General features: G+C 35.6%; 2 protein-coding genes and 3 long non-coding RNA genes across 35 annotated transcripts; 1 reads left to right on the top strand and 4 right to left on the bottom strand.

Moving 5' to 3' along the window:
• Positions 1–7,270: 7,270 nt before the first annotated feature.
• LOC106177113 (ribosomal RNA processing protein 36 homolog) lies at positions 7,271–19,094 on the bottom strand. Of its 8 annotated transcripts, none has more exons than XM_013559798.3 (9): positions 18,927–19,094; positions 14,263–14,379; positions 12,938–13,014; positions 12,307–12,384; positions 12,112–12,178; positions 11,660–11,764; positions 10,666–10,740; positions 8,004–8,121; positions 7,271–7,769 (listed from the first exon to the last, which is right to left on the bottom strand). In XM_013559798.3, the coding sequence occupies exons 2-9, from the start codon at positions 14,371–14,373 to the stop codon at positions 7,642–7,644; spliced, it is 759 nt and encodes a 252-aa protein (XP_013415252.2). In that variant the 5' UTR covers positions 14,374–14,379; positions 18,927–19,094; the 3' UTR covers positions 7,271–7,641. The 8 variants fall into 8 exon arrangements, with proteins under 8 accessions (XP_013415252.2, XP_013415254.2, XP_023932877.2 ...); XM_013559800.3 differs by having other exon boundaries at positions 14,263–14,374; positions 18,927–18,950; XM_024077109.2 differs by lacking the exon at positions 18,927–19,094 and adding an exon at positions 16,551–16,682.
• Positions 16,616–79,505, top strand: LOC106155827 (uncharacterized). 22 transcript variants are annotated; one of them, XR_015333190.1, is made up of 9 exons: positions 16,616–16,725; positions 24,445–24,655; positions 40,422–40,517; positions 43,506–43,642; positions 45,038–45,159; positions 45,484–45,612; positions 64,707–64,797; positions 65,129–65,432; positions 77,764–79,505. It is a non-coding gene; the product is annotated as an uncharacterized LOC106155827 (long non-coding RNA). The 22 variants fall into 22 exon arrangements; XR_015333192.1 differs by lacking the exon at positions 40,422–40,517 and adding an exon at positions 44,729–44,782; XR_015333186.1 differs by lacking the exon at positions 40,422–40,517 and adding an exon at positions 50,268–50,380.
• Positions 24,109–26,434, bottom strand: LOC147763545 (uncharacterized). The gene is made up of 2 exons (XR_015333202.1): positions 25,694–26,434; positions 24,109–24,662 (listed from the first exon to the last, which is right to left on the bottom strand). It is a non-coding gene; the product is annotated as an uncharacterized LOC147763545 (long non-coding RNA).
• LOC147763546 (uncharacterized) lies at positions 41,215–57,123 on the bottom strand. Of its 3 annotated transcripts, none has more exons than XR_015333201.1 (2): positions 56,545–57,123; positions 41,215–42,005 (listed from the first exon to the last, which is right to left on the bottom strand). It is a non-coding gene; the product is annotated as an uncharacterized LOC147763546 (long non-coding RNA). The 3 variants fall into 3 exon arrangements; XR_015333199.1 differs by having other exon boundaries at positions 41,215–42,126; XR_015333200.1 differs by lacking the exon at positions 56,545–57,123 and adding an exon at positions 42,342–43,506 and having other exon boundaries at positions 41,215–42,126.
• A 2,093-nt stretch (positions 79,506–81,598) lies between the features above and the next one.
• On the bottom strand, positions 81,599–84,078 carry LOC106155828 (mRNA decay activator protein ZFP36L1). Its single transcript, XM_013530839.2, has 2 exons — positions 83,888–84,078; positions 81,599–83,537 (listed from the first exon to the last, which is right to left on the bottom strand). The coding sequence occupies exons 1-2, from the start codon at positions 83,939–83,941 to the stop codon at positions 82,497–82,499; spliced, it is 1,095 nt and encodes a 364-aa protein (XP_013386293.2). The 5' UTR covers positions 83,942–84,078; the 3' UTR covers positions 81,599–82,496.
• Positions 84,079–106,780: the final 22,702 nt, after the last annotated feature.

A 106,780-nucleotide genomic window follows, 5' to 3' on the forward strand; every position in this document is an offset into this window, starting at 1 on the left:
TAAGATATTAAAGAAAATGATAAGCCTCTGGACAGTGATATGTTACACAGTCAAAAAACTCATTACAGTAAATCATGAAAAGTCATTAATAGTGGGCGTGACCTCCAGCACGCTTGCAGCGCCCTCATCCTGCATGGCATACCCTGTGACAAGTTTTTTAGAGTTTGGATGGGGATATCATTCCACGCAGTGATATTTGCATGTCGTAGTTCATCACCATTTACCGACCGATGACCATAGCTATTAATTCTGTGAGTTATTTCCGCCCACAGATTTTCAATTGGATTTATATCTGGAGAGTTCGCAGGACACGGCAGTTGCTAAACCCATTGGTTTCGAAGAAAAACAGTGATTTTGCTAGCTCGATGTGGGGTTGGGCAGTCGTCTTGGTACACAAAGTTGTTCCTGAAGATGACTCTTACAAGTTGAAGCATTGTTTGCTGTAGAATGTCTCTGTAGGAACCCTGGTTGAGGTTGCCTCCTAGAAAAACCAACTGGTTCTGGGCACCGGCATGAAATGTTCCCCAAACAGAGACGTTACCACCCCCTGCTTGCACCCTAGGCAGTACACAATCATCGTTTTATGCCTCTCGTACACGTCGAAGGACACAGATTCGACCTTCAACCCTAAAAACTCCACATCCGGCCTCATCACCGAAAACGGCGTGATTCCAGTGTTTTGGCTGCAAATGCAAGTGGTCAACAGCCCATTGCAGACGTTACTGTATATGACCTACTGTTAACAGTGGTTCACCCATTGGTCTTTGTGCAAAATAACCGGCTTGCATTAATCTCTAGTTCACGAGGGACATTGACACGGGCGTTTGAATGACATTCTGCCACTCTTTTCTGAGGACGCTGGTTGTCTTTGTACGACCACCACGGCGCACTCTAAGGAGAAGGCGATCCTGTCTTCTTGGTGTGATACGCGAACACCCTGGTCGAGGTATTGGAGTAGGTACCCCTATTGTAGCATTTCTTTTGAGGACTTTACTAACGGTTCCCGATAAATGTTGCATTGCCTGGCAATGGCTGTCTGTTTCTGGTCATTTTCTCCGAGAACAAGAATCCCATAGTAAGCTGCGTTGCTTAGCTGTCGAACCATATCTTCTCTAAGGCACCTGTCAAGTTTCAGACCCCTTTGTTGCTTCTCTAAATACACCCCAAAGATTTGCAAACCCATGCGTTTTTATACAAGGGCAGAAATTGCCGAAAAGACCACCCCTCACATTACTGACCACAGAACATGCAACTGCATGCATCAATTGTTTCGAGAGTTGTGTGGTAATTAGGTAACTCACCTGGCTACACATGGAGTGACACCTTAGTTTTGAATTTAAAGTAGTTAGAGAGAAAATAAATATTTTGTAGAAAATTTTCTCGCCAAAAATAATATCCCATATTTAGTAGTAACCCTATATACAACTTGAAACTATATGCTGGCATTTGGTCGGTTTTTGTGGCAAAAAAAATTGACTTTGTATGCATCTTTAGTTGACGGGGGTGGTGTGTGTGTGTGTGTGTGTGTGTGTGTGTGTGTGTTTCTGGGATTAATCGCTATATGAAAAGAAAATATAATCTTAGGTCCCTGTCAGAAGCCTTCGTAATCAAAACTAAATGAATGTAACATAAAAATAACAAAACATCTAGTGAAATCAAAAATTTCTGTCAGATAATGCATTAGTAATGTAAATTACCCGAGTATTTGTAAAAACGATCTAGTAGAATAAAAAATTGCTGAATGGATTAATATGTGTACTGTCTTTTTTAAAAATTGCATTTCATGTTCTGAGTGGTATACCAACCATTTTGAGCAATAGTGTACCTGTAATGGATCTATCTGTATTTGGGTCTAAAAATACGTGGATCTATAGGTATGCGGATTTATAAGTACGTGGGTTTATGTGGACGTCGTATCTATAGGAACGTAAATATGTAGGACGGTGGTAAAAAATCGGATCTCTACGTATTTAAATCTAAAAAGACGTTTTTTAAAGTTTTTCTTTTATGTATCTATCGGTAACGGGAGTATAGGGACGTGTAATATTTTGGGACTAAATTTTATCGGTACGTCCCCATCGGCCAGTGCAAAAACATGCATGTTTCACCGGATTTCATTTGTCTACGTTTGTGAATGTACAAGTATTAAATTGAAGGAAAATGACTTCAATCAGACATCTTCTTTGGTTCACTTTTTATTCAATAGATTTTAATAGCACAAATTCAAATCATCTTCAGTTTTGCGCTCGTATTATTAATTCTAAAAGAGAAAAAATTTATCTTTTAAACATATAAACCACTTACGATAACCTTTTCTTATTTCCATTTATTTGGGTAACTTTTTTTATTACTTTGAAATCTTCCAAAATATTTATGTCTGATTGTCCTCCTGCTGACAACTTCGTTTCCAGCCTCGCACCGGCCGAGATGAACATAACTTCCGGACAGTTTATTACTCAAGCCAATCTAATTTGCATATAAGAGAAAAATACATTTTTTCTTGGTTTTGAGTTGTGAGCACATTTTTCATTTTCCCCAACAAAAGCAATGTCCCCTTACACTAAAAAAACTTCGAAAGATTTGATCGACACCCCCGTTAATTAATCAAATCAATATATATAACTTTCATATCACAGACGTGAATCTCGGTTTTCAAGCCCAAGTCATAAAATTATTAGATAGCGCCGATAACTGCGCTGGCCCAAAGTAGGTCAATTGCCTGTATAAAAATCCCATACGATTATCGATTTTTGGGTAATGACAGATTTGGGGGGTAGCATGCATGGAAAATTGTCAAGATACCAGCAAAATATTTGGGACTCTTGAAACCACTTAGAAACAGAGTTTATTGAAAACTTTTTAAAAGGTTAAAAAAACTAATCATTTTCTTTCGTTTTGCGACTTACATCTTTGCAGATATCTTAGCAGAATCTATATTTCACCTATCTCTCCCCCAAAATGTTGCAGACCGCGTTAACTGTTTCGCTGTACGCGAAATACGACTCAGCAAACGATAGTGTTGAAGGAGCAAGGGGCAGGTACCCTGAGTATCAAGGCACAGTAAAGCTAGCTAGTTAAACTATTCATATCGCTTTACTGTTTGGTAGTGCTGATATGGGTTATATATATATATAAATCTAGAACGTAAGGTAGGGGCAGGATGGGTTGGATGTAGGGAGAGGGTGCTCACTGAACATTTCTAGCCACTCCAGTCTTTAGAGCTGGAAGTAACGAAGCGTGGGGGATGTCCATTTGTATGCTGCGTGAATATATATATATATATATATATATATATATATATATATATATATATATATATATATATATATATATATATATATTCACGCAGCCTGACGTACAGAAACCTCAATAAATTTTGCCTCATTTGAACTATTTATTCATCAAAGACTATCAAAAATAAATTTAATAAATTTAAAATGTATAAAAATGTATATAAGCGTTTACATGGGATACTTACTTCATTTCTCAATTGACGTTTTTTGTGAACTTGTGAGCCATCTGACATTATATTTGAAAAAAATAATGACGTTGCATACGTAGCTTATTTCATGGGGCTTACTTGAAACCGGTTTTGTTACTCTAACTCATTCCTAGTTTCATGTCAACAATAAAAATATTTAAAAAAATACCACGAAAAGAGGTATTTGATTGAAGTTTCATTTTTTTTTTATTTTGTTTTTACCATGGATCATGGACATAATAAGAGATTATGTCCATGTTTTTACTTATATATTATATATAATAATAATTCTGGTGAGAATGATGCCATATAGTTGACTGGGGTCTTGGCCAGTGCAAACACATATGTTTGTTTCACTGAATTTCATTCATTTGTGAATGTTGTATAAAAAATCAGAAAATTTCTTTAGTTGACTCAGCACTTTGTTCAATAGCTTAAAAGGTGCAAATTAAAATTATTCTCAGCTTTGTACGTTTACAGACTAAATCTTAATTTGAAAATCTTTATTAAACACACTGGAATCCACTTCTGATAACTTTCTCATATTTCCGGTGATTCTGATTCTGATTTTTTTTGTATCTCTTTAAAATCTCCCTAAATACTTAAGTCTGATTGCCTTTCCGCTGACTTCTTTTGCAGCGTCATTTAGATTGTGCTTGCACCAGCCTCGTTACGGATCACTTCTGGCCAGTTTATAACTCAAGGCAATCCAATTTGCATATAAGAGAAAAATGCATTTTCTTTTCTTGGTTTTGAGTTGTTAGCACATTTTTCATTTTCCATGAAAAGCAATGCCCCCTTACACTAAATAAACTTTGAAAGATTTGATCGACGCGCGCTGTTTATTTATTAGTCAAACCAATATCAATAACTTTCATATCACAGACGGAATCACGTTTTCAAGCCCAAGGAATAAAACTGTCAAATAGCGCCGTTAACTGTGCTGGCCCAAAGTAGGTCAATTGCCTGTATAAAAATCCCATACGATTATTAATTTTTAGGTAAGGACGGTTTTGGGGGGAAGCACGCAAGATAAAAGTATCAAGATGCCAGCAAGATATTTGGGACTCTTGGAACCACTTAAAAGCACAGAATATTGAAAACTTTTTAAAGGACTAAAAACGAATCAAATTCTTCAGATTTGCGACTTTAATCTTTGCAGACATTGGCAGAATAGGTTTTCACCTATCTCTCCCCGAAATGTTGCAGACCGCGTTAACTGTTTCGCTGTAGAGAAACCCGGGATATGAACCAGCAAACGATAATGTTGAAGGAACAACGGGCAGGGTTGTGTGGATGAAGGGGGGGGGGGGGGGGGGGCTTATTCCTGTCACTTTTACCAGTCACGTCAGTCTTTACAGGCAATTTTTTGCCCCGTGAAAAAATACACATGAGAATAAGACATAACATGTAATATCTTACAGTTAAATAATTTTAAAAACACCACTGGAAAAAGTGCTTGATTGAATGTTTCCTTGCTTATATATTCTTTTTCTGCTATTTTACTTATATTATATTATGATATTACTGCTAATCAACTGAAAAAAGCTAAAGCATAACGTAAATATCCAGTCTTGAAGAAGGAATTCTCAACCCCACCCAAACCCCAACCTCTGCCCCTTTCTATGAATTTTTCTGTCATTCAAATCAAAGAGATAGTGTCTATTTCTTTGTTCAAATAAACAGTGTCAATACTCAAGAGTGCACAGTACGTGTCATACAGTGAAAACGAAGCCATGCTTGGTATGTGCATTGTGGATGTGCCAACAAGGAAGGTAGATGTTGTAAATCACTGGCTAGCCATTTAGAACAAAATTGTGAAATCAAAAATTGGATAAAATATCAAATCCTAATACAGGGACTGGTCAAGAAATGATTCATATAGATTACCTTTGAATAGCAGAAATTTAAAGATTAGCTATTATTTACTACCTCCTGTCTTTTTTTTAAAGGATAACATCTCTTCATGCGAGATTCATATTTCACAATGAATACATTGTTAACCACTTATAGAAATATAATAAATTCTTTTCAACCATCAAACCGCTGTTAGCACAATTATTCTGGAATCTTTGCTTGCCACTGGATCACATTACCTCCATAGATGACTAATCTCTATAATAATTTCTTAAGAGATTATAACAAATAACCGAATGTAGAAATGAGGCACAAGCGTCGCTTTGGTTGCAAAATGAATGCTCAATCATCAGCCTATGGTCAGCATGTGAAGTATTATAATTATTTTATCCCATACTTAAGGACAAAGAAAAGTCACCGTCCAGTGTAAACGGGGTTTAGGGCATCTTTTCTTTCAGATGTGTAGTAGGGTAAAATGCCCTTAAAATTATGTTTTTGAGTTATTTGTGTATTTATATTAATCAAAAAATATCTAACATTGGATGTAATTTTTTTTTTAATGTTTTTTTTTTAGTTTACACAGAAAAATGTCTTTTGATGAGTTTTTGAATTGGCATGCGCCCCAGTCAGACTGACGAATGGGCCACACCTCAGTTGGTAAAGACCGTTGCCATGAGGGGGCAAAGCAAAATTAATGAGTTATAAGCCGATTACCTGTGTGGTAACAGGTCATAGGTCTTACATCGGCTAAGCAGTGAAGAAGTTGAGTAAGCCATGGGGAAGAGTAAAGTGTGTGTTAAAAGTACATTTCCTGAGGAAACAAAGAAAATTTTGAAAGAGAGTATGCGCTGCAGGTGGGGAAAACCACTTTTTGTTCAGTCGGACAAAGAAAGATCTACCAGGAGAAAAACCATATATAAATACCCCTGTACAACACGTGGTTCCTCAACACATCAGACCTAGTCATAAAATAAATTGATAAATAACTTTATGTTGGCCTAAAGTACGGTGAGTGAACTGGTATTACACGCAATCTACTTCAAAAGATATGAATATATAGACTTTTTTTTGCAATCATCACGTGGTTTCAAAACTCACCTACACCCTGTCATTTTAGCCAAAAGCGCCTTTCTTTTATCTTTGCTGCTATTTCGAGAGCTAGTACTCTAAAGTAATCACTGGATTTTTATGTTGAACTGACAATGACCAAATGCCGAGAAAACAATCCTACTTCGTTACCTGTCAAAAATTCATATTGACATAAGTGACAGCCACTTTCTCTGGACAAATACAAACAATTTCATCTGATCACTTTGCCGATAACAGAGAAAGTAGCTCCTGGGTAAAATTTCTCGATTAACGAGGAAAGCCCATAAAACATTCAAATGCAACTGAAGGCTGCCTTCACATAAAAAATCTATTTTCTAAAAATCTATTTGCGGTATCTTGTGATAACGGTCTGTGCCCTGAATACCCCACGGCTTAATTACAGGTAGCGCAAGCCAGTTACTTCCAAAGCTGTAATTAATTCTCGGCGCTGCCAGTAATTACACCTCGGGGTATCTGCTGTAGTACTTTCACCAAGCTTTTTGAATCACATGAAAAGCTGTCTTGGTTATTGAGAAAATCCCAAAACCGAAAACTATTTTTTCCCCCAAAAATGGCGCTACAGCTTCAACCGTTGGATACTGCACTTAATCTCTGCATTTAATTGGCCTTCTCAGAATAATTTATAAGAAAAGGGCATTGTTTCTATCCCCCCCCCCCAGTGTTAACCACTGGATTCATTTGAAAATATGTATGTGTGTGTGTGTGTGTGTGAGAGAGAGAGAGAGAGAGAGAGAGAGGGGTGGGGATGGGGCAGTGCCCTAATATACTTTATGTATACATCTAATGAGTCTTCAAAGGTAAGCCTGTTTAAAAAGAAATGGAAAAGTTTGCTATTCTTATTAATTTAGATTGAAAAAAAATGCTGTATGTCAAATGCAATGATTCCTATAAAAATCAACAAAACCTACTAATATTTTCTCTCATTACTTACATGTTAATCTAACATATAAAATTATTTGCAAGTACTAGTATTATCTTTTTTTATTGTGAGAATAGGTATGTGGAAAGTGTCTTTGGCTATGATTGTTCACAAACTCTGGAATAAACTTTTTGTTTGAAATAGTAATAATAATGAATACATAATTTGAACAGACTGAGACTATCATGATTCTGTTCATTAGAACACTTCAGCATAAAGGGGTCACACTGTTTTTATGGCAGCTATTATGATCTGGTAATGGTTGCTTTCATGGTCAAATTGGTAGTTTCTTTCTGTCCTTTGATGCATTCTTTTTCCTCTTTTTGTTGAGATATTTTTCTAAGTTTCCGCTCTTTTTCAGTTCTTTAAACTTGTCAGCCAACTGCAATTGCTTTTGCTCAGCTGAAATAAAGGCAAAATTCTTGAAACTTGAAAGATTGTTTTTTAAAATATGGTTACAATCTCATTACTCATGGGAATTTTGTAGGGTAATTTTTTAAATAATCAAAAAAGCAAGGGTTGTTATTAACTGATGTAAGAAAGGTGAAGGTTTGAAATTATCATATACATTAGTTTTTAAAGCATCAAGTCAAAGTTATATATATTTTTAATTCAATAGCCAAGAAAAGAGCTTACATTTTCGCAGATAAAATGGTTTCTTGCCCTGCTTTATTTCTTCATGTTCCTTCTTCCTAATTTCTTTCTGAAATTGTTTTTCAGATTTTTTCTGCTCTGCACTTCGTTCTTGTTGATTCTGGCAAATAGAAATTAAAATCAGCATATATATTGAAATTTCAATAATTATCTGTAACTAGACTACAAGACATTACAGCTAGCAAATATACAGAGATTTTACTGAAAAAAATTCATTCCCAGTAAATAAAGAAAAAGGCAGCAAAAGCGTCAAATGTACAGACAAAAAGCAGAAAAAAGTGATGAACAAAATAGATTACTTTGTCAATTTTGCTGCAATAACACATAATGCTTAACAACAAGGTCAACATCAAAATTTAATAATGCACAAGTGGTAACACAGATGTTAGGAATATGTAACTAGCACAAGGCTTCTGGTCCATGAGAATACAAATTCACACATTGAAAATGAGAAGTATGAAAATTTCACAAAAAAATTGTTTAAAATTGTATAAATCAAGAAAAAAAGTCGGACATGCAGGGCAATATGTAAAAAAAAAAAACTTTACAAAAATGAGACAAGATTACATGTCCTTGAGGCTGAGGTATAATAACAATTTAAAAGGCATTGATCTGATGTCTCTAGCTCAAAAGATGCATTTTTTAAAGCACATTCTAAATGACTGAAATTTCAGTCAGGAAAAGTTTGAATTCAACAAGTAAAAGTTTTTAGAAAGTTATCATCATTAAGATTATTATTAGAATTATTCTTTTCGTATAATTCAACAAGTGAAGTTGTTGATCACCCTGGCATACTCTTCTTTTGGTATGGGACATTTATTTTATGGGTGAACCATGCATACTGGGGCACAGCAGCCAAGACAAGGTGTTTCAGGGCCCCTTGCACTCTCTTTAATGCACGGCCTGGATGGCCATATTTAAACTATTAAAAATAATTGAACCATTTTAGTTTGAAAACGTAGGTTAGAAGGCAGGTGCTGTTACAGAGGAACATTTTATTGTGGTGCTCAATAAGTTTTTGAAGGAAATTAGAACACTTTGTGGTAAGAATTGAGATTTGCCATGGTTCTAACAATATGGGGCTACTCCACATACAGCCAACATCATGATGACATGGCTTGACTATAGATTCTATTATCGGCTGATCAGCAGATGGTGCAAACCGAATGGTCTCTGCATTCACCTGATCTGAACCCCCAAGAATTTTACCTCTGCAAGGCCTTTATTCCTGCACCCCCATTTTCATAGCATAATAACCAGTCAATCCACTATATTTTTAACCTGCTGCCTCTTTTAAAACCAATCAAGAGTAATTGCCCAATGGTCAGTTGCAATTTAAACAGCGGAGCAGCCGCAGCAAGTTGTCAATGTCAGGAGTTGAAAAATGTCTCAAGCACGAATGTGTCTTGTTTCAATGACTCTTAAGGGGCATACCTTGGCAGAGTACATGCAAAAATTTAAATATCAATAAATTCCCTAAAAACAATCCAATATAGCTGATTTTTTTAAGTGAACAATTTTCAACCAGCAATGATATTTAGATGAAAGTAAATTTAAAGCAAAACAAAACAAGGGAGCAAAACTGTCAAACGTACGGACAGAAGGCTTAAAATAATATGCTTGTGCATAATGCAGCTTTTTATCAACTTTGATACAATATTACAAACTTCAAGAAAAATCATCCAATTGAGCTTGCTTTTCAATTTGAGCTGTACTAAAGTCATAAGAACCCTTATAGTATGTTTTGAAAATAATAAGTAACACGGTTTTCTTCTAATAGTTTTAATGGTGGCACAAAATAGTTGTCAAATGTCCAGACAAAAAGCAGAAAATTATGATGTAAAAAAAGGTTATTTTGCCAATTTTGATGCAATAATACATTATGCTTAAGTCAATGTCAAATATTAATTATGCACATCAGGGAACAAGGATGTTAGGAATGCTTTTCCATGACTGTGGTATGTCAATTGTATAAAGTATAATAAATGCTGAAAGAAAAGGATAACTTCAAGAAAAATAGTCAGATCAAGCAGGCTTTCAAACTCAATCTGTACGTAAGCCACATTCATCAGCCCTGTAAGGCAACAGGTCAAACAGTTTTATGAAATGTGTTATTGGTACTGCATATAGTATAACATATGCTAAAAAAGCATAATTTCTAGAAAAAATGATCTGATCAAGCTGATTTTTTTATCTGTAATTTAGTAACATTGATCACTCCTATAAATTTGAAAACAATAGGCCTATTGGTTTTCCTTAAAGTTGTATGTCTGTAGTGCATATAGTATAATATATGCTGAAAAAAACATTTTATCTGATCATAAATTCATACAAAAAGTTTGAGTATAATAAAACACATTTTCAACAAAAATAAAATAATAAAACAAAAATTGTGTAAACGACAAAATGTGCACGGAAACGTCGCAGATGACAACAAATGCAAGTGATGGTATGTGTAAAGTATCTGGACATAAAAAATGTTAGGCACTTATTGAACTGATTTTTCTGAGAGCGAATGAATCAACAGGGACAGACACAAGAAAATAAGTGTAACAAAGCAGTTATTCAAAATAGCTATTCAATATAAATTATTTCCAAGTATAAATAATAAAACATTGGCAATTATTATAACATTGATACTTACCATTCTATTAATAAGGTAATGCAGCTGTTGTTTCCTATCATTGTCCTTTTCCTTTTTCAGCTGCTTTAAGAGTTTCTAGTTAAATAATCAAATTGGAAGTGAGAATTTACCCATTTATAGTTACATGTAAAGAGAGCTTGGATTCTCAATAATGCATATAAACCACTTCTACTAGTTTATAAATGACTAAACATCAACATGCCACGTCATAAACCAAATTTAATCCTTGTGGAGTGACAAAAAGTTTTAAACTGCATCTTCAAAAAAATTAATGGTCAGAAATTGTTTTATTTATCTGTCCCTTCATTTTGTAAAAGTCCCCTTAATGGCACAGTACTGAATGTGCATTGCAAAATCTTTTCTCTCTCTCCCTCCCACATATGAATGTAGCTGCATGCACAATGCAAACTTTTTCAAATGTGTCTGCTGTGAGATTTATATAGCACAGAGAGAAAGCAGAAACTATCCATTCATACATCATTTTCCTGGGGAATATGTTGATGTCCTTTGGTATTTTTCTAAGTTATACTATTTGCTACTATATGGTGGTATTTGGTTGGGTTTTCTTGCAAAAATTCAACTTCTAATGCACCTTTTAAGCAATAATTGTTCAAATGGACAAAGTAAATATGGTAATGTGCCTTGAATTTCCAACACCTCATAAACTTCAAATGATCTTAAAATTGGCCATCTGGAGTTTTTTTGGCTCTTGAATTTTGAGGTTACATAAGGTGCCAAGCCAGGAACAGACACTCTGGTCCAAAACAACAGAATTTCAAAGAATACAATGTCTGGAAGTTCTCAGCACCTCCCATTGAATGAACTTTGACCAAAACAATATTTTCCTTATTTAAATCAGTTTCTTCTGTACAAATTTCATGACACATTACCATATTGATATGTGCAATAACAAGATAAAATTTTCCATTTAACAATTCCAATTTTCCCCCGTTGTTTGATCTCAATCACATAACAAATTTCAAATTTGACTTACATTTTTTTCTCTTGATTTCAAATCATCCAGAAATGAATATGTTTGGTGAAATATGGTTTGACTGTATTCTCCTGAAAGATCATCAAACCTCGGGTCTCTGTTTATCTGCAGTTATGAAACCCAAGTCAATTTTTTTATTAAGGGTTTATATATATATCAGTAAAAAATCTTTAAAAAATTTTTACTTAAGAAAAAATCTTTTTAAAAAAATTTGACTGACGAAAAGTTTTTCAAAAATATTCTTTTAAAAAAATTGTGGACCTGGTTATCGATTTCTACATGTATTTTGTTCTGGTAAATATAAAAAAGGACTTTTGAATCTTATACAGACATAATAAATAGGTGCATGTGGTCACTGACTTAAACATCTTGGTTCAGTAAAAACAAGCAAACCTAAAATGTACATTAACATTACTAAACTTTTAATATAAAAGCTATAAACATGTTCAAACCTTCTTCTTTACAGAAACAATTTCCCTGAATCTGCCAACAGGTTTCTTGGCTGACATTTCCATAGGCCTGGAAAATATTATAGATTGATTTCAGTTTGTTCATTGTCAACGACTGATTTATAATAAAGAAGCAATTTCATCTTGAAAATTATACTTAAGTCTTATTAATTAAGAGTCAAGGACTGAACAATATACCTGTTTTTGTTTTCCCTTTTAAATGTTTTCTTTCCATTTTCTTTCTTTTTAGCTTTCCCATGCAAGGCCTTTTTGTACCTGAATTATAAATTATTATTTTTATTTATACACTCTAATAATGAAACACATTTTTCCAATAAAAAGCAACAACTAATTTTATATCAACTTACAAACCTACGAAACAAATATTGCTTGACAAGAGATCTTCATAAAATTAAGATAGCAACAAATAAAATTAGATCATGTCAATGGGTACCCAATGCATATTCCTGCACTTCTCCACATTGTAAAGGATAGGTCATTGAGTAGAGATAGTCATTAGTGTCTATGGTAATTACTAAATTTTAATTGAAAATGCTTAGAGTGTTCAATCTCCCTACTTTTTGGATATTTATCTTTTTCACACAATAAAAAGTTTACTTTCTGACTCCTTTTATAATAATTAATTCATGTGGTTCACATTTTTGGGGTAATTACCATATTTTTCCTTGTTTGCTATACATTATATATACTATATATACTATACATTTTCAGACATCTTTTTTCACATTATAACTGGTGTCTCCCTCTTTTTTCTTTCTCAAATTCTGGACAGAGTTACACTATTAATAATTAAATATCACTGACTTACAGTTTTGACCCCAGTCTTTCTTTGAGTTTTTGCAATTCTTCAAATGGCATGTGAGACAATTCTTCTTTTATGGCTGCCTGGAAATATTAAAGGGATAATAACTCTTCGTATGAGATCTATATTTCACAATAAAAACATTTGTGAATAACTCATAGAAATATAATATATTCTGTTTTACCATAAAAACGGCAGTTATAGCTATTATTCTGATATCTGAGCTTGTCTTTAGACCACGTGACCTCCATTGATGGCTATACTCTGTTAAAATCTCTTAAGAGATTTTAACAAAAAACCAAACTTTTTAGAAAAAAACCAGGGACTAACTTTGAATGTAAAAATGGATTCATTAACCATTGGTAAGTATGGGAAAATTGTTGTTTACTCCAGGAAAACTCATTTTTTGACCGAAACGAAGAGTTATTATCACTTTAAGTTTAGAATCAATCATAAAACTACAAGGCTGTTTGCATATATTCTGATCACTGTATCTGTCCATATATTTGTTGTTGCCATCAGACACATCTTTTCTTTACTGTCTAAGTAACAAATTATATTATTTGCTTTATATTTGCCCAATTGTTTTTTTGGTAAAAAGGAAGGTTAATTTAAAAACCAACATGGTTGGGTTATTTTCCAAGTTATTTAATCTTTTGTGCTATCTGCATGTACTAGTATTTGTGTATTTTGGTGATGTTCAAGGCTTGTCTTAAAGTGCTAAAAAGTACTTTTTTTTTACTTCAAATTTGCTCAGTTGCTGAGACTGAGTTGCTTAATTTGGTAAAAATGCAGATGCAGTTAAAATCAGCTTGATAGGTAAAAGGTTTCACAATTGTTATACTTCTGGTGTTTTACAACCTTGTTGTCCAATGTTTGCTTAATCTGTTTATATAATAGGCTGTGTAAGAGCCTGTGACATGTCAGTAAAATTGTTGAAATAATACTAAAATACAATATCAACATTAAAATTTTGTCATCATTAATTATTTTGACATATTTTCTGCTGAAGTAATTTTTTCACTTTGGAAAATTCACCAGAATACAAAATAGACTAGTTTCAGTTTGAAAAATTCTCTCATCGTGCATAGTCACATTGTCCACCCAAGCTGAAAGGCAAAAGAACTTGAGGTAAGAGAGCCTTGCTGATAACAATCTTGATTGGAAAAATAGTGGGTCCCTTTGGACAGTTACTTGTGTGTTTCCACACATGTACACCTAGGCATCTAAACATCTATAGGGTCAACTTACAGTGTTTTCTGTCTACAGAATCTTTTACAACATTTTGGAAAATATATGAAAATATTGTTTGCACAGTATAGTATACCCACCAGCTCTTCTGGTTCTTCTTCTTGTTCTTCATCCTCATTTTCGCCTTGCTTTCCACTGTTCTCTCTCCATGGAACTATTTCAGAAGTGGCAATTTTGTCGTGTACATCCATCCTATTCTAACAAGATTATGACAAATACAGGTTTAGAACTGAACAGGGTTCTTGCCAATTTTGGTGTATAGAAAACTGCTTGTAAAAGAATCAAAGAACCAAAATATTTTGATATGTTCATAAAGAGTAGCAAGTACCCCTCCAAAAAAGTCTAACATCTAAAGAAATTCACAGAAATATGTTATTTAGGGATGTATTTTTAAGTCTGGCAAACCTTTTAAACTTTTTTTATTTATCTCTTATAACAAATTAAAAGTAAAGCACTTGAGAGATTCATAGTAAATGGTCCCCTTTGAAATTGCAAGCTACAAGCCTGATAAGAGTGCTACATGTACATGGAATGCATTTATTATCACGTTAAGATATCCAGCACTCGATATTAATGGTAGCTAAGCCCGCTAGCCGGGTTAGTAGACTACCAGGTCTGGCTACCAGTGCCTGCCTGCCAGTGGCCTGATCAGGCTACCTACAATTTTATAGATGTTTCCAAGATATTTCAACCATTTGAAACAATTTCTGTCTCCAATTTGTTGATTGTGCTGCATTTTTTGTTCAGACATATATTTAAACTGACTGTTAAAAACACCCTGTATGTCCAAATCAGCACTGCGGTATTAATGATGATCTATTATCTATACTAGTAAAAAGCACTTGTTACAATTTCTGTGCAATTCTTCAGACATGTCAGATGACGCAAGAGGAAAATTTATTTATATAACAGGTATGGAGGTATACCTTACCTTAAAAGTATCATGATATTCCATTATTTGCAATTACGGGGACGTAAAAACCAACACAGTAAAATTAGGTCAACATCATAAAAGCTTTTGGGTACTTTTGCAGTATTCCCCCTCCCTGTAACTCTTTGATTTTTAATGCTAATCAAAATTAAGTTATGTGGTCACTTTATTAGTTTGATCAGTGCATCGGGCCCAGTCACCCTGAGCTTCAGAGATAACTTGACACTAACCTCTTCACTATAGCCCATCTTCATCGTGTCAAGTTACCTCTGACGAAAATAGTTTGACCTAGTTTATATAAGCCAATCGAATCCATGTTTCAAAATTTTTCACCAAAGTTTGGTGAAAACGCTGATTGGTTGACCGTCAATCGGCAATCCTCGGCTGATTCCGCAAGCTCCATACTAACAACATAGTTATTGTCGAGTGCGGAGACATCCGAGTAGTTCCGAGTGCATAACCGTACACAAAGAAAGCATGGAGTATATCGGAATTGAAACCAGAGCAGTTTGATGCCCTGCATAATTATCTACTGAGGGATGATGTATTTTGCGTGCTGCCCACAGGTTACGGCAAGTCCCTGATATTCAGCCTTATCTTTGATTGGTCCGGATTTGAACAAAGCGCGCTTTGACTCGTTCGCGTTTATTGGCTAGATCGTTCAATGAGGCATTGAGTGCGGGCTTTAAATTTGATTGGCGGGCGGCGGAGGCAATCGAATGTGGTCAGAGGTAACTTGACACGCTGAAGATAGGCTATAGTGAAGAGGTTAGTGTCAAGTTATCTCTGAAGCTCAGGGTGGGCCCAGTGCATCTGCTATTCAAAAAAAAAATTACTATGGAAGTATACTAGCTTATTTTTTTTATCTTTTTTTAATAAACCTTTAGTTCTACAACCAATGACACTTCAGCAAATTTTCACTTAGGGAATAACCTCAGCTCTCATAATATTTGGAAGGCATAAATTTTCAAGTAAAAAAAATCTTAAAATTAGTTTATGCATTGCCAAACTAATTTATCTGAGTAGCGCAGACATTGCTCAAAGTCAACACACAAATTCATTGAGAAAAGATGGTGCTGGTGGAAAGTAATGCCCCAAAACAGTTTTTGCCCCCCCCCCCCCCCCCCCCCCCCCAACACACATCATTAAAAAGTTACTTGTTAACAGTGTACAACTCCCCTCTCCCCTCCCCAAACTGAAATAAAAAAATGATTTTGGAATAGGACAAGTCTATTTTGACACCTTTTGTGCGACTGGGCAAGTGCTTGAATTAAGTCCTGGTATAAAACAGCATATTCTTCCAAAAACCTTGGGCTACCAATGGCTCACTAGTACCAGTACCACGTACATCTTGGCAGCTGGTAGCCCTACAGCAGAGAGTTGAGGTCGGGCCCTGATTTCTTGTGACATACACACAGTCACTAACACCTACCTTACCTTATCGTAAAACGGCTTTCCTATAACGTGATTACAAATAACTAAACACAGACAGAGGCGTCAAAATAGTTCTCGTGGAGTATTTTGCAATTTATGGTCTCTGTATTAAAAAGAGTGCTCTTTTACTTTGGAGGAAAAAGGATTTGTCTTCAAGGGCGGCTTTGTACGGTGACTGGTGAGTAATTTATTTGCAAATTAAACTATAGCACAAGTGGAAGCCAATGTAGAAGGGGCAAGCGATTATCCTGAGCTATATTCACAAAATATTCGGGGTTATTATTCTTATATAACAAGTAAATGTGGAAAATTCTTTCGCAAAGCTAACATCTGCCTCAAACATTACGTTTTAATGTAAGTTCATATTGCCGTCAATTTTAAATTAGAATTACTTAAACTCTGTGCTTAGGAGATATATAACCAATTATAACCCTCTGTTAAATGTATTTTATATCTAGTTTAGCTTGGGTTAAATGCCGACGAAATTACAAGGGTAAGTGTCGTGATACGAAACTGTCAATAGATGGCTGTACTAGTCTGAAGCCGCAGTTCCATTAGTCTTAGGTTTGGTAGCAATCGTCTTGGCCAAATTGGAACGTACGTGCCCAGTTTCATCAACACTGCATGGATTGGGCTTTTGATGGAATAAGTCTATCCATTAGATAAAATTGTTGCAATCTGGGCAGTTATCTTGTGGGTAATGTTTTCAAACACTAAATATTTTTCTCTGATATTGCAATATCCAGTGGCAATAATAATAATAATCATAATAATAATAATATTATTATTTATTTCTTAAAAACCACACTACACTACTCAGAATAACAAGTGAGGTGATTGAATAAAACATTAAAATAATAAATACTGGTTTTATTAGTAAAAGTCTAAATAATGAAACTTTTTATGATAAAATGACTGCTATCCTATCCATAGGATAACATTTTTATTTAATGGAAAGTGTTATTCATAGGATAAAGATATCCAGTTTTGGTGAAAATGGGCCCTTTGGTTAACAGGTGTGAAAAGCAGACAATTTTCATTTTATTCAGCAATAATTTATTTCAAATCATTCAAATAGATTGATAAAGTAAAAGCCACATTGGGTAGTTAATTAAGGGGTGACATGAGATAATTAAGAATAATTTAGATAAAGGAACAAAGTGTAAAAATTAAAACATTTACCACTTTTTTAAACTTACCTGAGTATAAGTAATACTGTCTGATCATATAAACAGGTAAATGCCATGAAATAATGCAGCCTAAAATAATCTATTACCAAGCCCACCACCTGCCAATCATGTTCTGTTTTAATTAACTTGGATTTTAATATTCAGTAATAATAATTGATATAAGATTTACACTAACCAAATCCATGTTGTTTGACCTATTGATTTACTGAAAGTTATACTTTTAAAAATTTGTAACCTTCAACCTGTTCATAGTTATCCCAGTAACCTAGTTTTGCGTGCATTTTTTCCTGTGCTAAAGTGGATAGGATAAGTTTTATTTCTTCTGATAGGTGGCGCTATCATGAATTGGAAAATACAGACCTGTCCACGATTGTTACACATTGGTTGAGACCCTTGCAGTATATCATGGTAATTTTTCTTTATTGTAGTCACACAGGCCTATTTTCTTTTTTTTTAATCATTACTGATGGTGGTAGTGGCCTATGGTTTATGTTTAATGAGATACTACAATTGGCAAAAATAACATGAAATAAAGAAGTGAGGAATACTAACATTCTTTGACAAATAAGCTTGTGGAATTTATAAGTTGTAAGACCTGTGGAATAGCAACATTCTTTGACAAATAAACTTATGGAATTTATAACTTTTATTGTCATAAAAGTTTGCCGTCCTGTCTGTTTTTTAAAATAATTTTTATAATTTTGAAAAAGACATGGATTAAAGCAATGAGTATATTTTTTTTTTTGTTTTTGTTACATCATTTTTCAAAAAAAAAAGTTTTGAATGCTGACATCATCCAAAAATAGTAATAAAAAGAGCAAAGCCATTTATAATAAGAACAAAAAGAAAAATAATTTTTCATCAGATCTATTTACTTTTTTCAGTGCAACATTTAAGGCATTATTAATGAGAGAGAGAGAGAGAACGGTTGATGTGTGCCAAATTATCTTAACTTAAAACTTTCCTTTTAAATACTGTGTTTTCTAATATACTCCAGTATGTATAAAAGAACCTTTCTAGGTTGATGTATGAGGCTCTATTATTATGGTCCTAACATAAGGTTTTGAAGTTTAGAGACATGGACAATCCCTTTCAAAATAGTAATTTCCCCTTGCATGTTGTGAATGATCAATCTCCTCTTTATGTAATTTAAGATTGAGTCAGCCCACTTTAAAGAAAAGAGACTTACTTCTATTACTAGTAACCCAAGCTTTTCATCCTATGCAGAGTCATTAGATTACACTGAAGGCCATCAACCGTATTGTAGTCTTTTTTCCAGTATCTCCCACCAGCATTTTATAACAATACCCATATACAGTGCACATGTAGAGGTATACAAATTCCTGCAGAGGTGCTTTAGAATAGCTATATATCTAATTTTATACGTATAATACTTGATGTAGAGAAATAATACATGCCCCCTGATGTAAGAAGACCAGCTTAGGCATATAATTATCAAATCTGAGGAAAATTACTGTGGGAACAGCAGAAAAAAAAGGACTATTCTATTCGATTCTGAGATTGTGGTACAAATATTGTGGTCCATCAGGTTTTAGTTGGTAATTGTTTTAATAGGGTTGGTCAACTGAATGACTGGGCTTAGAAGGGCCACTTAACCAGGATTATCTATTCACATTGTAAGTAGTCTTTTTGTGGTAGTTACCCTTGAAGAACACCTGGCCTATTTTCCCACACTTTCAAGCTTGGTCCCCAGTAATAAGCCATTCTAGCAGACATATTAAAGATGATTATAGGACTTTACATGGGTCAGGTAGAGTGACTATAGGTATGGGCTTTTGTCTTGCACCTGCATGCTGTGGGATGCTATTACAAATACCTTGAACAGTCACCCTGGGCAAAGCATTGTAATCCTTACTTGTTCTTGTTAATCTCTTTGAAAATTGCTGTAGTCTTGCCTCATTCAACTGTTACATATTGGGTAGGTGTGACAAGGGCTTATGAACGGGAACTTTTGGCAATGTTGACTCTGGTGGTTAGTGTCCTATAAAACTTTGTCATTGTTTTTAGTAATCCTGTTTACATATAGGTTTATTAGTTCCAGGTGTGACACATATATTTTTAAGACTCAAGGTGATATGTGTATAGACCTATAAGACCAGGTTATATGAAAAGAAGTTTTAATGCCTAATGGATGTTCAAATGTTTTAATTTTCAACTTGTCGAAACTTGGTACTTTACAATTTATGGAATTTCCGAGCGCTTTTCTGCTATATGCTTAGTTTATAGACATGTAATGGAATTTGTAATTGATCACAAGAGCCAACTGAAAAGGTATTGATTTTTGGATGTCTCTCTGTCTTTAAGTGCCATGGGAAAAGAAACCAACTCACGTTCTCAACTTTGTGACAAATTTGCAACAGATGGTGGAGATCATACAGTCTCCTGTATTTACACATAAAAATTTCTCCTTGCTCTATAAAATGTGGGCATTCCTTTGAGGGAGATAAGTAATAGTGCCCAAGTAGTTATTATTCACTACTTGGGGCACTGATTCACTGTTGTGAAATGTAATTACTTTTCCAAAATTTTATAACAAGTTCTCCCAGTTTATTTTACCAGACACGGAATTAAGCATGTAATTTAAACTTAAAAAAACAAGGTTATTTTTTATTGCAGTGGCTGTTGTTATTATGTTTTATCCTCTTTTTAAATCTTGCTGTGTATAATCTTTACTAACTTTACTTGATATTTAAAGTAATGTTATCATAATTATCATAATTTCCATCTGTTTATTTCCCCCACGTATGATCATTTTCAAGATGCGCTTAACAGTACATTAGACAGATGATGAAGGATGCTTTTTTCCTGAGACAGGTGCTGTAAACAGTGCCGGTTCACTTATATTTGAAACCAATAGTGCTCAAACCAGTTATATGATCATATGATAAGCTGAATGACCAGCTTTGTGGCTGTTTGCCCTACTTGAATATTTTTACGTCAACTCAAATCAACCAATGTAATGTTTTTTTTTACCTGTCAGAGAGCAGAAATGTTTATAAGTAGCAGGGCTTGCTTGGTGTAGACCCATCCCAGAGAAAATTCAATCACCCCCATCAAAGAATACCAACTGGTAGACAAACTGAATTCATTGTCACCTTTTAAAAATTACTTAAATTGTGTCATATTAAACACATTGATGTTATTCAAATCCTTGAGTGAATATTGAGACCTCCAAAAGTTGCTTATTACTTTGGTGATTACTTATTGATTTAAGATAATGACATAACATTTGAAGTGTAACTGTGATATTAAATGATATTTAAGTATTATGGTCCCTTTCCTGTGGAGGCATTATTTTGTTCTGTGAATAATAGATACCTCAGTGGTCTCTATGTAATGCAATTCTTAAGTACCCAATATCTTTGACTTTGAAGTGGTGTCACACTGTCCGGATTCATTTCTAGGCCAGCATTAGTGGTATCTGTCACATTACGAGACTCAGGAATATGTTGAGATAGTTTTCAACTACCACACCTTCACGACTGCTACCAGTATATAAATGCTGTTTAAAAACGGCGTCAGCCTCTGTTTATATGCCATCAGGTAGCACTTTTCAGTGTTGAGCTAATACATGTTACCTAAAGTGATACCCTTATAGAGAAAAAATTACACATAATAAAAAGTAAACCAAGGACAGGGACATTAACTTTGATCTAAAATTGTTATATATTTTTCTGAACAGCTCCTTATTTTCTTGAGTTCTGTCCAAAAGCCCTTCTTTTCATGAATGATCTCCTTTTATTGGACCGATCCTATAAGTGTGTAGACTCCTGTAGTTATCACCTGTGCCTGTGGTCATCGTAGCTGTCGCTGTGCCCCCTTTACTGATGAACACCATAAAAAATTGCTTCTTTCCGTATTATACTCCTCATGGGTATAAAGCTCTCATGGATATAAAGCCCTATGCTAGTTACATTATCTGAATGTCCAGGGTAGCAGTATTACTATACACCATTAAATTGGTTATGATGATGTTGTTGAGCATAATGTATTTCATCAAATTGACCAAAATAACATTTTGTGCTTGTCATCAATGAATTGTTTGTTCATCATTTTTTAACTGATAAGATGTCTTCTTAAGTTCTTACAGTTTTTTATTTCATTTAATGTCTGTCCATTTGGAAACCTTACTGCCTTATTTTTTCTTAAGCTAATAGACATACTTTAAATAAGCAGCTTAACATTTGCCCTATGATGCTGACTATCCTTTAGTGCTACAATTATAAGGGACCAGTAATTGTTTAAGTCAGAGAGGGGAGGGTGGAGAGGAAAATGCCTGTAATCCAAAGGTCCCATTCAGAATAGGGGACTAACTAGTCCCAGGGTCAAATATGGTGACCCACTACAAAACTTGCTTTCTAATCTGCTAATAGACACTGAATAGATATTTCATGGCGAAGTATTCAAGCGGGTCGGCCATATTTGACCCTCAGACTAGTTAGTCCCATATACTGAATGGGGCCAAAGAAAATTTCAAGCCCCATCCCCGCAACAGCATTAAAATTTTTCCAGGAACCCACTTATGGATTGATAGAAAAATTTAAAAATTCAGCCCCCTCCCCCTCCTTCAATAAAGAATATATATGAACCGCATGAGAAATATGCATGAGAAATATATCAAAAACACTCCACTCATGTGGGCAATTCAATGAAAAACTTTCATGTGCAAATTGAATTGCTTTACAAAATAAATTTTGAATGTTATCATTATTTTTGTTTTTTCTCTTCACTGTACGCACTCTATATAGATAGTAAATACTACAGAATTTATTCATTCTAAAAAAAAAAAAGAAAACTGGTACAGGGTTACCAGCTTACTTGATAAGTATGAGGGAAAATGATTTTTTCAAGGTCGGTGAATTGTCAGGGAAATAAGCATTTAAGTCAGAGAAAAATTGAATATCAGACCCCCTTATCTCCCATTTTCAAATTTCAAGACCCCCCCCCTAATTTTCACTTAAAAATTCCAGGGGCCTCCAATGTTAGAAAGCGTGATGTCTGTGTTTAAGAATAAATGTCAAAAGTGGGTGATTAAGAAGAACAAATATGATTAACAGAAGGGGGTCTTCATTAGAAACCATGGCAAAGATGCCAGGAAGATTATCAAGTTTCCTTCCCCTCCAACTTAAATAATGACTGGTCCCTAAGTCCTACTTCACTACCTCTGAACATAAATTGGACCAACAATAAGTCTACCTTACAGCAAAACAAGACCCTGCTTAGTATGGTATAAGGTAAATAGTGGCTGAAACTGTACTATTAGCCTTGCAGGCTGTTTTGGTAAAATCTTTGGAGAGATTAGTTTACTTAGGTCCCTTTATTCTGAAACTTTCTCAAATGTGTCTACATTTGATTTACTCTGGTTTTATCAGTCTTAAGAAATCACAGAATGTTCTAAAATAATTTGATTTTATTCTGATAAGTACAATGCTAACTGGTCCTGGAGAGACTACTATTTGATGTGTTGTTTGATGGCTAAGTTTCCACCTAGCCTGAAGGAAGGCTCATTTTGCTACTCCATTAATGGACAGATTGTTTCGAATGACTCTGGTTGCTTGTGGAACCATGTAGTACAATAATGTTATCACCTATATAAACTTCTTGGCATCTTTGCAATGGTTTCTTATGAAGACCCCTTCTGTTAATCATATTTGTTCTTCTTAATCACCCACTTTTGACATTTATTCTTAAACATGGACATCAAGCTTTCTAACATTCTCAATAATAAACAAAGAATGTGCCTGATAAATAAATGACTGGACTGGAAATTTTCAGTATTTCTATTTAAAACGATCTATTCCAGTTTGGAACATAATTCGTCTTTTATTCACAAAAGGTATAAAATGATCCTGTTATGACCCTGATGGTAGGTATGCCATTTTCCCCCTTTCAACAAAAGCTGTGTTCCGCTAGTATGACCCTAAATAAGTACTATTATGTGTTAACTGTCACGAGTCTTGCAGGATGTCAGATTTTGTATGTTGTATGCTAAGAATAACTTTTCCATAATTTCTTTAAAAATAACCTTATTCTTTGATAGCTGATAAAGAAGGCAAAACACCCCAAGCAAATAAACTGGAACTTTTTATTTGCCCTAGGTAGTTAGAAGTCTAAAAGCTGCCACTTGATATTCCAAATGACATGGTTCTGATTTTGCATAAGAAATGCTGCTTCCTTTAGGCATTTTAGACCAAACATGCTTGATATGGGTCAGTTGAAGTTTTAAGTGATTGAAAAAAAATCCCTGGCTTTTATTTGCAGCAGTTGAAATTTATCTGCTGTATGAAGAGAATACCAATTGTGTACCTTGTCATGAAAAGAATTATCAGCTACATGCTAATGCACAAGTGTAATGTAGCGTAGATATAATTTATTTTAAATGAAATTGTAAGTGCTTGTTTTTTCATTATCATAGATCAGAAGATTGTGCTGACATCCTTATTTATGGGAAATGAGTTTGGAAACATTGACATTAACTTGACATTACTTTCTCAATATCAGTCAAAAATGCTTTAATGTGATACAGATGAATCTTCACCTAGCTCTCTGATCTTAACACTTGGCAAAAAGTTACTTCTCAATGACTTCATTATTGAACACTTAATATGTACTCTTCTTTGTTTTGGCAACAAGTTGCATTACTTCTCAATAACTTCATTAATGAACACTTAATATGTTCTCTTCAGGCTCTGGTCCCTTCTTTATGAGGTTGGTATCAGTCAGGCACTAGCACATGGAGCTCAGCAGCCAATTTGCTTGTAGTTGTTGGACATGACACATGCAGCAGGCAAGTGATGCAAATAACATGGAAATGACAGTACCAAGTGGTCTTTGCAATGATGTGGTAAATCCCCCCTCTTCATCCTTCAGCAGCTTGGCCACAAATACACATCACAGGTATTTTCTAAAATGATAAAACAGATTTTGCAATCCCTGATTAATTTGATATATTTGTGTGTCACATGTACAGATCTTCACTCTTTCTCTCTCTCTCTCTCTTGTTTATTAAGTGTAACACTGAGGATGTTTTTAACGTTATCCATTTTGTTATGTACAGACACAGATGTGTCTGTACATATAGCTGTCACCTGGGCCCGTCACCTGTGTCTGTCGATGCATCGTTGCCATCATCACCGTTGCTGTGCACTTTCACCGATAGCACAATAAGTGGAAAACTTTTTTACCTTTTGGCTTAAAACTTTCAGAACTGATGAATATTCATCAAATGTCATGTTTTCAAAAGTTATGCTGTTTTTACGCTTTTTTCAGCATGTATGCACCTCTGATAACACATATCAAAGGGAACTGATGGCCTATTGTCTTGAAACTCACAAGAGTGATCACTCTTAACAAAATACAGGTCGAGTTTTAAACTCAGCTTGATTGGACCATTTTGACAAAAGTTATGCTGCTTTTCCACTTTTTCAGCCTAGTTTTTTTACACCATTATACCAATAACATGAAAACCATGTAATATTTTGCTTAAAAACTCAGATTCAATCATTCATGGTGTTCAGAATCTCAGAATGGAGCATACTGGAAATTTTTGTTATTTGATCATATAAAAATGAAAGTAAATGGGTTAATTTGTTTTATGTAAAAAAGTGTTAAAAATGGGAAAAACTCATTTCAGTACAGTTATCTCTTGTTCAGCAGTTGCCTTTTATCAAAAAATACAGTGTTCAATGGTGAAAATTATATTTGAAATACTCCTACAGGTGGTGTTGTCTTTTTTATTCTTGTTTTGTTTTGTTTTTTATAGAGTTTAGGAGTTGTGCTATATCAAAAAGTACAACAACATAATGTACATTGGTGAGAATAGAAAGTGAAATACTCCAAAACTGGCAAAGATATGTCCAATTAGTATTGAATTTTTCAATAACAAGTCATATATTGGCAATATAACTGTGACCTTTGATTTTACATTTGACTTACTTTTCCCTCTGAACTGAACTTTGCAAAACTTCTGATCCTGATATCTCCAAAACGGGCAGAGAGATGCCCATAGTTACTATTGAACTTGAATAGGAAGCCATTTATTTGCAATCTTACTGTGACATTAAATTTTATATTTGACCTACTTTTCACCATGAACTGAACTTCGCATATTTTACAGAACCTATTTCTCCATAACTAAAAAAATGATGTCCATAGCTACCTTTAAACTTGATGAGGTTAATCTCTCTGAAATGAAATTTTGGGTGGCATTATCTTGTCAGGCCTGCAATGTTCATATTTCAGCAGACCAATGGGCCAGAATTTTTGATAGGTGTGCAGGTATGCTTCAGGTGAACTTCTATTTTAGGGGGTTTTATTAATTTTACGATCTGAACTGGAAAGGAAGAGAAGCTTTGTATGATAAATTACTTTGAGACATGTTCAAAAGCTTGCTAGGTCCCTTTAAATTGATATGTAACCGATGGCCAACTGTATGCATGCTTCAATTAAGTGTGGAAAAACCCTGTTTTGAAGTTTGAATTAATGCATAGCTGATTGTTAGAGGTGTAGGAAGAACATACCAATCATGTCCCATTTGTATCCAAGATGCCAAGGCACAAAGATTGAATCAAGACTGCATTACAAAGAATCTCTTAGAAATGGTTCCTTTATTATTTTGAAATATGCATGAAACTGTCATATGGTTCTTTTATTATTTAGAAATATGCATGAAACTGTCAAACAACCGTGATTAAAGGTGATATTTCTTTCAGTATATTTTTAGATATAGAAAATTCCCTTCATTGGCATTATTATAAATATGTGTGAATTATGTCCAATATGCAGGTGACTGTTTTTATCTAGAAAGGGCAGCAGAACTTTTGTATAAATTGGGTCAGCTTTCAGAAGGTTCGAAAATGTTTTCTGACATCTGAAATCTGGCATTCGCTGTTCTGTAGATTACATAAAATGCTAAAGTACAAAATTAAGTTAAGATGTTGGACTTTAAATGATAAAAAATACTTAAAATAAAATAAAGATTAATTACTTTAATTAATTAATTAGAATTAATGCACCAACAGCAGAATGACCTTAAGTAAATGCACGACTAAATTTAACAGCCACGCAAGCCTGAAAACTTGTTAGAAAGTTAGAGCGGATTCTCAACGAATTAAGCCAGGCTTTACAAAGCCGGTGACCTAAAAATGGCGGACGTACATGAAAGAAAAACCGCCTAATCTTTTAATAGTCTCTCCGCCTCCCCACACGTCGTCCCTGCGGGGTACAGTAATTAAATCGCGTCTCCGTTCGCCATGCGGAAGCTACCTGAGAAATATTAAGTGCGCATGCTCATCAGTTAAACTCGTGGTAAAGAAAGCATGGCGGCTGAAGGCGATCGAAGGAAAAAAGCTCTTCTGTTCTATTATCTTTGAAAATAGAGACGAAAAAGGAATAATTTGGCCCATAGAGCAGCAATGAATCGACTATCTACGGAGATAATATCACCAGAGATATTCACGGAAATATTAATGTTCGGAGCCGAGATTTAATTACTGTACCCCGCAGGGACGACGTGTGGGGAGGCGTGTGAGAGGCGGAGAGACTATTAAAAGATTAGGCGGTTTTTCTTTCATGTACGTCCGCCATTTTTAGGTCACCGGCTTTGTAAAGCCTGGCTTAATTCGTTGAGAATCCGCTCTTAGACTGGGGTGAGCAAAAAAGTTCATGTCAGGGTCCCTTCATATCAATAGTGCCCTGCAAAAGTTACTCATTCCAAGTCTCTCCAAGCAACCTGAATTCTTTTAAACACTTAACTCATGGAAATTTACATAAATTTCAACTACAAATAGGAAAAAAGAAGTATAAGATTAGCTTCTAGTAATGCAGAAGGCTACCCAACTGTCATAAAGATAATCTCTTTTTAAATTACTTTTTTTATGCCCTGCAATACTACATTGCCTGGTTGAGCATCATCTTTAAAAATTTATAGATGATGTGTCTTTTGCTACTACCTTTGGCATAGCAGAATAGCAGACCTTCAAAACGGCAAACCTTTCGAATATAGCTACATACCCTGTAATAGGTCATCTATTCAAGAGTTGTTTATTTGTATTTAACAGACATGGGGCAGATAGTTTTAAGACAGTTTAAATTGTAATAATAAACTTCACTGAATGTTACTAAGATCATTCTTTGTAAGTTATATTGTCATTGGCTAATGAATAATTGAAACATATTAATTTTTCACTTAGTACTTCTGTAGCATATATAAAGAGGCGATGATATTTTCTTTGCCAGCAGGATAGGCAATTAATATTCTTGGAAAATAAGCAAAAGGTCTTAGAGTGGAGGACAAAAAAGGTCGTACTTGCACACCAATCGTTATGGCATCGAAACACATCTGTTACAACATGAAGTACAAGAATGTGGCAAATCTGGTGGCAGGACCATATTGTTTATTTATGATAGGAGTGCTGTATCATGGCTACATCAAACCTTAGGTTCTCATGGGTATCATATGTAAAACAGGCCTGCCTTGCACAGTGTGAGTTTTGATAGATGATCAGTGTGTGTTGATTTCTATGCAATGTTGGCTTAAGTTATGTCATCCAGATGGTAACTGCTCTCCAGACCATGCATGCATTGCTGGGTCTCCATGTTGTGTGGCGCAGTGGTTTAGACCAATTATATATATTTGACTTCCAGTATAAGTGAACTGGCACGTGCTTCACACAGAAACACACAAAGTATTGAAAAGGAAATTCATAAATCTGAATTAAAAAAAAAAAACACTAGTACTAAATCTAAGTTTTAAGTGTATTCAGAGCTATGGCTTTTTTCATGGACAGACATGATTTGTTTGGATGTTTAGCCATCACTAGTGTCTATCATTGCCATTGGTGTCACCATGCACTTACATGGGTTGTTTGCTTGTAAATACAACAAAAAGAAAATTATGCTACAAATGATTCTCAAACTTACATAATGATTAAAATGACTAAAATTCAGCTTGAGTTGGAAAACCAGACCAATTGGATAATTTTTTGAAGGGATGAACTTTTCTGGCACGTTTGGGGTTAAAAAATTTTAATTCCTGACTGTCCACAGTAAATACTTGAAAATTGTTGGTGATTAAGCTGTTCATCATTATGTTACATTGCATCAAAATTGACAAATGCTATTTTATGCACTTTCATCATAAACACAAGAAAAAGAAAATTAATTATTCTCTAACTAAAGAATGATACATAGGATTAACGTAAAGTCCAAGTTTGAAAACAGCCAGATTGGATTTAATTTTTAATTTCTGTAATGCATTCAGTAGTTTTGGTCTTGCATTTATAGTAATTGCTTAGTTTGGGATTTGGTATCAAGACCCTCATTTCCTCCCATGAAGAGGTTATATTCTGCTTACAGCTAGTAGGCTTGTTTGTGGATTTGTTTGTCTGTGTGCAGCATTACCCAAAAAGTAATCAACAGATTTTGATGAAGTTTTCAGGATAGGTCACAAATGGGCCAATGAAATAATGATTAGATTTTGGTGATAGCAAACCTTCATCATAGCGAACCTTCGTCATAGCAGACCTTGGTCAAAACAAACATTTGTCATAACGAACATTAGCCATTTAGAAATGCAACTTATTTTGTTTGCACCAGAGAATTACTTTTATTGATGGAATTTAGAATTACAGATAACCCTGATTTAAAAAAAAGTGTGCTGGAAACTTACTTATAGGTACTATATACGGGATTAAACTGCGCAAATGTCTTTTCCTTGGTTGGAAAAAAGCAATTTTCACCCACACATTGAATCATTGTGCAACTTGTCCCTGTATGGGATCAGCTCTGAATTTCAAGGTCCACTATTCTAAAGGTTTGCTAGTCTGGTAAATGCTGAAAAACGCTCTAAAATGGACTTATTTTTTTCTGACCTATTTCCTGAGGGTTTGCTGTTAGCCATTCCCAAGTGTTGCTACTCCAACATATGCAGGTATAATCATGCTGTAGTATATAATTAGTTGGGATTTTTTTTTTTTTTTTTTTTTTTTTTTTGATGCACTGTGCCTTGTGTGATATTTCTAGGGGAGAGTGAATACTATGTTATCATATTTTTTTTTCATGTAAGACAAATAATTTGCTGAGAGTTCAGCAGCACAAAACCTAATGTCTAAGTTAACATGTAGGACTTATGAGAGAAATTTACTTTATAAATATTGTTTTTATTATATTAAAGTTTAAATTTTGCTGAGGTAGTAGACAATGATTTGCATACAATATCTCAGACTTGTTGTGTAGAACTGCATACTGCTGCATACTGTGATGACAAAGTAAATGTCAAGTGATGCAGCTTCACACAAGACATTTAGTGAGTGAGCATAAAATCCTTCCCAACTCACTCAAGTATTATGCGTCAATGAACGTCAGTAACAAGGGTCCCAGTAACATGGACTATTTTTAAAGCTCATTTTAACTTCTTTTGGACGTGAAAAGAACATGCTTAGTTGTGCTTGTGCCAACTGTTTGAACCTCCGTCTGTTTGTCCCCACTTTACCTGGAAAGGAGCCATATGAATTCATCCCTTTTTGGTACCGATGGCCGAAAATCGGACATCTTGCTCATGGGCTACTATGACTTCAGTCTTTTGTAGAGAAGATGTTTAGAAGGGACAACAAAGGAATCTAGTATACTAATAGGGTTGAGATGGAATATCAGTTGTTTAACTAGAATATTCCACCAAAATGCCCAATATCAACATGGAAATATATGCACCCTAAGTCTATTTAAACTAAGAGAAAAGGTTCTTTTTGAGTACTTGTGAACTCTTGAAGATTTAATCTCTCAGTGCAAGCGTAATTTGAGATCATTTTTATCATAGATCATCACAAAATTGCAGTTTTCGAAAGTTTAGAACTGTAACCTCCTCTTGAGATTTAAATTTATTAATTTCTTTGGCCTATCCAATGCTTGATGTCCTACTGTATTTTAGTGCAAGAATTACCAAATTTCTGACTTCAACAAACTGAAAACTTACATAATTGAAAACTGGGGATGTATGCAAGAATGACTGAAAGAGGAATGATTTAGGAAATCTTTCACAATATCACTAATGTAACCCTCAGTGAAAAAAAAAAGATGCATTGCTAGTGGGATGACTTTCCTGAGAGAGACTCAAGTGGATGATGTCTGCTGTTGATTTTGCTTCTTCTCTTTATTTTCAAGTGAAAACACCCCTTATAGTCCTTAGAGGGGCCAGCTTTATATCCCCTAGTTATTCTGAAAATGCTCTAAAATCGACGAAGTTTTTGTCTGATGTTGCCATTCTGAAGGGTTGCTGTTCCCCAGAAAAGCTATTCCTAAGATAGAAGAATCATGCTGTAACATAGAATTAGTCGTAAGCCTTAGTCTTAAAAAAGGCATTAAATATGAGATGTCTTTTGATACTAAAATTCAACCCCCAATACTGTGTAAAGAACAACAACAAGGCAATATGAAAAGGTAAGGGCTCGACAGTAAAGTTTTCAGCAACTTGCCCAAAGGGCAGGTGGCTGACAAAATATACTTGCTCGAACTGGAAACTCACTTGCCCCAATGTTACACGGCTGCTGCTAACACAAAAAAATCATTTTCTTAGGCTTCGTTCACATGCAATGTCTATTTTCTATTTTCTATTTTCTATTTTCGGTATGTCTTATGATCACGGTCTGTGCACTGAATATCCCGCGGCGTAATTACTGGCAGCGCGAGCCAGTTACTATAAGTTACTATAAGTAACTGGCTCGCGCTGCCAGTAATTACGCGGCGGGATATTCAGTGCACAGACCGTGATCATAAGACATACCGAAAATAGAAAATAGAAAATAGAAAATAGACATTGCATGTGAACGAAGCCTTAGTGTGTATCTTGTCTCTAATGAACCGATGAACTCCACAGCTTAGAGATACTACTGCGCATGCGTAAAGGTATCAGAATCTCCTCGGAGCACAGCCGAGAGTTAATTACAGCTTTGTATAAGTAACTGGCTCGCGCTGCCAGTAATTACGCCGCGGGATATTCAGGGCACAGACCATGATCACTAAACATACCGCAAATAGAAAATAGAATTTAGAAAATAGACTTTCCATGTGAATGCAGCCTTTGTTACTGCTGCCTAGTAAACAAAGAAAAAAATTGTTTGAGGGAAAATATTTACCTGCTTAGTTCAGAAATCATGTCTATAAGTTTATGTCACATGATGTCATCTAACTTCTCTTCCACAGATGCCAAAACAAACCTGTACATTTTATGTTACTATTTTATAAACTATAGTTTGCAGGTGCAAACCAGTCGAGTAAGAGTGAATGCTATTGGACAGCTTACTGCTGAATGAAGCACTATTGACAAATGAGAAGGCACAAGGGGAAGATGTTCAAAGAGATGTTCAAAGATAAGATAAGATAGCCAAGTCCACACGCAAATCATGTGAGGTTTTGATTCAACATGACGATTTATGATAAATTCTTCATTCTTCTGCTTTATTAAATCACTTGCCCGAAATCGATGTATACCCATCCGGGGCAATCGAACAGTCCTTAATGTCAAGCCCTGAATATTGTTTATATATATTCTTTAACATGACTTATTGTCAAATTATAGTAATCATATAGACTTAATATATCATGTTGATTTCAATGTGACATTCATTTATTCATCACTGAAGAAGTGAATTTTACATATATATTTAACAAATTTTCTGTTAGTTCAATTCGGGTTCTTACTGCTGCTCATGAGGTATATTTTGGAACAGTGGGCCTTTGAAATAGCTAATCTTAGGAGCAGCAAACACTCAAACCAGCAGGCCCTCGTAATAGCAGACCTTTTGAATATAGCTACACTCCCTATGTAAATATCAAGAGTAGCAGTCATAATTGTCACACTGTCATATTGCATTTTGAGCTTGTTAAATAATCGGGTCAAAAAGGTCCTATATATACCATTACCTCATTGGTCAAGTTAATTAGACAAGTCAAAAATATGTATGATGAGCATATGTTTTGTCTTAGGGCCCATTCCATATGAAACTATCTGCCTTGTTTTCCAACATACTCGTATAATTACCAGCTTTACTGTATTCTACTCAACACCAGGAGCAGACTTGTTAATCTGCTAATCTGACTGGATTCAGAAACAGTCCTTGCAGAGTTGGATTGATCTACGTAGATTGATAGTGTCATTGGGGATGGGCCTTCATAAAAGGTAACAAAGGGTGTAGTGCTAAAATGTCCATCTGGACAAAAACTTGATCAAACCAGTTACAGCATGCCGTGTCATGGTCTTTAAGCATTGTTTTGTTCAGACAGACATAAAAATCTGATGTTTCATTTAATCATCTTTTATTGTCAACACTTTTAGTTGTATTTATACCATGTGCTGAAAAACAATCAGTTTCGCACACATTGGCACACATTTTACTGAGCAATGTGGGAGTAGATGCTGGTGAGTCAGTGCCCAAACTCAGTTTTTTTTTCTTATCAGAAAGTTTATTAATGGATTGTACATCAAACTCATAGAAGTGTATATACTGAAGGCTTTAAGTTTGGGTTAAGAGAAGTTTTCTAATGTTAATTTTATGTTGATTTATGAATATAATAACTTTTTATGAATAAAATGACATTTCTAAGTAATAATATCCTTCAGGAATTCACAGGTACCAAAAATGAAATTTAAATCTTGGTATAAATTGACCTGAGTACACATTTTTTAGGCTGATTTTGGATATTTTGGTTGAACATTTTTGGCAAAACATACCTAAAAATGTGTAATAAAAGTAATGGATCGTGGTTGTGGTTATTATAGTTCTTATAAGAAAAAATTAATGTTCATACTTACATACATACATGTGTGAATGTTTTTGTTTTTTTGTTTTTTTCAACCAGGAAAGGATTTTACGAAAGTTAGTAAGATGACCTTTTCATTTAAAAACATTACCAAGTTTTAAATTGAAACCAGCAGTCAAAATAGTTCCTGTTTGTTTCATAATCTAATTATGACCCTCCCTAAAGCTAAAGAAAGTACCCTTCATTAATTTAAACCAAGAAGATACACAATGTTATCTACAATGTTTATTTGCTCTCAGGCATTAAGCCAATAAGGACACCAAATCACCATTTCTTCAGCCTAGTTTACATTTTTAGTCTGACCTGATGAGGAAGTGGTCATTTCTTACACCCCATTTCCATAGATTTTTAGATCGATCTATCCCTGTGGGGAGTCTCACTAGATTACTGTCAGCTTGGCCGGCTTAAGCGTCTGTCCTGCCTACTAAAAGCTGTAAGGGAGTAATTAACTATGGTGCCCGCTCGGCTGACTGCAATTTAGCGTGAACCCCCAGCGAGTTAGGTCGATCTAAATCTTAATCTTTAGATCGATCTAAATCTCTGGGAAAGCACCACTGCTGGGCCAGACATAGCGGTGCGCATGGCAGCAAGTGGTCACAAGTACCTCAAGACAGTATGAGCAAAATATGTCCTTCTCTCTCTCTCGTTCTCTCTCCTGCCATCCAATCATTGATCTCCTTCGTCTTTCTATCTATCCAAATAACTGGTACAGCATTTAGAAGAGACCTTTCTTGCTGTCCTGTATCATGCCCAGTGGAAGAACTGTTTACTACAGTGTCTCTCTCAGCAGATGCCAATGGATTAGGGGTTTCTGTTTGTAAACGAAATCAGATGCTTTAATTACTTGCTTAATAGGCAGTCAATCAGAACTATCTTCACTTATAGTTTTAATCTCTGCTTAGCGTATCCCAATACCTAGTACTGTAGGCTCAAATAGCCAAGTAACCCTGGGAAAATTCTTGGTTGTGATAAGGAGGCTTGTCTTACTTCCAGGGGATGAAGATTAATTATATGGTTTGTTTTCACTGTTGGCAGGCTGTTTGATATAATCCAGATTATGATTAAGTGTAACAGGTACTGCACAAAGTGTTGAAAACTGCCTGAAAGGCTAGTTCTCTGTCTCTTGTATAGGTTAATTTCTGTGGTGTTGGCATGGTGCAGAGATCAGAAATTTAGAACAACAAGGGGGGGGTGCTGTCTGAAGTGCACCTGCATTCTGTGCTTTACCTAGAATCTTTCTCCAACTGTTGCCTAGGGGTGTGCCATCTTTCACTGGCAGTAGTATCAACACACCCCATCAGCTGCTCTAGAAATTAGTTTAGTATTAACTCTTTGATCTTTATCAGCATGAAGAAAACTGCTTAGATTCTTACCAGGTGGTAGGGAATATGGCAGAGTGGTTTAGAAGGGAGCAAGTATCCTGGAAACTGGCTGGAAACTATGTACAGTTTCTGTTCACTGTCATTAGGTACACGCATGGAACAAAAAAGAAAGTGCTTTCTGATTTTTAAACTGTCAGCATAAATTTGGAATACCTTTTCACAGGGCCCTCTTCACAGACCTCAGCAAGATTTCTTAGATGTTAAATTGTTGTTCTTTACATGAAATTCATGCTTACAATATTGACTTATTAAGATATCTGTCATATATATTTTAACTTACTTTTTAATACTCAGGCACGTGTTTTAAGATGCATTTGAAGTCAAATCTTTGCCATAAAAGCCAACCCAATGCCACCATATAGTTTAACTAAGAGAAATATTGAAGGATATTGTTTTGTATAACCCAAAAATGATATTTGAATGCTTACTTTCTGTGCTACTTATAACAGGGGCAGATAAGCAGGTAAATTTAAGACCAAAAATTTGAAGAAGTATAGTTTTAAAGTGCTTTTATGACTAATTGAGTGATATATTTAGCTTATCCCTAGGTATGTACTATGTAGACTTCATTTGAGTCATATAAGAAACTAGTAGAAGTGGTTTATATGCATTTCTGAGAAACCACACTCACTTTATATGTTACTGTAAGTACAGCATTATGAAAGGGACATTACTAAAACTAGCTGTTGAGTTCTTTATGCCCCTTCTAAAATTTTATTGTTTATAATCATTTGATAAAGGCTTTTTGATTATTGTCTTGACATGCATTGATTGAAAGCAGTTGCAAATTTTATCATGAAAATATGGTTTTAAAAATATCACAATTAGGCTACTATCACAACAGGCTGTTGTGGATATGTAATGGAATAAATAAATACATAAATAGATTTTCATCTTTTGCAAAAACTCTTGCAGGTCCCCCTATTTATTAGAAAGAAAGAAAAGAAAAATAATCTATTCTTAATTGAAGAAATTGTGGTTTCATCTTTGATCTCAGAATTACTTCAATGTTTGCTTCTTACACTGTTTCCGATGTCAGAGCCAATAACTTAGTTGTAAAGACACTAAACGGGAACAGATCCTTGCTCTTTGTCATGTGTTCCTGACAGAACACCATGGGATGTTGAAAACAACATGCCAACTTAATGCCATATATTTCACTTGGTCTCTTGTGTGATATAAAATATACTTTCTGAGAACATAATAACAACAGTTGGTAAAGCCTGTCTTGTTAGATCATGATCCCTTTCACATGCCAACCGCATGTATGGCACTGATATTTTACCTAAAGTTGTTGTATATTAAAATTTGTGCTGAAGCTTGTTAATTAAAGTTTTCGCTGTATCTGTTTTGGAGAGCTTTGGAGGATCATGAAGCCTAGAATATTCAGAATATTTTCTTACCAGAAACTTATTAAATATTGTTCAATGGTGATTGTTTCCATCTTAAACACCTTACACCTAATGCTGTTCTACAGTATGTGGGCTCCCCATTGTACTGATCTAGTGTAAGTAGAATATCAAGAATCTCTTAAACTGCATTTCTCATGTTGAAGTATTTTCTGTCACATAGTCACATTTTCCAAAATCTGTTTTTATTCACTGAAACTAATATGTTGCAACCATAGAAACTGCACTATTTTTTACTTAAAGCAGGATTTAAACAACTTTGCAAATGAAGTTCAAATCTGGAAATGCCAGAGGTTGTCATGATTAGCAGGTAAAACCTTCAGCAGGTGCTGACACCTGCAGGCAACAAGTTCCCTCCTCTGGTTTAATGAATCCTGTATTTGCTGAAGATACTGTGTAGTTTTGTAGGGGGCTTGATGATAGTGGGTTGACATTGAGCGAATATCCATGATAAGAACTGCGGAATAAACAGTTCATTGTTCACTAATGATTAACCAGAAAGTGGTGTGATACAGGACCAAGTCCAGGGTTATTGCATTATCTTGCACGGAGTTGGAGCTATGCCACAAATATCTATTGTTATTTGATTACTGGTATAGTAATGACATGGTAAACAGTCTGTAAGACCCAGACAGTCTATTGTAGTCTCCCAGTATGAACAGTGGGATTTTTATTAATGCACCAAAGTGCTCAAGTGCATTTCCAAGGTGGAAGGCCCAATATTTACATGTTTGTTATGCACTCTGGCTTTTAAGTCTGTAGTATCATCGTTGGCATCCTTCCCATGTTCACTGTGGCTTTTACCAAATTTAATCAGACTGCAGATTTATCTTGGTAAATATGTAAATATGTTCTCTAATCCTATTTATTAATTTGGAACATGGATTCAGTTCCAGTGCACTATTTCTGATAAAGTCCTGATTGGTGTAGTGTTTTATCCCTTAGCTTGAACGTGTTTACTCAATGCATTGGTCATCAGTAGTGATGGGACGTGATTGCTGCGGTGGTTGGGACCCAGGTGACCGTGTTGTGGCAGTGGGGGGACCTGAATTCATATTTGTTTTGAGTCTGACTGTACTGTCCCAGGTCTGAGTACAGGAAAGTGTACACTATGAGATACACAATAATGTAAACAATAATTCAAAACAACATTTTTGAAAATAATTAAAAAATTCCAATCCATAATTGTTTGTTTGTAGTTTCTGTGTAGTATATTTGTTAACTGACAACCTTTCTTCAACCATCCTATGATTATCAGTGACATCAGGCATTACTCAGTTTGATCTTGAAACAAGTTTGTTATCAGTGAAGTGTTTCTGTTGCTGACTAGTGAGACCTCCTGCTGGCCCTGCTGTTAGTGTCAGCTATTGTGTGTGGGTGTTTTCTTTTGTTGTCAGTGTCACAGTTATGCACTGACACACACAACTTGACACAGAAACGTTCTTAAAAATCTCTTTATTTCATTCAATTCATAGATAAAATACTTGGTTAAATAGGTTGCAGGTGGTTAATTGAAAATTCCCCGTATTCTGCTTGTCATTTTTCCGCTTGGCTGTGGTTTACCTCGGTGCCTCTGTGTAACATTACCATGTCTTGAAGCTGCCTGCACCAGTGAGGCATCCCACTGCTGTGTGCTGTGTCAGAGATGAACTATGTGCTGCTGCCACTGCGTAGGCTGTAACAACTTAGGCCGGCTGTTGGAAACCTGCCCATTTTGCTGAGAGGAAGCAAGTATGGGATGTTTCTTACATCACCGTGGCCTACATCACCTGACAAGCAGAGTCACACTAGGATGGACATTATCAAAAGTGTGACGTATCAGTGTGCTACTTCTTAGTCAGGTTTGGTGATAAAACTGTGATGGTGATATTGCAATGCAGATGTATTTATGATGAATATCCCATTTCCACCTCAAGGGGTTAGCTACATTATTCAAGTGATGCTATTCTCTTAGTCTCCGGGATGAAATAACCTTGAGATAAGAGACTGCATGGTACAGAACTTATGACATGGGCACAAGGATGTGGAGTTTACACTCCTGTTGATTACCTATGTCATAATTGATTTAAGTCTCAGTGTGTGGAATACTTTGAATTGCTGCCCTGCCAGAGATGTTTATTAGTTACGTGATGAGGGGCAGGTCCCACTAGATTAAAACAGCAGTTGTTTTCTTACTTCATTTTTTGTCAGGCAACTGAGTCATAAATGAAGAAAATCTGTTTGGCATTGTCAATATCAAGTGGAATGATGACAGTGTTGTGTTGGGTTCTAAGGAAGTTTGTCCCATTTATCATTGCCAAGTAGGCTTCTTATCATTTGATATACCTGAAATACAATGGCACGGACAATACACACATTTTTTCTGGTTATTTCATTTATCTATTCTTGTAATTTTAGTAGGTTGCTTTCTTGCTGGGGAAGAGAAATGTGGTTCTGATGATAGAAAACTGGTTTCAAATCACTGGAAGTCTTTATGAATAATAATGGTGCATATTTTTATCTTAATGACATTGTTTATTATAATTTTTTTATAAAAAAAAAAGAATGAAGAGCTTCACATGGAAACTGTTGGTCAGTAGCATGTAATCCTCCTCCCTTACAATCCCAGCAACCCTACATTGTAGTGGTTACACAAAAAATATTTATATTTGCTGATGTCTTTAAAATAATTAGTCAATATTTTAAACAGCAACTTACTTGTTCAAACATCATAGGTTGTGATTGACATTGAGTAACCGCTGAAGAAGGGTGTTTGTTTTATTATTATAAGGACACTTTGATTCATTCAAATCCACCATTTGTGTGTCATTTGATACTGATTACGGAACCAGTGACAGTAGTCCTGGAGCTATTGGCTTAACCACAAAATACTCCAGTTGATTGAAAACAAGGTTGGCTCAGGATAGGTAATTGTTCCCTTCCTCAGCTGTTATCAGGTTTAAAGAAACCTATTTCTAAAGCAGGCAGACACCAATACCTTCAACACAGTAGCGTCATTTTGCCAAACCATGTAGCAGAACAACTGATACAACTCTTTTTATCAACTCTTTGTAATATGAGGAGCTGATTGTGGGGGGAACTGAGTGTGGTTGAGTGGTATTTGTAAAGCTATATAATTTGTGGTTAGCATTTTTTTCATATTGAATAGCCAACCTTGGATAAGTTAGCATATTGTGAGCCATAGCCTTTTTTGAGACCACAAAATACTGGCTATTTAACAAATGACCTACATAACAAACTGCCACCTCCTCCTAGCATGAATGAGCACACACACTCCTGAATTCACTCTCATAATAAGTGCAAAAAGGATTAATTGCTGATAATGAGATAATTAAGGTATTGATTAGCCTTGCCCATTTAATTTACATCTTTCCTCTATACATGATTGTACAGTTTAACTCCCTTATTTCTGAATGCATATACCTGTAGCTAATTAAGTATATGCTGTGTTTGGGTTTTATCTGGTAGATCTGTTCTCTGTTATTATTATCTTAATGAGTTGACACCCTGCCAGATCAGTGATAACAAAATGTTTCATACCCATTCTGCTGGAAAAGTCGATGAAAACCAGCAGGTTTTACTACCTGGTCGGGCTTTTCTTAGGTGTTTGTTCAAGAAAATGAAGCATGATTGCCTTCCCTTAAATTGAAGGCACACTATGAGCATTAGGCCTTTATATAACAAAAAGTATGACTTTTTTCTGGGAGATTTCAATTCTTTTTTCAGCAAGGTATACCATATCCCATTATAATCTATAAAATCATTAAAGTTCTAAAGTTTGTAGTTTTTTAAGTCATTCTTGCAATGGATAAACAACAGAAATTTAGAAATGGGTTTATAGATAGTAACTTTCATAGTGGTTCTAGTGATAAAGGGGAAATTTCTGAAATTTTCAAGAAAAAAAAATTTGACAAGGTACCAGATATTTCCTGTGTTAGACATGCATGAAAACAGAAAGTTTACCTGTATTTTTTCAGTTAAACATGCTGTGTGTGTACAGGCAAGCGAATCAAATTTTTAAACAAGAAATTTGAATTTGAAATATCTGGATTTTTTCAGATGGTTGTATGCATAACACATAAGTCTCTCAAAGATAACTAAGAAAATGTGAAAAGCTGATACTCAGCCACTAGACAACAAGTTAAACTGGGAGAGGTTGGTGATCATACTTATGAACTAACAATATCTATGATCTAGAGGGTGTCTGCTATATTTTTCTGTGCTGCATCCTTTCTACGACCACTGCAATCATGAATTTTTTAAACTCTCACACTGACTGTCTTTCTCCGTTTTTATCACATATTTGCAACTGTATGTAGAATTTCTTTTGGTATTTATTCCTGCCATTGGTCACAGGGCCCCAGTTACCCTGGGGGGGGGGGGGGGGGGTTGCAAGGTCTGCGGGGTTTGAGTGAGAAGACTCCCATGCAGTCTTTCTGGGGCTCCATCCATCTCTCTCCATAGGTTGCCTAGGGTTTTGTGTGTGCATGAAACAGGCCCAGCTCTATATTTCGAAGGTCCACAGTTCTTATAAATGCCATTAATGTTTTAAGATAGAACAGATTTTTTCTGACCTCTGAAACCTGGGGTTTGCTATTCTGAAGGCTAAGGGTTCGCTATTCCATGCAGTAGTGTAGATTTAGTAGGAAGCCTGATTAAGTCTGTACTTAAAAAATGTTCAAGTTGTCTTTTGGGACTGAAATTTTACCCGCAGCAACAAACAACAACAAGGCAATTTGAGAAGGTAATACTCTTTAACACAGTTTTTGTCAAATTATAATAAATGTATAGACTTAATTTCACGATGATTTGAATTTAACATTCATCCGTCAACGAAGAAGTGAACAACAAATTCTAATTTTATATTTTTTATATTCAACTCAGGTTCTTCAAGCCTCTTTTGGGATGTATTTTGGAAAAGCAGACCTTTGGCATATATATATAGCTACACTTCCTATCGAACTGATTCACACTCAAAAACTTCAAAGAGAAGTTCTAAATTCATGCTCCAATCAGTCGCAGACCCAGTGTAGTTTGTCAGTTTGTCTTAAAATTTTATGTTGAACCACCTCCTACTTTTTTGCTACTGATGGCTATATTGTTTTCTTTTCACTTGTAACCATCAAATCATTTGATGTCTGAAAACGAACAATTCAAGGTGACATTTAGTGAGAGAGAAATTGACTAAAACGAATTGACTTTTAAATACTCCAGCAGTTTCTCGTCCATAAATGTCTTCTTGGAGGAGCCCCTGGAAGTATCTGTCTCTCTGTCTTACACTGCTGTTCATTTTACTTTTTTAGTTTTGGAAGCTTACATTTGGGTACCCCGAGTTTCATAGTATTGATGACAACTCTCTCTCTCTCTCTCTCTCTCTCTCTCTCTCTCTCTCTCTCTCTCTTCCTGCTAATGATGGTATAGGTTTGCTTACAAAATATCTTAGTGCTCTCAATAGATTGTGGAACCTGGGGTAACTACACGGACATCTGAGCACATTAACCACTGTGCAGTATGAAAGATGGATGGAGCCTCAGGTCCACAGTCGTCATTTGTATTGTGTTTACTGACAAGGTATAATTTGTGTCCAACAAGTGGATGGATTCCATGGCACACCTGGCAATCCTCAAACACAGATCTTCTCATCTGAGCAAAATAAACAGAGTCAACTGTAGAAAACATGAGTATTTAAAAGGCTTGTTTTGTGGTGTTCTCTCACTGGATGATTGGATATTGCTGAAATTGCTGTAGTATTCTTATCTTTTACCTAGAAAAAAAATATAATATTTACTGTATTTAACATATCTGCTAGAGACATAACCATACGTGGCCATTTCTATTTACTCAAAGTGACATATGAAGCAAGCTTAGATTCCCTGTTATGCATATAAACCATTTCAGCTAGTTTTTTATATGAGCCAAATAATATTGATATGCCAAAAGATAAATTCAGTCAGCCAAAAAATAGCTGTAAAACTGCACCTTCTTCAAATTCCTGGTTGGAAACTACATATTTATCTGTCTCTTCAGTTTATAAAGTCGGTCAAATGATGTTGATGTTGTAATTATGTATGATGCATAATTGCTACACATGCAACAGCATAAAAATATTTAAGTGAGTGGCGTAAACAACATAGGGTTATGTATAGCACAGAAAAAAAAAGAAAATTTTGTTTAAATATTGTTTTTGGGGAAGTAAAAAGCATGCCTTTGGGCTATTTTAAAGTTATGTTATTTAAAACTTAAGGATGAAATATGGTTGGCTAAAGTAGGAAAGATTTGACTTGGTGTGTAACTTGTAAATGTAACAACATTAGCTGAAAAAATGTCATAATATGTTCATGAAATTTTAGCTTTGAAAAGATTTTGCATGACAAAACGGGGCTGATTTAGCTACATTATTCAATTGTTTGAAAACTTCTTGGAGAATAAGGGCTTGGTCCAAGTAGCTGTCTTCATGTCTCACTGCTTCAGAGTCCAGTATTAATTCCAGTAGTCATGCAAGTACTGTACATGAACAGTTCAGGAGAAATACATTGACCTTGTGTTACATTGTAGACTTATATTCCATTCATTGCCATGTAAGGTTTTCTAGTCACCTCTGAATGACACTGTTATGATTCCATAGGAAAAATGTCTTTAGTCACATTCATCAGTTCAAGGTGGGTTAGGAATGTTTCAAGGGTTATAAATGGAGTGTAATGAAGCCAGGCATACTTCTGCCCCCCCCCCTTCACCAGCATGTCCTGGCTGGCCTAATTTCCAGTTATGTATTCAAATGTACACTGCATTACAAAACTTAATTTCAAATACATGTGACATTTTTGAAGTAAGAAACTGAATTTATGGGGCTGGTTGCTTATGTTTAGTAAAATGATGAAATAAGTTATTTTTTTCTCTTTTTTCAATAGCTTCATACCATATACAAATTTATTACTACCCATTTTCATTTAATTATCATGTTATTATATAATTTTTGTTATAATTATTTTTATAGTACTAATACATATATAATTTTTAATTTATCTGTTTTTGATATTTATTTATTTATTTATTTATTTATTTATTTGATGAATGCATTTTCATGACATTCTGTATATGTGTTGAAATGTATTTTGAATCAAATTAAATCTGGCACGTTTTCAGGTGCTCTGTTCCACAACACTGGTTCTGCACATGGACAGAGGTCAAATTCTTCTGCAAATAGATGGCATCAAGACAGACATTCATTAATAAGCCAGCTATGCACAGGCACTCCTTCCTTTGGGGGCCAGTGGAACCAGGTACTGCTGCTATAATTAATAGGCGTATAAAGCACATGCTACTGCCGCAATGTAGTTTGTACCAGTGTAGTTTATATACATACTTTTATCCACAGCTGTTTTACATAAATTACTCATTCAGTAAATGTGTGTTTACCAACTGTGATCAATAGGAGAAAGCCATTATAGTACTCTCACAAAGTCATCAGTGTAATCACATATTGTGATACAGTTTCATGTATTGGAATGTGAACAGGTGCACAGAAGCTGTTACTTGATGAATTTTATTATGTACAGACACTGTGTCTGTACATAATCTGATCACTAGCCATTCACACTGGCAATTTTGAAGGCAATTAACATCTGACCACGGCCTTTGGTTAACTTTTCAAATGTGACCGAACTATGTACCCAGTCCAAATAAACCCAGATTGGGAATCGAGTTATGTCCCAGTTAACTCGATATAGCTTTGCTTTCTGTTAAGTGTCTGTATATTGACAAGCTTTGCTGTCTGTTTTACTGTGCATGTGTCTCAGTTATGGGTAATTAGAAAAATCACTATTTGTCATGCTGGCTATAGCTACAGATGGCATCTACAGCAGTCAATGATGAGATTTCCAGCTTTTGTAGAGCATATTTTTGTAGTGGAACCACTTGAAATAGCATGGTTTTCCCAGTGGTCTGGAAAAGGGTACACATCCATCTTACACTTCACACATGTGTATGGTTTTTGCTTAAAGTTCTTTTGTAGAGGTACATTGCTGTCTCTCTGATTCATTAATTGTACCCATGCCATCTTATGGTTAGTTGTGGTCCTTAACATATATTATCTTTCATTTTTGGCTCATCAGGAGAATTGTCAATTATCAGTCATTAATAGGTTTCTCTCTGTTTTTTTTTTTTTTTTTTAATAGTTTTTATGTGAACATATCTCCCCAGAAATTATTCTGTATAAATTATATTTTTTTTTTTACTCAATAAATCAAGCTAAGCTTTTCAAAGAGCGGAATGTCATATATATTGGGGCTCTGTATAAAGTTATGTATAATGTAAACATTTTATGAAATTTCCAACTTAGACCTGAACAACATTATAAAACATTTCAGTTAAAGGTACATATGAACTGAGCATCAGTGGAGCATGGATTCCTAGTAACACATGTAAACCACTTCTACTAGTTTCTTATTTCTTACTAGTTTTTTTATGCTGGCATTTGGTCGGTTTTTGTGACAAAAAATTGGCTTTGTATGCATCTTTAAAAGAATGGATTTGGATTAGAAATAACCTTGAACAAATTTCATTTTGCTAAACAATCACACATCATAAACTGTTTTTTTTTTTTTTTTTTTTTGTAAAAGGAACCTTTTTCCTAGTATTGGTTTTCTGAGTGCATAAAAGTTGTTTTTTCTTTCAAGGAATCCTGGTCGGTCAACTTAGCATCCTGCTGAGCGAGTGACTCCTTCTAGTGCATTACAACCATTACCCAGTGCTAATGTCGACATGGAATTTGATAATGAACTAGATGGAGAGATTAAAGGTAATTTTGCTGTTGTTGAATTTTTAAGTGGTACACTGTAAAAAGAGACCATTTGAGGATGTGTGAACCTGTTTGATTATGAAAGAAAATGCATATGTAAGTGGCTAGAAAGCATCAGATTTTAATGAGGAGAAGAAACCAATGTGTTTATTTTGTTTTGATTTTTTTTATGTTGACATAAATGAGTGAATTAAATGACAGCTTATGAATGGAAAATAGATTTTAATCATTCATCTATTGTGTGCCAGCATCATCATGCGTGGAGAGTGATAGTAAATGTAAATGTAGTTGTTTTGCTTAACTTCGTTTGTTTATTTTGTATAGAAGGTGACAGAGAGCCCAAATCCCCCTAGCTTATGGCAAGTGCTGTATTTCCATGGACAAAATGGGCCGGACAAAATGGATGTGAAAGAATCATGCTTTGATTTTGACAGAATTCTTTAAAAACAAACTGTAAGTCATTGTTGAGGTTAACATTTCTTTATTGTTATGCATATAATGTTAACCATACTGTTCCAGATGAGAGAACTATGTATGCTATATTTATAGAACAGCACACTTGTCTTAGCATACTGCCTCTGGCATTTGGAGGCCCTGATACCAAGGCACTCACAAAAAAGAAATGTTTGTATTTTTATGGGACCATAAATTTCTGTTTTATTATTTTTGTACAGTGATCTTCATTTATGAATAAAAAAAGCAATGAAAAATATTCAGATTGATATCTTGTAGTTTTTTAACACAGCAAAGAATTAAATCGTTTGGGGAATATTCGAAATGGGAGCAATAATGTGAGGCTGAAATTTAAAACATTTTGTTTTTTGATATCCTACTTATGTGCAAAATTTGAGGGCTTTAGCTGTCATAGTTTGTCTACAATGCCTATCCAAATATGAAAATAAGCCTTTTTCGTCAGTTTCTTAAGGGATGAGTCTAAGACCCCACTTCCATAGATTTTAGATCGATCTATCCCTGTGGGGAATCTCACTAGATTACTGTCAGCTTAAACGGCTTAAGCGTCTGTCCCGCCTACTGAAAGCTGTAAGGGGGTAATTAACTATGATGGGCACTCGGCTGACTGCAATTTAGCTTGAACCCCCAGGGAGTTAGGTCGATCTAAATCTTAATCTCTGGATTGATCTAAATCTCTGGGAATACACCCTAATTCACTTAGAACCTGAATTTTTTTGTGTGTCATCAAATATCAGTGGTCTGTTTTTCTGTATTTTATGTTTCCTTTGCTACATCATAAAGAATAATAGGTTGATTAGTGAGGGTAGAATGCCCTTACATCTATCCTGGAGCTTCATCATCTCTCATTCACATGGCAAACATGACTTAAAAGGAACAGATGGATTCTGGGCTTGTGGCAATAAATTTCTGTTGGTGCTAGATGTCACCTGAGCCGTGCACTTTTTTCAAAATTTTGAATTGTGGACGTAATAAATTGAAAACATTCATCATGTATTGTTCTGAAACTAAATGGAATGTTTCATAGGACTAAAATACAGACTGAGCCAGAAAAAAAAGTCTTGGAATATTTTTGTTGGAGTTATGCTGTGGTTTAGTTTATGGACACGTTAATGTCAGGTTTTTAAACACATAGTGGGTATTTATCCTTCTTTTACTTGGATATTCTTAATCTGTACTACAGCAACATACATTAAAAAAAGGTTATGGCTTTGCTTTTACAGATTATGTAATACTGAATTAAAATTACTTAAAAAAATAAACTGGACACCAATTTGGACCAACCAATGGAGAATCATAACATGCATGGTTCTGAAAAAAAACTTTTTTGTTTTTATTTCTATCGGTTTTGTGTTTTGTCTAATTGGCAGTTTCGCTTTGGATCAAGACAAGCACAGATTGCATTAAGTTTTGCCAAAAACTCTTTATTTACTGCCTCGCATGCATTCTTTTGGATAACAGATAAAACTTCAGTGTTCATTGACTATCTTAATAAACATGTACATACATGTCATCTAACAGGTGACATTATAAAAGCGATTTTGGGGTTAAAATGGAAAAATCAGTGAGCAAAAGTACAATCCATTTGTATTACCTGCTTGGGACTCCAGTAATGGAATCCTTCATCTTTGAAAAGATATAATTTACATAATATCTCACCTAAATTTTAAGAGAGATGATAATTATTTTAGTCTATTGCTGCTTCTCAGATTTTCAAACTATTAAATCACTTTTTTATATTGATTAGAAATTAAAGATGACGGCATAGTGCAATGTCTGTCTGTCTGTGTGTGTGTGTGTGTGTGGGGGGGGGATCTGCAGCTTATTACCAGTAGAGCATTTACCTGTCTTGATAAGGGTCCAGATATGTCATGTCATTGAATACTTCTATGCGTGTCAAGTACATCTTAGCATTTATATTAACTGTAATGCTACACTTCAAAAATTTCAATTACATTCACTTTTGATTGTAAATCTCTGGTGACCTAATTAGACAATAAACTCCCTTTGGTGTTTTAGGGTTATTTTGCTACCAGGTCACTATTATTACCTTTTGTAATTGCTTGTTTCAAGGATGGGGGGGGGGTGTCATCATGAGCTTTAATGGATTGTTTTTTTAAAGACACATTCATGTTTAAGTTTTAAAACATGATAGTTAATTAGAATTCTTTTTTTTTTTTTACAACATTACATTATGTAAAAAAATAGTGGTGGATCTTACAGATGAAATTTTTGTTTCTACTCTTGAAGTGACAAAAAAGTAAATTGAAATAAAACTTGATATGATTTCTATCTAAGAGACATGTTTGATCCCTCCATCATAGTGCCTTCATCATATGGGAGAAAACTTTGACACCCTCTTTATGTAAAAATAATTTACTTTTTAACCATCATAAGACAAGATGCAATAAAATACCCTCTTACTTAAACGTATTTCCAGGATGTTCTGATTAAAAGCTCATGTTCATGCAGTAATAGTCTATAATCCGCTTTGTTAAATGTTAGTTCCTGACAGTTCAGTAATGTTTTCAGGTTTGAGCCGGTAAGGTGGTCTATGAAGAATCTTATATTACTGTGATTGATCATGGAAAGAAAACAGCTTAGTTTATGATGTGTGATGTAACACTGATAGCAACTGTGCCTTGGTACCAATGTATTTGCTAAGATCAAACCAACTATGATAAATTTGTCTATCAAACAGCTTAAGAGGCTAAGGCGTCTGATTGATAAGAATAGATCTACCTAACTTCACCTGAAAAGTACAAGCTTTTCAATATTGTGGCCTGTTGTGTAATGGGAGATAGCCATGCCAGTCAGTGCACTGCTATCTTTACATGTATCCGACCAATTTTAAACCAGCCATAATTAAGTATACTACCAGACACGCAGGAGATTATGGCTATTGGGAATAAAGTGACCTTACTGCATCTTAGCTGTTACCTTGAAAGATTTTGTGTGATGTTTCTCCCTATAATGCCTTTGGTATTGTGCCTTTCCCTTGTGTAAAATAGTTTTAACAAATTAACCAGAGTTAAAAATTGATATTTGACTGTACAGTTATGAGTCGAGTTGTAAACAGTTGCTTGTGAATGGATATGAAGCTATAGATTAAAAAAATGTATTTGCATTTTGGAAAAAAAAACAAGATTTGCTGATTAAAAAAATACCTTTCAGAGTAAACATTAAGTACTTTGGCACCTCTGTACAATGTATTTTATTTTGCAGACCATATTTTTATGTACAGACATTATGTAATATTGTATAAAATTGAAGAAACCCTTTCTGTGTGATTGCATTCTTTTTCTGGAAGCAGTTCTTTGTAAAATTTTCATTTTTTCACATATTGGCATTTTCAATGTAGGACTTGGAATTTCCATGGGCATGAAGCAGAGTTATAGTTACATTTTCTGAATATCCATGTTATGTATAGTAGATGATTAGAAATTGGTTTTGATTATGCTGGTAATCATTATGTAATACTGCATAAAAATTGACGTAAAACTTACTTTGTGCACTGCCACCACAAAACTGTATTATTTATTATTTTGTAACTTACAAGAATGCTTCTAAGGATTGCCCTTCAGCTCAAATTAGAAAACCAACTCTATTGGATTATCATTTTCTTTTTATCATTTTTATCATTGAATTTATGGAATTTTTTGTAAAATTATCATTTTTCTCATTTGAGCATATGCCAGGTTTGAACTTGAACTCTCCTATAACAGAAGCCTTATGCTAGTTACATATTCTAATATTGGTGTTACCTGTTGTAAATTATTAAAATTAAGTGTTTTTCTGCTTTTTGTCTGCACATTTGACATCTTTGCTGCCTTGTTATATTAAGAGCGTAAATTTTATTTTTGATGAGCATGGATGTGAATTGGTGTGAAGTAAACATGTATTCCAGTGTTGTTGGGTGCAGCAAACTATCAGTTCATTTCATCCGTAACCTATGATGGTTTACCAAAACCACAAATCATGAGTTATAGGCACTTGTTTTGAAATACCTTCCTTTTTGCACATTGCCATGATTTACTTTTCTTTCTTTTATTATGTACAGACACAGTGTGTCCCTGTAAATACAGCTATCACCCATGCTGTTGTCATTGACAGAAATGCTATTTTGTGCACTGTCATCTTTAATGCTATAAATGGATAAACATCTGCCTGAGTATCTTCAAACTTATTGGAGTGATTCATAGCACACCATGAAAGAAAATTTGTGATATTTATTATTTCCAAATTTACAAGACCATTCTAAGGACTTAAGTATAGTTTGAGTTTGAAAACCAACCTGATTGGATTCTAATTCTTGAACGCATGAAGTTATTGTGAAATTTTTATGTTTCATACATTGGCCTTTATAAGGAGTGACTTTGAGCTTCCAGGACTTGGAAGTGCTGTGCCAGTTACCTTTTCTGAATATCCATAGTAACAGATTGTACATTATTAAGAATTGGTGGTGGTTATGCTGTTTAACACTACATAATATCGAATCAGCAAGAAAAACCATTTTGTGCACTGTCATCATCATTATTACTGCTTTATTTCTGTACATCTGACGGCTTTGCTGCCTTGGTTCTACCTGCATTTGGCGATATTCATAAGTACTTAACCATATTTTTGTTTTACTTCAGATTTACTAGAGCTGAACCTGTGCTCATGCTTTTAGATGGAGTACTTGTGTAATAACAAGACCAGTACAAAGAAAAAGTCAAATTTTGGAAGGCAGATGTACATTGTTCATGAAGTATGTTACTATAGATATATACTTTTTTCATTGTTTACTGGAATTTTCTAGTTTTTACTAAAATGGTAGTTTAGGAGTGACTTTTTTCTGTTAGGTGTCTGTATATTGACAGCTTTGCTGTGTAGTTGAAATTGTATGTTGAGAATGATGATAATATGAAATATGTTTATGGTGCAGTCCATCAATGCACCTTCTTCAGTGATTTACCTTGACAAAGGTAGGGGAATTTAATACATAGTATGGTGCAACATTATGACTGTGTTATGTTTCCAGAAATCAAATATGAACTAACTGATCTCCATGTTAATTCTCTGGTTGAGAACTGAAGTCTCTGCAATCCAGCTGACCATCAGACAGACCTTACTCTTTAATGAAAACTACTGTATCCCATCAGCACCTGGTATATATTATACACAAGATGAAGCACATTGAAATATATGAAAATGATTCCTACTAGAAATTGAAGCCAATAAGAATACATTTACTAGAGACCTTTTACACAATTAAACTGAGGCTGGCTTTAACCTGAACTCAGAATAGAAGCCATAATAGCAGTTACTCAGTCCTAAACAACTGAAATTGTCCATTAAGACAGTTCTCAGACACCTACATAAAATTTCCCTATCTTCATCTTAATTTGGTAAAAAATAAGTTTCTAAAATGTAATTTGACTGTGAAATTACCATGGTAGTAGTGTGAAAGATTAATGGGAAGTTTTACTAATTTTCAACTTCTGAAAAGAATCACTGATTTGAGTATTGCATTTTAACACAAAATTTCTTAAACTTAAAGGTAATGGCTTTTTATGTACAGACACAGATGTGTCTGTACATATTGCCATCACCTGCGTCTGTCGTCGCCGTCGCCGTCGGCGCCGTGCACTTTCCTTGTAAACACGATAAGTGGAAGGCAGTTTTACTTTTTGGCTTTATATTTACAGAGCTGATGAATATTCATAAAATGCAGGTCAAGTTCGAAAATCAGCATGACCGGGCCATTATTGTAGAAGTTATGCTGTTTTTTCACTTTTCAGCATATATGCAACACTGTAAACACATTTAAAGGAAAACCGACAGGCCTGTTGTCATGAAACTTACAGGAGTACTCAATCTTACTAAAATGCAGGTCAAGTTCGAAAATCGGCATGATCAGGCCACTATTTTAGTACTTATGCTGTTTTTTCATTTTTCAGCATATATGCAACACTGTAAACACAATATAAGAAAAACAGATAGACCAATTGTCATTAAACTCACAGGAGTGGTCAATCTTACTAAAACGCAGGTTGAGTTCGAAAATCAGCATAATCGAGCCATTATTTTAGAAGTTATGCTGTTTTTTCACATTTCCTCAGATTCAATTCTTAGGCATGTTAACAGTCTCATTATTTAAGTAATAAGATTAGTAAAAGTGTTTGTTTGACATATCCTGCATCTTTACAACATTGTTAGTTGATTTTGTAAAAATGATGGTAAACTTGTAATCGTCCATTGTGTTATAAAGTTTCAAAAATGGAAATTAACTCATATCATTGCAGTTTGTCAGATTGAATCATTCACTATGTTCAGAATCTCAGAATGGAGGAAATTGGACATTTAACACTATTCTATTGATATTTTTCCCATCTCATCAATTTTCTTAGTTGGTCATATAACAATGGCAGTAAACTGTTAATTTTGTTTTATGTTAAAAATTGTTAAAAATGGGAAAACACCCATTTCAGAACAGTGCTGTCTTGTTTACATTTTGGCATTTTCAAGGTGTGACTTTGAAGTTCCATGGGCCTGAATACCTTCGCTAGTCACATTTTCTGAATATCCATGATACTGATATTTTATTATTAAAAATTGATGGTCATTATGCTGTTAAACATTATGTAATATTGCATCAAAATTTGAAGAAACCCCTATTTTGGGCACTGCTTCCATGATGACTATTTAAGGAAAACCGTGTCACTTACTATTCTCAAACTTACAGGAAAGAAACACAGGACTAAAATACAACTTCAGTAAGCAATGCAGTCTTTTTGGTAAATTTTTCTGGCAATTAAACAGTTTTTTTTTTTTTGTGAAAATTTAACTTTTCACATATTGGCATTTTCAAGGTGTGACTTAGAACCTCCACGGGCTTGAAGACCCATGCTAACCATATTTTCTGAAAATCCATTATACACATATTTTACTATTAAAAGTTGATGGTCATTATGCTGTGAAGCATTATGTAATATTGCATTAAAATAGAAGAAAACACAATTTTGGGTGCTGCTGCCATGATGACCATTATGGGAAAACCATGTTACTTATGATTGTCAAACTTTCAGAAAAGAAACACAGGACTAAAATGCAGCCTGAGTTGGAAAAGCAGTCTAATTGGCTTCTTTTTCTGGAAGTTATACATTTTAGTGAAATATTCATTTTTATCGTGTGGCATATTCATTGTGGGACTCAGAGCTCCCATGGACATGAAGCTGAATGGTAATCAAATTTTCTACATGTCCATGCTATTTATAGTCAATAATCAAAAATTGGTGATAATTATTCTGTAATGTATTATGTAATGTTACATCAAAATGGACAGAAATCTTTTTGCACTGCTACTACAAACATTATGAAAAGAAAACTGTGTTACTTATTATTTTTAACTTACAAGTATGATTTTTAAGATTGGAATGCAGTTCAAATTGGAAAGCCAGCTCAATTGGGTTATCATTTATTATTGAATTTATGCAATTTTGTGTGAAATTTTCATTTTTCTCATTCTGGCATTTTCAAAGTGTGAACTTGAACTCCCATGGGCCTGAAGCCTTATGCTTGTCACGCATTTTACTTACATTGGTATTACCTGTTGAGCATAATTAAAATTTGATGTTGAATTTGTAGTTAAGCATAATGTATTTTTACATCAGAATTGACAGTAGCCTATTTTTTGCATTGTTATTTCCTGCTTTTTGTCTGTACATTTGACAGCTTTGCTGCCTTGTTCAATGTTAAAAAGCAAACCAAACTGTAACTTTGCAGTGAAGACTCCAAATACTAGGCAGTTATTCTAAGTTTCCATTACCGGTGGAATACAATAGCTAGATCAATCTGTCATAGGTTTGTGTGCACATGTGATGTTTATCGTGTTCATACCCTGTTGTCAGATCCGAGTCTACCATGGTATCCCATCAGCACCAGTAACTCATTTGTTCACACATATGGCCTTTCCAAAGATGAACACTTAAAAGTAGGTTTATTATAAGACAATTTTAAGTGACTTTTAGTTTGGAGTTTGCAAATTGTCTCCTTTCAACTTTTTATTTGTTTAAAAGGCCTTAGGAGAATGTATAAGATTTTGATTAAAATACTTTGCCAGGCAGCCATTTAGTGGCTATTAAAATGATCTTTAACTATGAAATCTCATGATATCAAAGTATTTCTTTATGTTCCAATGACATACAATTTTAAATAAAAGTTCAGTAAACCATTACATAAAAATTTATATTTTCTTAGTCATGGTCACTTACATATACAAGTATATTTCTTTTTAGTGGTATTTAATGTCTATTTGAAAGTAATTGTGGAGTTGTTTTTCTATCCTATTTCGGGACCAACATCAGATAATAGCTATGTCAAGATGTTCAGATAAATTAAGACAAGACACTTCCCAATAAAGATAACATCTGAAGATCCAGGCTTGATCAGTGATACAGTGCATGATTCTTTTTATCTTTTTGATGCAAGGTAGATAAAAATAGTCTCAATGGGCCATCACCCTGGATAACTGTTACAGACTCTCTACAATTGGAGATGGGAATTAATATACCTGCATGGGCACATTCCCATAGACACCATCGATCTAAATAGATTGATCTAACATTGCAGAGATTCTCACTGAATGCAATCAGTAACAGATTAGCATGCCTCCCCCTGTTGTTGAGTACAATACAGAAAAGCATATTAAAAATAACATTGGTAACGAGGAGGTGTGTTAATCCGTCAAACTGATTGCATTCAGCGAGAGTCCCGGCAGGGTAGGATTGATCTTCGTAGACCAATGGTGTCTATGGAAATGAGCCCTTGTGCACATGTAACAGAGACATCAGTTTTTTTTTTTCTTTTTTTTTTTTTACTTATTATATAGATATATATGAACATTTATGCTTAACATGATTGTTCCTAGAACAGCACAATATGACGAAAAGAAATAAAATTGTACTATAGGCCTGTTGGCCAAAATGACTAGGAATAAAGATCTTGAGGTGGTAAATATACTTCCTTGGATGACAGTTATTTTTAGGGTTCTAAATTCAGAGTGTTTATCATATGTGCAGCTGAGCATCTATCAGCGAAATGGACCCACCAATACAGAGTGACTGTATATCTGCGTCCTATTTACTGTGCCTGTCCCAAAATTGCGCTACTAGCTTTGAATAATATCTGATAACACTTTGGTTGGAATTGGCATAAGATACACATAGGCGCTGTTGATAATCGAGACTGTGGAAAAGAAAAGTGTGCAATTTGTGGGTAGGAAGCGCTGATATCTGAAAGAGGTGTCATTCTCCTTTCTGCACAAACAACTTTTTCCTGAAAGGCTTCACTTATAAATTTCAATAAATTATGAAACGGGCTACTAAAGAAGGAAATTGTAGACAATTAGATTTACTTCAAAGGAAAACTTGATGGTTTCCCCCATAAACTTCAAAATAACCCCACCCACAGAACAAGGTGTTATCATTATAAGATAACAAGAAACAGCACTAGCTGCTTTTCTGCAATGGTCACTGAATGATATCTTTCAGTCACATGTTTTATTTCACTATAAATTATTTTTCTTGCTGTGAATTATTTTTAAAGGAGTGGAGGGGGGGGGGGGGAGAGTCCTGTTTTTGTACTGGTAACATTCATATTGATGAGATTCTTTGTGAGTTGTACAATGTATAAAAAATGTGGACAGTGGTCAATTTCTCCCTCATCACATCTGACAGTTATGGGCACCATTATTTTCATTTGTTTACCATAACATTTTTATGGACTCAGAACTGATGGCAAGGACAGGATTATGCAATATATACCTCACATCCTCCCCTGAATGTCATAGTGGTTGTTTTGACTGGATTTTAGATACATCTGGCCACTATTTACTTGACTTTTTTTTCTACATTTTCTCTCAAGTTCATGGGTGCATAGCTATATTCCAAGGGACCTTTGCTCTAAGGGGTTGCTATGCCGAATGCTTCTTGGACCCTCTATCCTTCAGGACCCTCAGGCTTAGAAATATTTGGAATATGGGACCCTCAGAACAATAAACCCACGGAATTAAAGATGTCCCCAAGTTCACCACCACTGAGGTGGTGTGCTATCCTTGATGAATGACAGTTGATGTAGAGGTCTTTTATAAACTGTTTATATACAATGCCTGTTCACTTGATCACTTTGTTGAAAGAATGGCACTGAGAGGGTTTTTTCGTCATTAATTGAAGCAAGATAGTTGAAAAGATAATCAGAACTGATGTTCACTGATTGAAAGGCATGTCTCCCTGGGAAACATCCTTATATTCCTAGGGTTTATTGTTCTGAGGACTCGATATTCTGGATTTTTTTATGATTTATAGCTATCAGTATTAGCTGTTGATTGAAGAAAAATTACTTTATTTTTATAACAAAGCACAGTTAATGAAATAAATCTCTGTGCCCTGTGCATTTATTGCCAGATGTAAGATTTGTTTTTCATACCTGTAAACCCTTGAAGGTTTAATCTAGTCATAGAAGTTTAATTTTACATTGTTTCAGGCATAAATGGGCATGAAAGTGGCATTTAAAAACTGCTCTTAAATGCATATGCTAGCCTTGGTATATGGTGCGCTTGACTAGTGAAGACCTTGCAAGTCAATTATTGTTGCCATAAATAGCAACTGTGCTTTCATTGCAAACTGGCCTCCATACACCCTCATAGGTCCAGCAAGTGACATTGTGTGGCAAGCTCTGATTCCATTGTATTAATATATGTTATACCTTAATTTCATACGTAAATTCTAGTCTGGGTATATGGTGAGCTTGAGGAGCAAAAAGTATAAGCTATAATTGTAATAGTAAAAGTATTGTTCATAATGATTTGACTATAGCCCCTTCCCCATCATGATGGCCATCATGATCATGGCTTGATGGTCACCCTTATCTTACCTGATGCTTATCAGGGGAAGAAAGTGAACTTCTAACTGTTAGAATTTTCACAGCTTCTGTGCCTTTTAATAAGCACTCTCCTTTGGAAATGACAGTGGCTATCCACCCCCAATTTTGTGGCTGAGGTCCTCAGAGATAATGAGGTTGTAGGGAAGGGCTAAGGGCCCCAGGAGGAGGGCAATCTTGATAAGACAGGTGGGTGGAGTAGCTAGCCTTCCAGACTGTGTAACCAGTGTGTTTATCACAGGGGGAGCAACATTGCCTAAAGCTGCTAATGACATTGTAATGTTATATTTTAAGACCCACTTATGTGCAAGGTGAGTATTTTATTTATATTGAGCCAGAAGGCATAGGTAGGTGTTACAGAGCATACCAGGAACTACTAATGTCTTAGAGGAAAGCTTGACCAAAGGGCTCTGTTACATAATTTGGCATTATATCTTCTTTTGGCAAATTTGATGATATCTCTAACAGTATGTAATTTATTTAAAGGATATGATTAAATACATGTCTTTAATTGGCAGATGTTAGATCAGATAACCTTCTGGCACTCACTAAAATGTGGAAAAAATAGCAAAAAAGTTTTGGTCCAATAACACTAGACAGATAGGCCATATCTTTTATTTTTCTTTTAAAAATTTTCTCCATTACCCTCAAATTTGGAGTTGAAAGAATATTTTGTGAGCTTAATGTCACCCCAGTTATTTATCAAGGCATTGTGGTGGTTATATTGGGTTCATGAAGATGTTTCTTATTATATCGCCATTTGTGTGAGTTTAGTAAACAATGTTATGGGGAATTCTACAAGGCTATTGTCCCTTGCAAGTGAAGAGGTTCATTCTTACATGTAGGAAAACGTTTGGTTAAGTTGTGATTTTTGTGGCATGGCTGCCCTTGGCTGGGGTAGTTCTGTTTTTTGAGGACAGCACATCATAATTGTTAGTAAAACATCATTGAGTGTATTCTATTGATTTGTCCCCTTATATGTTGATATTAGGGTGCTCCCCAATCTACCTTGTTATAAATACACCAATCCACATTCATTTCATACAGTGCACCTGGGTAAACAACCATCCTTTTCAGGTAAAAATGATGTCATTGCAAGTAGGTCCAAACATATTCACCATAATTCTGAATCTTAATCTTATGTTTATCAAAGATAAGGCTTGAAATAAAGGTTTATGTTTTTAGCCCCTATCCTTCATTGCCTTTGCAACTGTATTGAATAACCAATGCTTAACAAATGACATTATTGGCCTGGCAAAGGTGGCAATTCTTCATGTGAATGGGCATATTGTGTGCAAGGTGTTTGGGAGAATGTTATTTATATGTTAGCTGACTGAATACATTCGCAGCCTGGCATACTTTTTTATGGTTAAAGCTTTGTAGGAGATCTTAGCAGCAGTCCAGATGGTCAGACACACCCACTATATTGTAGTATTGAAGTATCAAAAATAGTAGCAGTTGCATGCTTGTTTTACATTAGGAAGATGAAAAAATGGGATAATTCATCTAGTCAGGAGGCTCTTGAGGTGAAGGCAGGAACAATAATACCACTCCTTTCAGAGCTATGTCCCTCTCTCAACTCTTTTTGATGTGTATCATGTTTTTAAAGTACCACATATATGTCAAGTGCCACAACCCTCAGATGAATATATTGATAATAATTGTCAGTTAAATTCTGTTTTTCTCCTACTGTTTATCACTTAGTGCTCCGTAGTTTTCTATATGGTATAATTGTACTCTGACTCTGACACTTTGAATTGTTTTTGAAAAAAAAAAGAACTGGGATCCTGTGTGTTTGTATGTGAGTGTGTGTTAAAAAAATAAAGGATAGAAAACCTGGGATCACTATTAAGATCTGTATCTTAAATTCTCCTGAGTCATTATGAATATGTAGTTCTCATGAATCATGAATTTTCACTCGACCCATGTTAGGTTTGTTAGATGTGGATTTTTATCTTCATGCCATAAATTGATTTCATTTTGCTAACAAAAAAGAAAGGTTTCGGGAAAAATTACAATTGTTTTGAAAAATGCTTAGAATTTCACGTGTGAACCTATCCAGTGTGTCTGGCATTTTTGCTGGAAAATGTTGTTTTGAACATTTTGATCATGCATGAGGGTGGAAGAAGTAAAAGGTATCCAGCAGAACTTAGCAGATGTGCTTTAAAACAACTGCTGAAAAAATTCTTTGTGCAAAAGTCTGGTACTCACTTTCCCCACAGATCCTGTCAGATGCTACACTGAACCATAATTTGTTTTCTTCTTTGCATTCTTATCAGTTTTTTTCTACAAATTAGAATTTGAGGATTTGTATTTGGAAAAGATACATTGAGTTCCTTTCTAACAGGGATCATGGATTCTTGGAATTTGTTTTAATATGCCAGGATTTTGTGCTGTAGTCTTGCCATTTACTTTTTGATGGAGTTTTTTATAGACTTGGTGTGTATGTATATGCATGAAAGTAAACAAATAGATAAAATAAATATGAAATAAAATATGCTATGGTTTTGAAAAGCTTATTTGATATAAAGGCATTTTCATTCATGTTTGAAAAATCCTTAAGTCATATTACTATTATCCTTCAAAAGTTGTCTTTTCCTCTTCATACCGTAGATCTGTAAAACCCTACTAAGTTATCTGAAACGGGGTGAATCATGCTTGAAATTGATTATTTGAAGTGAGTGTCACAGTCATGTGAAAGTGATTGCTAGAGCAATCAAATCACTGTGGTAAAGCCGGGATGTTCATTTTCCCAAGTTTCGTAAAGTTATGTGCAATAAACATCTGTAAGTACCTCGAAAAGGAAAGATTTCTTAAATGAATGATGTTTTAAGCATTAAAGTTATTTGGGCCATTTGTTTGAAAGCCTCATGGATTGAAAGATTGAATTTTGCACAAAAATAGATCTTAACCTGGAGATGGAGATCAAGTTTTAAAACAAAGTAGTTTTTTACAGGAAGAAATAAGAAAAAAAATAAGGCAATTGACAAAGTCAATTTCCAGATTTTTTTTTTCTAAAAAGATGAAAACAGAAGTTGTTCACAAAACAATGTCATTTTGGTAGCATTCAAAAAGATGCTCTATATGTACACCACTTTTTTCAATGTACATAAGCTTGCCTGAAGGCTACTTACTGTGCCGTGCCCTGTAATAAGCAGTAAGGACCAGCTGGGGGGCCTTACACAATATTGTTGACCAGTCATGCAGTTTGTCTAATTGCCAATCAGTCTGTCCAACAACAAAATGAAACTAATTAATTGATCTCATTAGGGGTTAAGCACTTCCCAATATTTACCTGCCCCCTGCTTTGTGGTGCAGTGTGCCAGGCTCTGTGTGAATAAACACTGTCCAGATTAGTGGGAGGGGTGATGGGGAGTGCAGCTTAACGAATAACACCAGGATAATTGATGGGAGATCTGCGACTACAGATAATACAGTCTTGATAGTATTTTATGTCTAGAGGAATAGGGAATAGAACAAGATGGATTTTGTTAGGATCTGGATGACTTAAATCTGATCATGTCAGGAGGTATTGCTGATAAACCCCTCAGAAATCTGTCAGGCTAGAATATCTCCCTGGACAATTTTACAGAAGACACAGGAGCTGGAAGTAATGAATTCATACATTACTCAGACTTAATGTCTAGCCCTAATTAAAAGGAATCTGGAAAATTCTTTTATGGAAGCTTGTTAAAATGAAGCTATCTCTGCCTCTGTCAATATCCAGGTATAATAAATTCAGCAATCATACCCCATACCCCCATGTGTGGACTGGGCTAAGCCAGTGGTTGTTTAGGTTGTAAGAGAGTGTAGATTTACCAGATTTAAATCCCCCTAAACCTTTAGAAAATATTTTTGCTGCAGTTCAGTGATGTCCTAACAGTGGGACAGTGTTTTCAGATGTCAAATCCCACTGTTTGGCAGGCTTCACTATTTCCATTCTGGTATACGTAGGGGTATGGACAGTTTGACATTAGATACACTGTAATTTCATTGAGGAAAATAAACAGAAAACTTTTTATCTGTGCCTTAACTTAAGCAGTGACTCAACAGCAAGCTGATTGTGTAACTAAAGTTAAAGTTGGTGGTTTACCACCTGTTGCTGTCGTAAAAATGTGGAGCAGTGGATAAGCCTCTTCTACTGGGCTTTTTTTCCCTTCTGCCTCGAAATAGATATTTCAATTTTAAAAGAAATAGACTATAAGTCTACATAGCAGAAGCTATTTGAGCACGCCCTTGATTGAATATACCCATGTTAATTTTGAGTGAAAAAATTTGAAATGAATTAACAAAGATGATATCACTACCAGTACACTTTTTTTAAAAAAAATTGCTGATCATTTGGTTAGTCATAGATATGGTAAATGGTTGTAAAGGAAGTTTACAGACTGTTTCTCACATACTGAACCATTTATATATTTTTTTTCATAAATAAATGAAAAAAAAACTTATTACCACATAAACCATGTGGAACATATCATGTAAAACTGAATTTCATTACTTTATTATGTCTTTCTGTGGATAGACTTCCATCTGATAATCCTGGGTCTTGTAAGTGGAAAACCTGTTGATCTCATTTGTGAGAGGGAGTTTGTTAAATTGCAGTTCCAGCTTTCCACTGCTGGTAGTGTTTACCTTCAATGGGAAGAATTTCCTCTGGTATTTCAGGGAAAGTGTACAGGCATGTGCACATGGGTTCTGCCTCCAGCAAATCCTGGAGTTACTGTAAGAATGAGAAATGTGTGTGTTTGTGTGTGTGTGTGGGGGGGGGGGGGATTTAAAACTCAAGAGCGTAAAAATCTTAATTAAGGGAAGAACTTATACTATTAGACTTCTGGAACAAAAGATTTAACTGTCATTATCAATTAATAGTGAAAATACAGGGAATTTATTGCAGCAGACAATAGAATAAGCTGTTAAATTTCTCTTTTGATAATTCATGTATAAGATCTCTACCTATTGAGTATGGAAATCTATATTTATACACTTCCTGACAAATATTTACTTGTGACGATGATTGAAAACGTTTTGTGTGCACAGAAAGGTGCAGCAATATACTTTATGATTGCATTTTGATAAGATAGTCTGATGGTAAATACACTCTCCAACTTGTGGGTCAAGGTTATTTTATTTTTTTAACAGGATAAAAATTTATGTTCCACAGTAAATGAACATTATTTTACATGTAAAACACAGAGCTGTGGTATAAGTGTAAGTTGTTGAAACTGGAACCAAATCAAAAGGGAAGCTTACATTAAGGGAATTCTATAAAATATGCTAGACATTACTATCAACATATGTTTAGACAAGTTGACATCCTTCTTCTTAGCAAACTTTTTAAAGAAGCTGCCCAGATTTTGTGACAGTTGGTATACTGTGAGCTTTAACCACATATATGTATAAGCATTCTTTTTGGTAATGATGGTGCAGTGTATTCTCATTTCTCTAGGGTATGTATAATTGGAATTGCATAAGTGTAATAAAACTGCCTTGTAATAATCACTTTGTTACCTAACACAAAGGTGTCTTCAAGCCATACTTTATGGCACCATGTACCATCAGTCAGTACTCTCAATTTTCATCAAAATAATTCATTTAAGCTCATACCATCTAAGAGAAAAAGTTGAATAATCCTGTGCTTGTTGATGATTTATTTGGGTCAAAATTATTTTAGCTTCTTTATGAAGCAGTTTCGTAAGAGCATTCTTAGTCTTAACCATTAATATTTATGCATCAATTAATATTCTGCTAAATCTGGTCAGCTGTCATGTTTGATTTACAGTCCTTTTGTCTTTTTTATATAGTGGACTGGTTAACAGTGTTAAGAAAAAGGGATGACGTTTGTTCTTCATGTTTGGGACACTATGAATGTTGGATAACATTTGTTTTACTATAGTTTGAAAGAACTGACAAATAATCACTATTTTCTTTGTATGAAATGCCACAAATTTTAGTATTTTACCACAAAGAATGAAGTACAAGACACATCTGTGGCCTTTAAACATTTCTTAATATTTTTTTAAAGATCTACCTATGTTATGTTCTCTTCATGAGGTGTACTATGTTGAAAAGCATAAAGTCTGAAACATCTATTGGCCAGCCACCATAATATGAGTCAACAACTGAGAGGAAACAAATATTTACTTGATTTGCATGTGAATCTTACAGAGTACAAATATGATATCAAATATTCCATTTCCAATCCTTAAGTGGAGAGGTGCTTTTTCTTGAGCATGTTCTCAGTGTAGATTTAATATATTTTAAACCCCTCTTTAGGCTATGTTAGATGCTTATTTTTGGCTTTACAGTAGATGGAAAACTTCATAAGATGATAACACTTAGGAAGAGTTCAACTCCCCCTTCCATATTATTTTCTTCTAAATTATTTCACAGGTGGTGGGTGGTGTATGGGTTGGTAAGATCCTGTTTCTAAACTGGAAACCTTGTCATTAGCTCGGTGTCATATGATGCCTTCCCTCTTGCTAAATTTTGTTCTGGTGAGTAATTTAAGGAAAGCCATAATTATATTTATAGACTGTACCCCTATGATTTAATACAGATGGTAGGTGACAAATCCTTGATGTATCTGTAGAGTCTCAGTCAGCACTTGTTGAGTACAATGAGTGTTTTGTGACCAAGATAAAGTCTAGATCAGCTGATTGTGGGGTTCCTCATAAATATTGACTTCCATTTATCATCAGTATTTGATCTGGTTGGGGAAAGACCTAGGCTGGTAAATAGCACCCATGTGTAAATGTTTTCGCATTCAGAGTATGTACCCAGCAAAGATTTGTTCTTTGGTTTCCTAGCAACAACAACCACCGAAAATGTGGTTGGATTTTCCAGAGCTAAAAATAAATGGAATTGTATAGGATTTACCCCCTGGTTAAATGACACAAGCCATAGGTAACAGCGGCTGTGTGGTGTTATTCATTTGTGGCATGCATTAGGATGGTGGAAGAAGTGATTTGTGTTCTGACGTCATACCTCCTGCAAAAACATTGTTTTAAACATGTGACAGTCATAAGCCTGAAAAAAAAGTAATGACCTCACAGAACTTGTAAACAAAGTAATTGCCAAAAATAGCAAACATATACTAGAAAAACACATATTATCCTAGACGTTATTTAAAGGAATCCACAAGAGAATTGATAGATATATGTTATACAAGTTGAGATTTTAATTTCTCACAGTTGAATTCCAAACTTTATTTCACATTTTGAATGATGGAAATGAAAAGCTCCAGAGTGTGGTAACACACATAATAGTTCAAAAAAGAACAAATTTACAAAATCTGCATATAAAGGACAGAACAACACTTTAAAATGTCATAATTGTTTCAGTGGTGGCCCGCCACTGATGCTCTTCTTTAATGTCTCAAGTCTGTCATACCATTTATGATACCTTGTCAGATTATGATGGCTACTGTGGTACACTGATTTATTCATTCAATGTGACATGGCCGACCTCACCAAGAAAACATAGATTATGATGAGGATAAAGAAGTATATTAGGACATTACTGCATAGATAAAGGCCACAATATATCTAAACACTTGGCGTTTCATTCACTTGTTTGTGTTACAATAGTGGAAAGTGAAATAAGTAAACTAGTATGTGACACAATATTATAAGAATTGCATAATATTTAAATGATGTTTGGAACTAACATTATAATAAATGGGTTTATTTTTCATTAGTCTTTTGTAATTTTTTTTCAAGTGTGAGATAGTGGATTCCCTCTAGCTTACAGTTGATTTAACTGTTGTGTTTTGGTTCCATTATGTTAACTTTTAAAAAGAATGCCTCCAGAGCAACAATAGTCTCAGCCTGTTATTATGTACCACTTCCTTGTATACAAAGATTAATGGTTGGGAGTTTCGACATGTTTATTTAAAATACTATATTCCTTTTTATGGACAGACACAATGTTTCTGGACATATAGCCAGCACCTTGGGCTGCCCTTGCTGTCACTGTTGCTATGCACTATTGCTTGTTAACACAATAAAAGAAAAATGTACTACCTATTCTATTCAAACCTACAGATATTATTCACAGGACTACATTACAGTTCATGGGCAAAAACGAGCCTGATGGGATTGTTTTGGGAGATATTATTAAGTCTTTTTTAATGAAATTTTCATTTTTTATTACAGTATGGCATTTTCCTGGTCTGACTGACTTTGAGTTCTCCTGGGTATGAAGCCCTGTGCAAGTTTCATTTTCTGAAAGTCCACAGCAACAGTGGTATGTAATGAAAATTAGTAGTGATTAGGCTCAAACAGTACTGTATGATTGGGGTGATCAATCTGAATGTATATTTATTATTTTAGAAAATTATTTTTTTGTTGGCCCACATATTTAGAAAAAAAATGTTACATATGCTCTTTAACATTAATATTGAATCAAAATCGACAGAAAATGTTTAGTGCATTTTTGTGGCAGTCATCAAATCTCATTCATCTTGAAAATAAAAAAAAGCTGCATAACCTACAGAGAGAAACCTCAAAAAAGATTGATTGCTGAAAAATACATTGTGAAATATTCATTTATAATTCTGTTTATTTTACTTTGACAGAAGGCCCCTGGTAGAAACAGTCTGATGAAAGAGCATTTGCCACTGACATACCTGGTCTATCATCCCTGCAAGGTGAACTTCAGAGCTATCTATCAGTAGGAAAGGTTAAACAATGAGGAAAATCAGGAATAGGTTGCTGAAGGTATCATGCATGAGGCTTGCCAGTATCACTGTCTCCTAGCAACAGGAGTCCTTGGAGGTTAACGGGAGCCAGACTGGAGAAGGGCCCCTTGAGTTGCATTGAACAGAAATATTCTTCTGAAGCTAGTCACATGAGTTTGCCAAACAAGAGGCCCTGGTTGAGGTGGGTAAAATATGCCAGAGTGATTTCATACGTACATTCATACATACAAACATTATAACATGTGCACGCACGCATGCACACACACACATATATAAAATGGAGAATGAACTGAATATGGGAGTTCTAAAAAGACGGAACTAACAGTGGTGCAAACATTGAAAACATGAGCTCTGTAATGTAGGAAATGGAGCCCGTGTATATAAACAGGGGGAAAGTTCATCCCATTCCCACGCTTTATAACCCATATGACTTGAGACATGCCCAGTGTGGATCTTGACATCCAGCACAGATATATAGCTCTTACTTCAAGATGTTTCAATAAATCAAAGAAACTATTGCAGCGGCAGGGCTCTGGTTACTTCCGTTTTAGTTTCTTTAGAAAAATTTAACCTTAAATTAGTTGTAAGCAGTGTCCAGGATCAATATGTTAGAATGTGCAGTGCTTGCTGTGAAGAATGGTTTCTATCCATAAACAAGTGTTGGAAAGTTCCTTTCCAGTTAGCAGGCTTGGTTTATTCCAGATTGTCAATTTATCATCCAGTTTAGCTTTCCCTTTCATTTGTCATGAAAGATCAAAAAGAAAAATCACACAAAAACACATGCGGTGCCAGGACTGAATTTAACAGCAGTAGCTAGCTCATCAGTTCTTTGCAATGAGTGCAAACATTCATCCTGCCACTTGACATTCTTCTTACACTGACTTGTAGTTGGCAGTTCACTTTCATTACATGTGCTCTCCATCTCTTCATATGATATACTTCTCTCCATTAAATAAGTGATGCCAACTTGACTGTTTATCTGTACAAAATTTCTCTATCCGATGATATGTAACAAATTAAAAATGAATAATTCCGTGGAAGCATTTACTTGTATTTGATTTGTACTTACCCATATGAATTTATGTGTGATTGATCTAAGGGGATGATGAAAAATACCAGCACGAAATAGAAGTAGATAAATATCGAGTCATTTTCCGTAAAAAAAAACAACATTTTTTTATATACAGACATTTAGGGTCTGCACACGTAGGGGTCAATGTCAATATAGTCAATGTCAGGGGTGGCATCAGCATTGCTGTGTACTTTTATAGAAAACATGATAAGTGGAAAACCATTTGACCTTTTGCCTTCAAACATACACCACTGATGAATATTAGTAACATACAGGTCAGGTTTAAAAATCAGCTTGATCAGACCATTTTTCTAGAAGTAATACTTTTTTTCGCACATTTTGAAAATTAAATGCTAAATATTTCCCAAATCAAAGGAATTATGGGAAAAGTTACTATAGAATTCTGACCAAAAGTCATATATGAAGATTTTGAATATGACCTTAGATTTGACCTTTGGCCTATATTTAAAGTCAGATTGGACTAATATTTTAATTTTAAAGTTTAACATAATTAATAATACTGTGTGAATTATGTCGAATTAAATAAACTGTTATCTTGTTAGATATCTGATGAAGTTACTCGCTGTTATAGATTAGATTAACTCTTTAAAACTATAGGTTTCTCATCCTAAACACCTGCTGCCATGAATACAGACTGTTAATTTTCCACATTACAATATTTTTCCTGTATATATCACCATCACATTCGCAATACATGATTTTGTTTTAATATCATTTAGGTATATCGCTTGACCGTAACTGATAACAAGATATTCCTTGCTAAATGGATTTCTTTCAGTTTTATTTATGTTTGTAAATTGCACATAACATTTAAACGTAGGTTGGGAGTTAATGTCCTGTGTACACGTGAAAACTAAGAAAACACAATTTTTTTTCATAACTTTTTAGCGGCATCAGGAATTAAATGTATGCTGTATGTACTACTATCAAGAATTTGCTCTATATACCTGATATATATACTCCTCTAACACACATGTTGGGAAATAACAGGCAAATGATAGAAATGAAATAATAGTACAAGGATCCATGTTTATATGTGTATATTCAAAATAGGAAACAGGTTATTGCACATGAAATCCATACACTAAATGATAGAGCATAAAATAGTTAAAAGTGCTTCTCTGGACATGCAAGTGATACCATTGCATTTAAGCACAGCTATCGCTTCAATAACCTCTTTCGGAGTAAAAAGCATTTGGAATCACGGACCTTCTACCCATGGAATATCAGGCACTCAGAGCAGCAGTCAATTTTGAACTTGGCTCCTACAGTCTTCAGAATATTGGAACATGCAAAGTTTTTTGTGTATATATGTATGAGCAACAATGTTCATCAGCTTGGTAGTTGGATCATATAGTAAAAATAATGCTAAGGTTACCAAACACAAGCTAATTTTTTTTTTTTTTTTTTACCATTGCTAGTTTACCGCCTTCATCAGACGATAATGGATACCAGGAAATGAGCATTTCACAAGTTAGAAGATATTCCTAAGTAACATAGCCATTTGTTTCCTGGCTGCAGCAGTGTGATAAAGAACTTGGTTTATTCTTGGATGTTGTGGTTGAGTGTTGTGCTAGCCAAGGCAGTGGAGATCAAGTTCCTTTTTTTGTACCAAAATGCATGTTTTGTGTCAGTTTGTACAGCAGGCATGTCATTGTTGATTATTCTCTTTGACACAGATAGAAAAGGCTCTCCTTACTGTAAAATGGAATGGTCCAGCTAGATGGAGTAATGCTCATAAGCTGAGTTCTTAAAATGGAATTAAATAGGATGATTAAGGAGATGACTAAAATGGATTTTTAATATAAAAATTAAAAAAAAATATAGATAATGATTATTATCTGCCTACATTAGGTCCTTTGTCATATCATTTATTCTTTTTAGCACATCATTTTTTTATTGAATAACACCACTATGAGATTCATAAAAGAATTAATAATAGTAAAAAGAAAAGCCTTATCATAACTATTATAGACAAAAACCTAACATTATCAGTGTCCTTACCTCTTGTAGTATGTTATATATTTTGATTACAGCAAGATTATGCACTCAAGTAATTTGCTTATAGTCTAGGATTGGCGCCTTTGGTCTTCCAAAAACAAGAAGAAGATACCAGATTGTTGTTTCTGTCCTCTGTTTTGTTGATATTTTACACTCAGTCAAAATAGCACCATTGATAATGTATGTCAATAGAAATATTGTATGTTATGACTGAAAAATGTTAATGTTATGGTACCATCGGAGGTAATTATATCATAATGTTTTTAGTGTTAAAGGGCAGACCAGTCATTTACAAAAGAAGTTAGCCAAGTTATTTGACAGGCTTTCTAAGGTTATTCTGTAGGTAATGACCATCAGCCATTGTTTTGTTAAGCAGATATACTACATTATTGCTCACTAACATTAGCTTTCTTAAATTAAAATCAAAGCTTTGAGGGAAGTATGTCCATTTACAATCCATTTTTCTCCCCCCCCCCCCCCCCCTTCTTCCCAATGGTTTTGTTACAAGCCTGATTACTTATTAATTATCAAAATTTCTGGTCTCCTCTTAGGTTTCCTCTTATTTGTTACTTTTTTACTAAAGGGGCACTGTTGGTTTAATAAGGTGTGCCAAAGGTTAAATCTCACTGTGGGCATTTGGGACTTACAGGTGGTATTTAGAAATCACACTGTCTGCCTAAAGAAAAGGCTCTGTCTAATGGTGTTAAGATTTGAGATTGGCTTGGCAAAACAGTAGGGGCTACAGAGTGCTTTTTCATGCCAGATAGGCGGACAGAGTGCATTTCAGTTACTGCAGTTTTTCTTTTCATAATTACTTAATTATCTGTTGTAAGTTGACAGAATATTGATTTTGGTGTGTATTTTAAAAAAATCTGGCCATGATTTGTCTTTGTAGTATATCAGAATAAAAAATATATATAGTGGATTGAATAAGTTGCTAGATATTCGTGGGCAATTTCAACACACTACTTCCACAGTGGGATCTTACCAAGTGTTTTTACCATTTCATCTTAAAGTTATAAGTCATGCCATCTGACCCACTCTTCTACATTTTCAAACAATGCAGTGATAAATTTTTGGCAGCTGGAAAATGTTGCTGAGCTTGTGTCCTCAATTGTAAAGATGCTGTTGAATGAAATAAGAAGGGCTTTCGTGACCTGCATCTTTCTGGGAAAATGCTGTGAAAGAGTTTAAGAAATGATGATTGAGGTGGAATGCCATTTCTTGGCCTGACAAGCTATGGCTGTTTTATCTCAAACTGGAGCCGGCAAAGTGGCATTTGCATTACACAATTGGTCATGCCATGCACAAGTTACAGTGGTTTCTTTGCAGTTTTTACTCTAGGTTTAATTATAGCAGCCACATGGAAGCTAAAACAGTTGCCAAATGGAATTGGAGCAGAACAGTCTTTTATAATCAGATGATGGGGAATTTGAGACTTGTGTACTGTTTTATATTTAAAAAAACTTCATCACACTTTAAGTAAGCTTGAATATTGGGAGTAGGATTTCTTGGGAATGTAAATTCTCTGATCTTTTTAAATGTTGGAGGTAATAAGTTTGGTATGTGATGATAATCAACACTTCTAATTAAAGTTTGTATGGAAGAAAGAGCAAAAATTCTGTGAATGAATGTCAGGAAGTGTAAATAACTCTGGTTCCACATGATCCTGGGAAAATAGAGTGGTGTCTTGGGTTTCTAATGTTTGTATATTTAACTGAGTTAAAAGGTTCTTGACCAGGTGCTGTGATTTATTCACCTGTTTGATAGAGCTGCTCTTGATTTGATACAAACTGAGAAATAAGAGCTTCTTTGTTTTTGGACATGAGATTTGATAAGGTTGATTGAATTCAATGCCCAATTCTACTGTTGGTTTCAGTTGAAAATCTTTGTCTTGAGGCAGTTGTGTTTCTTAGGGGAGTTCTGTTTCTTCAGGCTCTGATCTCTTTGTCAAGCTGTCCACGGCCCAATATAAGGTGAGCACAGGAAAAAGCAAAGTTCATTGAAAAACATCATATACAACTGCTTAACTTTAATATCCAGTTTCAGAGGAGTGGGCCTTTACTAGGAGGCCAAGACCAGACAGTTTTCTTTCTACCTAAACTATCCAGACAGGATATCTCATAACACGCTTAGGTGACAGATATAGGCATTATTAATAATCTGGTATTAAACTCTGACATTGGTTTGGTATCATGTGGGTCTTTCAGATTATGTCATAAGAGACCTTTTCTTGAGTACAGGATCTGCTTATCAGACTACCATAAAACATTGCTATGTGGGGATGTTGCTAGAACTAATAGTCTTTTTGGAAATGGTAATTACTACTAGGAAGTGAATCAAAAATTTTTCTTGGCAAGGTAAATCAGCAGTTATCTTTTGACTTTGAAGGTATTACAACTATTCGTATGAGATTCATATTTTACAATAAATGCATTGAAAACAACTCAAAGAATTATTTAAATTCCATTTTAACACAAAAACAATGGTTATCTCAATTATTCTGGAATATGTGCTTGCCATCAGACCATGTGGACCAGATGGCTATACCTCTGTAATAATCTCTGTAATAATCTCTTAAGTGATTATTACAAAAAAAAAAAATCTTTTTAGAAAAAATTGTGACTAAGTTTGAATGTTGGATTTTTGGGCCAGAATAAACAGTTGCTATCTCTTTACTATGCCTACATAATTGTCAAAATCTTAAGTTTATATTTAAAGGGGAAACATGTTTAAAATGCTATGTGCCATCATGAGGACAACTAGAATATATGAATTTACATGCTCTTGGAGAGCCACACTAAAAAATGGGACATTAATTTAAAGGTACATACGAACCGAGCATCGGTGGAGTGTGTATTCCCAGTAACACATGTAAACCACTTCTACTAGATTCTTATATGACTCAAATAAATTCGACATGCCAAGGGATAAACTGAATAAATCACTCGATCAGCCATAAAAGACCTTTAGACTGCTCCTTTCTTTAAATTTTTGGTTGTAAATTTAACCTACTTTCGTGACCTACTTTCCTGGCCCATTGACATCCAGCTTAGAATGCCAGCAGAAAAATCCGTTCAAACATCATTTCATAAAATTAAACAATGCCTTTTGGTAATTCTCTTAGTTATACTACTTGAAACTATATGCTGGCATTTGGTTGGTTTTTGTGACAAAAAATTGACTTTGTATGCATCTTTAAACTTAATTTGAACAGGCCTTGTAAATAGAATAGGCGTTTGTGAACTCGAACATAAGATTTGCAAGCACAAATGCCCAAATTTATGACTCAAGCCACGAATTAAGTACCCCAACGTAAAATAAGTAGCTACGAGCAAAAACCATAAGTCCTCTTGTCTACCCGTTTGGTACATTCTATATGAGTTTGTCGAGAGTGCATTGCTGCCGAATTAATATGCGGATAGTAGAATATACAAATACATTAGTTTTGTCTGTTTTGGGACTTTTTATGTTTTTTTTTATTTATTTTTTCATTTATTTTATTTATTTATTTATTTATTTATTTATTTATTTATTTATTTATTTATTTATTTATTTGTTTGTTTGTTTATTTTTCAGATATTATAAATACATGAATACAGATAAAGCTTTAGCCCCTTCATTGGGCCTCTCTCCTCAAAGACATAAAGGAGAGAAAATGTCACTCTTTTATGATTAGGAATCTCCGAAAGCTCTAACGTGCTGTTTCTTGTATGTTCCGCCACATTCAATGTAATCTTGGATTGAAAAAAAAAAGAACCTATATGTAACGGGAGTATACAGCCAGAGATCTGGTTGGAGGCTGACCAAATTGTTCGTGTGGTTTGCTTTGCTCATGGCTACCAATTTTACATTGGAGTACTTAATTCATAGCTTGAGTCATGAATTTGGGCATTTGTGCTCCAAAATCTAAGGCTTCAGTTGTGAAAGCAAACAGCAGTAATCGTTTATGAGGCCTGTTAAACAGAGCAAAAATCTTTGGGGCATGATTCCCACACTCTTCATCTAGCTAGTTAAGCATGTTTAGTCCAGTGGGACCAGTTGTAGCAATTCATCAGAGTGTCACACTAGTTCCTTATGGCGTAGGGGATGTTTTCACATTGATGAATGCTATGCCAGGATAGCTCATGTAGAAACTGGAGCTTGTCATTTTGGGTACATAGCTATATTCCGAGGGTCCGTTGTTTGTTAGGTCCGTTGTTGTGAAGGCCTCTGGTTCCGAGGGGCTGCTGTTCCGAAGGACCATTGATCCGAGAATCCGCTATTCCGGACCCATATGTATATGAATATATTAGCCTAAGTGCAGACACCAAAATGGTGCAGGAGAGAGAAGAAAATAAGGTGAAGATGTGTAAATTTAAAAGAACGAAGAACTTAAGAAAATAATTAAGCGAAAGTGGAGTTCATTTACAATCCTGCATGAATAACATCAAATTAATTTTTTTTTTTTTTGGGGGGGGGGGTTCTATCAGCATCACTGTGTACAAGTAAAAAAAAAAAACAATTTGACATTGCAAGCAGTGAAACTGCTACAGTTTGAGACCTCATACAATCTCCATTAATTTCAACAACAATGTCATGGCAGTTAATAACTTCTTTGGGAATAAGGGATCTTCGGACTAAGAAGCATTCGGACCCTCTACCTTCGAAATATTGGGCCCTCGAAACAGTGGTCAATATACAAAATTGGCTCCTACAGTATTTGGGTGTTAGGACCATATACACTCGATCAAAAACCAAAAAAGTTAAAATTTTCTTTTTTTTTTTTTTTTTTTTTTTTTTTTTTTTTTTTTTTTTTTTTTTTTTTGGTATAGTGTATAACCATGGTGTGTACATAGGGTCTTATTTTCAAGTTAAAGTGGTATTTTCAACCTTGAAGATGATACCCCTCTCCCTTTCACTACTACCACAGTGTTAATCCACTTCATGAAATGGATCCAAGAATTTTAATTCCTTGAATTCTCTTCAGATATGCACCAAAAATTGGAGGTCTGTATTGGGTTGGAGAGAGGGACACTTTACATGACATATTTATTAACAAAACTAATGAGTATAAATAGGGGTTTGCTGTTGTGTTCATTTATATCACAGGCTAGACTGGTCTTATTTCAACCAGAAGCAAATTGCATGTATCTATGGGAGTGCTTCTTCTGTGTCATCCCACAGACAAAGTGACAAAGGGGGTGGGATACATATTATATCAGGAGAAAGTAGCCTGATCAAACTGTATCTGCCCCCCCCCCACACCACCGTACCCGACCCCACCCCTCTCTTCCTCCAGTAACACTGTTTACAAGAAAAGCACTTACTTTTAATCTTTGTGTGTGTGTGCGTGTGTGTGTGTGTGTGTGTGTGTGTCTGTGTGTTTAACTGGAGTTATTATTTATCAAGGAGTCTATTTACAAAGGAAATGAATAATAGTCTCCAACACTAAGTTGGTAAGACAATGCCTTACAAAAAATGCTTTCTCATGGCCAAGACAATCGAGTAATGTATTTCAGCATTAGGTGCCACTTATCTTGTCATGACTTTTAAGCTGATTTTATCACCAATAAATAAAAGAAATATATATTAATATGAATCACAGGTAGTCCTTTATGCTTCATGAAAAATATGATATTTATTAATTTATTTATCATTACTATTATTTTTTTAAACAATTAGGCAGAATATGTTATTTGAAGTGTTCAATGGGACATTCAACTTATCTGATGTTTCTGCACATGTACCACACCCTTTACCATGTAGTTCAATATTGATTGTGCTATTCAAGAACAACTTGATTAATTTTTTTTTCTCTTTGTTTTCATTAAGAAGAAAACATTTCGTCTTTTTAATTAAAAAAAATATATTAGAGAAATGCACATTAAAAGTTCTCACTTTTTTTTTTGCTCCTGTAAAACAAATTTAAGTGAATAAGATTTGCGGTGTTTTGAAATCATAATGGACATGTATGGTGATAAACGTAGAATTAATTTTTCAGACTTTTTCACAATTTTTTTTTGTCTTTTTTGGCTGTTAGTAGTATTTTTGTAAACCAACACAACTGATTGAGTAAGCACTTGGGGCCTTTAATATGTATTGAATACCCCTCATTTTAAATTGGTACAAAATAATTTTATGTTATGTAGACCCACTTTATACATCAAGGATTTTACAGCCAGCAGATTAGACTTAATTATTGCAAATGTGCTATTCAAGTCTATACGGTATACGTACATATTAAAGATTTTACAGCCCACAGATAACACTTGTTGAGTGAGCCAGCCTATGCTGTGTAAAAGGTTGCTGCACTGATTCAATCAACCTGTTTCTGCACACCAGAGGCAATTGGAGAAGCTCTTTTTTGTGGCAATTTATAGCACACTACTGCAGTGATGTCAGATTCACTGGCATTTTCCAGAATGTGGTTTGCATCTTGCAAGGGGACTTGCATGAACGTAGGTCAACAGTAAAACAACATCTGCAATCATTGGACCTGGTGCACTAGTCTAAAGTGGTCGGCAAATGTTCAAAAATTCTTCACTCAAACAACGTGCTCCTTGTTTAACCATTTGAACAAAGCAGCAGTAGGCCATGATTAAATTGGGTTGATTTAATTTGGGGGGAAATTACGGGTAGTTTGATTGACTATCACTTTCCATGTGATATAAACAGAGACTTCTAAACTGATTCATACAATGACTGGGGATTCAGCAAGATGTTGTTGTTTGTTGTTGTTTTAAAGGGGATCAATATGGTTAAATGGCCTAGATAGATCAAAATAACACCTCCACCCCCCACTCATGTCAATTATGTAAATTACTTATGTAGATATAAGTGCAATAAAATTAAACACCATTAGAGCAAAAATTCTCCTTTTCAATGTTTTGTTGTTTAATTCTCCACCCCACGTTTCTGCTTTTTAGCTCCACCCCTGTTTATAGTCAATTCAACTGCTTTGTAAATCAACGTAAGATAGTGATTGGTTTGCATTGTAACTTTGGACCTAAGTAAGGTATTATCATGAAAATTGGCATCATTGAAGACAAGAAGGTGTTTATGACCTACAATCTGGTGCCCGCATTTGCTTTTTTAATTTTTTGTTTATGAGATATGAGCCCCTGATTATAATGTTCCATCAACCATTGTTTTTCCTTAGGTCTTCAGCTATGCACATTAAGTGTGCTGTGTCTGAATGTATTTCATTATTAGTATAACATTAGCTAAGAACATGATCGGTGGTCTTTATATGGCCTTGGTAGTTGAAGGCATGTAAATTGCCCAATCGCCATGTGCCTGTTGCTTTAATGTGAAAAGAATAAAAAGGCACAATCCCTTCCGCCTGCTCACAATTTACCCATTTATTCCAACATTGAGATCGTGTGTGGATAATAATTTGAAGAACCTTCATAACTGCCAGGAGTGTTTTTAGGTTGGACGGTACTCAAACTTGGCTTCCAAAATATTATTCTAAAGCATTCAGGGCACGTTACATGCATGCTTGTATCAACAAAAAACATGATGGAAACTTAAAAGATACAGATGTTCAGAAAGCAAAAAAGATCAAAGGGATTAAGTGAACAGTGATAACAAGGAACACCCCATGTACAATTATTGTTCAGACTGCAACCTATTCCTCAAAGTGGTTGCTCTAGCGATACATTTTAGCAATACAGTCTGTAGTGGCTCACTTTGTCCTCCATGTAATTAAGCTACAGGATTGTTCTTCCTTTCACACATCCTCCACAAGCATGCTCCCTGCAGTAAACCAGGTTAATTAGTTAGCTGTGGTGATAGGAGTCTACGTTAAGGTGACTTTTACTTAATATCCAGGTTATCTTTTAAAGTGTACCAGTACAGATTGTATGCTAAAGGATAATGCTTGATGTGAAAAGGGCCTAAGGCTAGATTGTTGACACATTATTAGTAAATGAAAATATTTTCATAACTAATCATATACAAAGATTTATTCTAATCACAAAAAGTCCCATAGCCATTCATTAACATTTCTCATTCTGTGTGATAAACTGACTAATTTTAGAACTTAAGTGAAAGGTAATGAAGCCAGAGGTGCATTTAGACTAACTTTTGAACTTCCATTAATTTGCTCACCTAAGTGGTAGCAGGCCTAATGTACAAAAACAAGATTACGTAGTCTGAAAATTACAGTGATGCAATGTGTTAATCATAGTTGATAATTAAGCAGCCCAGGGACATCCATAAGTACCCACATATCTTTTTTTTTTTTTTTTTTTTTTTTTTTTTTTTTTTTTTTTTTTTTTGGGGGGGGGGAGTAAGGTAATACCACCTTTATACTATTGTTCTTCTGTCTGCCTTAGGTTTAATTATTTTTAATATAGTCTTAAAATGACTGTTCATCTTACAATATAAAGTCTTTGTTATTTTTGCTCTCTTTCCCACCCAAGAGTGAAATAGGCTATTAAAGTCCATTGTGTATTTAACCATGATGAAACTGTTTCTTCAAAATGTACAACCTGTATATGGGTGTCCTTTTGCCATAGCAAGAATCACTTGGTAAACTTTCTTTTTAATGAAGTTATCAATGAAACCTCCCGTAGTCTCGTGAAAAACAGGATATTTTCAGTTTGTGGGTGTTTACATCTACCAGAGTGGTTCAAATACCCTTTGTAATTGCTATTTTGGCTGAGAGGAGATTCTGAATGACCCAAGTTTGCTTAAGTTTTGTTTTCTCACCTTGGTATATAGAAAGCAACCAAAACATACTGTTTGTGTAAATAGTCCTGTTTGGATTAGAGCAGGTAATATTGTTTGTGGACAATATAGGGGATTGTTCTCTTTTTCCATTTAAACTCTCATGCCTCCTTATATTCCATGTTAGCCAAGTCTCGACAGTGGTTTGCTCTCTGTTTTAACAGGAGAGTGGTTTCATTGAATCAACATTCGCCTTTCTGATCCCCATCTAGATTGGATCAAGGCTAGCCTTTTAAAATGTTGACAAATCGGTTTACTGCAGCTATGTCCCTGCACAGGGCTGAAGAAATGGTTAGGATTACTTATTCACAATGGGCTCATCCAGCATGGAAGAGATGGGTCAAAGGATAGAAAAGGCTGCACTATTCAGTATGCCAAGCCTCTTTCCTAAATTAGCATTTGAGTCTGCACTTTTGTATAATGAGCATGTTTGTCATCGTCTGACAATTGTTGTTGAGTGATGGCGCTGTTCCTGCTTCATTCTGGAAAAAAGTTCTATCCAGATCTTTTAGAAAAAAAAAATTGTTGTGACCGAATCTAGTCACGCAATGCTGCACCTAAAAAGTCCTTTCAGCCATCCATCTATCTAACAGAGTCCCTTAAACAGATTTAAGTGTACATCTCAAAACTACAGCTGTAACCATAATGCACAAAAGGTTGATGTATTTATGTATTAGAATAATTTTTTTCTCTGTCTTTTCAGGTTGTATTCTCCTAAACCGTGTTTGACACTTTTAGACAGCTGAGGGGCACAGTACATCTCACCCTGAAACTCCAAAGGCAAAAAAAAAGCTGCTATTATTAAGTAATGGACTTCGAAGCTGTACTTTAGTCAAAGAAAATAAATTAACTCACCAACTGAGTTATAACTTCCTGCCTAATTGTGCTTTTCTGAAGCAAATATGTGTTTGTTGCTTTGAAACTTTTCTGCTGATTTTGCAAAGGCAGTTAATAGTAGTTAATAAGGCTGGTTATTTTCAACTTTTTTGGCTATGACCTGTTACTTTTGTGCATCCTCATTTTATATGTACTTTCATCATTTTATAGATGGGCTTTATTTATATATATTCTTATCACCATTGTCCACCCTATAACTGCCACTTCAGGGCTATTCACACTGGCGATTTCGACCTCGGTTTAGGCCCAATCACTGCAGCTATGTCCCTGCACATTGAAATATCTCATTGAAATATTTCTTGACCCAAGTAAATTAAATATTTTGTACAGCATAACAATTGTCACTTCTTGAACTCCCCCTATGTTGTTCATATTACTTTCTAATGAGAACAATAGTGCTCATGCTTAACAGGAAGTACAGCTGATCATGATGAAAAGCTATCGCTGCCCATTTCTGTGAAAGCAAAGAAAGTGGGTTTATTTTATTGCACCGTGGTTTACTTGCTAGTGTGAATGTCCCTTGTATTTATCTTTTACTTCAAATTTCCTGAGTGACTTTCTTTGGTAAGAATGGAAGTTCCTTTTGAAAATCAGCATGATCATATTATTTTTACAATAGTAATTAAATTTTTGGTCACATGGATTTTGGCAAAGCTCACCCTATAAGTAACAAACTTTTCTTTTGTTCTTCTTCAAGTTTGCTGAGTGGGTTTGTTTAGTGAGTATACATTCTTTTTGAAAATCAGCATGATCAGATATCTTTAGACAGGTTATGTGTTATGTTGTTGTGCATGTATTTTGGTTATGCTCACCCCATCAGTGACAAACTGTACTTTTGTTTTACTGAAATTTGTTGAGCAGTTTGTTGTGTAAAAAAGCTTTAGTTAAAAAATTCAAATATATTGGTTAATTGCCACACAATACTGCACATTTCGTGATGTTTTGCAATCCTGTTGTCCAGTGTTTTCTTTTAAAAACAGTTAATTGAGCTTTGTAAACATTTTAAAATTGTATCAGAATTATTGATTTTTTAAGTAACTGGGAGTGACTTTTTCCAATTTTTTGACTTCTATGAATAATGTGGTTGCAGCATTTCTATATTAGTCAATATTTCAAATAAAGAGCTTAACTTGTGCACATGGTACAAATTGAGGACTTGCATAAACTAGCAAGTTCAGTACAAAAAAGCTGTCGTGTTTTGAAAAGCAGGTATACACTTTTTAGGAAGTTGCTCACTGTTATCACTGAAAAGTTGATTTTTTAATTGCTATGCTCACTGAAATATTTTAGTTTATGTTAAAATGGAGCAATGGGGATAACCTTTTTTCTGTTAAGGGTCTGTATATCTGAACTGCTTTGCTGTCTACTTCTATTTGAATACTCGTAGATTGGATACAAATATGCATTGTTTCAAAAGTCATGCTTCAAGTTTGCCCCATAATTACGAATTATACCAAATAATTTCACCTTATAAATGGTTAAGATTTCTTAGAAATATATATTGACTTTCTGTTGCATCAAGCAGTAAAGTAAAACTGGTAAAGATGATTTGCTGTGATTGTTATTCATCTGAGAAATACAAACTTAAAGATTGTTCAGGTAAGATCAAATAAAAGGTTGCATTTACTTAATTCTCTAAATTGCGCTCTTGGCTATTACATCTAGGTAAGGCAGAGCGCACGGGATGGCTACTCATTCTGGATTTAATTATAAGTTCTACAGGGGAGCAATAAAGTATACAAAGGGGACTTTCCACCAATTTTGGTGTCCAAAATAACAACCGAGTGGTGCTATCAGTATTTTCATCGAAACCATCACGCCTCCCCCGTTACTGAATGACAACTTGCATACTACAATACGACGTGGTCACGAAACTAGCTGCTTTCGATGTCCGACGGTAAGCGCCTGTAATAAGGTGGTAGGCCTACCGTTTCACAAGGAATGACAACCTAAGAAACCCAGAAAGTATCGGTTTTTTTTGCACCTACCAACTTTCTCTGTCACAGTATTAGACCAGTATCGTCGGCTTCCCGATTAGGCCTATCGATAAAAAACTCATGATTTCTCATAAATGTCCCCCGTACTTGGCATTTTAATCTGATGATAATAAATCTGTTTGCCCTTTTTCTCTTTTAGTAGGCCTACACACTTGACCGTGATATAAGCACTATCCCTCTTTATTTGCGTTCACCACGATTATTTTTATTAATACGTGGGAAAGGCTTCTGTATTCATGAACGATTAAATGGTTATTTTTGCGATTTTGGTCAGTGTTTTTCACCTTTTTGGGCTTTTCTGATCACAACCGCAAAAAATCCGCTGTATGAAACGCTGATTTATTTCACGTAAACTTAATGGTATATGTACAGTGAAAATCTGTTCAGAAACTCGTACTAGTTCCCTTTTTTATGTTCCCCTTTTCAAAATTGCACTGAGAAATCGTCCTAATGAAAATTGTGTCCAACATTGCTACCTGTGCACACGGCCTGTTTATACAAGTCACATTGTCACCGTGATCTTTAACTCAGTTTATAATATGGTGTTTTTCGTGACGTCACAAGGTTAAGAGGGCTGTTTTGTTTGCCCTCACCAATCGTAATCTAGGAGAGAGATATCAAAATGCTGATAAATTGGTGAAGTTTGAATTGACTTAGCAGACTGTGGAGTTATTTTCTTTAGTGTGAATGGTATGGAGGCCGCAATACCGGATCAAATTGAACTAGTTTTGCCTGCAAAGAAAAGAAGGCTTTGAAGGCTCAGTAACACACGCTTCAGTGCATTTGAAAAAGCGTGGGACAATAAAAGCCCACCCTCTACCCTATTCAGGGTTATTCTGGCTTAAAGCTAGAAGTGACGTTAAGAAAATGTATGGGAATTTAATTACGGTTTTAAATGGACGGAATTTTAGAAAAGCAATCGGGATGATAAGTAATGACGTTGTTTCGAACTATCTTTCATGTGTTACCAGAAAAAAAGTTTCAATTTTCTTGAATTTTAAGAATTACTGAACTATTTCATAACATTGTATCAAGAAGTTATACATTGTAAGAGGGATCAACCTTGTAAACATCTCCCACGGCAGTCTGCACCCATATACAGACCATTTGACCTACATAGAAATCCAGCCAGAAAAGGTGTTAAAAGAGCGAGATTTAGATAGGTAGAAATACACACAAGCACAGATCGATACGAGTGCCCAACTAGAATGAATAACATTGCCAACTCCCTAAATCTGTGTTGACTCAACTACCTTTATTTTGCGAGCTCAGTGAGGTTGATTTTAATCTGAACAAAGCACTGCGCTCCACTACAAATATTCAAATGGAAAGACGATTCACTTCCGTCCTAGCGTGCTGTTTGAATGACTTTCAAGGATTTAAATGACCCAAAAGGAGCGGTTGGGGGGCTCATGTGTTGGCATTTAGATGAGCTAGGAGATTAATTGTCGTTTACCAGTCCCGCCATCAATCTAAAAAAGTAGGTCGACGTATTTTTTCTTCACCCATGCGTGCCCAAGCTTTGGCAGTTAACCCTCTCAGCATCGTTAATAAGGGTCCCCAATTCCCGACAGAACAATACCGTAAAAGTTAACCCCCCTACCCCGACCCATATGACTGTGGTTACAACAAAGTGTCACAAAATTAGTTTGAAATAATGCAAGAAAAGCATTTTTATTTTTTTTATGACTTTTCGATGATTCAGTCTTAAATACAAATGATAAATGTATAGGGAGAAGAGAGACCACATTACACATACTTGCACAAAAGAAAATTTATGAACTCTATAAACACTCCCTCAAATGTCTTTGGTGATTGAAATGATAATTTAAATGAAAATGTATAAACAATATACGACAATTATCTATCTTGACCAGATAAATAACAATTTTGCTTTTCTTCTCAATATAAATTTAAGAAATGCACCGTCATGTAATAAATAAAAAAGTTTGATAAGTTAAATATATAGACACTGATATTCTGAGTGCACCTGAATCTGGGATGACAGCTCAGGTATTTGTGCTGTTGATAAACTAACTTGAGCCAAGTTACATGTTGAGTAGAGACTACACAGAGCTGCACTGCAATGCATGTTATATACTGATGATATTGACAAACATGAAAAAAATCACCAGAGTTGTGGACTCCTGGAGTTCAACTCTAGCCTGTCAAAATGAAGCTAACCACTTTGTGGCATTTATGAAAACGTACATGTTGACCACACCGTCAACACCTTGATAAGATTTCAATACCTGATAATAAATAATTGGTGGGAATGACATATTACACTTCATTACATAAATAAGACCAACTGAAGACTCTACCTTAAAATTAAGTACAGTGAACAGTTTACAAATAAAAAAATTGCATATCTGTTACATTGAAGAAAGTCACTCGGTTTTACTTCAAGCATTCACTGGTAAGTTCACTTAAAACAAAGGTCCTTCACCTTGTTTTTATTGCATAAAGTTTGCATAGTTGCCTCAATTTCCTCCAAATTTTCATACAACGATGATGATAGTAATAACACAGTTCAGTTTCTTTAGAGCTCTGGATCATCACTCAAAGACAGGCGACTGAATATAGGAAGACGAAGACCACGACTTACATCCAATGGGGACCCGCAGGTTTGCTCTTCCCCAACAAGAGAGTCCGGGGGTGAGGGTGGTGGTGCACCAAAAGCCTCTTCCACGAACACGGAATCATTGTTGTTGTGCTGGTTACTGAGGGCTGCAGCTAGAGCATGGGGATTGAATGTATAAGAAGCTGGATTGGCAGGGGAGGGGGGAAGCTCTTGGGAACCAAAGTTGAAGTTAAACTTTGAGGCAGTAATATTATTGCAGAATGGGGTTTCTGGAAGGCTGCTGATATCATCACCAAAGAAGATGGGACTGAGGCTGGGACTGTCTGACACACTGGACGGCGGAGAATCAGCTGTTGAACCCAACGACATGGTCACATTGAAACTCAATGCCCTGGGTCTCATGGGTTGAAACGCTGCCTGTTGTTGCTGCTGTTGCAACTGATTCTGCAAGTTTTGAAGTTGCTGGTGCTGCATGTGCTGCTGCTTCCCGTTGTTGATTTGATTCATTTTTCTCTCATCGTCGTTGTGTATGAAATGGCACCTGGGTCCGTAAGGACAAAATCCAATGGTGTGGAATGTACGACACAGTTCAGTTTTGTACTTGGGATGGCGATTCAATGTACGCAGTTCGTGAGCACCGTGAGCAAATTGGCACTTATCTCCGTATTTACAATGACCGCTCTCTTCATAGGGCCGGCACAATTCCGTCTTGTAACGACTCGAGTTGATATTCTGCTGCTGATGATTACCATTCCGTTGATTGTTTTGGTTGTTATTGCTGCGGTCCCCTGGTTCGCTAACACTGCGATCCAGCGACTTCTTGGTCAGTTCCCGGCCGAAGAGAGACGATTCATTTTGAAAGGAGATCATGCTGGACGTTGGCGAGTTTGGTGGGCTCCCCGGCGTGATGCCACTTGTTGATGTGCTGGAATGTCGGCGTGGAATAGGGGTCCCTACTGCTTTGCGATCCATACCTTTACTTAGGCTATTTTTGCGATTCTAAAAAAGACACAAAATACATCGGTATGAGTACAAATCTTACAAAAATCACGCCACAGTACGTGATACATTCAATGCGATATATGCCGCATAATATCAACAAGGCTGTGCAGTTGAGAAAAACATGAATACACGAGTTTCATAAATATACAGCTTAAAATTCTGCCTCTCAAGTCATATACAAATATATGAACACTACTTAAAGCCCCGGTGTTTTGATCTTGAAGGTGACTGTCATGACCTACTGGTGGTATTTCAAAACAACGCCGGTTGCCGGTCGGTAATTTCGCAAGATTAGACACAAATCCCTATATTTTAAATAGCAAAACTAAGATCAAACTTGCTCTTACCTGATATATAATGTCTCCAACATCATAAAAAGCTGACACTAATGCCGTAGACATAACGAATTCCAAATACTACTCTTTTCACTATCGCGTGAGACAAACTGGTCTTCCTTCTGTACTCCAAACTCTGCTGCACCTCTGCTAAGGCGTTGATTATAAATTTGGAAGCATGGTCTAGAGGCGGGGCCACCTGTTATCCGTGTTATCTAGACGCGCTATGATTGGCTGACGTATTTGACAAGTGTTCGTCAACTTCCATGCTTGCCGCGGTCGACCTTGTGTTTGTGATTTGAATGAGGGTGTAAATTGCTTCACTGTGAGTGCGGACGCAGGCTACAGAGCCAAGGCATGTGTGAAGCCAGTGGCGGATTTATGAAAGGATTTAGTTAAAGCAAATGGTTTCACAATCTAGTTGGAAGAAGGTGTTATGTTTTAATCGCATTTAGGCAAGTGTGATTCAAATGAACGGAACTTAATTCCCCGTTGAAAAGGTCCGTTCTAAGGTGGCGGAAGAAGCCATTGAATGGCTCAGGTGAAATCAACAAAAACATAATTGTCACATGTTAGATACATCCTTCATTTTATCAAGTTTTCAGAAGGTTTTGAGTAATGTGGCTTTGTTTACTATGAGCACGTGTTTTTCCCGCGCATCTTTCTCACCATGTGTTCGTCGTTTTAAAGATGACTAAATTGAAAACAGCAGGTGCAACTGAAGGGAAATTACATTTCACTTTTTATGGCTCCTCATGAGTTTTTACTTTCAACCTAGTTTGTGACTTGGGTAGCACGACATTTATTCCACGGGTTCGACTTGTGCTATGCAACACAGATAGATAGAGCGGTTGTTTACTTTCTCCCTAGATGTCGGCTTGCGGTCCATAAATGTACCCGTCGAATTAATCTTGTGGCTAGTTCGCGAACCGCATGTAAACGTAAACAAGGAGACGGCTCTGCGTGGGTGAACTTTTTGCTGTTCAATTACTGCTTCTGTCAACAGAACGAAAAATGTAGAAATAAAATGATTATAACTGGAGTTGATTAACTTAAAGCAAGGCATGGCAGTGTTAAAAGCTGTATTGAGTGTACTCTTAAATCGATTGCTTTTCATCTGCAGTATTCTTCATTGTAGAGAATATACGTTGATCTACAATGCGTTTGAAAAACAGTACGCAAAGTTCAAATAAAGTCAGTTCGGAATAATGGTAATAGATTAACACGACCCGGAACTTCCAGACTGAAAAACACCCACGCGGCCACCTTTCCGGCAATGAGTACATCAATACTCCACTACCGTGTAGGTAAACATAATACGTCAGAGCTAAATAGGATTCTTAAACGTGCGCACCTATGCGTCATTTTCCTAGTAGTAAATACGCGTAAGCAAATTTCTTCATACCCGGCATACTGGCCGGCCTACGATCACCGTCAAGTTGAATATTTATAGATTTATTTACAGCCTGGAACAGAAAATGTGGCGTACAACTTGCCAAAGGTCCTGGGAAAGGTCTTGTGGAGATTCCTGCAGTTAGCTTTGCCACAGCACATTGCTTGTCATTATCTAGTTTGACATCGGTACACTTTAGCGTCGACCGTGCGCTTCTTTTACTTGAGTAATCTGCAAACAAACCGACTTAGCATCAAAAACTTGGACGGACTTCTAAATTTCAGATCTTTGGTAACGCTGCGCATACTACGTGAAGTAATCACAAATTTAAGAAAAGTATTTCAATTTTATCAGGTGTAGGCTACCATTTTTCTCTTCTTTTAAGACACGGAAGTGATGTGGAAACATATTAATAAAGGAATATGCAATAAAAACGTTTTCCGGGTAGTGTTGATATGAAATGTATTTATGTAGCATCAAGGTGGAGTTTAGGTTAACTTTGAAATTTGCCTTTTATACTGGTACACGATGTCAAGTAAATGACAAAATCGCCATGAACTCATCTTGTTTTCCTAACTTATCAAGAAAGCCATATAAATCTTTTAAAATACCGTTGATTTCAATTGGCTTGCTATGTTGATTATTCTGTGAGAAGAACAGTGTCCATTTAAACGCTGGCCATACAGTAAGAATGCAAAACACAATCATAGCTCTACTAACACAGTTTGCTGTCTTGGCGATTGCACATGAGAGACCTCTACACCAACAACCACCACGCTTAGAAACTTTGGTTACTGGTGAACGTTTGCCTGAGTTTTCACACCTGTGCCAGAGAAAGATGTTGTCATAAATGAAGAATATGGATTCCAAATCTTGTGCCTTTAGATCCCGTGTCAACATATATTCCCGAAGAGTGTATTACAGTGTTAGCTCCAGTTCAGAAAAAAAAGTGAATCTTTCAAAACAGGCATCTTTACAAATAAAACAGCAATTGCATAATATATTAAAATTACCTACTGTTATCAACTTCTTAAAAAAGATTTTTTGAAAAAAAAACGGCATTTTGTAATGAAATCTTTTATGATTATGTAATGAAAACTTTTTATAACGCGCAAAACGCAATCCAAAATTCCATGGGTCGTGTCAGATTTATGTAAAGTAGCTCAAAGAAAACCTAAGGACACATAATGACTAGTTAAACGGATTATTTGTTGTCGATCGCTAACTACATGTTCTACGTGAAGGCTTCAACTTTTGATCCCTCTCCTATAACCCGCGTCCGTCTTCTTAGCTCTCCCGAGCGATCTCTCTAATCTGATCTCCCATATACTACTACTGAATGTCTTACATCCAAAATATTTAAGGTGCACTATTGCGCGGTGCATACAAATTTTAATTACTCAAATTGCACATTTTGTTAAAAAGTTAACAAGCACGGTAAAATCATTCGAGTCAATTTCTGTTATTTCTCCAATGCACCAGTCTTTATCATAAACTGCGACAACCCATTCTCGGTCGTTGTAACTTTAAGGAATGGTTTTACTGTATTTGGGCATTGGATTATCACTGTTTGTCACTACCTCGACATAGTAAAATAGGATCCAATTAAACCGCAATGTTACCTACTGAATATAATTGTTGCTTTGATAATGCTTACTATATCTAGCTATATGTCTCTCTAGTGTGTGTGCCGTAAATGATCCTTGAAATGACCCAAAAACATGACAAAACTATTCTGAGAGCTTTCTTTTCCGTAATGTACAGCTGCAAAAGAGACTGGTATGTCTGTGCCCCAGATTTAAGCGCTGTTTTAGTGTCATTTTCGGCTAAGAGTTAAAAAGTTTAAAATACGCAGCAGTTTGGAAAGACAAAATTTTTGTTATATAACTAAGATCTAATATACCGTTTATTAGATCTTAGGTTATAATAAGACAAACCCTTTCCCGTTAACATGAAAACCGCCCATTGTAAATCCAACTCATAAGAATATTTTGAAGGACTTTCAAAGATGATAGCTTGTTGTTACCCAGTATCGTGGACGTGCAGATATATATATATATATATATATATATATATATATATATATATATATATATATATATATATATATATATATAAATAAAGAAAAAATGAACAGCAACTTTTTTGCCCCGACCGGTTTCTTTCTTTCTTCAGGGGGTTTTGTTTATTTGTTACTAGGTGATGTCATAAAGGCTAAAATGTGACGTCTGTAACAATGGGTGTTTAATTGTTACTTTTACCAATGCTTTTATCTATTCAATGTACGTTTATACTTATTAATGAATAGATTTTCTTTCATTTCCCTTTCTGTTTGGGTTGTTTCCCTAGTGAATTTATAAAATGGGAATACAACTGATACAAAGTGGGATTAAAAAGGCAAAACAGATACCGAAGAACGACCTGAGGACCACCAAAGACAAAATTAAAAAGGAAGCCATACCGTACATATCAACATATAATCCAAAAAATCCGGAAGTACACAATGTCATTACTGGAAACTTACCTTTGGTAAAACAAGATGACAAAATGAATGAGATACTAACCGAAATGCAGATTATAAAGAGTAAGAGACAAAGTCCATTACTAAAGCAAATTTTAACAAAAGCAAAATTTGAAAACAATTCCAGGACAAACGTGGAAACCTCAACAATACGAGTACAGAAATGTGAGGTACCCAGGTGTGGCACCTGTCCACTAATTAAAGAGGGAAGCCATCTAACATTTAAAAATGGACTTACATTTAGAATTAAACACCCATTCACCTGCACTAGCTCAAATTTAATTTATGTATTAGCTTGCAGTGGATGCGGTGAGAACTATATAGGACAAACTGGAGACGCTCTCCGACATAGAATGACCGTTCACAGACAACAAATAAGACAACCTAAATATTAGTGCACGTCTGTGAGTGGGCACATTAGGGAATGCTCTATGAACAAAAACAAGGACTTTACGGTATTCCCATTTTATAAATTCGCTAGATAAACAAAACCCCCTGAAGAAAGAAAGAAACCGGTTGGGGCAAAAAAGTTGCTGTTCATTTTTTCTTTTTATTATATATAATATTACTCGTACAGGAAAAACGTTTTTACTTTATATATATATATAATTTCTTGAACAGCTAGCGGTATGAATGAGTACTATATCAGAATTGACTCACAAAACCACAGAAATAACGTTTTAAAATAACCACAGTAATTTTATTACAATTAATATATTGATTGACCAAAAAGACAGCTTCTCAACACTGTCAGAGAAAGACAACTGAAGTTATTATGACATTGCATCAGAAAAGAGGGATTAGAAGATCTTCCTAGCGGTAGAATACCTGGCAAAAGTGCCCGAGGCAGACAATCAGACAACGAAAGTCCTTTCTTGACAATTTTGAATTACCAACAAGACACCTTTGGTCATGGGCGAGAAATAGAACCCTTTGGCAAAACAAGGAGTTATAACTCCTTGGGCAAAATATCATCGTTCGTCAAACACCGAATCGGTGATGGCACATGAAGAAGAAGAATATATTATTTTGTGACGGAGGTCAGCATAACAGATGTAAAGTGACATGCATTCTTTATCAGTTGTTATTCACGGGATTAATTTTCACTACTGAATTTTTTTTAGAAAGAAGTTTATCCTGTCTTAACAAAAAGGATGTTTTTAACTTTCTAAAGCCACGTTTTCTTTAAATTTGGTCCGTTACTGAGGTTAGGCTCTTAAATGTACATATGTAACACCCTAACTTAAGTGTGTAAACAGTCTATAATGGAACCAACATTTTAAATGAACAAATATATCTGTTTTATTAAACTTGCTGTATTATGAATTTGAAAAATACACAGGAAGGCCATTTAAGAGCATTTTCGTCTATTCTTACATTTACTTTAAAAAGTGTTACGAAGGTTAGTTGTTAGGCCTACTGAACGATAATGCTTAAACTAGAGCGGATAACTAACCGACAAATTCGACTGAGAACACCATGTATGATATAAAGAAACATGAATTCAAATTAGTTGAGAACTAAAAATACTAAAAGACTGGAAAATATATGCGTTTTCTTGTGGCAAATCAGCTATAATACTGAAGCAAAATGTATAAATCGTATTTTTTGCGTCAAATAGACCCAGGGGATCCCGTCAAAGCGAGTGGAACAATATAATTTTTTTTTTTAGAACACATGGGGTCCTGTTGAAAAAGGCTAAAAAAAGCAAAATTACAGACACTTTTACTACCGAAAATAAGCTGCGCCAGACAGTATTCGAAATTGAACCCCTTTTCGTGGAATGCAGTGGCGGATTTAGGGGGGTCCTGACCCCCCCCCCCTCCCCTTCGATTTCTGAAAAAAAAATCGCACCAATGGTCCCCCTCTTTAAATTAGAATTTTGACTAGCTTAATCATAGTTCTAAACCGTACCAAGTGGCACCGCTCGCCCTTTAAAATACCAACATTTTTCAGGTCCCTTCAGCTTAGGTTGCACTGCGGGATTATTGGGTCCCATTTTAGTAGCACACAGTAAAAATAAAATATGAAATGTGAATTCTACAGACGCATCTATCAATATATTAGCGATGAAATGTATCCAGTAGTGTTAAATGTATTTATCATAGTAGTCCTTGAAAAGTAAGCAAGATGCCCGTTGTAACTATTTGCCATTTGTTGATTTGCAATTAACATGTTTTATTAATTTTTCTATCTTATCATGTAATATTTGTCGTAACAAATCCCGAATTCAGCTATTAAAGTTTACTTTTAGCTAAAAAATATCAAAGCAAAGATGGTCGCTTTTGACCTAACCTTCGTTACGAAATAACTTACTTTTCATATGAACATAACATTGGGTATGTGTGTGCTGATTGATCTACGTTCATATCATAATAGATTGATAGCATTTTGTTCATAAACAACTAGTATAATATAAAAGCAATAATATATGTCCCCAATGATTTCTGAAATATTCAAATTAGGATATCTCAGGCTTTATATTTATAGAAAACGTCTGAGTTATTACCAATGTTTTTGCACCGCATTTTCTAGAATTGAAGAGAAATCTTAAATTGGTAATAATAGTTTTGAATACATACAAAATCTTGGTATTTGAATCAAAGCTGTAACCTGTGACCTATGACATGATTGAAATGTAACCTAATTTAGATGTTAACCTGTAACCTGTGGCATGATTGAAATATAACCTAATTTAGATGTTGTCTAACCTCCGTAATATAAAATATTGTACTACTGTATGTTTACACGTGCATATTTCTTTAAATACAGTAATATTCTACATCTCTCTGAATACCTCTATTAAAATAATGAAAAAAAGTTCCCCCGTTTTGCAAGGTTCATATTTCTGCATTTCTCTTTTTGGAATTGCAATGGCCGTTGAACAAAAATCTAAATGGTTTTATCTCTCTTTTTGGTTTTTTTTCACAAACGGTCGATCAATTAATCAAATGCTGTTTTTCAGGAGCTTAAGAACTTTTTCATGATAATTCTTGTAGAATTGGGACGGACAGAAAAAATTTTTTCCGAATCAACTTGACATAGGCATATAACAAAAAAAAAAAAAAAAAACGTAACATTTGTGGTATACAGTGGTGGCAACCACTGTTAGCATATAAAAATACTTAAAGAGTGGTGGATGGACAGACATATAAAACGATCAACGGTGTGGCTTTGCTATGTAAGACAAGTATTATATAGTTATTTTTACCGAGGAAATTTTTATGTATATACCAATAAATGTATATTGTTTGATAGACTCATAAATTTATAGTGTCCTCTGTACGCTTGCAGGCAGCACACAAAAATCTAGCTAAATTTCTTAAGTCTGTAACATTATTAGTGCTTAAAAGCTGTACTATTTTGAAAGTAGTTTGTCTTCTCCAATAATAATGTTTGATATAATCTCTACTAAGATCAGAGTACAGTTCGCAGATCAAGATAAAATGATACTCATCTTCCACTACATTATCATTTAAACAATACTGACAAATTCTTTGGTTACGAGGGATATTATTATATCTACCTTTCTCTATCCTTAAAGGATGTAATGAAGTTCTAGGTTTACAAATTGTTTGTCTATATCTGTATGCTAAAATTTTCTTCAATACAAGTAAAATTGCAGGCTGTAAATAAAACATTTGTTTTGAGCGTCGCAGGGGGTGTTAAACCGTCGTACGTAGGGGAGAGGCGGGGGTTCTGTTTGCTCATAGCCAAAGATGGACGACATGATCAAAATGCCCCGGACAACCTCGTAATCTGTAAAATAATAATAATAATAATAATGAAATATAAAATTAGAAATAAAGTTAATTTGAAGAAAATGAAAGTAACCGAAAAATTTCACAGAGAAAAAGCTGTAATGTGTTCAAACACCATGTCTTGTAAAATGTTACAATTTCAATCAATAAAAAGGTTGCCAGAGGTACTTGTACTAAATCTTAAAGGGCTGCATATCAGTGGCGGATTTGTGTGTGTGTGTGTGTGGGTGGGGGGGGGGGGGGGGGTCAGGGGGGTCCTGCCCCCCCCCCCCCCTCGATTTTTGAAAAAAAAATTACACCTTTGGTCTCCTCTTGAAATTAGAATTTTGAAAAGCTGAATCATAGTCCTTAACTGTACCAAAGGAACCGTTTGCCCTCTTAAATATCAAATTTGGGGCCCTTTTGCGGGCCCCAAACCCCACGCCAAGGGGGAGGGGGTGTGACTTCACATGCGGGGACCCCCCTAATCCTGCGGCACCTGGGCCTCAGTATGGATGGAAGAACGCCTAGTTGAACCCAAAATACATGTGTGCAGTTCACACAGGGGCATCTGCTGCATATGAAGGGCCTTGTCATCACCGCCATGAACTGAGGGGATTTCTTTTGCAGGACTGATAGATGACGTGATTGGCTAACTTCGTCCTTGCTTTGGTACATCTATAAAAGAAAATAATAAGTTTTATTCTTAGGTATATTTTCCTGAGACTATTAACGTTCTTTGAAGGTATATAACTACGTGAAGATCGATAGATGACCATTAAGTAATTGCGGTAGTTGAGCAAGTGTCCTTCGGTCCAACCCACCCCTCGGGTGATTTCGTATTTTATCACAAACCAGTCGAGGTATCCCGAATGCCGTTATTTGCTTTAAGCTTGGTGTATAAGATGGCACCTGTATGACACATTGTCACTGGCGGGAATTGCAATATCTTTCTTTAAAGGCCTGCTGCATTAAAAAAAAATATGCTAAAAATGTAAAAATCAGTTTCTTTCCTATAAATTTCCTTGTAGCACGTCGGAAGACAATTTCTTTAGAATAATTGTAACTTTATCCCAAAACCTAACGATTAATCGACATGGTTAACTACCAAACCATATACGTGCCGTTGTCCTTTTTAAATTTTACATTAATAATAATAATAAGTTTGATATCTCCTTCGGTCCATTAAAAAACTTCCAAAGAAAGGAATCAGCTTTCGAGCGTGCCCCGAACCTGACACCATAGTGGTGAGGGCTGGCCTCGCGATCTGAGGCCTGTCAATCCCGAAAAAAAAAAAAAAAAAAAAAAAAAAAAAAAAACCCTCCCTTCAAAAAATTCTGGAGCCGCCCCTGTATTTAGATATACAGTATTTATTTCCATAATATACAAAATATTATAAATATTTATACATTTCGGGAAAACAAAGGGCATCTAAAACAAACAAACAAGCAAACGCAACACTGCTACCGTGCAACAAATATCTGCAATGCTCAATACCATAACCAGCATATACCAACTTAGGATGCTGGTAGTCGAGTAGCCAGAATGCTAACCCTGTAATGTTTTTTCCTGTAATTTTTTTTTTTGCTGAAATGCATTCTTCAGGCCGAGGGAAGCAAAGTTTGCTTGGTTGCTATTTTCAAGATTTGAGCATTTTTCAATATGGCCATCAATTTATGAGGAAAAATAGAAAAACGACCAGAAGTCGCTAGATATACTTTATTTAGAGATTGTTTGAACGTTTATCCTATTAGAAGAGCACAACAGGACTAGTGAATACACTTAAGTGTGTAACTTTCAGCAAAATACCAAAATGGCCGTCAAAACATATGGCAGAAATTTTAAAAAAGCTGCAAAATTTCTTTCTTTCTTTCTTTATTAATTAATTTATTTATTTTAGGCATTTTAGTCTTATTGAAAGCATACCCGCTTTTGATATTAATGTTCATTTTGTTAGCCATGATCCTAAACTCTCGTAAACTGCGTATTTGACTTCAACTGATGGTGGCAGACGGCTTCATCTCCCAGGTCCTTTTGCCACTCCCACGAACCACATCGTCGAAGTCTTCTATGTTATATCTTGCGAACTTTTTAAAAAGAAATTATATCATCTGGGCTACAAAACTGAGAAAAGCTAATTAAGCTTTACTTTCTTTGCCGGTTGATACGTACGGATAATTTTTCAGAATTCAAGATGACCGTCAATTTGTTATATGAATAGCAAGAGCCCTACGTTCAAATAAAGCCTCGGTCACGTTTGTGATGACGTACTGACGGCGTACGTCAGTTTTGCTTCCTGTTCTCCTCTTTTTTATTCTTCCTCCCCCCTTTTTTCTACTATGTAAGCTTCTTTCTTTTGCCTTTTGGAGGCATATCAGAAACTAAATTGAACGAAAATTTGAAAATTTTAAAAATTGTTGTACACGTTACACAGTCGACGTTCATTGTAAAGACACGAGCGTGCGTCGTGAGCAAGCCTTTTATACACCAGGCGTGGGGGTGACGCACGTGCGACGCATTCCCGGTGTGCTCTCGACTTTGTTCGTTAGTTGTGAGGGCGTGCGCCTTACTCAACACGCAAAGGGCACTTGTTCCTTCATTGCTTGCGACGTACGTCTTGCACAACGCGCGTCGCTCTTGCTAACTCCTTTGATGAAATTTCCTTCAGACTCAACCTGTATAAAAAAGAACGTACTTAACCGTCAATCTTATCAAAGACGCTCTTCTATGGAGTCCTAGTATAACTGTACCTTACTAGTACACCTTGTCATTAAATAAATGAAAGTGAGATTATCAGTTCAAAACGTAATTTAAATGCTCTTTTTTTGCCTTTTCCAACATTTTTAGTGGTTATATGAAATGCAGAATACCATGCACTCGCCTCATTAATGACTAATTGAATGAATCTTACTTACTCATTATTGAATATTTACATATTTCAGGATACTTCTTGGTCGCAAGTTAAAACTGTCTATTGATAACTCGAAAAAAAAAAATCCCACTCAGTTTTCATCCAACCGATTGCAAATGTTATTTCACTTTTGTAGGGTCATATCATATCAAATAGATTTACATTCTAAAAACTTGACATTAAAATTTGTTAAACATAACTCTCAAATTTGCCTGAAATAATAAGACCTAATATAGACTAAGCTTAAAGCTTGTGGACATTCATTACATTATGGTTTTACGACCTATCAATTGAGAATAAAGTGATTTTTCTTCAATCAACAGCTAATATTACCGCTAATATTTCGATGTTTCTCAGAACATCTTCATCAGGAACACCGGAATATTGGAGGTAATATTTGTTTTTATATCTTTTATCTGTTAAGGATTATGGGGTAGGAGAGTTATAACGATTTTATTTATGCGGTTTACTTCTACTGCTATATGTTCTGTAGTATTTATATCTTTAATGCTATGGTTTAGAGCTAGCATGTACACCTGAAGCCAGACCGCACCATCTCCAAGCATCCCAAAGATAAACGTTATATAATAAAGTAAATATAAGTCAAACTTTCACTCTCACTCGCTGCAATGCAGTGTCTAGTATCAAACTGCATGTATATGTTATATTCTGTATATGTTACTATGAAAGCTGAATCTATAAGTAAATATTAGTGTAAGTTTCTCGTAGGTAACTTTTAAGGAAATCTGTCTAAATTAACGGCACGTGACATGTGGGTATATAAAGTCCACACCCGTCACTTAACAGTAATAGCAGTAACATCAGTAAAGATACGTCGTATTTCTCACAGCTATTCAAGAAGCACAGAAGAAAGTAATAGCAGTAACATCAGTAGAGATGCATTCTATTTTTCACACCTATTCAAGAAGCATAGAAGAAAGACTAAATCAGAGTTGTGCCTTATCATCGTGTTCTAGATCCTTCCAGAATACATGTGTAAAGAAATCATTTTACAGGAAATAATAAAGCACCTTATTTAACCGGACTCTGGGCTTGTGTTGATCAATTATATATTACCACCGCGAACAACGTAACAAAAATAGTGGTAATAGGGGTATGGAATGGTCGGACCTCCAGTTTCACAATTTGTATATAAACGTTATCACAATCTCTGTTGTTTTCTAAAAAGGCATAACCTTTAAGTAGCAAATTTACCATTACTTCGGAACGACAGGCCTCGGATACGAAGCCGACTGTCACCCCCTTGGTGTGCTCAAGGAGCCGGAAAATTTTTTGGTGTTTTGGAGAGCAAACAGTGCCCTTTGGTACGGTTGAGAGCTGTGATTTAGCTAGTCAAAATTCTAATTTCAAGAGGGAAATATTGGTGTTATATATTTTTCAGAAACCGAAGGAGGGTGGTTGCCTTAACTAAAAGCAACAGACCTAGTGGGCTTGGCTTTCGGATAACTTATTAGGACAGGGTTTTAGCTTAAATCTTTTTGCTAGAAATATTCTTATAATAAAGATAAAGGTTTGATAGAAATGTAATTTGATTTTTGTGATTTTTAATAGAATGAAATTGTAAAAGACATCTGCAATTTTGTTTTATATTATTGGCTATTTTTGTATAATGAGCTTTTGTATAAAGGAAACGTGAGTGAATTGCTCAGCTAACACAATTTGCCTGTGCGAGTACATGAGACGTCTCGCGAGGCGCACTTTGAATGTTACCCGTTTTTCATCCGTTATTTTAGGATGTGTTTTTCACGTTTTATACAGCGCCATTAAGACATCATTGCCTGCGCGCTTTCCGAACACGTTTTGCGAAGACGTTTGGCGCACTCTGAATTTTTCCTGTTTGTCCCTCTATGATTTTAAGGGGCGTTTTTCACTTTTTACATGTGGGTTATTAAGATATCAGTGCCAGTGTCCGGTAAAGGTGTAACCATTCCCTGGATTCTATTCGAACACTCTTACGTTATTTATTCAATGAGGTAAAAATGAAAACCACGCCAGTCAGCAAAATGTACTTCATATAGGCTGTGTAATTCAGGTTATTTCATCATTTTGGCTTTAACGCAAAGACCACTTTCTAGTTTTTTACTTCTCACTTCAACCCCTGAACCAGTCGAGGCAGACTGTTTGGGCGTATTCCCAGACATTTAGATCGATCTATCCCCGTGGGGAGTCTCACTAGATTACTGTCAGATAATCCAGCTTAAATGTCCGTCCCGCCTACTACAAGCTGTAAGGGGGTAATTAACTTTCGTGCCCGCTCGGCTGACAGCTATTTAGCGTGAACCCCCAGGGAGTTAGGTCGATCTAGTTTGGATAGGTCCAATTTCTGGGAATGGGGTCAAAGACTTAGGAAAAATCGCTGGCAGGGTTTTGGAGTACTAAATGGTGTCATTAAATCGGCTTTAAAAGGTGATTGTGGGTGCTCAGGTATCAGACAATTTTGAGAAATTCGCGCTCACTTCCCTTCCTTTGTACTCCAAACGGATGAAAAATGGAGTTAAACGCCCCATTCCCATTGCTATCTCACTTCGAAAGGTGATAAATTGACGATTAAAGCTTTGAGTTGCCTATTATTGCAACGAAAAAACATATTTTCATTTTCAGTACCTGGTACAATAAGGGTTACAATATCCTTAATCTGCACTAGCTTTAGGTCTTGGGTCTAAATGACCAAATGCTCATAAGAAATGCTCATAAGAAACATTGGTATTGCCTACAGTTATGATTATCCACATGTCTGCCAATCATTTGGAATAAGTATTCATAAAATATTTGCCTCCGATGACAAGGAAACTGTTTAGCATGGCATTTGAGAAAATCATTATCTTAGTCCTTTCCATTACTCTTACTAACTCTAATCCTTTTCCTCCTGAAGCCCCCGTCATATTTATTCGGAATCAAAAGGAATCAAACAGAACCAGCCGGTATGACTAAATTTTAACATTCGTACCATATTCGGGAGGGAATTTCAAATTGGCCTAAATTCTTACGGCTTTGTTAGAATGCCTCTGGAATACTTAGAATACACATCGAACCCGCCTGGAATGATTCTTGCACATAACAGGTATATTACCTCTCAAATGCATCTCGAATGTAGTTGGAATACAGTAGGAATATTGCGAATGTTGTTAGAATGCAGTCAGAATATTTCGAATGAAATTCAAATGCCGCACGATTGTGGTTTGACTGTTGGCCGAATACAGGCTGAAGTATGTCAGAAGATTCCTCAAATGATGTACGAATTGAACTCAAATGCATTCAAAACGCTCCTGGTATGGCTGCCAATGATGGTTTGAAAAATCAAGAATTCAAACAGAATGCAGCTAAAATACTTAGAATTACTTTCGAATATGTTTAGAATGTAACACGAATGCCCAGTGTATAAAGAACGCCCCTGGAATGGTCACTGATAGGGTATAAAATGGTGCGGAATGTTGCATTTTCATCAGTCTCATCCCCGCCACCATAGACAATGGACAACCTGGACCATTTTGCTTTGCTGCAAATTGCTGACCTCCAGCAAGACCTGCTTGAAAGAGATGTGGGGGCCAGAATAAAGAAGCAGGATACCAAAATGAGGAAGGCGCTACCGCTATCACCTGCCCAACCACTCCAAGAGAATGGGCACCTATTGAGGAGGTCTTCAGAAACAGGTGGAATGTTCCTCACTCTGTAGGAGCTCTAGATAGCCAGCATGTAGCCATCAGGAAACCTGCCAAGAGTGGTTCCTTGTACCATAACTACAAGGGATTCTTTTCTGTGGTTATCATGGCCCTTGTGGATGGAGACTACAAGTTTCTGTAGATAGACATCAGTGCATATGGAAGTATGTCTGATGTTCAGATTTTCAACCAGTCTGAGCTCAAGGACTGCCTGGAAGATGGGAGTATAGGATTGCCTAAGCCTTCCCCCTTACCCAAAGATGACGAGCCTATGTCATACTTTATCCTGGGAGATGATGCCTTTGGAATAAGGACGTTCTAGAGGAAACCAGATGGTAACAGGAATCTCCATAGGGAAGAAAAGATAGTATAACTACAGGGTTTCCAGGGGTCGACGTGTGGTGGAGAACGCACTTGGTATTTTGGCCCAGAGATGGCAAGTCCTCCGGACCACCATGCAGCCAAGTCTTTCCATTGTGCAGGACATCGTTGAATGCTTTGTGTGCCTGCACAACTTAATGAAGATCCGTTATCCTGTTCTCCACAGTGGTTTGTTGGATGAGGAAGATGATGAGCACAGTGCAGTTCCAGAAGCCTGGAGGCAAGTTGTTCAGCTTGAAGATGTGCAGCATGCTGCAGGAAGAAACAGAGACACCAAAGCTGGAAAGAGGCAACGGGAAATCCTCAAGCATTACTTCAACAACCCAGCAGGAGCTGTGCCATGGCAGAACAGGATGACTGATGGATAGCATGATGCTTTGGTGATGTCATATGACATATATACACTGGGCGTATTGTTGTCCAGATAATGAAATTAATAAAAGTAATGATTTCCTTTTCATTTTATCTAAGAGATGTTGCAATAAAGTCCAGAGTCATGAAACTTTCATTTATTATCAATGTATTTTCACAAAAAAGGTACAGAAAGCGCATTATTTATCAAAAAAGGTAATTATAAAGATAAGTTACAAAATAAAACAAAAAAATAATTTAAATATTTCATTTGAATGTTCGGAAAAAGAAAAAAAGAAAAATATCTATCCTCAAGTTACAGTGTCACAAAAATATAAATAACTCTGCCTCCCATCATCCGATTCTGACTGCTCAGAATGCTGAATAAGTGTCGGAGAATTCACACCTGGACGAGGGGTGTTGAGTTCCGGGTTCTGATCATCTTGGTTGGTGTTGAGTATAGTTAAGCTGCTGTAGGAATCACTGTTGAAGCCACTCAGGGCAGTAAAGCTCCTCATATCCTTGCTCTTGGCTAGACGATGGTGAAGGCTGTGGCAGTGGGGTGCTAGTAGAGTATGTGGATGAAGCCGACTGTGGTCTGATGTGAGGCTGTTGTTAGAATTGTTGCTGTGCCCAGCTGGCCTCCTGTGAGCCCCAGACAGAAGTTGATTGGTGGTACTGTGCTGGCAACTGTGACGGATGAGGCTGCCAATCTGGGCACCGGGATAGGAACAGGAGTGCAAGGCATGTAGAACTGTTCTTGCTGCAGCTGCTGAGTCTGCATGTGAGGCTGTTGGTGAAGCTCATACTGATACTTCTGTAGTAGGCTACTGACTTCCCTTTGGAACCTCAGCCGCATTGGAGGAGGAAACGCGTATGTGGCCTCCTTCATGAAGTCGGCAAATGTGTCCTTCTGGCGTTGCATTGGTGACTTCTCAGCCTTGGATAGCTTGTTAATCAGTTGTCTTTGCAGTTCAGCAATATTGCTCCTAGTAGCCTCAGTGTCATCAGTAGCTCTCGACCTGGACCCAAAGGAAGTCTCTGCATCAGACTGAACGGCTGCAGGGGGATGATGGTCAGCGGCATCAGACTCAGACTCAGAATGGGGATGTCCTGCTACAGCAGCCCCGGCTTGGACCTTGGCCTTCATCTGGAGGAAAAACAGCCGTAAGTTATGTGAAAACACGTGGACAAAAGTTGCAATTTTATAAAAAAAAAAAAAAAATAAATAAAAATACTTACACGTACAGGCACCCTTTTTTGACATGGACGATGAGAAAGGGCTTGAGAAATTCGAATTGGCACAGGATCCAACAGTCCCTTGCAGCGAGTTCATTGTTGCCAGAACCTGAGGGTGTCTGCTTCAACTTGCCGAACCTTGATCTCATGTTTGCGTACCACTTCTTCAGCTGGTATCAGGTCTTGCCCATCTCCCTGGCCTTCTGCTCCCACAGTGCGTCCTTTAGGCCCTTCTTGACGTATTATGGTGCTTCTTGTTGAGGAGGCAATTTTGCTTGGAAACCTGGAGCCAGTCAACCATCTCTAGCTCCTGCTCCTTAGTGAAGTCAGCCGATACCAGCTCCCTCTTGCGCCTCTTGTTGGACTTGGCAGTCTCGCTTGTAGGAGGAGCACCATCACAGTCAGAGGACGAGTGTGTAGCTTGCTGGTGGACTTCGGCTATTATGCCCACCTGGGAAGCAAAGGCAGGGGCTGTGGACTCAACTTCAGTCTGAAGGTGCTGGGGTTTCTTCAATGATAGGAGCTGGATCTTCAGGGGCTTTTAAAGGTGCAGCACCTCTGCCCCGTCCGTGGCCGCGGCCAGTGGTGGAGTTTTTCACCTTTCCTCCATTCTTTCTTGGCGGCATGAGGTAATGTTGAGTGACAAGGCAATTTCTCTGTTACTACTGACGTTCCAGCAGGGGCAGGTCGTGTTTTTATACAATTCGCTTGTGCTCCGAATTATGTCAGGACTCACTTGAGGACTAATCGGTACTTTCAGACTGCATTCGAGTCGGGTTTGAGACGCAATTGAAAGATTCCTACAGCATTTGAATTGATTCGAGTCGAATTCTTTAACAATGGAAATAGATTTCGGCATCAATGGAGACGCATTCGAGTTGCATTCCGGCTCATTCGAGGCACATTCCAAACATTTTAAGTGACTTGCCAGTTCGGATCTCCCTCGAAAGTGATCAGAATATTTCGAATGCTGTCGGAATGCCGTGAGAATATTTAGAATGCAGTCATAGTGCAGTTAGAATACTATTCAAATGCCATTCCACTTGGAATGCACTTCGAAAGTTTTAAACATGAGCAAAACATTCGGACCGGCCACAAGAATGCGATAAAATATTTGGAATGCACTCGGAATTTTTAGAATATCCAGGAACGCACAAAGAATCTTTCCGGCGGCATTCTTGCTTATTCCGCCTCCAGTGAGACGGGGGTATGAAGAATGCTGGGTGCACACAGTCATTCCTCGAGGGAGGGTCGCATGCCACTGCTTTTCCGATTTTCTCAAGTGTTGTTGGGGAATAACCACTTCATCACGAGTACCTTTTATTCTTTGGATCAGAAATGAACTTGAAGTCGGATGTGGACAGTTACTTGAGATTATACCAATGCTCCAAACGGTTTCAAAGTAAGCTTGCTTTATTCCTTTCTTGTTGTTCCACATTTGATGCTAAGAGCAATAAAATGAAAGTATTGATGTTTAACTGTGTATTATTTGTTATAAGATTCTGTACAAAGGTGGAGTGTTTTCCTGGAGAAACGCACAAATAATCTTTGATTGAAAAGTAGACGGAAGGATGCCTTTTTTTAATCCCTGGGGCTTACACATTGTAGTAAAATTATCTTTGCATGTTTTAAAAATGTTCCTTTTTTGTGCACCCTCCCACTAAGTCAAATTCATTAGCGTACCAATGTCACATCTGCTACATATGCCACTGAAGCAAGCAAAAATATAGACGTGGAGAAGAGGCTTATGAGCCTGCTTCTATTTACACATTCATAAAGATCAAATAGATGGTATCGTTTCAAATGGCTTTGTGAACAAATAAATACTTTAAATACAAAATAAACGGCCGAAAAGAAAAATGTTGATTATAGCTTTTTATGATAATTGCCAGTATGTTTTCTTCTGTGAAAAAAAGGAGCCTGCACGATTCGGACCTCTGGCCTCTACTGGCCTCTATTATTTGTGGACGACCTTGCAGGCATAACAAAGCCTCTTTTACATCTATTTTTTCTTTCCTCTAAATATAGAATGACGGTTACATAGTTAATGTTCGTGCAAAAAGCAGCTGCCACCAAAGTAGCTCCAAAATTGGTCTGAACTTTTCACCAAAAATTTGGTCTACTCCCATTCAAAATCAATCTTAAGTAGCCTATTTAAAAATTGAATCAGTTTATAATATTATGCATGTTCCTGTTGTCATAAATTAGGCATGATATTTTCATCGAAAGAATTACGGCAATATATTGGGTGAACATGTTTTCTCCACGAATGAGGTGTAGCAGCAGCGCTGAATAAAAATGCGAACGAAGCTGTAAAAAAAAATAAATAAATAAAATAAATAAATAGTATTCCTCCTCATAATTTTATTTCTATATATACAGTGTTTTATTCTTATGTAAATAATTAATACAACTAAAATTATATTTTACTTCATCCATTTTTATTTTCGGCCAATTGAGATGTATACATCTCGATACATCCATGATTTGACTTGGCAACCGAGTAGATCAAGTTTTGTGAAAATATCTGTATTCCTTCTATGACTGTTAAGCAATATCCGAACACTAAACCGTGGGTCGGCAAAAATAAAAAGAAACTTTATAAAAGCTAAAGACCAAGCATACCGGGAGAAAGAAACTAATCCAGTCCAATAATGCAAAGGATCTTTGGGACCACATTGCTCTTGTCACACGATATGAAATATCCAGACGTGCCATCGATACAGGACCAACCACACTCCAGTTCCCACACCCACCCGACAAGCTCACGAGCCATCATTTACCGTTCAAGCATGGCGAGCTAAGTGTCATTTCTTGGCCTTAAACATTCAAAAAGTCCCAGGTCCAGACGGAATATCATCAAGACTATAAAAGGAGGTTATCGGAGGTGTTTGCTGATATTTTTAACTGGTCCATTGAAATGTGAAAAGTGCCTGCTTAAATTATTTTGTTTCTGAAGACCCCTTAATGTCTGTTTTTAGGAGTGAGTTTCGGTAGTACCTGGCCATAAAAAACTTTATTGTTAAACTATTGAAGTGCTTGGGTTTAGACTCAGCAGGCAAAACATTATTGGTAGCTTTAAAAAATAAGATGTTGACAACACCAAGTGTAATATCTGAAGAGATGCAATAAACCCTAGTTTACACAGCAAGAAAAACATGAAGGGCATTTTACTGGATTTTGGTGTAATTATAATTCCCAGTCAACTTCAGGTCTTGGCAATAGGGATGCCGTTGACATCTTCTGGCATGGAAGACATTTGTAAATAGATAAAGATTGGATGGCTAGTCTGGAAGACAGCTACCATTATACCTGTGCCAAAGGCTAAAACTGTAGAGAATTTAAATGATCTCCATCCTTTCACCCTGACACCGGTGCCTATGAAGGTATTAGAAAAGCTTGTTCTGTCTTTTATTAAAACTGTAGTGCCAAACAACTTTAATCCACTTCAATTTGTAGTAACGTAGTAACAGAAGTGCAGATGACGCACTGTCCACGTTACAAGGTTCTCGAGCATCTCTATTGTAATGCCTATACTATGCTAGAATTTTATTTGTTGACTATAGCTCAGCTCAGCTCAGCTCAGCAGTGTTCAACATTGTACCAAAACAAATTGTATTTTAAACTTTTGTACGGAGCTTTGTTAGTATCATATTAACTTTTTTTTATTTTCATTTAAGTTTTATGTTATGGAATTTTCACCGCGATGATAATTATTTCTACCGCGGTGAAAATTATTTTCACCGTGGTGAAAAATAATTTACACCACGGTGGAAAATAATTTACACCGGGGTGGAAAATAATTTTCACCGCGGTGGTAATTCCTGGCCATCTCGGCCCGGGTAATGCATACATGTAGGTTATACGAATCCAATATTTACCAGATGTCTGGAAAGGACGTTGATAAAGACAAGCACGTGCACATGCACGCGGTTTAACCGTCTATGTGCCAATCATCCCAGGAATCTGGAGGAAGCGGGCAGTATTCGAATAGATTAAAAATCACCGAAATGCTGCAATGTTGTATGTAGCTTTTCCCTTTATAATAACTTGCGTATTATTGGGAATATTGGTAGAAAGAAACCTTTCCGAAGAAACCGAGATTACATCTATTAAGATAAGATCTAAGAAACACATCACAAAAAATATTTAAAAATACATTGTCCAAAAATAACGTTAAGTATTTAGTAATAACAATGGGATTCCCTTTGCTTAAAACTGCAAGCGGGACTTTAATTAGGTGGTAAATATAGATGGGAAACTTAAGTTAACGGCAGTGGCCCCACGAACAGATCCACCAACCTTGTGTGTATGTAACAATAGCATGCACCGTGACGGCATCTGGCAAATGAAAGGTTCTCATTACCTATTCATCACCCGGGCCGAGATGGCCAGGAATTACCACCGCGGTGAAAATTATTTTCCACCGTGGTGAAAATTAATTCCCACCGCGGTGTAAATTATTTTCACCGTGGTGAAAATTATTTTCACCACGGTAGAAATAATTTTCACCGCGGTGAAAATTTCATAAAATAAAACTTAAATGAAAATAGAAAAAAGTTAATATGATACTATTAAAGCTCCGTACTTTTGAATGATCGCAAGTTTCCACCAGCACTCTGTGATTGGGTTTAAGATTTTCTTTTAAATAGAAAACAGTCAGTAAAAGTTGGTCTTAACTTTTCGGACACAATAGTTTCAAACACTCGCACGCCCCAGAGCTGCGTCTTATCACCTTGTTTATATAGTTTTTTTCACTTACGATTGAGTGGCAAGGGAAGAAAACACATTTCTAATGAAGTTCGTCGATGACACAACCTTATTCGGTCTGATACAAAACAATGATGAGACTTCTTATAGGCAGTCGGTGACAACTTCAGTAAATTTGTGTACAGACAATGACTTGATACTGAATGTGAGCAAAACAAATGATCGTAGACTATAGAAGGACATCAGAACTGTAAAAGTACCATAGAAATTAACGACAAAACTGTCAAACAGGTCTGTGAATATAAATTACTGGGTGTCCAACTAAACAATAGACTAACCTGGAGTGATAACACCACGAAAATATTGAAAAAGGCAAAACGAATGTAGTTTTTTAAGGAAATTGAAAGCTTTAACCAGGAATGTGTCTATTTTAACGAACGTTTATAGGTGTGTTTAAGAAAGTATTTTAACTTGCAGTGATGGTTTGTATGGCGTGCAATTGTAGAGGATAATAAACCAACTAGAAAAGATTGTTGAAACGGCATTCCATTTATCTAGGTTAAAAATAAAACAGCTTCCATTTAAAAAAAGAATTAAAAACTTATCTCTTCAAAAAGTTTTATAATTGATTTGACTGGCTGTTATCTTTTACACTGTACAGTTTTTTTAAATATCTTATCAATTCAATTACATTTAGTTCACATCTTTAGTTCATATCTTATTATTTTAACTACCTTTTCATTTATTTTAGTCATCTGATTCTGTTCATTTTACCCATGTGAAGTCTACTGAACATTTTATATGGATTTAAGACTATAAATAAATATTATTATTATTATTATTATTATTATTATTATTATTATTATTCCATCATGACTGATAATACTCATCCAGCTCATTATACGCTATTCACATTTTTACCCAATAACTCGAGGCTTTTAGTTTTTAAGGGTGGTAAGCTTTTATCCTTCAGCAGTAATTCTTTTTAACACTAATACGTAATTTCATTTTAGTACATATAAATAGTTTTGTTCAACAATGGCGCTATTACAGGGCAAAAGATTCTCGATTTTATACATTTGTACTTTATTGGTTTTTAATAAATTATTATTAATAAAGAAACCGATTTATATGCGATTCAAGCAATCACTTTTTCCTTGCGCAAACTCTGAAAAGCTTGATGGCAGTGCGTTGGTCATGTTTGGTGCATTTGGCTGACCGCTCACTTGTAATATCAGCAGACTTGACATTTCTAGAAGTTTAATCAAATTAAAGAAATCATTTGCTTCGTCGATGATGAATTGCATTATCTACATATTTGTACTAGTTCAAAAGTAATGTAAACTAGAAAAGCACTCCGAGAGCGCAGACCTCCGCCAAGGCAGCAAAGTCTCCACCCCTAAATTTTCATTCTATAATGATTTAGTTTTTTGATTTTTGATTATTGATTGATTATTGATCAGGATCACCACCCAAAAATAGTCATCTGCTCCTTGGTCCACTTCTGACAGTTCCTGAAAATTTTATAAAAATCGGTCCATAACTTTTTGAGTTATGTTGATGACAGACAGGCAGAAAGACAGACAGACAAACAAACGGGTGAAAACATAACCTCCTTGGCGGAAGTAAAAATCAATCTTTAATTATGTGTAAATGAACTGCATCCAATATCATTGAAATAAAGTTAAAAAAGATTTTCTCCTGATTTCTGACTGTACAATATTCAAAGTATCAAATATAAGAAAAAGGCACTCCTTTGTATAATGTCAGTGCATATCTAGTTGAGACCAAAGGGAAAAAAACATCTTCCTGTCTAAAAGATGGAAATTCACTACTAAAAAAAGACTGTTAACCACCAGTTTCCAAAGCAAAATCCAGTCATCCATGCTGTCCAAAGGAATTCGTAAACTGTGCAAATCTGTTCGACTCCTCCTGCATCACCGATTTCCTATTTCTCAGAGACATGAGGAAATCCTGCA

The sequence above is a fragment of the Lingula anatina genome, chromosome 2 (genome assembly GCF_051362555.1).
Source record: "Lingula anatina isolate TDL-2025a chromosome 2, LinAna3.0, whole genome shotgun sequence".
Taxonomy (NCBI): domain Eukaryota; kingdom Metazoa; phylum Brachiopoda; class Lingulata; order Lingulida; family Lingulidae; genus Lingula; species Lingula anatina.

Bases quoted from the DNA above. Each gene is read 5' to 3' on its own strand.
- LOC106155828 (XM_013530839.2), bottom strand. From the start codon at position 83,941: ATGTCTACGGCATTAGTGTCAGCTTTTTATGATGTTGGAGACATTATA. The intron at 83,538-83,887 runs GTAAGAGCAAGT...TGTCTTTTTTAG, and splicing joins TTGGAGACATTATATATCAG to AATCGCAAAAATAGCCTAAG.
- LOC106177113 (XM_087006500.1), bottom strand. The intron at 13,015-14,262 runs GTGGGTATACTA...TAATATTTCCAG, and splicing joins AAGAAGAACCAGAAGAGCTG to GCAGCCATAAAAGAAGAATT. The intron at 8,122-10,665 runs GTAAGTATCAAT...TCTATTTGCCAG, and splicing joins ATTACCTTATTAATAGAATG to AATCAACAAGAACGAAGTGC.